The sequence below is a fragment of the Coregonus clupeaformis genome, chromosome 29 (genome assembly GCF_020615455.1).
Source record: "Coregonus clupeaformis isolate EN_2021a chromosome 29, ASM2061545v1, whole genome shotgun sequence".
In the NCBI taxonomy this organism is placed as follows: Eukaryota; Metazoa; Chordata; class Actinopteri; order Salmoniformes; family Salmonidae; genus Coregonus; species Coregonus clupeaformis.
The window spans coordinates 31,946,624-32,090,802 of NC_059220.1; the positions used below are offsets into that span (position 1 = coordinate 31,946,624).

The 144,179-nt window shown below is 43.8% G+C and overlaps 3 protein-coding genes across 4 annotated transcripts; 2 read left to right on the top strand and 1 right to left on the bottom strand.

The window, feature by feature from the left end:
- The first annotated feature begins 22,887 nt into the window (after window positions 1–22,887).
- adi1 (acireductone dioxygenase 1) lies at window positions 22,888–27,996 on the top strand. Its single transcript, XM_041855394.2, has 4 exons — window positions 22,888–23,058; window positions 23,603–23,722; window positions 23,891–24,070; window positions 27,489–27,996. Exons 1-4 carry the CDS (start codon window positions 22,933–22,935, stop codon window positions 27,603–27,605), a joined length of 543 nt encoding a protein of 180 aa, XP_041711328.1. The 5' UTR covers window positions 22,888–22,932; the 3' UTR covers window positions 27,606–27,996.
- A 77-nt stretch (window positions 27,997–28,073) lies between these two features.
- On the bottom strand, window positions 28,074–50,000 carry trappc12 (trafficking protein particle complex subunit 12). The gene is made up of 13 exons (XM_041855390.2): window positions 49,921–50,000; window positions 49,352–49,417; window positions 47,591–48,957; window positions 47,357–47,473; window positions 38,398–38,511; window positions 37,848–37,986; window positions 36,577–36,689; window positions 36,366–36,438; window positions 35,393–35,466; window positions 31,306–31,404; window positions 31,119–31,219; window positions 30,732–30,819; window positions 28,074–29,053 (listed from the first exon to the last, which is right to left on the bottom strand). The coding sequence occupies exons 3-13, from the start codon at window positions 48,944–48,946 to the stop codon at window positions 28,811–28,813; spliced, it is 2,517 nt and encodes an 838-aa protein (XP_041711324.2). The 5' UTR covers window positions 48,947–48,957; window positions 49,352–49,417; window positions 49,921–50,000; the 3' UTR covers window positions 28,074–28,810.
- Window positions 49,434–118,081, top strand: eipr1 (EARP complex and GARP complex interacting protein 1). Of its 2 annotated transcripts, XM_041855391.2 has the most exons (9): window positions 49,434–49,722; window positions 49,907–49,990; window positions 60,910–61,042; window positions 83,347–83,509; window positions 93,347–93,446; window positions 96,328–96,464; window positions 113,747–113,914; window positions 116,525–116,692; window positions 117,526–118,081. In XM_041855391.2, exons 1-9 carry the CDS (start codon window positions 49,681–49,683, stop codon window positions 117,698–117,700), a joined length of 1,170 nt encoding a protein of 389 aa, XP_041711325.1. In that variant the 5' UTR covers window positions 49,434–49,680; the 3' UTR covers window positions 117,701–118,081. The 2 variants fall into 2 exon arrangements, with proteins under 2 accessions (XP_041711325.1, XP_041711326.1); XM_041855392.2 differs by lacking the exons at window positions 49,434–49,722; window positions 49,907–49,990; window positions 83,347–83,509 and having other exon boundaries at window positions 60,964–61,042.
- Window positions 118,082–144,179: the final 26,098 nt, after the last annotated feature.

Below are 144,179 nucleotides of genomic sequence, written 5' to 3' on the forward strand. Positions count from 1 at the left end.
ATGTGCAGTTGCAAATCGTAGTTTGGCTTTTTTAGGGCGATTTTGGGACAGTGGCTTCTTCCTTGCTGAGCGGCCTTTCAGGTTATGTCGATATAGGACTCGTTTTACTGTGGATATAGATAATTTTGTACCTGTTTCCTCCAGCATCTTCACAAGGTCCTTTGCTGTTGTTCTGGGATTGATTTGCACTTTTCGCACCAAAGTACGTTCATCTCTAGGAGACAGAATGCATCTCCTTCCTGAGCGGTATGATGGCTGCGTGGTCCCATGGTGTTTATACTTGCGTACTATTGTTTGTACAGAACCAGACTTGTGGAGGTCTACACATTTTTTTCTGAGGTCTTGGCTGATTTCTTTTGATTTTCCCATGATGTCAAGCAAAGAGGCACTGAGTTTGAATAATAATAATAATAATAATAATATGCCATTTAGCAGACGCTTTTATCCAAAGCGACTTACAGTCATGCGTGCATACATTTTTGTGTATGGGTGGTCCCGGGGATCGAACCCACTACCTTGGCGTTACAAGCGCCGTGCTCTACCAGCTGAGCTACAGAGGACTGCAAGTGCACTGCACACAATGTAGGTAATCAATGCATGTGCATGTATGTGTGTGCGTGCATGTGTGTTAAACTTCACAGAGCTTCTCTCCTCGCCCCTGAAGGAGTTGTGATTAATGGAACAACTACAGGCCCCTGGTAGTGAGCGAGTGTTCTTTCTGTAATCAAGTTCTGGTACAGTATGACATCAGTACTTTTATAATAATTTACAGATAAGGAACAAATCCCCTGCACCTCCCAGGTGATGTCATACGACCCCTGACACCTAACTCATGCTCTGAGCTGTCCTGAGCTGAGTGAGCTCACAGAACTAACACTCATTCTTTCTCCCCTCAACCGCTCCACGGCTGTCTCTGCTCTGAGATCAGTTAGAGGTTCAATTAGGTGTGCGACCCACCTCCATCTGCAGGCTGCAGTTCTTAACCACCTCCCTGGGACCTTTGAAACAACGCAATCCGGTGCCAGAACAGCACAACAGTGGGACTGTGAACATCAATAAAGAACAGTCTAACTCGTTGTAACATTGATGAAAACAAGATGTTCGATAGGAAAGTTATGAGACTGGGAGCAAACCAGGCCTGCACTAATGACTGTATGAATGTGTGAGATACAGGGTTTTGACAGCGGTTCACTGGAGGTTTCAGCTCACTGCTCAGGGACCTTGCTTATCTTCCTCTTTAATAGTGGTCTGACTCTAAGAACGCTGTCTGATCAGAATTACTTAATGACGTCTGAAACCAATATACTTTAATCTCCACTGTTTCCTGGATAAAGATCCAGGTTTAAGAAAGGGTTTAGAGAAAAGAGCACTGGTTACTCAGACCGCTTTCCTTGCCTACAGTGCATTACACCCCCCACCCCACCTTCTGGGTTGATGCCACAAACAGAGATGGATACACTACTGTAGGCAAACTTCATTTTCCGCTACCACTCATATTCACACTGCAATGCTGATCACTAGTTGCGTGTGTTAGTAGTGTTGATCAGAAGCTGTGTGACTAAACAAGGCAGGGCATCTCACCACAGTGTTTGGATAGAGAGGCATTACTGCGAACCACTGAGGTTAGAATAACGCCATCTCTCAGTCCGCTGGCTTTCACCTGACCACACATGCTTTTGTTTGGTTTAAAAGTAGAGTTAAGAGAGGGTGTAAGAGGTCAGAAAGGAATCAGACATAATCTGTGCTGACCATATCTTGAAAGCACCTACTTCTCCCACAAATTTCTAAACAAAACTCTGTGTAATGTTTAGAACTCTTGCTCAGGACATGAACTTGAGGGCATTCAATGTATCACTTGCATTTGTTATTGAAGTACAGTGGGGAGAACAAGTATTTGATACACTGCCAATTTTGCAGGTTTTCCTACTTACAAAGCATGTAGAGGTCTGTAATTTTTATCATGGGTACACTTCAACTGTGAGAGACGGAATCTAAAAAAAAAAATCCAGAAAATCACATTGTATGATTTTTAAGTAATTAATTTGCATTTTATTGCATGACATAAGTATTTGATACATCAGAAAAGCAGAACTTTATATTTGGTACAGAAACCTTTGTTTGCAATTACAGAGATCATTCGTTTCCTGTAGGTCTTGACCAGGTTTGCACACACTGCAGCAGGGATTTTGGCCCACTCGGGGCTGTCGCTGGGCAATACGTACTTTCAGCTCCCTCCAAAGATTTTCTATTGGGTTCAGGTCTGGAGACTGGCTAGGCCACTCCAGGACCTTGAGATGCTTCTTACGGAGCCACTCCTTAGTTGCCCTGGCTGTCTGTTTCGGGTCGTTGTCATGCTGGAAGACCCAGCCACGACCCATCTTCAATGCTCTTACTGAGGGAAGGAGGTTGTTGGCCAAGATCTCACGATACATGGCCCCATCCATCCTCCCCTCAATACGGTGCAGTCGTCCTGTCCCCTTTGCAGAAAAGCATCCCCAAAGAATGATGTTTCCACCTCCATGCTTCACGGTTGGGATGGTGTTCTTGGGGTTGTACTCATCCTTCTTCTTCCTCCAAACACGGCGAGTGGAGTTTAGACCAAAAAGCTCTATTTTTGTCTCATCAGACCACATGACCTTCTCCCATTCCTCCTCTGGATCATCCAGATGGTCATTGGTAAACTTCAGACGGGCCTGGACATGCGCTGGCTTGAGCAGGGGGACCTTGCGTGCGCTGCAGGATTTTAATCCATGACGGCGTAGTGTGTTACTAATGGTTTTCTTTGAGACTGTGGTCCCAGCTCTCTTCAGGTCATTGACCAGGTCCTGCCGTGTAGTTCTGGGCTGATCCCTCACCTTCCTCATGATCATTGATGCCCCACGAGGTGAGATCTTGCATGGAGCCCCAGACCAAGGGTGATTGACCGTCATCTTGAACTTCTTCCATTTTCTAATAATTGCGCCAACAGTTGTTGCCTTCTCACCAAGCTGCTTGCCTATTGTCCTGTAGCCCATCCCAGCCTTGTGCAGGTCTACAATTTTATCCCTGATGTCCTTACACAGCTCTCTGGTCTTAGCCATTGTGGAGAGGTTGGAGTCTGTTTGATTGAGTGTGTGGACAGGTGTCTTTTATACAGGTAACGAGTTCAAACAGGTGCAGTTAATACAGGTAATGAGTGGAGAACAGGAGGGCTTCTTAAAGAAAAACTAACAGGTCTGTGAGAGCCGGAATTCTTACTGGTTGGTAGGTGATCAAATACTTATGTCATACAATAAAATGCAAATTAATTACTTAAAAATCATACAATGTGTTTTTCTAGATTCCGTCTCTCACAGTTGAAGTGTACCTATGATAAAAATTACAGACCTCTACATGCTTTGTAAGTAGGAAAACCTGCAAAATCGTCAGTGTATCAAATACTTGTTCTCCCCACTGTATATGCATACTTCCAGTTATGTAACTATGCAACAGCTTTTTAGAGTACAGTATCACTTCTCCCTAGTCTCTCTGGGGTTCATCCGCCATTTAACTTCGGATAAACACTTTAGCTCCAACTTCTGGCTCCTTTGGCTTCCACCTATGATTCCACACTCCAAGAACACTATTATTTTTCCTCCAGCACAGTTGAATTAAACTGGTTTTTATTCCCACATTTCCATGGGTATTGTGTAATACTATCAGCTGGGACATGCATTACTTTGATTCAATAGTAATGAGCTAACTGGGAGTTGAGCCGTGAAAGACCAACATTCACAAGGAACTGAGATTAGATAGATAGCAGACTGGACACTGTTGATTGAAACAGACCAGTTCAGGATAATAATCTATTACTCCAATTTCACCAAGGTGTAATGATAACAAGACCTTCTCTATACCCTTAACTCCCTCCAATATTGTGTTTTCTATAAAAAATGATATCCGATTCTTACAGGATGACCCTCTATGTCAGCTCAATGGTTTGCTATTGTCGTGATTGAAGTAGATTCTTAGCAGACAAATGGCGATTCCAAAGCCACCTGGCCTCTGAGCCTCACATTCCATTCCTGCATGTTGCATTCCCTCCTTCCCTGATGGGAGAGGGAGCTGGTCAAATGGACAATGAGCCCTCTCTGGGTATCCCTGAGTCATCTGTAGTATGTTACTGTGTGACTGCCTGCATCAAACACCCAAGCTCCCTCTGATGAGAAGGCCAGGGCCTAATGATCTGTGGGGCCAGTGGAGGCCTGGGACTAAAGTAAGGTTGGGTCCCCATGTCTACCCCCACATAGCCAGGCCAGACCCTGGTGGTCATGGCCAGCTGTCACTCAGGGTATTTATAGATTCCCCGACCCCAACATACATGCTCCAGGTCCATGCTGGAGAAAAATTATCCCTATCACTTTAGCCGTGATCAGCAAATGAACAGATACTTGTGTTTTATCTGCGGTGCATGCAGCAGACTTAGGGGGAGTCCCACCACTTTAGGTTGGGACACAACATACTGCTCAAAGTTTGGTACAGCTCCACTACATACTGTATATACAATCCAAATTCGACCACAACGTGTGTGGACATGCCGTGAAATAAACAAACTTAGTTGGAGGGCCTGATTTAGCCAGTGGATATGATCTCTTTCCCAGACCTGTCTAGCGTTGTTGTTGTTGTTGTTTGTGTGAGGCATGTACCTCCTCTGCCAGTGCCAGCGCTCCTCCAGAGGTTCCTCGCAGAATGCATAGCTGCATGGTCCTTATTTGGCCTGTGATGTCAGCCATGGTAAATAGATAGCTCCTGCTCCCTGAGACACTAGTGCCAGCAGCTGTCGGGATTCCAGGGACTCTCCAAAGTCTTTGGAAAAATGAATAGTTTGATTGGGGGAGTTTGATATAGCCACGCTATGAATCCAACGTGACTAAATATGGGCTGGGAACGGTGCCTCAGCACGAACGAGTTTGGCAACGTACCACGCCTGCAGACACTTATAAAATGCAGTGGGATCCCAAGCCTCTTCCATCTTAACAAGGAAAACATGACCTCGCCAGAAAATACCAGAATTTCAATAAACAGATATTTCAATCAAACTTGACTCATGAATGTGGAAGAAATAGTCTAGAATCAAATATTAGTATTACTGTTTTCCCACTCCCTATTTCCCATGTAGTGGTACAAATTGTTCTGTCTCAGCTTTCTGCAGACATTACTTTGCAGACAAACAGTGACCTTTCAGGTTCTAACAGACGTGTTCCAGAGACAAATTTAGTTCAACTCAAGAGTGATTACGTTTTTTGTCGGATTAGACAGCTGAACACTTACATTATACATATTTCTCGTTAATTGATGTTATAGCACTAAATTACACAGAGAATTTCTGTTTATTTCACTTGTTATTTCTTAATAGTTCAGAGATGATGGTCCTTGCTGACATTTTGGGCAGCAACTACTTTTCCTGGAGTCCAAACAAGATTAAGGCAATTACATAAAAATATTAATAAAAAAAAACAGTACATAATACAACACATTATTGCACCACTACGCTACCACTACATATTTACAATACAACATTTATAATACAACAATATTACCGTATTTTCCGCACTATAAGGCGCACTGGATTATAAGGCGCACCTTCAATGAATGGCCTATTTTAGAACTGTTTTCATATATAGGGCGCACCGGATTATAAGGCGCATAGAATAGAAGATACTGCAGTCAAACGTTTGACTGGGGTTGCGTTATGCATCCACTAGATGGAGCTGTGCTAAAGGGAATGTCAACAAAACAGTCAGATAAAGTCTAACTTTATTAAGCGTTCTGACAACAATTTTGGGGTCTTTATACACACACAAGTGGTGTGGGACTGTGAGTAAGCACAGTACCGGTGTTTACTGACTACGGTAGCCGTAATGCTGCAAGTGGTGCGGCTTTGTAGTTTACCAGTCGTACTGAAACATTTCATTATTATTAAATTGTTTTTATTGGTTTTTCATACTGAAACATTTTGACAGAGCGCCTTGATCAATTGATCCATATATAAGGCGCTCCGGATTATAAGGCGCACTGTCGTTTTTTGAGAAAATTAAAGGCTTTTAAGTGCGCCTTATAGTGCGGAAAATACGGTACAACATTACAATGTGTGTGTAGAGTGCGTGTGTTATTGTGTGTGCGTATGCGTTTGTGTCTGTGTGTCTCTTCACAGTCTGTTGTTCCATAAGATGTAGTTTTATGTTTTTTTAAATCTGATTTTACTGCTCGCTTGAGTTACTTGTTGTGGAATAGAGTTCCATGTAGTCATGGTCCCTGTTTTATTGGCTACTGTACATACATTTTGAGATGGTACATCTAGTGATCTACTTCTATTTATACTCTGCATCAATATTTCTCACGCCTGACATGTCATCCTGCTAGGGCAATGTCTTTTTCCCAACCAGGTTTCAACTCATAGTATCCTCTTCATCATGGCTCATACAGTCTTCTGATTGCAGATGAGATTACATTTAGAGTTTCCACCATTAGCAAACACGGGCTCTTCAACATGAAGGCCACAGTGTCTTAACAGTGTCATGTATGACAAAAGGAAGACATGTACTTTACATGAGGGACAGAAGTTGTACAGGGAGGGACCTTCAGTAGATGAAGATGGTTCAGCTAGTAAGCCCTATTACTGTACGCTGTAGGCCTATCAAAGAATATGCCATTCACATAGGCCTAAATGTGCACGTACAAGTATCTCCATATATTCTGAACCAAGTTTGCATGTATCTCACAATAGATGTGATCTTCACAACTGTACTGTGCTGGGTAGCAACCCAATACACTTGATCTATTGAGGGAGCAAAATGGAGTAGCTTTACAGAATCTGTAAATGAACACCAACCAATCAAGAACCCAATTCCTTGAGTAACGTGACATGATTGGATATAATGTTTAAAAGGAGATTCTGAGGGGCGGGGATCATGGGTCATGTTCAGAATGTTGCATAAAGGCCATATATAGAGGCTGCAAATTAGACATGGGTGAAGCACACTCAGATACAGTAGACTTCCACACTAAATCATGAAGTCAGTCATTTCTCTGAAGTCTCCAAATAGAATTCCACTGGACCACTCCGGAATTCCACAGGTCCAGCCAGGTGGTCTCTGTATAAAATTCCATACACTTCCAATGGTCTGCACTGATCTGTCCATGTATAACATAACATGACATCACATGACATGACATTACATGATCCTTTCACACTGCTGGAAGAAAGCGATACACATTTAGCCTAACTTGAGTCTGTCCAACTCAAGAGCTCCAACAGTCAGCCAGTGCAGACACTGAAAACTCAGAAACCACGGCGATAAGGCAGCTCTATCTCTGAATCATAGTGCAGTCAACAATGTGCAAAACCGTCCAAATCGATGACATCACAGAACAGATGGAACTCTCCAGAAGTCCATCATGATGTCACTCCCCCTGAATAAGGGAGGAAGAGAGGAGCAGCCTGGTTGAGATCCTTTATTACTACAGTAAGTCTCTCTTCAGGGGAATTCGAAGTCATACCTGAACCTTTCAAAAGTTCAGCAGTCAGTTTCTTTGCATGACTACTATGTCTAGCTAGAAGAGAGGGCAAAGGTCAGTTGGAATATGGTCAGAACCATTTGCAATGAATAGCATGGCATATCAAGAAGCCAATTAAACAGCATGATCATTACAAAGGTGCACTTTGTGCTGGGGACAATAAAAGGTCACTCTAAAATGTGCAGTTTTACAACACAACACAATGCCACAGATGTGCAATTGGCATGCTGATTGCAGGAATGTCCACCAGAGTTATTGCCATAGAATTGAATGTTCATTTCTCTACCATAAGCCACCTCCAACGTCGTTTTAGAAAATTTGGCAGTACGTCCAACCGGCCTCACATCCACAGACCACGTGTAACCACGCCAGCCCAGGACCTCCACATCCGGCTTATTCATCTGCGGAATCACCTGAGACCATGAAACTGTGGGTTTGCACAACCAGTTCCTGCCAATATCCAGCAACTTCGCACAGCCATTGAAGAGGAGTAGGACAACATTCCACAGTTCACAATCAACAGCCTGATCAACTCTATGCAAAGGAGGCAAACAGTGGTCACACAAGATACTGACTGGTTTTCTGATCCACAGATGCATATCTGTATTCCCAGTCATGTGAAATCCATGGATTAGGGCCTAATTTTTTTTTTTATTGACTGATTTCCTTATGTGATCTGTACCTCAGTAAAATCTTTGAAATTGTTGCATGTTGCATTTATATTTATGTTCAGTTTTTTATGTCACGTAAAATGTATTTCAAATACATGTAGATAATGTACATTAGCATCTTTGCTAAAATGCATGTAAAGCCTGACAATGTGGACGCTTGTTGTGTGCAACAGGGAGAGGCATTTGAATGCAAGTTTCACAAAAAATGTAATTGTCACGCCCTGGCTCTGGGGACACTGTTATGTTGAGCCAGGGTGTGTAGTTCTATGTTTATATTTCTATGTTGGCCTGAGTGACTCCCAATCAGAGGCAACGAGTGTCAGCTGGTGCTGGTTGTCTCTGATTGGGAGCCATATTTAAACTGTGTCTTTCCCTTTGTGGTTGTGGGTTTTTGTTCGTGTTTGGTTTGTTTATTGACCATTGACTGTCACGTCATCGTTTTGGTCGTGTGATCATTTATTCAATAAATATGTTCACATTCAACGCTGCGCCTTGGTCCTCCTCCTTAGACGATCGTGACAGAAAAACCCACCTCGACTGGATCAAGCAGCGTGACGAGGAGAGAGGATGGACTTGGGAGGAGATGAGTGCGAGTCTGGCAAGAGGGATGGAGGCCTTGGCCACGGGTAGGAGTGAAGCCCATAAATTTTTTAGGGGGGGGCTAACGCCGTGGACGACGGGGCAGCAGGAGGCCGCCAGGTTACGGGAGTCACTGGTCACCAGGGGGAAGGAGGATGTAGAGGCACGGCGAGAGGTACTGGCGTGTGTTGCCAGTCCGGTCCGGCCTGTTCCTGATCCCCACGTAGGGCCAGTGGTGTGTGTTCCCAGTACGGTCCGGTCTGTTCCTGCCACTCGCACCAAGTCTACGGTGCGCGTCGCCAGCCCAGTCCGGCCTATTCCTGCTCCCCGCACCAAGTCAGGGGTGCGCTTCGACAGCCCGGCTCGGCCCGTTCCTGCTCCCCGCACCAAGTCAGTGGTGCGCTTCGACAGCCCGGCTCGGCCCCCTCCTGCTCCCCGCACCAAGTCAGGGGTGCGCTTCGACAGCCCGGCTCGGCCCGCTCCTGCTCCCCGCACCAAGTCAGTGGTGCGTTTCGTCAGCCCGGTCCGGCCCGCTCCTGCTCCCCGCACCAAGTCAGTGGTGCGTTTCGTCAGCCCAGCTCGGCCCGTTCCTGCTCCCCGCACCAAGTCAGTGGTGCGCTTCGTCAGCCCGGCGCGGCCCGTTCCTGCTCCCCGCACCAAGTCAGTGGTGCGCTTCGTCAGCCCGGTCCGGCCCGCTCCTGCTCCCCGCACCAAGCCAGTGGTGTGCGTCGTCAGTCCGGCACGGCCCGTGCCTGTTCCACCGGTGGCTGGTCCGGCACCGGTCAGATGCTTCATGCCGGAGCTAGAGCAATCCGCTCCACCAGTGTACAGTCCAGCTCCGGCCAGCGGGGCCAGACCGGACCAGGGGTACTTTGGGGGGTTGGAGAGGGAGCGGGGATCAGGCCCGGAGCCGGATCCGCCGCCAAGGCGGAGTGCCCACCCGGTCCCTCCCCTGTGGTATTTAGTTGGCGCGGTCGGAGTCCGCGCCTTTAGGGGGGGGTACTGTCACGCCCTGGCTCTGGGGACACTGTTATGTTGAGCCAGGGTGTGTAGTTCTATGTTTATATTTCTATGTTGGCCTGAGTGACTCCCAATCAGAGGCAACGAGTGTCAGCTGGTGCTGGTTGTCTCTGATTGGGAGCCATATTTAAACTGTGTCTTTCCCTTTGTGGTTGTGGGTTTTTGTTCGTGTTTGGTTTGTTTATTGACCATTGACTGTCACGTCATCGTTTTGTTGTTTTGGTCGTGTGATCATTTATTCAATAAATATGTTCACATTCAACGCTGCGCCTTGGTCCTCCTCCTTAGACGATCGTGACAGTAATTGTTACAACTTTTCTAGTCTGTCTATCTATGAGTAACAGGGTTAATGTGTTATGCTCGACCCACTCAGTTCTCCACCACAAAACACCAGAAAATGGCCAAAAAGAGTAGAACCAGCGCACCTGCTTTTACACTATGATTTGACTATTGGAATAGTTTCACCATATTAAAACGAGAGTTCAGTTCACGTAACAGGGTTGACCTGTAAATGAATCACTAATCACCTGAAATAACTTTGTCAAAGCAACAAACTAACTAGGGCTTTACAATGATGGTGAAAACTTTGAGATTTCTTTGGATTTGGGGAATAAAATCTTCCTAGTAGTCACAGAGGATATATAGCGTGTTGGAACAAAACACTTCAAATATGACTGTCAGATTGATATAGTATAGGAAATTGTTTGTGCTCTATTCATTATATTTCTATCTTCAACATGCAGTTCCAGATACAGCCCTGCCATTAGTTGAAGGCGGCCAATCCAATAGTTTCAGGAAGGTAGTCACTTCCTGAGATCTGTATAATTATTTATTTTTTAAGTAGTTACTTTCTGAGATCCATATTCAAATAGTTTTGAAAAGTTGTCACTTTCTGAGATCTGTATTCAAATAGTTTAAAAAGTAATCCTTTTTTGGGATCTGTATTCAAATAGTTGTAGTCACCGCCAAAGTAACTATTTGATCCCCTGGAATAGTTACTTTCCACAAAGCACAGTTAAAACTATAGTTATCCCAGGTCTGGTGCTGATGGCAGTGCACTGGACAGTGGACACATGCCGGGCGGATACAATCACCCCTTATGCACTCTCTCCCTCTCTATAACTAGAACATTGGACACTTTCTATCCAATGTTCTAGACATTCCAAAGCCTAGTGCATGATGTAGCCTGCAGTAACAGTACTGGATGTCCATTCACAATTGTGTTATGTTGCCTTCCACTGCTGATAGAGCTACATTACCTCACAGCTTAGCCATGTCCTTATCATCTCAATGATCAGAAGGAAGTGATGCAAGATCATAATAATGTAGTGACATGAGATGCTCTGAGGCTACAGCATACTCAGTGGAAAGGGAAGCAGTTTGAGTAAGCAAGTACCCTCTCTGGACCTGTGGCACTTGTATGATTTAGCTTGGTCAGTCTGACTTGATAACTCTTCAAGCATTGTAAAACACCGGACCAGTTTTAATACTGTGTCTGCTTCTCACAGGTATGTGAATGAACTGTGGTGACCCCTGGAAGCAAAATGCTCACGTGTAAAGTAAACTACTGACACAAACATTTGGAAAGGATCTCCTTATCCCTGACCTGGACAAAGTGCCAAAAATTTTAATGACGGATATCTCTCTCTCCCCTCCTCCCTGTATCTACCATGATATCATTAAGTGCTAGGGGACCACATCAGCTGGAGTGGGAAAAGCTCAAGTATCTCTCCTCTCTCTCCCAGAGCTGGTCTGGATTAGGAGCACGACAGAGACAGATAGGTGCTGAGGAGATGAATGACAGTTAACTTAAAGTATGCCTGTACTGCACTCCCTATAACCCTTTAAAAGTGAGATATGTTGCACATTTCGTTTTGGCTCAGCTAGACAGTGTGATGTATGCCTTGACAAATGGATTAGAGTTTATGAAAACCAAATGTACATAAATGTTATATGATTTATGGCCTGGTGATAAATGAAATCATTTAACATCATTCAAATGAATTAATAACCAGATAGAAAGTTGAAGCCCCCCTAGACAAGGTTTGGGGAAGAGATCTATTCCAATGTGTAAACGGAGGAATCTGGATTAGATGTTCCTTATCTTCCAGCCTAAATATCTCAGGAGAACATCATTTGTCTGGATTATGCTGTCAGCTCGAAGTCCTCAAAGTTATTCTCACTAGTAAAATGCTAGAAGGGTTTCTCACACTGCTTTTACACAACAATGACAGAGGAATAAGTAGTGATTTATAGGAAAGGCTAGATTAATGACTCTCTCTTTCTGGTGTGTGCTGTCACAGTGCCCGTGTCTAGCTCCTTGGTAATGACCATTATACCTCCTGAGAACAGTCAAAAGACCTTTACTCTCTTAAAACATGTCATCAACTCAATGTGTTTTAATTTATGTGGACAGCATGGATTTGAACCCATTCATACTGCACAAAGCAGGCAGCCACAGTCCATTGAATTATACGGTATTCTGACACACATTATTCTCTAACCTACAGTATAACAGTGCAGAACAGCACTGACGAAGTCCAGCAACACTAATAGTCCTCTCTGCATTTCAAACTCATAATACTAGAGCATTTCAGCTGATAAGCTTAGCTCCTGCCACGGCAAGGGCACATGGTTCAACTGTTTAGAGAGGAGAGAAGCATGCTTTCACTACTTAATGCACACAATGTAGAAGAGTTACCTGTACTTTCTTACCTGGTCTTTCTGGTCCCCAGGGTTAGGTTTGGAGTGGTGCTGAAGGTAATCCTACAGGAGACTCAGTCTGTCCTTTTGTATGTCAATGTCCTCTGACGACCTCTTCTTATTCCTCTTCTCACTACTACTCATGTTCATCTGCCTTGTTACAGAATGAATACCATCACAATGGACCAGCTCTGCTCTCACATTTCTCCTCCTCTAGGATTCAAGGTCAAGAAGAAAATGCTACAGCAAAGAGAGCTGGGTCTCGCTCTCTCTCTACTCGCTTATCCACTCTCCCTACTCTCTCTCTCTCTCTCTCTCTCTCTCTCTCTCTCTCCCCTTTTTCTGTAAGTCAGCCAAAGAAATACACTCTTTGAGGAGTCAGTGAGAGAGTGTTTGTGACAGAGAGAGGATGCAAGGGAGTGAGGGTCAGGAAGTCTGTGTTTGAAAGGAGCCATTGCTCAGCAGGGGGAGAGAGATGCAGCAGTGTGATGTCCTTTGTCATATGTCCAGGTCTTTTCATTTACTCCTCCTTTGTCCCAAGTCTTTCAGTTTGTAGACGGAGGTTAAAGCATGGGTCTATATTTAACTACTCTGCTGCAGTCACTAGGAGCTGTTTGCAGCTGAAGCCGTTTGGTTTGGAGGCTGGCTGCCTGGCTGGCTCCATCGCACCCCTCTCCACTCCTGACAGCTGAGCTGTCCCACTGGGCACACCAAGTCATTTCAACATGGAAATGTGGGTAATATTTGGTTGAGACGTTGATCAATGACATTTCAATCTTTATTCACCCACTCAAAAAGACAGCCAGAAGTTTGTTGAATTCCTAATGTGTTATCACTATGCTTTCAACCATCTAAAAGCACAACCAAATTCCAATAAAAAAACAATGTCTGATTTTTGGTTTAGTTGTCATCAACCATTTAAAAGCACAGAAAAGGCCTAGATCAGATCAAGCGATAACCGGTGATAGCTGACACCCGCATAGCTGGTGCTTTGGTGGTGTCGGAGGTAGAGCTGTCAAATCAGAGAGGGTGCTCGTGTGGTCATTGTCACAAAGTCACACCTGTCCCACTTGTGTGAGAAGTTCAGAACGAGAAAGTGTAGGCTATATAGAAATAATTACATTTAAAATGTAAAATCATTAAGCTAAATAATGAGGATTTCTATCAGCGTAGATTATGTAGATTACATCTCATATTTCAGTGTTCGAACAAGGCTGATTTCTCTTAATGCAACTCTGTGCAGCCAATGGCATTGTTCGCTTTAAGTATAATGCCAGGAGCCGCTTGTGGATATGACAGCTCTAACGCAGGTCCATCTTAGACTCCCCCAAAACAACCGCGATGCGGGTGTCGGCTAGCGTGGATCTGATAGAATACAGCCCAAGGTTAAAATGGGAATACAATATAAGATATTTAGTATTTATACAACAACTTAATGTGTTATCACTGTGCTTCATCTAACGTCACACCCAAAATGACCTGGATTGCAGTTGAGATTACATTAGAAGTACATAGTGCAAGTGATCAATGCTGTTCGAGATTCTGCGCATATTATTATAGCAATTGTGAAGATCTCCACAGACCTGCGACCTTTGCATGCTATCTTGAACATGCACACGTTCTATGATTACATAAGAAGACATTTATAGTTACAGTAATTTCAAAATGTGGCCATGGATGTGTTACTCATTTAAGGTTGAATACAGTGCCTTCAGAATGTCTTCACACCCCTTGACTTTTTCCACATTTTGTTGTGTTACAGCCTGAATTTAAAATGGATTAAATTGTGATTTGTTTTGTAACTGGCCTAAACACAATACCCCATAATGTCAAAGTGGAATTATGTTTTTCAAAATGTATACAAATTAATATAAAATGGAAAGCTGAAATGTCTTGAGTCAATAAGTATTCAACCCCTTTGTTATGACAAGCCAAAATAAGTGCAGGAGTAAAAAGTTGCTTAAAAACCTGTTTAGGGGATCTGCGTGGTTCTGGTACCGGTTCCGACCGACATTTTCACTTATAAATCGATCTGTGGACACCGTAGATCAAAATGAGCAATAGCCCTGGTTCCCATGGACACAATATTCAAATTACGTTGAAACAACATTGATTCAACCAGTTTGTGCCCAGTGGGATGCCACTTTTCGCTCTCCCATGCTGGGAAAGTCCTGCATGGCCAGCCACCCCAACCCACCCCAGATGCAGTCCAAGACACTGCCAGTTGCTGAGCTAGCTAGGGCTGGGGCTGCCAGGCTCTTCAGGACTTTGGCAGTTAGACAGCTTACAGCCCAGCCCGCTTACATAAAAACAAACTAAATTAGCTTGCTGAGCTAAATGTGTAGTACAGTATATTGTTTACAGTGTCAATGGGCATGGTTGGCATCGTTGTGAGGTCAATGTGGGTGTTCTACTGCTGTTGGACATGTGAAATGGACTTGTGGAATCTGGAGCACAGCCTACAATGGTTGAGAGGTAAAGAGTCCAATGAGGACATAACAACAGTGTGATGTACATTTCTCAATGTCGTCTAATCACTAAGTAGAAATAAAAACAAAAACAGAACAGTTATCCACAATTATTTCACAGGAATAGCCATCCAATCCTCTACTTTTTCCTGTGTTGTATTAGGCCACTGATTCTCCTCAAAAATACTTATGTTTACACATATCTGTCACTTGTGTGGGTGTGGTGTGCTGATGTAATGCTTTGCACAATCAAAGAACAAACACACACACACACAAACACAGAGAGAGAGAGAGCAACCCACTGCATGGTGCTTATACAGTGCATTCGGAAAGTATTCAGGCCCCTTCCCCTTTTCCACATTTTGTTACGTTACAGCCTTAATCTAAAATGTATTAAATACACACAATACCCCATAATGCAAAAACAGGTTTTTAGACATTTCTGCACATTTATTAAACATTTAAAACAGAAATACCTTATTTACATAAGTATTCAGACCCTTTGCTATGAGACTCGAACATGAGCTCAGGTGCATCCTGTTTCCATTGATCATCCTTGAGATGTTTCTACAACTTGATTGGAGTCCACCTGTGGTAAATTCAATTGATTGGACATGATTTGGAAAGGCACACACCTGTCTATATAAGGTCCCACAGTTGAGAGTGCATGTCAGAACAAAAACCAAGTCATGGAATTGTCCGTAGAGCTCCGAGACAGGATTGTGTCGAGGCACAGATCTGGGGAGGGTACCATAACATTTCTGCAGCATTGAAGGTCTCCAAGAACAGAGTGGCGTCCATCATTCTTAAATGGAAGAAGTTTGGAACCACCAAGACTCTTCCTAGAGCTGGCCACCTGGCCAAACTGTGCAATCGGGGGAGAAGGGCCTTGGTCAGGGAGGTGACAAAGAACCCAATGGTCACTCTGACAGAGCTTCAGAGTTCCTCTGTGGAGATGAGAGAACCTTCCAGAAGGACAACCATCTTTGCAGCACTCCACCAATCGGGCCTTTATGGTAGAAGCCACTCCTCAGTAAAAGGCACATGACAGCCCGCTTGGAGTTTGCCAAAAGGCACCTAAATGACTCTCAGACCATGAGAAACAAGATTCTCTGGTCTGATGAAACCAAGATTGAATTCTTTGGCCTGAATGCCAAGCGTCAAGTCTGGAGGAAACCTGGCACCATCGCTACGGTGAAGCATGGTGGTTGCAGCATCATGCTGTGGGGATGTTTTTCAGCGGCAGGGACTGAGAGACTAGTCAGGATCGAGGGAAAGAGCAAAGTACAGAGAGATCTTTGATGAAAACCTGCTCCAGAGCTCTCAGGACCTCAGACTGGTGCGAAGGTTCACGTTCCAACAGGACAATGACCCTAAGTACACAGCCAAGACAACGCAGGAGTGGCTTCGGGACAAGTCTCTGAATGTCCTTGAGTGGCCCAGCCAGAGCCCGGACTTGAACCCGATCGAACATCTCTGGAGAGACCTGAAAATAGCTGTGCAGTGACACTCCCCATCCAACCTGACAGAGCTTGAGAGGATCTGCAGAGAAGAATGGGAGAAACTCCCCAAATACAGTTGTGCCAAGCTTGTAACATCATACCCAAGACGACTTGAGGCTGTAATCGCTGCCAAAGGTGCTTCAACAAAGTACTGAGTAAAGGGTCTGAATACTTATGTACATTTAATATTTCCGTTTTTGTTTTTAATACATTTGAAAAAATGTATTAAAACCTGCTTTTGCTTTGTCATTATGGGGTATTGTGTGTAGATTGATGGGGGACTATGAAATCATTTTCTAGAATAAGGCTGTAACGTAACAGAATGTGGAAAAGGTCAAGGGGTCTGACTATTCTCTGAATGCCCTGTGTTGTCTAGATACTCTCAGGTGGCAACATGCTGCTCTTACTTGGTCTTGACCCGTTTTCTTTTTGACATCAACTTCATTGCAGCTCTTGATACCTAAAAAGACAGATAATCCAAGGGTTAATACATTCTGCAGTCTTGTCTCTGTGTTGTCCTGTGCCACTCCAAGTGAATCATTGTGAAACACAAAGCACAGTTGTTTGACAGCCTTTTTCCTTTCTGTGCATTATGTCATCCCATACAAACATGTGGTATCATGGAGTAGATCTATCCAAGCTGAGGTCATCACAAGTATATTTTGATTGAATGTCATAATTCCCACACCCAGATGATGTCATGTGGTCAGTTCCAGTAGAAGAAAGGAGGTTTGTTATTTTTTCAGTCTGTATTTACCCTTTGGATGGTGTTCTTATTTCAGAGAATCAGCACTGTGGTTAATATGATTCACATTAATGTGGGTTACTAACGTAAAGTAGCATTCATTTCCTCACACTAACATGTCCCAGATAATCAGTGTGAATATAAATCACACAGAACAAACACAAGATGACCGACCAAATATCCCACCAACAGAGTTTACATAATGATGCAATAATTTTTTCTCTTTTTGATATCAAATAAAAAAGGACCAAAAAGCTTTCATTCTTATAGGCCTAGTTATTGTCCTTATGCACACAGTATATACTGCATTGCATTTGAACTATTTGTGAGAGGTTAACAATGGTTTAAGTCACCTTCAACCTACAGTACCGACATAAAAAAATATACTATAGTGTATACTATGGTAGGAATACTATAGTATTCACTGTAGTGTTTTTATGGACTTGACTGCAGTATTCACTGTAGTATACGGTAGTATTTACAGTTTACTATAGTATAAATAATGTTGTACTGTAGTGTTTTTGCAGACTGTAGTACGGTATACTGTAGTATTAACTAGTGATGTTACGTTTGAAACCGGAAACTCTGATTCATCGCTAACTTCGAAGCAGTGTGCCAATGCGTATGTCACTTTATCAGAAGTACGTAATCAATGACGTCAGAAGCTTAGTTTAATCCAATATCTTAGTGCATGCAATGAACCTGGCATCCAGGGTGTATGTGACTGCTCCAGAACAACATTTTGGTGACACGGGTAGAAAACAATTATGTTGCGTTGGGTTGGGTTTGTCATGTATTCCAGTATTCAATATTTCCTGTGTTGGATCTTCAAGAATGTATACAAAGAGGGAGTCTTTTTCAATGAATGTGATTCATGCTACAGCTAAATTCCTCTTTAAATATCACTGATATGAGAAAACACAGGATCACACAATCCCGACTCATGTTTTAGCACGTTAATTAAGACAGGAATGGTGTGTGTGTCAACTACATGCCCGCCACCTTGTGGGGAGTTGTGGATAGTACAACAGGCATGCAAATGCCGCCATCGCTAGCTTGCATGCACCACTAGGCTACAGTACGGTGCATATTTTACCAGTTACCCACCACAATGTTTGTTTGAAGACACTGATTGCCAACAAATTAGTTATAAACACATCTTAATATAACTAAACTCAACAGATGTGCCAACAATACATAAATAAACCCATGTATTGGGTTCATCAAACCCATTTAAAGGCCCAATGCAGTAAAGATTTGATTGATTTCCCTGTGTTTTATATACTGAACAAAAATATAAACGCAACATGTAAAGTGTTGGTCCCATGTTTAATGAGCTGAAATAAAAGATCCCAGAAATGTTCTATATAGGATAAAGTATTCCTTCTAACCCCCCCCAATTGTAAAGTGGTTATCCCACTGGCTATAGGGTGAACGCACCAATTTGTGAGTCGCTCTGGCTAAGAGCGTCTGCTAAATGACGTTAATGTGCCCTTGAGCAAGGCACTCAACCCTAATTGCTCCTGTAAGTCGCTCTGGATAAGAGCGTCTGCTAAATGACTAAAATGTAAAATGTAAATGTAATATGCACAGAAAACATATTTCTCAACTTTTTTGCACAAATTTGTTTACATCGCGACCTCACAACCACAGACCACGTGAATGGGACCGTGTGGGCGAGCGGTTTGCTGATGTCAACATTGTGAACAGAATCCCGAGTGGTGCAGTGGTCTAAGGCACTATATCGCAGTGTTAGCTGTGCCACTAGAGATCCTGGTTTGAATCCAGGCTCTGTCGTAGCCGGCCGCGACCGGGAGACCCATGGGGTGGCGCACAAGTCGTCCAGGGTAGGGGAGGGAATGGCCGGCAGGGATGTAGCTCAGTTGGTAGAGCATGGCGTTTGCAATGCCAGGGTTGTGGGTTTGATTCCCACAGGGGGCCAGTATGAAAAAAAAAATGTATGCACTCACTAACTGTACTGATTTCCTTATATAAACCGTAAATCTTTGAAATTGTTGCATTTATATTTTTGTTCAGTGTATATATTTATATATATTTCCACGCTATGAGATTGGAATAGCATTTATATTTTAGTCATTTAGCAGACAGAGAGCAATTAGGGTTAAGTGCCTTGCTCAAGGGCATATCAACAGATTCTTCACCTAGTCAGCTCAGGAATTCAAACCAGCAACCTTTCGGTTACTGTCCAAACACTCTTAACCACTAGGCTACCTGCCTCCTCAATTATACTGTAATACACATACAATACAATTATAATATTACAATACCATTTTAGTGTAAGAGCTGTTTGAAAAGACAACCTGAAATTTCAATCTATTTTGGTGGGGTGGAGCTTTGGTCTTTCCATGGTGATATCACCATGGGGTAAATTAGTTAATAGACCAATAAGAAAGAGAGTCCCAAACCTCTCTGACAATGACAGCTAGTTTTCAGCTTTCCTCTCCACACTCAGACCACTCCAAAATTCTTGCTTGAGAAATTGCTCTTTGCTAAGAAGCTATTTGTTTTCTTTTTGACCATTTTAATTGAAAACAATCACAGTAAGGTACTTAATTGTTACCCAGAAATGATTTGATATTGAGATAAAAATGGCTGCATTGGACCTTTAAGTGAATTCAACCTCATGGTAGCCTACTGATTTATTTGTAATGGGATATTCAGTGGGATAGACAATACAAGTGCTCCCACTTTTGTTCCAATGTTCTGATGAGGTTAGTTGAAAGTAGGGATCTCTGCTTCAAGTCCCCCTTGAAGGGTTGTCCCTCCTCAATCACTGCTCTAACAGACTACTGAAATCATATGTTGAATGAGTTATTGTTTATGTCCGTTTATGTTTTTATCACGTACATGTTCTTACTTAGCTAGCTAGCTACACATTTCTCTTTAGGGATGGGGGTGGGATCTATATAGAAGTTAGTAGGGCTATTTTTTTGTTTCTCAGAAGTACTACTGAGTTAGGTAGGAGGACATAGAAATGTGGAGCTAATGTTGTAAACCGTGATTGAACACACACTCCAGCACAGTATGTGGCGGAATGCAACTTTAACTTTTATTTGCGGACCGCCATTATTTCATAGAAGAAGAAGAAGAAGAAGAAGAAGATTTGTCTTTGTTTTAAAAGTTGACCAACTGAAGTGGAAGATTCCTGGTGTTTGTGATGCTCGTCGTTTGGTGCAACGCAGACAGGGTGGCGTGAGTGGTGAAACAGAAGAGTCATTGTCTGTTCTTTTGAGTTTTGATGTTGAGTCTTTGCCCGACAAAGTGATATTAGGATATATAAGTTACAGTGAGGGAAAAAAGTATTTGATCCCCTGCTGATTTTGTACGTTTGCCCACTGACAAAGACATGATCAGTCTATAATTTTAATGGTATGTTTATTTGAACAGTGAGAGACAGAATAACAACAACAAAATCCAAAAAAACGCATGTCAAAAATGTTATAAATTGATTTGCGTTTTAATGAGGGAAATAAGTATTTGACCCCTCTGCAAAACATGATTTAGTACTTGGTGGTAAAACCCTTGTTGGCAATCACAGAGGTCAGACGTTTCTTGTAGTTGGCCACCAGGTCTGCACAAATCTCAGGAGGGATTCTGTTCCACTCCTCTTTGCAGATCTTCTCCAAGTCATTAAGGTTTCGAGCCTGACGTTGGGCAACTCGAACCTTCAGCTCCCTCCACAGATTTTCTATGGGATTAAGGTCTGGAGACTGGCTAGGCCACTCCAGGACCTTAATGTGATTCTTCTTGAGCCACTCCTTTGTTGCCTTGGCCGAGTGTTTTGGGTCATTGTCATGCTGGAATACCCATCCACGGCCCATTTTCAATGCCCTGGCTGAGGGAAGGAGGTTCTCACCCAAGATCGTCCCTTTGATGTGGTGAAGTTGTTCTGTCCCCTTAGCAGAAAAACACCCCCAAAGCATAATGTTTCCACCTCCATATTTGACAGTGGGGATGGTGTTCTTGGGGTCATAGGCAGCATTCCTCCTCCTCCAAACACGCGAGTTGAGTTGATGGCAAAGAGCTCGATTTTGGTCTCATCTGACCACAACACTTTCACCCAGTTCTCCTCTGAATCATTCAGATGTTCATTGGCAAACTTCAGACGGGCCTGTATATGTGCATTCTTGAGCAGGGGGACCTTGCGGGTGCTACAGGATTTCAGTCCTTCACGGCGTAGTGTGTTACCAATTGTTTTCTTGGTGACTATGGTCCCAGCTGCCTTGAGATCATTGACAAGATCCTCCCGTGTAGTTCTGGGCTGATTCCTCACCGTTCTCATGATCATTGCAACTCCACGAGGTGAGATCTTGCATGGAGCCCCAGGCTGAGGGAGATTGACAGTTATTTTGTGTTTCTTCCATTTACGAATAATCACACCAACTGTTGTCACCTTCTCACCAAGCTGCTTTGCGATGGTCTTGTAGCCCATTCCAGCCTTGTGTAGATCTACAATCTTGACCCTGACATCCTTGGAGAGCTCTTTGGTCTTGGCCATGGTGGAGAGTTTGGAATCTGATTGATTGATTGTTTCTGTGGACAGGTGTCTTTTATACAGGTAACAAGCTGAGATTAGGAGCACTCCCTTTAAGAGTGTGCTCCTAATCGCAGCTCGTTACCTGTATAAATGACACCTGGGAGCCAGAAATCTTTCTAATTGAGAGGAGGTCAAATACTTATTTCCCTCATTAAAATGCAAATCAATTTATAACATTTTTGACATGCGTTTTTCTGGATTTTTGTGTTGTTATTCTGTCTCTCACTGTTCAAATAAACCTACCATTAAAATTATAGACTGATCATTTCTTTGTCAGTGGGCAAACGTACAAAATCAGCAGGGGATCAAATACTTTTTCCCCTCACTGTATCCTGTAAGAGCTTTGTGCCGAATACATTACGTTGTTACAGGTGTCAAGCTTATGGGCATGTGGCAGCAGTGTGTAGGAGGGAGGTTCCTAGGTGTGAGAAGTGTGCAGAAGGGCATGAGACAAAGGAATGTGTAGCATTTGGGAAAGTAGTGGTATGTGTTAATTCTAGGGGTGCCCATGGGGCTGGGGATCAGAAATGTCCCGTGCGAGAGAGGCAGGTTGAGGTTTCCAGGGTTAGAGTAGTGCAGAAGTTGTCATATGCTGAGGCAGTGAAGAAAGTAGAGGAAGATGGGTCAAGGGGGAGGGATCCTGAGAGGAGTGGTGTGAGTAGTAGATCTGTACCAGTACAGAGGGATAGGCCAACAAGTGATATATGTTTCAGTAAGATTGGATTTCTTGCATTGATAGCAATGGTTATCAACTGTACTGCAGGGATGGAATGTAAGTCGCAGAAAATTGAGGTTGTGGTGGCAGCTGCAGAGAAGTATTTGGGTGTGCGAGACTTGACATCAGAAGAGTTACAGGGTGTGTTAAGTGGTGGTGTCCCTTCCTTTCAGGTTGTTGGCCTGATGTAGGACTAAATATATTTAAATAGTTGAGTAGGGTGGTGTTATTTTATTATTATTATTATTTATTTATTGTGATGTAGTGTTAGATGGTAGGGTCTTTTTATTTTTATTTTAATTTATTCAAGCAAAGTATAAGGGAGTTGTCCTCCAGTCTAGTAGGTGGCGGTAATGCATAATTTATTGGCTGCCAACTGCCGTTAAATTTCATTGAAGAAGAAGAAGGTCTTCGTTTTAACATTTATTCGGTGCCATGGCGTCGATTGAGGCTTGGTTCATGGACGATTCTGACAAAGATCAGAGAATGCCGCATAAGCTAAACCCAAACGAACCTGTGTCTTTGGAGGAGTTAGAAAAGCTTGGGGTTTTCTACTGGAAGGTATCTAGCCAGCAAGGGATAACAACTTTATAACTTCAGCTATCAAGAAAAAGTAGTCAACGTTTAGCTACTTAGTTATTCACTGTCATACCCGTCTGGGAATGCTATTTTACACAAATAAATGTGACTAGTTAAATTGGATTGCGTAACAGTAGCGTCTGAGTCGCAAGTCTGGTCTCATAGACTAGACGTAACATAGTAAACGTTAATCCGGGACATTCAAATTTGTATAGTTTACGTTTGGGATAATTACATAAAACAGGTTACTTAAGGCAAAATGAAAGTAAGGTGGATGGGTAGGTTTATAACGCGAATGTCTAGCAATCCAAAGGTTGCGTGTTCGAATCTCATCAAAGACACATTTAGTATTTTAGCTAATTTGCAACTACTTGCTACTTTGCAACTACTTAGCATGTTAGCTAACCTTTAACTCTTTAACATAACTCCTACCCTAGCTATCGTTAGCGCAACAAGTTGTAATTCGTAACATATTGTACGAGACTAGTGACTGACTGGTTGGTTCTGTACTGTCCATGTCTTCCAGTTAGATGCTGATATTTATGAGACAGACCCTGCGCTGGAAAAGATCCGTAAAGACAGAGGCTACTCCTACTCTGACATAATCACTATCCACAAGGACAAACTACCCAACTACGAGGACAAGGTAATACCTGCATACAGTGACAAGAACACATTTGAGTGTGCTCAGAGTCAGATTACAATTCATGTTTCACTTGTTATTCTGTATGCCAATATTAGACTTGTTATAATGGTACACTTGATAAAAGCACATGAATAAAGTGTCCTGCCATATGTGTACTCCTGTCCCCAGCTGAAGATGTTCTTTGAGGAGCACCTCCACCTGGATGATGAGATCCGCTACATCCTGGACGGCAGGGCCTACTTTGACGTGAGGGACAGGGAGGACCGCTGGATCCGCATCGCCATGACAAAGGGAGACCTGATCACTCTGCCTGCAGGCATCTACCACAGATTCACTCTGACTGAGACCGTACGGCTCCATTTGTCATTTGGCTGTCTACAACACCTACAGTAAAACTGTCCAACATGGAGGGGATTTGATTATCTGGCCAGGGTTGCCCTGTGGGAAGCATTTTCACCGGGCGAAAAGTGATTGCATTAGTTTTGGAACCGGGATTTCTCCCAGGCGTGAGCCAGGTGCCCCGCTCGTGGCCGACGGCAAAGTGACGTAGGTTAAGTACGTGGAGTAATGAGTAGGATTCTGTGTTTTCACATGCAAAAGTGATTGCTTTTGATAAAAACACTATCTGCCTTCTGAATGAAAACTAGTAAGAAAACTTGTATGTTTCTGAACGATACACCATGCTGACTTGTTGACAACATGACCGAGCGGTGCAGATTACTGTTCGATTTGAGACTACTGTTCCATTTGAGAAGGGCGCTCCTCCCTCACCGCTTTTCCCTGTTGATATCACTGGCCATACAGTGCCTTCAGAAAGCGTTGATACCCCCTTGACTTATTCCACATTTTGTGTTACTGCCTGAATTCAATTTTATTTTTTTACCCATCTACACACAATACCCCATAATGACAAAGTGCAAACATGTTTTAAGAAATATTTGCAAGTTTCTTAAATGAAATACAGAAATATCTAATTTACATACAGTGAGGGAAAAAAGTATTTGATCCCCTGCTGATTTTGTACGTTTGCCCACTGACAAAGACATGATCAGTCTATAATTTTAATGGTAGGTTTATTTGAACAGTGAGAGACAGAATAACAACAAAAAAATCCTGAAAAATGCATGTAAACATTTTTATTAACTGATTTGCATTTTAATGAGGGAAATAAGTATTTGACCCCTCTGCAAAACATGACTTAGTACTTGGTGGCAAAACCCTTGTTGGCTATCACAGAGGTCAGACGTTTCTTGTAGTTGGCCACCAGGTTTGCACACATCTCAGGAGGGATTTTGTCCCACTCCTCTTTGCAGATCTTCTCCAAGTCATTAAGGTTTCGAGGTTGACGTTTGGCAACTCGAACCTTCAGCTGCCTCCACAGATTTTCTATGGGATTAAGGTCTGGAGACTGGCTAGGCCACTCCAGGACCTTCATGTGATTCTTCTTGAGCCACTCCTTTGTTGCCTTGGCCGTGTGTTTTGGGTCATTGTCATGTTGGAATACCCATCCACGACCCATTTTCAATGCCCTGGCTGAGGGAAGGAGGTTCTCACCCAAGATTTGACGGTACATGGCCCCGTCCATCGTCCCTTTGATGCGGTGAAGTTGTCCTGTCCCCTTAGCAGAAAAACACCCCCAAAGCATAATGTTTCCACCTCCATGTTTGACGGTGGGGATGGTGTTCTTGGGGTCATAGGCAGCATTCCTTCTCCTCCAAACACGGCAAGTTGAGTTGATGGCAAAGAGCTCGATTTTGGTCTCATCTGACCACAACACTTTCACCCAGTTCTCCTCTGAATCATTCAGATGTTCATTGGCAAACTTCAGACGGGCCTGTATATTTGCTTTCTTGAGCAGGGGGACCTTGCGGGCGCTGCAGGATTTCAGTCCTTCACGTCGTAGTGTGTTACCAATTGTTTTCTTGGTGACTATGGTCCCAGCTGCCTTGAGATCATTGACAAGATCCTCCCGTGTAGTTCTGGGCTGATTCCTCACCGTTCTCATGATCATTGCAACTCCACGAGGTGAGATCTTGCATGGAGCCCCAGGCCGAGGAAAGATTGACAGTTGTTTTGTGTTTCTTCCATTTGCGAATAATCGCACCAACTGTTGTCACCTTCTCACCAAGCTGCTTGGCGATGGTCTTGTAGCCCATTCCAGCCTTGTGTAGGTCTACAATCTTGTCCCTGACATCCTTGGAGAGCTCTTTGGTCTTGGCCATGGTGGAGAGTTTGGAATCTGATTGATTGATTGCTTCTGTGGACAGGTGTCTTTTTTATACAGGTAACAAGCTGAGATTAGGAGCACTCCCTTTAAGAGTGTGCTCCTAATCTCAGCTCGTTACCTGTATAAAAGACACCTGGGAGCCAGAAATCTTTCTGATTGAGAGGGGGTCAAATACTTATTTCCCTCATTAAAATGCAAATCAATTTATAACATTTCTGACATGTGTTTTTCTGGATTTTTTCTCTCTCACTGTTCAAATAAACCTACCATTAAAATTATAGACTGATCATGTCTTTGTCAGTGGGCAAACGTACAAAATCAGCAGGGGATCAAATACTTTTTTCCCTCACTAAGTATTCAATACATGTTAGAATCACCTTGGGCAGCGATTACAGCTGAGTCTTTCTGCTAAGTCTAAGAGCTTTTCACACCTGGATTGTACAATATTTGCACATTATTCTTTTTAAAATTCTTCAAGCTCTGTCAAGTTGGTTGTTGATCATTGATAGACAGCCATTTTCAAGTATTGCCATAGATTTCCAAGCCAATTTAAGTCAAAACTGTAACTAGGCCACTCAGGAACATTCAATGTCATCTTGGTAAGCAACTCCAGTGTATATTTGGCATTGTGTTTTAGGTTATTGTCCTGCTGAAAGGTGAATTTGTCTCCCAGTGTCTGTTGGAAAGTAGACTGAACCAGGTTTTCCTCTACAATTTTGCCTGTGCTTAGCTCTATTCCATTTCTTTGTATCCTAAAAAACTCACTTTTCACTCTGTCATTTAGGTTAGTATTGTAGAGTAACCACAATGTTGTTGATCCATCCTCAGTTTTCTCCTATCACAGCCATTAAACTCTTAACTGTTTTAAAGTCACCATTGGCCTCATGTGGAAATCCCTGAGCGGTTTCCTTCCTCTCCGGCAACTGAGTTAGGAAGTATGCCTGTATCTTTGTAGTGAGTGGGTGTATTGATAACTTCACCATGCTGAAAGTAGTATTTTATTGGGTGACTTTCACTTTTACTTGACTCCTTTTCTATTAAGGTATCTTTACTTTTACTCAAGTATGGCAATTGGGTACTTTTTCCACCACTGTGAGGTAGTCATTAAAAAATGTTAAGCAAAGTTTTACTCCTGAAATTATTTAGGCTTGCCATAACAAAGGGGTTGAATACTTACCCAAGACATTTCAGCTTTTCGTTTTTAATTAATTTGTAAAAATATCTAAAAACAAAGTGGAATTGACATTATGGGGTATTGTGTGTAAGCCAGTGACACAAAATATCTGTGGAAAAAGTAGAGGGGTGTGAATACTTGCTGAAGGCATTGTAGACCGGTGCACCGCGGCTCAGCTTAATCGAACTCCCTCAATGTCTTGGTCAGGTCATGTGGTTAAGATAGGTTATGTACACACTGCCAGAAGTTGACCTATGTAAAAATGAGAATGTCTAGAGCCATACTGCATGTCCAAGTCAAAAGTAAGATTTTTAAATTTCAAATATAATAAAATATTTGATTGTTTTTCCTCATTCATTTTACAGAACTACACTCAAGCCATGAGACTGTTTGTGGGGGAGCCTGTATGGAAAGCCTACAATCGTCCAGCAGAAGAGTTTGATATTCGCCAGAAGTATGTGAGCGCTCTTCAATGCGCTTAAGACAAGAGCAACAGGTGATACTGAATGGATGCACATGTACCAGTGTCCATATAATTATAAGATCTCTATGACCAACCAATCTTCTAGGAACCCATTTAGTGGACTTGGATAATCAAAGACTCATGACAAAGGCTTTTGTTGTAATATCAAGTATTGAAACCCATGCAGTGTCTACATTGTATGGAATTATTATACTAATTAACACCACTTTATGTATTTTACCAACATTATATGATTTTGTCTTTATATTGTAGAATGTATTGCACCACTCAAGGCCACATTCTATTTTTGTAACACTACATCAGTGAGAATCAAGTCTAGTAAGCTGTTTGTTACCTACAGTGAGCTAAAATGCCAGTAAACTATCACATATTAAACCACTCTTCAATAATTTAGTTGTCTAACTTTTCATTCTTCTATAGTAATTGATCGTCACAAGTCTGTTTGTCTCAATCAATAACCATGGTAAAAGGTCAACACCAAGTTCAGTTTATTTAGATAAACAACATTCCTTTTCTCATATCTAGAGCAATACAGTACACAAACAAAATCAGGTCAACATGTAAACAAGCAGTTATACTTAAGAGATCATTAGGATAATTCAACAAGTCATTTTAATGAAGTAATTTAATACAATAACACTTTTTACATTAATATATTTTCCCTACTTATAATATATGTACAGTTTTTAATTATTCATATCTATTTTACATTCCTTTTGTTTTGTGGAGAGGGGTGTATCCTGAGCCAAGTCAATCATTGACCCTCAATTCAAAAGTTACAGAAGACCCTTTAAGTGTGGTTGATTTTACAGGACAAAGTAACAGATCAGGGTAAAGTAACATGATTTCAGGTTGATTTACTCAGGTCTTAATCACACAGGAATACAAAATGTCTGCCTTGTCTAAAAACATTGTACTGTATGTATTCACATACATATCCTATCAGCATTCACTTGTGATATTAGTGTTACACAATCATGATCATTTCCATCACTACTAGTATAATATGGGGAGTGGATTTGCCTGCGCTGTGAGGACAGTTGTGTGTGCCTGAACTGGAGTTCAGGCAGGGTAATGCCCATGTTGTTTAGTGGAGTGTAATGACACTCAAGCCTAGGCCGCACTCCTGATGGCCCCCTGTTCTTGCAATTGTTTTGTTCTAATCTTGTGACCTACAAGGGTCCCATACCTCCCTGGTTCCCTCTACACCAGTTTGAGGCACTGTGTGTTGAAGCTGTCTCCCTCTCGGCACGCCACTGACTCCAGCAAGGCCTGTTTCTTCTGGGTGGAGCGGGAGGACTCCAGCTCGTACATGGTGGTCAGGTTGAAGAGGACGCTCTCGTGGAGGTACAGGGCTGGGTCCTGTTGCACCAGGCCCTCCAGCTGTCTCAGGGACTCCTTCAGACGGCCCAGGTACAACAGGCATACTGCTGCATTGTTATTCGCCTGTAGGGGAGAGGAGAGAGAGCGGTTGTTGGCCTGCGGGGAGAGGAAGAGGCCAGAAAGCCCTCAGAAGAGAAGGGAAAGCAGTGGTATTACTCTACTGAAAGAAGGAGAAAGGTACCCACATAAAAAATTATACAGTTTACAATAGAATACTTTAGTACTTACTATAAAATTCTATAGTAAACTGTAGAATACTATACTACACTGTAGTATCCCTTGATCACGTGTAGTACTTTAGAATTGTGTAGTATACTGGAGAATACTATATTTAATACTACAGTATTATCTGCAAAAAACACTGTAGTAAATAGATGGGTTAGCTGATAACGTCATGATACCGATGCACACGCTTCAAATGGGGCAGACGTCTGAGTTGTTGTGATTCTGGATGGCTAGATAGCTACCAACAATGACAAGAAACTGCCATGTGGAGAATTGTGATTTGTTTCAGATAGTTTCATCTTGTTCTTGATACCATGTCTTGTTTTGAGGTGTTTTGACTGATTTCATGTGCTAATATTGCAAAAAAAATCGCTAGCTAGCTAACCAACAACTGTAATGATGTATTTGAGAGACAAGTGCTTATTGTGCAAATGTATTTATGTTTTCAATAAACATTGGGAGACTAAATAGTTTACATGTCAACAGTCTAAGCCAACCACGTCTGTTTTGCCCCATAGTTGTGCACGCATCGGTTTTGTTGCTAAACAACCAACCCATCTATACTACAGTAATGTCCGCCAAAATATGTAACTATAGTAATACTAAAAAAATAAAATTGCATATGCATTCCCCATATCCAAATTTGTGCCACCCATGAGTGAGAAACCTACATGCCAAGTACAGATCATATATTGTGTTCGCTATAGGTTATAGAAAGGAGCAGAAGCTCTGAACCATCAGTTCAGACTCCAGTCCTACCTACATTTTATGCAAAATCTGCTCTTAGTATTTGCCCAGTAGGTTTCCTCAAGGAGAAAGCCCCTACTTCTATGTCAAAGATAATAAAACAAAAACACACTATAGTAAATACTACAGTAATATCCACAAGCACTACAGTAATTACTATAGTATATGCTATAGATTTTACTACAGTATTTATACTATAGTAAACTTTACAGTCATGTCCACAAAAACAGTACAGTGAATACTATACTATAGTATATAAATATAGTAATACTACAGTATTTAGAGCATAGTATATTTTAATATGGGTATGTCGGCATAGAGAGGGGAGAAAGCAAAAAGGAGTTATTTGCCTGCAGCTAGAGGAAAGAGGGCATTTTTGGCATGTGTTTGAAGAGAGGAGAGGGGACAAAGGCTTGAAGAGAGTGGGGAAATAAGTGTTATTAATCTACAGAGAAGGAGAGGAGAGAGTAATTCGCCTGAGGAAGAAAGGAGAAGAGCTCTGCACAGAGGAGAGAGAGGGAAGAAAGGCGTTATTTGTCTAGGGAGAAGACACTGTTATTGCCTTAGGGGAAGAAAGGGAGGCTGTTTTCTTGCCTGAGGAGAGGGGAAATATCATGCAGTCGAGGGGAGAGATCTGCCTCAAACTAGCGTGCATTCATTCATTTACAGTCTCTAGGAAAGTAAAACTTCCGATGTATCCTAGAAAATGTGTTTGTCTGTTAATCAAGTATAGTTGTCATAAATTGTTGTAGATTGCGTGATCACATACCACTGGGTTTTTGGGGTCGATCTTCAGGACCTCTGCGAACGAGGAGTGTGCCTCTGAGTAGTTGTTCTGACTGAGGTAGATGAAGGCCCTGAACCACACAACACACACACAGGTCGGCTGGGTTACTACAGAGACCTATCTCATTACAATGATTCTGTGTGAAGATGTGACAGTCGGCCAACTGACAGGAATTAACAGCTAATGTGAATCAACACCGTGTGAATGGCACCATTTTGTCTCCTAGCAAAGCATCACAAAGTGGCAAATAAAAGTGTGACCCCTGTGCCTACTTACACCCTACAACTGTGAAGGTAGTCCGATTAGAAGTACAGATAAATTAATCTCAGAAATAGTTTCATTATTTATGACACACACACTGATTCGTACCTGTTCATCAAAACGCATGTGTCTATAGTTCCACTTCCCTTCTCTAGAGAGGCTTTCTCCACATCTAGGAAATACTTCTCGGCTGTTTTAATGTCTCCAATCTGGTCAGAAATAACAATTAAAACCAAAACGCATTATGTTGTGGAAAAAATAGTTGTAATTGATAGAGAGAGGTGTGTGTGTTCACCTGCAGGAATATGCGTCCTATCCCACTCAGCAGCTGCACTCTCTGCTGGGGCTCGTACTGGATGATGGAGTGATATGTCTCTACAGCTAGAACATAGTCCTAGAGAAAGAGAGCGAGAGACACACACAGAGTGGGAAAGAGAGACAGAAAGGGAGCGAGAGACACACAGAGTGGGAGAGAGAGACAGAAAGAGAGCGAGAGACACACACAGAGTGGGAGAGAGAGACAGAAAGAGAGAGGAAGACAGACGGAGAGAGAATTAATCAAGTGTATTGACCATTAGTAGGGCGAGGTGTCCCTGGTCACACCGTGCCCCAGCCATGGCTGTTCTCTGCCACACATCACATCGCTCACATGCTGACTGAACTGCTGAGCTGAGCACGGCTGCTATGTATCTGGGGATGGGAGAGGGGTCGGGTCAGTGAGTTGGTATGTGTTTACATCCATGCTACCACCAGCAGATGGCACTGTGTCTCTCTCTATGGTCCCCGTACAGAACACACTCTCCCACTTTCCCTCTGTCCCTCTATTTCTCCATCTCCCACTAACAAAGAATCCAATCAGCGTGATCCTATGGGATATTACTGGGAATCCTGTGGTCTGCCATCATACATCTACAGACCAACACAAACAACATTTACACACAACTATCACTAGGAAAGAACAAGCAACATTATTAGACAGCATTCTCTAGTAAAGTATAGAGCCCTCAAACTCAACTCAACACTGCATTTCTTTCATTGTTCCCCTCTAATCATGGACTGATTTAGACCTGGGACACCAGGTGGGTGCAATTAATTATCAGGTAGAACAGAAAACCAGGAGGCTCCGGACCTCGTAGGGTAAGAGTTGAATAACCCTGGTATAGAAGTACATTAAACATGATGAATGCCGTCTTCATCAAAGGAACTTGTCAAATGTCTTGTGTGTGTGTGTGTCAGGTGAACACTGGGTTACTCTGCATCTGTCAATTACATTACAACTCCAATCCATGATAGATCAACCAGAATGGTGGTTCTGGTACATGATAGCTTTGGGTTTCACCGTTTCCTCATTTGGTCTAGACTCTGGGTGATGATATTGAAGGAGATGTTTTGAACCGGCAGGACAGACACAGTGTCTTGGTGCAGGATATGCTCAGGCTAGCATCCACCTGGCTGTTCCACTGTCAGCATGTGTCTAGACAGAGGGCTGGAATGAAGAGGACTGAACCAGACAAACAGCATCTCTCCTTATATAATACAACACACACCTGAAAATAATTCTCCTAACACACTTACTCACTATGCACCAAAACAATGCTGCTAAAACCCAATAAGCCTTTATTAGCCATTGAAATAGAACACTAGTCACTTTAATAATGTTTACATATCTTGCATTACTCATCTCATATGTATATACTGTATTCTATAATATTCTACTGTATCTTAGTCCATGCCGCTGTCATTGCTCGTCCATATACAGTGCTATGAAAAAGTATTTGCCCCCTTTCTAATTTTCTCTACTTTTGCATATTTGTGATACTGAATGTTATCAGATCTTCAACCAAACCCTAATATTAGATAAAGGGAACATAAGTGAACAAATAACACAACAATTACATATTTATTTCATAAACAAAGTTATGCAACACCCAATTCCCCTGTGTGAAAATGTAATTGCCCCCTTACAGTCAATAACTGGTTGTGCCACCTTTAGCTGCAATGACTCCAACCAAATGCTTCCTGCAGTTGTTGATCAGTCTCTCACGTCGCTGTGAAGGAATTTTGGCCCACTCTTCCATGCAGAACTGCTTTAACTCAGTGACGTGTGGGTTTTCAAGCATGAACTGCTCGTTTCAAGTCCTGCCACAACATCTCAATTGGGATTAGGTCTGGACTTTGACTAGGCCATTCCAAAACTTCAAATTTGTTGCTTTTTAGCAATTTTCATGTAGACTTGATTGTGTGTTTTAGATCATTGTCTTGCTGCATGACACAGCTGCGCTTCAGCTCACAGACGGATGGTCTGATGACCACATGACCTTCTCCCATTCCTCCTCTGGATCATCCAGATGGTCATTGGCAAACTTCAGATGGGCCTGGACATGCGCTGGCTTGAGCAGGGGGACCTTGCGTGCGCTGCAGGATTTTAATCCATGACGGCGTAGTGTGTTACTAATGGTTTTCTTTGAGACTGTGGTCCCAGCTCTCTTCAGGTCATTGACCAGGTCCTGCCGTGTAGTTCTGGGCTGATCCCTCACCTTCCTCATGATCATTGATGCCCCATGAGGTGAGATCATGCATGGAGCACCAGACCGAGGGTGATTGACCGTCATCTTGAACTTCTTCCATTTTCTAATAATTGCGCCAACAGTTGTTGCCTTCTCACCAAACTGCTTGCCTATTGTCCTGTAGCCCATCCAAGCCCTGTGCAGGTCTACAATTGTATCCCTGATGTCCTTACACAGCTCTCTGGTCTTGGCCATTGTGGAGAGGTTGGAGTCTGTTTGATTGAGTGTGTGGACAGGTGTCTTTTATACAGGTAACGAGTTCAAACAGGTGCAGTTAATACAGGTAATGAGTGGAGAACAGGAGGGCTTCTTAAAGAAAAACTAACAGGTTTGTGAGAGCCGGAATTCTTACTGGTTGGTAGGTGATCAAATACTTATGTCATGCAATAAAATGCAAATTAATTACTTAAAAATCATACAATGTGATTTTCTGGATTTTGTTTTAGATTCCGTCTCTCACAGTTGAAGTGTACCTATGATAAAAATTACAGACCTCTACATGCATTGTAAGTAGGAAAACATGCAAAATCGGCAGTGTATCAAATACTTGTTCTCCCCACTGTGTGTGTGTGTGTGTGTGTGTATATATATATATATTTTTTTATTTTATTTATTTTTTGCTCCTGAACTACTTCTACTCTCAACCTCTCCGATCATTTTCATGATGTCCATCCGGTTTGCTTCTATATGCCATATCTTTCTAACTGTGCTCTTTCCCAAAAGCTCCCAACATACAACCTATATACTTATTATGGACACAGTATGCTTACATTATTAGCTATCTTTGTTATTATTTGTTGTTATTTGTTATTAGTCCCATCCTTCAACTCTATTCAATACCTCCCATCTATCTCTTAACACCATCCATATAGGATTTCTATTTGCCATATTTATTTCAACCGTACTGTGATGTTTTACAAAAGTTCTGAACCTTTCTATTCTCATTGCTTCTACAGATTCTGAATTAAAAATAAACATTTTTGCTAAAAGTATTATTATATTTTTGATTGATTGACTATGACTTTTCAGATCACCCAGTAATGCTATCTGCAAGGTTAGCTCCAGGTAAATATTGCAATCCTTTAGCCATTCCTGGACCTGTGTCCAAAAACAAGCTACAAATGGACAGAACCAAAACAAATGATCTAATGATTCTGTCTCTTCACAGCAAAATCTGCAGAGCTGGGAAGATTGTATCCCCCATATAAATAACATTCTATTGGTAGCAATAATTTTATATAATAATTTAAATTGAAAGTTTAAAATTTTTGAATCCGGTGTCGTTTTGCGTGTCAGTTCATAAACACTATGCCATGGGATCGGTACGTCAAAGATCTCTTCCCAACTATTTTGCAATCTATATGGGATGCATGTATATATTCTTAATTCCATTCCTTACTCAGATTTGTGTGTATTGGGTATATGTTGTGAAACTGTTAGATATTACTTGTTAGATATTACTGCACTGTTGGAGCTAGAAACACAAGTGTTTCGCTACACCCACAATAATATCTGCTAAACACGTATGTGACAAATACAAATTGATTTGATTTGTCTGTACATGTGTCTTGCTAGTCGTTATCCATTCCTCTAACTCCCTCCGCTAGCTTCCTGACAGCCATGGACGGGCATGTGTGTGAATATGTGACTGGGCATGAAGGAATGTGTGAAAGCATGTGTGTAAGTACGTCAATGAATGTGTGTGTTAGAGTTGGTGTGTGTATGCACATACACACAGAGGGGACTATGGTAGCTCTGTGCTGCCGTTAGTCCCCACCCCACACACCCATGCACACACACACACAGAACACATACCTTCATCATGAGCAGACAGTTAGCCATGGCGTACATGACCCGACTCAGACGAGACCTCCACAGCTGAAGAGATGCTGCAACACAGGAGGACACATTGGTTTCATTTCAGACCTGTTGATTTATTTATCTGGGCAATTTTAGCATTGTGGGACCATACATTTATTCAATATTTCACTGTACAAAAATAGAGTTGACTATAACACATAGCAGAAGCATGAAAGAGGAAATTCAGCACCCCCTTCCATTTCTCTCTCATCGCTCTATCCAACTACCCCTCCCCTCATCACACTAGTATTTCCATCACCTTCCAAACCATCATTATTTGTCTGAGAAGAGAGGGAAAGAAGACAATGCAACTCCCTCTCCCACACACTCACTCTTTCTATCCTCAGGCTGATTGTATAGGCTGTCAGTGGGCTTGTTTGCACTCATCTGCAGCAGGGTGTGTGTGTGTTCATATGCGTGAATGTGTACGGACCGGATTGTGTGTAGTGTGTACAGACATATCATTGTGTGTGTGTATAACTGTAGGAGTGTGTAGTGAACCTGTGTGTGTGTGTGTTCAGCTGACTGAGGCAATCACTCAGTGGGGGTCTATTGAGATGCGCAACTCTTTGTTATTGAGTGCGTAGGAAGAGAAGCAGAGAGAGAGACTGACAAAGGAGTTTGAGATGCAACTACCAGATCCCTCTGCATCTGAACAGTAAGTTGAACCAATTATTGAAAAGTTTCGGTGCACTTAGCCATGTCTTATGTATTGATTGATTTGTCACGACCCAAAACCAACTGTCTTAATGATCTATGCCCATTTAATAAGTTCCTTTCATATAAAACAAAGGTCTGACAGCAAATTAGTGGATCACTGGGAAGAGGATGGTTGAGGTTGATGCGAATAACACTGGGTATTGAGCGTGGGTTTACACTAGTCTGTCTGATAGTGTGGGATGGGTGGGAACTAGACACTGTGTTGTACCTTGTCTGTTCTCCTGGGTGAGGTTGATCATACTGCCGTCCTCAGCCAAGCCCTGCTCTAGGTTATCCAGGATCTACCAGGAGAGACAGAGTTTTAAAAAGGGGACACATTGTAACAAGGTAGTCATTATTTTTCAATGCATCACTAACTTTATTGGAAGAAAACAAAAGCGAGAGAGGACACGATAGAAAGTTGGTGTGTGTGAACTCACGGTCTGACAGACGGTCCTCATGCTGTGTAGTCTGTCCAGAGACTCCTGTGGTTTCCCCAGGTACTGAGGCAGCTCTGCATGCAGCACCCGCATTGAGAACGGAACCATGGAGCCTGAGAGAGGAAGAGAGAGAGAAGAGAATCTTCACACATATGTAATTCTCAAACTCCCACAGATGAAACGTACAGATGGCGTTGAGAAACGTGTGTTGCAAAGCAGGAAGCCTCTTCTCTCTAACACTCTCTTCCTCTCTTTCTTCATCTCTCTACCTCCCACCCCTTTCTCCTCTCCCTGAGGAACGAAGGCCCTACCTAGAGGTGAGCAGTGATACGTGTGCCTGAGCTTTGAGCCTTTTATCTCTGGGCTCTTTGATAGCTACAGAGAAAGCACCCTCTCGGTCTGTCAGTCTGTCAGTCTCTCTCTCCCTCTGTCGGTCTGTCTGTGTAGAGGTTCTCTGGTAATCAGCAGCACCCATGAAAACACCAACGACTCCTCCATCTACAGCTTTACAGTGACGTCACAGAGAGAACATCCATGTTCTGGAGTAGTAAGGGTCAGGGGTTAAACTCGTTTCATCCTGATGACTTAAAGAAACATCTGACCTGTCGGCTTCGTGTAGAATGAGTGAACTAAATGAAAGTACATCCCATCATTTAGCGAGAACCTATGACTTGTTGATGCAGATAAAATAAAATAATAATTCAAGTTACCTTTAAAACAAATTAATAACCGATTCCGTTTTTTTTACACAGTATATCCTGCTTGTTGTTTGAGAGGAGATGCTTGGCGCTCACTAATGTTCCTTCTAAGAGTTAGATCATGGATAATAGATATTGGATGGGGGCAGCAGACCTTCAGATGTTAATCTTTTATGCCAGGCAGGAAACTGTTGCCAGTATCTGGAGGCACCTGGGGCAGCACAAAGCATTTCATATTGAGGAATGGAAATTCAATCTGCTCTCCCCTTGGACAGCTGTGTGGTGTAGCTTCAAGCGTTCACCTCGGTTCTCTCTCTCTGTGTGTGTGTGTGTGTGTGTGTGTGTGTCCACGGCCATGACTCTACAGCGATTGCCTCTACTATAGTAACCCCTAGGGCTGTAAAGACTAAAGCAATGGCACTACATCAGAGAGCTGTTCATGCAGAGTTAAAAGGAAAAAACAACAGTGGCAATGAAATAAAGTGTTGTCTTTGGTTGTTAGCAGGGCTGGGGTATTTCTATGGTTTGATCAGGGCATTTGGTTATTATTTTAAGTATAGATGGTGTGTGTACCTCTCCTCCCAGGGTATACGGTAGGGTAGTATTCATAGTAGAGGTCAGGTTGGTCCACGTTTCCAAACGGCTCCAGTTCCATTTCAGCATTCTGGAACAGGCTCAGCTTGGTGAGCAGGGCCAGGCGAACAAACCACAGCTGCAACAACACACACATATATATAGAACCTTAAATATATGTGTATGCATATCAGGCCGCTCCTGTCATCCTGCGTGTGTGTCCTAGCCTGTTTCCCCCATCCTCTCTGTGAATGTGTGGAGTGGTGTGTGTTTGTCAGCCCACTCTTGTCATCCTGAGTGTAATTCATGCAGGCAGCTCCTGGCTTCCACCCCCATCCTCTCCTCTCCTCTCCTCTCCTCTCCTCTCCTCTCCTCTCACGTTAGACTTACCTCTATTCCCCAGACAAACTGTACCGACACTTAGCTACATACATGAACAGATACATGACAACACACATAAACCACTCTCACACATACAGACATGTGCACCAGTATTGCACTTGTATTGCCAAAGAGAAACAGAAACCTAGACAGACAGACAGACAGGTACCTGTAGTGAGTCAGTGGTGTGGCTGGTGGGCTGGCCAGCCTTACCGTAGCCCTGACCATGAGCTGTCAACAGTCTGCCTGTCAGGTCCACCGCAGCACGCCAGTTCTTCGTGCTCTACAGGGACAGAGGAGCCGTTCAACAAAACCAACACACAAGGTAAGAGGACAGGCACACACACACTGGACACAGTGACCCCTAAAATCAACCAACCAGAGATGCCAACCATAGCATTGTCAAGTGAGTTTATGACTGGTGGTATTAGGGGTAAGGGCCGGGGCAGCCAAAGACAGGGGACCGAGGGACATAAGAGGGTGTGTATAGTTGAGCCTCCCAATCAGTAAGGATGACAAGGTCAGCCCAGAGATTGGGTTTTCACTGCACGGCCATTCATCACAGCCAGCCACCTAATTAGGTAGCAGAGGATTACACATAAAACAGAGATGGGGGGGGTGAAATGAGAATAGAAGAACAGAGAGGGGAGAGGAAGGCAAGCTAGATCTATTGAGTGAGTGAATAGAGGAGAGAGAGCCCAGTCACAACAGACAGCTTTTTCCTATACTGGAGCACAGGTGGTGTTCCATCATGGGAGATTACACTGGGTTGTCACTAGTTAACACAGCCACAAAGTCATAATTATGGCTAATCCCGACCCATTTCTTTTTATTTTAAACCTAACCTTAACCACACTGATAACCTTACGCCTAAATTCTTGTAGCCAATTTTGACTTTGTGGCTGTGTTAATTAGTGATGACCATTTCACTGGGACAATGAAAGACATCCTTTCTCCCCCCTCCTTTATCTCTTTTCCTCCCTTGCTTTCGCTCTCACTCTTTCACACATACAGTCCCTCTCCCCTTTAGCCTGTCCCCTCCCTCCATGCCAGTGTCCCTGGTGCCTCTAAATCTTAATTAGTGGGTGAAATGAAGCTGAAAGCGAGAGGCATGGAGATGGCCAGAAGCAGCTGCAGCCACTGAGACAGAACCCACGGCAGTCCCCGGACAATTTTCGGAAAGTTACCAGAATTTTGCAACCCTATACTGTACATACAGTGGGGAGAACAAGTATTTGATACACTGCCGATTTTGCAGGTTTTCCTACTTACAAAGCATGTAGAGGTCTGTAATTTTTATCAAAGGTACACTTCAACTGTGAGAGACGGAATCTAAAACAAAAATCCAGAAAATCACATTGTATGATTTTTAAGTAATTAATTTGCATTTTATTGACATAAGTATTTGATCACCTACCAACCAGTAAGAATTCCGGCTCTCACAGACCTGTTAGTTTTTCTTTAAGAAGCCCTACTGTTCTCCACTCATTACCTGTATTAAATGCACCTGTTTGAACTCGTTACCTGTATAAAAAGACACCTGTCCACACACTCAATCCAACCTCTCCACAATGGCCAAGACCAGAGAGCTGTGTAAGGACATCAGGGATAAAATTGTAGACCTGCACAAGGCTGGGATGGGCTACAGGACAATAGGCAAGCAGCTTGGTGAGAAGGCAACAACTGTTGGTGCAATTATTAGAAAATGGAAGAAGTTCAAGATGACGGTCAATCACCCTCGGTCTGGGGCTCCATGCAAGATCTCACCTCGTGGGGCATCAATGATCATGAGGAAGGTGAGGGGTCAGCCCAGAACTACATGGCAGGACCTGGTCAATGACCTGAAGAGAGCTGGGACCACAGTCTCAAAGAAAACCATTAGTAACACACTACGCCGTCATGGATTAAAATCCTGCAGCGCACGCAAGGTCCCCCTGCTCAAGCCAGCGCATGTCCAGGCCCATCTGAAGTTTGCCAATGACCATCTGGATGATCCAGAGGAGGAATGGGAGAAGGTCATGTGGTCTGATGAGACAAAAATCGAACTTTTTGGTCTAAACTCCACTCGCCGTGTTTGGAGAAAGAAGAAGGATGAGTACAACCCCAAGAACACCATCCCAACCGTGAAGCATGGAGGTGGAAACATCAATCTTTGGGGATGCTTTTCTGCAAAGGGGACAGGACGACTGCACCGTATTGAGTGGAGGATGGATGGGGCCATGTATCGCGAGATCTTGGCCAACAACCTCCTTCCCTCAGTGAGAGCATTGAAGATGGGTCGTGGCTGGGTCTTCCAGCATGACAACGACCCAAAACACACAGCCAGGGGAACTAAGGAGTGGCTCCGTAAGAAGCATCTCAAGGTCCTGGAGTGGTCTAGCCAGTCTCCAGACCTGAACCCAATAGAAAATATTTGGAGGGAGCTGAAAGTCCGTATTGCCCAGCGACAGCCCCGAAACCTGAAGGATCTGGAGAAGGTTTGTATGGAGGAGTGGGCCAAAATCCCTGCTGCAGTGTGTGCAAACCTGGTCAAGACCTACAGGAAACGTATGATGCCTGTAATTGCAAACAAAGGTTTCTGTACCAAATATTAAGTTCTGCTTTTCTGATGTATCAAATACTTATGTCATGCAATAAAATGCAAATTCATTACTTCAAAATCATACAATGTGATGTTCTGGATTTTTGTTTTAGATTCCATCTCTCACAGTTGAAGTGTACCTATGATAAAAATTACAGACCTCTACATGCTTTGTAAGTAGGAAAACCTGCAAAATCGGCAGTGTATCAAATACTTGTTCTCCCCACTGTACATACCCTCACACCACCCTTAGTATATCAACCATATCCCATAATGTAGTGGCACCAAGTCGCAAGTCGGCTTGAAAAAGAGCACCACCTGTTGGCCGGTGGTCTCCGAAAGAGGTGCCGGTTTAGTATTGGCACAACTTTTCCAGAGTCCCAGTAAGAGGACTGATAATGACCAGCAGAAGACAGGGATAGCCTACAATTCACACTTTATTTCCCACCCAATACAGGCACACACACACACAACTTCACAGAGGAGGGAACTATTGGTAATGTAGCCTGTAAACAATGGGGACCCATTCCCCACCTCTGCTCCCTGCAGGGTGAGGTAGGCAGAGTTGGGGGCAGGTAGGCTACTTGTTTCAAGAGTTAGAGAGGGCTGTGAGTTAGTGTTCAGGAGAGGGACTCTAAGGGTTTTCTACAAGGGGTCGTTCCACCTCAAAAAGCACAAGAAAGATGATTGACACCCACCATCTAGATGGCTCCTAAATTGTTTCTGTTGATAGAAACAGAAAAGATGTAGCATTCCTGCAACTGATACTCATTGTTGGGGTGGGTTTGGTGTGGGGGGTGGGGGATCCATGGGTGGCTTTTGACCATTTAGATTCCTCATGTCTAACTCATTGTTAGAAAAAATGTTAGGTCCAAATCCGACGCTAGGTACTATATTTATTGATATTATATGAATCCTATAAATTAAAATGTCTAATTTGGGTGCAATCAATTAGCTTAATTTATCAGAGATCAAATTATTTTCCAACAAAATAATGTTGCAGGGATGCTAATCTTATGTTTCTAACTACAGAAATGATTTCAGAACAATCTGAGATGGTGGGTGTGGAACGACCCCAAGGCTAGTGACTGATATTAGTGAGTGCCACCCCACCCATGCATACCCAAACACCCAACATCATCAATAATAGAATGGTGAATCCCAGGTGTGAGTCATTTCAATTAGAAGAGATGGAAGTGTGATATGGCATGATTAATATACTGAACAAAAATATAAACGCAACATGTGACAAATACAATTTTGATTTTACTGAGTTACAGTTCATAGAAGGAAATCAGTTAATTTAAATAAATGCATTAGGCCCTAGTCTATGGATTTCACGACTGGGAATACACATATGCTCACTAACAGGGATGTAAACAAATTTGTGCACAACATTTGAGAGAAATAAGGTTTTTGTGTGTATGGAACATTTCTGGGATCTTTTATTTCAGGTTATGACACATGGGACCAACAATTGACATGCTGCGTTTATATATTTTTCAGTATAATTTAGCTCCGCTCATATTACTCTGCAATAAGTGACAATCAGATCCCCCTAAATCAAATGAGAATGCATTAAGATAGATAAGGTGCTGATTATATTGGGTGTTATTTAATGAGGAAATGCAGATCAACACAGAATGTGTACTGAGCAGGGCCACAGTGCAGGCTTAAATTAACACTCCCGTCTCTCACACTGGGGAAGGAAGTGGATTAGCCACAGTTTGCATGCATAGTGTTCGCACACAAACACTGGGAGGCAGGGGAATCAACTTCATTTCAGCTCATCCCTTTTTATTCACCTGATTTAAAAGGTTCAACAGAAGCCCTTGTGAGTACTACAGACGTGTGCATGCACTCATGCACGCACACAGCTGGGGGAGAGATAACCAAGAGGATGACAAGTCAGCTAGTGTCAGATCATGCTCTGTTTGACTAGCCACAGTTCTGAGGGGCAACAGCGAGTGACTCCAGAGCCAGTGAAACCAATCAGGCCTTGGGCACCCGCCAGGGAGCTCCATCCCCACCCCATAGGAGAAGAACAGAGAGACTTCACTACAGCCTACTACTTCAATAGAATACCACTGGATTCCCTACTCATACAAACACACATAAACACACAAGACTGTATTTGCAATTAGCAGCATCATGGGTTTAAAAGGGGTGAGGATTCTTAATTGTGTTGAAGATCACAAGTTCAGAGATTTTCCTTTGGTGAACTAAAAACTCCCTGAAGCAAAGCTCACTGCACACCCACTGCAAGGGCTCTCGTGAGACGCCAGCCTCCAGCCAAACACAGTAGAAAGGCTACTCGTCCTGTTGTGGGCCCTGTTCTGCCTAACAAACTAAGCTCCTGTGCCACCTCAATTTAGCCCCAGCATTTTGAATTAATACAGAGTGCAGAGACAAAAGAAAGGCAGTATGCAAAACACGCTAGCATCTCTAAGGCGTTTTTAGTGGCTAACCTGTCTGATGGTTTGTTGAAGGGCTGTAGGCCTTGTATCAGTGGCCCTGTGTGCCAGTCCAGGGCTTTGCCTCCAGGCCAGAGGATGGACTGACTTGCTGACTGTTCTAAAGACCATAGTAGTTTATTTTTGAAGGGATCCAGACATCTAGAGCCCTGGGACAATAGAATCGATAATATGCGATGTAACTTTGTGAAGTAACTAGCTTAGGGATTGCATAGCAACTCTGTATAAACCTATAATGGCTGTCTCTGGGAGAGTTCTGAACAGCGCTACTTTGGGTGACATCAGTCAGTCACTGATAGACAGTGTTTGATGACATTGTCCACAGATGGATTTAAAGGCCTCATTCTCCCTTTACAAAACTCTGTACCTAGCTGTATCTACATGGCCAGTGCTTATGCCCAGGACCAGCGCTGAAAAGCACTGACTGCTATAGCCTACGACAAACCGCTGACACAGCTAGTCCAGGTCTCGATGTTGTAATGGGTTGAGTTAATGACAACTCTGCTGCACACCTTCAGGTAGCTACTGTATAATGCAGGTAATTGTGGTTACAGAGTGGAGGGAGCATCAAGGCCAAGGCTGACCCAGCCAAGGTGGGAGGAAGGTGGGGATGATGCTAATCATAACTCCCCCGGCCTCCTTCCTCCACTGGACATATGGCCCCGGCACAGACAGGCCCCAGGCCCAGACACCAGCACACTAGGAGGAGAGGGAGGTCATCAGCCCCAGAGGAAGAGAGTGAGAGTGGGAGGGATGGAGAGAAGGAAGGAGAGAGGTGGTTAATCAGAATGACATATTAGCCAGGCCTGGGCCCTGCTGAGAGAGCGGGGACGCTGACCAGCCACAGGGAGAGAGAGGAGACAGGTCACTGGAGGGAGAGAGATGAGATAAATATAAGCCCTTGGCCAATATCACTATGGGGAGAGAGAGAGGGGAGACAGGTCACCAGAGGGAGAGATGGAGACAGAGGCCATGGGTAATGCTGAGCAAGCGGGGGCATTGGCCAGCTGACATTGGCCACAAGAGACTGAGGAGAGACAGGTCACAACAGCCTCAGAGGAAATGAGGAAGGGATGAGAGCGAGGGAGTGAAGAGAGAGAAAAGTAAAGTCCCTGAGCCCTGCTGAGCAAGAGGGGAAATGCTGACGAGCCGACTCAGGGGAGAGGACAGACAGGTCACTAGCTCTCAAAGGAAGGATAGAGAGAGGGATGGGAGGGAGAGAGAGAGACACCCTGAGGGATAGAGGACAGCTAACCAAGCAGAGAGAAAGAGGACCTGGCTCTCCCTCGAAAACACCAACATTCTACAGGATTTGGGTCAGTTCCATTTCAAGTCAGTGTGTAGCTATGATATTTGGACTCAGTTATTGTATGTACAGTTGGTGTTAATAACATTTTAGCTGCGCTGTGGATCAGTGGGGGATGGGGAGAGAGAGAACGCAGCATCTGTTCTCAAAGCCTCGCTCTTCTCCACAGAGGCTGTTTCCTTCTTTTTATCCCTCGCTTCCCCTCCCCTCATCTCTCTTCTTTCCCTGCCTAATAGCTCTCTTCTTCCCTTCCCATCTCTCTTGTCCTTCCTCCATCTCTCCTCTCCTCTGTTCTTCCCTTCCACAATCTCTGTGCTCCTCCCTCCATCTGTGATAGCCAGCATTTGTGTGTTCTCTCAGAGGGAGTGTGGTGGCAGTAGTGTGGTGGCAGTAGTGTGGTGGCAGTAGTGTGGTGGCAGTAGTTTGGTGGCAGTGGGTGCAGTCACACTCTGGCACTGCAGCATGAGTCACTGCCAGCTCCCAGCAGCCCCCAGAATCAGGATGGAGTACACACACACACTGACAAAGACACACACTACACACACGCCAGAGGGAAGACTCACACACATCTCTATACAGCCACAGGGCACATCTAATTAGTTACTACAACCCCAGGGTACACATAGCTGTACACACACACACACACGCACACGCACACGCACACGCGTCAGAGTTTCTGATAGCCGATAAATAAAATTGGCGCAAGCCAATTGTCTAGGAGAAGAAAAAAAATCCCATTGCAAGATAATGCTTTTTAGCCTATTCATTGATGGAAATACCACTCAACGTAAATACATTTGACCGGTCATGCTTATCGTCTATAGATTAATTTGCATAATTTTGAGGAATTCAATTGGTGAGTGTGTACTTTCGTTAGTTGTTATGATTCTTATTTATCACACGTGCAGAGCACACAGATAAAGAGCGGGAAATCTGTCAGACAGCACGAGAGCTGCTGCTAAAGATCCTGTTGCTGCTGGAGTGAACATGTGCTTTAAAGCCCAATCATTGCACAATTCTAAATGCAATCGCGTGTTAAAAACTGTTTTGATGGCCACGATTAAAAAGAGCTACTATTTTTTTTTCTCAACTGGTATTTGAAGCGCACTTCCCATTCGCCATTAAAGTGCATAGACAACGGTAGGCATGCTAGTTATTGCATCTTTAGAGCTCAAGTTTTTCAAAATTTCTTATGGATATTTTTATCTCTGTCACATGAAACCGCTTGCATGTGCAGTGAGGTTTCGACAACAGTGTTTTCCCGCTAATTGCATTATGGAACAAATATTTGTGCGTAGGCTACTGCCGTGTGCACATCGCTGCGCTTATAATGTGAAGAGATAATATCTGATCAACATTTTAAGCTAAACGTTCTGATCTGTTGCATCAGCCTCGTTGCTTTTTAAAGTATTTTTTTGATGTACTGGTTGTATGAATTTGGGCTCTATCGTACTGCAACTGTCCCAGAGTCGGTTTGGAATAGTCTATTTCTTTCTCGCACAGAACGACAAGCTGACCAATACAATAGGTAAACTTTTCTACTATGGGGGATAGTTGACAAAAGCTTGCTGTTCGTTACTCATCTTGTTGGCTGAGGAAAAGTAAGTGTGGACAGTTATTCTACCAAGTGAACATGGGAATTCAGTAAGTTCTGTTAAGATGAATTACCATAATCTATAAATGGGTCTTTCTATAAACAAATGGGGCCAATGTGTGACATTTAGATAAACATTTCAAAATGGTTTGAAACAAAAATAAAAAAGATTTTCATGCAGTTCCGAATGTGTGAAAGTGAATATATGTAAATTGGCCCATAACTCCAACTATACAACCACATAGGCCTAGGACTATACATCCTTTAAGCAGGGCTAATATACATTGGCAAATCAAATTCTAGGACTTTTAGGGACTTTTCCAAGCACTTAATAGTAATTTTGAAGGACCTCAATGTTATACAATTGTATAATTTATATAATTATACATTTAGGGCATAGTATAGTATAGAACCCCCCCTTCCCCATAAAGCATGCAAAAAGTGTCAAAAAAGTAGGCTATTACCACTAACACACACCTTGCCAACATACACTGAGTGAATGGAAAAACAAACCACCCAGCTGTCTCAAATTCAGTGCAATCAATCATAACTTTTGATCAGTGTCAGGTTGACAGGCTGGAGCTGTGAGGGCCACAGTGGAGGAGCAAAGGCCATTGACATTTCAACAGACCTGCCTCACTCACAATCTCTGTGTCTAGTCGTGGCGGACTGCAGCCCACTGCCAGGTGCAGAAGGCCTTGAAATATGAAAAGAGCTCCCATGCATTAGACATTAGCAGCGAGAACTCAAAAGCCTGGAGTCTCTGTCTCTCACTCACTCACTCACTCACTCACTCACTCACTCACTCACTCACTCACTCACTAATTTCCATGCTTTATGGAGGGATAGGGGAGACAGGTGAACCAGAGAAATGATAGGCTATTTTTGGCCCTGCGCTATTAACAACCATTCAATGAGGGTGGTGAGGCATACTCTAGGTAGTCATCATAGAAAGGGTATCTATCTGCTACATGCAAACAGCAATTTACACCCTTCTCTCACGGAATAAGTACAAATGCAAGTGTTTTCTGTGCAACCTATTGCTTTCAAATGGAGGGGAATGCAAAGGCAAAAAGATTATGGGTAAACCAAGTTTCCAACAAGGCTGTTACATATAGATGTATAAAATACCTGTTCACACAAACACATTAACATGCACGCACAGTGACTCACAATGAGTTGTTTGAGGCCCAGGAAGGACTGCTCTACTGAGTTGGCTGTAAGGACCTGTCTCTTCATAGCTGCCTGCTCCCCCATTAAACGCACCATCAGGTCCTTCACAGCATCACCCTGAAACACACACACAGGACTGGTCAGTGGTCATAATCAGTTAGGGCCAGGAGAAAATGACTAGATATCAACATGTATGGAAACCCAGCTCTATGGGCAAATGGCAAGCTAACCCACCTGCAGGTTGTCAAACTTGAGTCCGGGCATGGCCAGTCTCTCCCTCTCCACAAACACCTGGCTGTACTGCTGCGTTGCCATGGAGATCAGCACCTTCCTGGTCTCCTCAGAGGGCAGCCAGGCGTCGTACCTCTTATCAGCCTCACTCATGCTCAGAGCTGTGGCAAACGGGTCGTCTCCCCCCGAGAACACTGCCTGCAGCTGGGTGAAGGGCTGAGGAGGGGCTGTGGCCGGGGCTGGCTCTACTGGAGCCTGTTGAAGAGGCCTGGGGGTGGCTTCAGTCTGGGTAGGCCCAATAAAGGAGCTAGGGGTGGGGATGCCGGACTCTGTAGGCCCAGGGGTGGACAGAGAGGACCCAGAGGAAGCAGAGAGCTGGCGTTCAGGTGGGGCGGCTGACTTTGGGGACTCTGCGTTGGGGTTGCTGACAGAGATGAAGGAGGAGGAGGTGGTGAAGGAGTCAAAGAAGTCAGTAGCCGGGTTGACATGGCCACTGTCAGAGAAGAACTTGCTGAGGCTGGGGCTGGGCTGGCAGACCAGGGGAGCCAGCTGACTGGGGGTAATCTCTGTGCTCCCCCCAGTGCCACTACTGAAGCTGGGAGATTTAATTAGGGTAGGCTGGAAGCCGTCCGGCACCAGGGCCTGGGCTTTGAGCTGGCTGCCCTGGCTGAAGATGGTGCACACGGGGATGGTCTCATCCTGGGATGTGGTCCCTTTGCTGCTGGCCTCCAGGGCTGCTGCCTCAGGCTTGGGGCTGCCTGAGCTGGGGGTGCTGTCCTCTGGGGTTACAGCAGAGACAGAGACAGTGACAACGTCCTGGTCATCAGTGGTTCGCTTCTGTTTCACATCCTCCAATGGTTCCTCAGGGCTAGAGGCTACTGGACTTGTCTGCATCATCGCAGCCTCTATCTTGATCTCAGTAGTGTCTTGTCCAATCAGATCATCCACTTTCTCCTCCACCTTCTCCTTCTTTTCCTCCACTAAGGTTTCTTTAACCACTGCTGCTGCTGGCTCCTCCTCCCTCTCCTCAAACTGCTCCAGCAGGTTGTCCATGGGAACCACATCGTCCTCCTCACTGTTGTTGGGGGAGTCAGAGATCATGACACTCTCCATCATCTGGTCATTGAGCTTGTCCATCAGGCTCTCTGAGGGCGTGCTGTGGCTGTCCTCCTCGGGAGTGATGAAGGACTCGCCCCCCAGGTCGATGCTCTCCTCCTGGAAATGGACATCAGAGGAGGGTAGGAGGGTGGAGGCTGGCTCTGGAGGGATAGGGGATTCACTCAGGCTGGGTTTAACCTCCACTGCCCCTGTGATGTCCAGGGTGACTGGCCTCTGGGCAGGAGTCTCGTTGTTGTCCATGCTTCTTTGCCCTGAGTAATAGCATAGCACGGGGAAATAAAGCAGATCCACAGAAATATAACATGGATTTGTAAGTATTTTGTCATGTGCGTTAAATTATAGGTAATGCATTTGGTATTTCTTATACTGGACTATAGTAGAAGTTTGTTGTGGTTGTTGCGTGATGACGATATGTTAACTGCTTAGCTAGCTAGCTAGCTAGCTATTTAACTAGCTAGCTAGCTATTTAACTAGCTTGTTAAGCTAGGTTACCGGTGCTTCAAATGGCGAAACGGATAGTATTTATTTTCATAAAAATATTAATACCAAACACTTGCTTAAAGAAATCACATTTAGCGATGCATCAGAATCTCCTGTCAAGCTGTAAACGCATAAATGTTAACAAAAAAGGGAGCTTTGTGTTACCTTTGCTTAGGAACGATGACAGCTACGGCCTGCGTTAGTTTTCCAGGAAGTGAAATGTACGGTGTCCTAGAGGAATGACATTTCATACGCAGCTGTCAAATAGGTATTCTTGAAGATTTTACGCATTTTAAACCATAAACATCAGCTTTTTCAAGACATATTTACGGGCATTTACTATACGGTACATAAGTATTAATTTTAACGTTTGCGGAACTATAATACCGTCCAGCGAGGTGATGGACTACAAATTCAAGCAGATTATTTGTAAAACCTCAAATTAAACGTTACGCTTTCTGTCATTAATCATAAGCTTGCATCAGACGTGGGAAATGGAGGACGATGCACCTATCATATACGGCCTCGAATTTCAGGTACAGTCAGTTCGATGCATTAGCTTGATAACGTTATTGCTGTGTCAGACAACGTCCTAGCTAATAATTTAACCCCAATGACAGCTGAGCTCTATTCAATGTATGTCAACATTGTTGCTTTGCAATTGTATCATTCATTTTACAATGTGTCAACTGTATCTATCTTGTTGTTTTGCCTTTCCAGGCTCGTGCACTTACTTCACAGACAGCTGAATCAGATGCCATTCGCTTCCTTGTGGGCACCCAGTCCCTCAAATTTGACAATCAGGTGAGTCAACCCACTACACAGCTGTTTATGGGCAATTCCATGGTAATGGAACTGCGCTGAGACTAAGATTTTTCACATTAAAATGTATGCCAAACAAAAACCAAAGTTTAAAAAACCATACAACTCTATGCACAAGGACTACTTTTAACAATTTACACTGAAATGTTTACAAAAACACTGGAAGAACTGTTCAAATGCAAAATTTGGTAATACAATTTTGGTCAAATCTCCCTCAGTTTTTTGTGACCAGTTTTTCCAAAAACGGTTAAACATCTGCTCCGAATTAAGATTTAAAGATGTCTGCAGAAAATAATGGGGTGTCAGCTATGAAATGACACCTTGAGTTTGAATATTTGTATTTTAGTTATTGAACTACAGTAAGTGACGTGTATTTACACACGGTAATAGAATTGCGGCAACGGAACTGTGTACTACACAGAGATGCATCATTGTGGATATGAATGCCATTCTCTTCATGGTGATGTATCCTAAATAGGTACACAAAGGTTGAAATATGCAATATCCTCCTTTGCATATTTGGGTATTATTCTACACATTGGCTATTATTTTAATGAGCTCCACCCGCAAACAACAGACCGGACCAAATCTGAACCAATCATAGATGTCTATGTCTCACAAGTTTGGACATCAAAGTACAGCACAGTAGAGCTCAGTAGAGTACAGCACAGTAAAGTAGAGGATAGTTCAGTAAAGTACAGTAGAGTACAATACAGTACATTAGTGTACTCAACTCTAGTGTGCTCTACTGTGTACTGAACTGTACTGTACTGAACTACAAGGGTTTTTCTTTATATTTACTATTTTTTACATTGTAGAATAATAGTAAAGACATCAAAACTATGAAATAACACATATGGAATCATGTAGTAACCAAAAAAGTGTTAAACAAATCAAAATATATTTCATATTTGAGATTCTTCAAATAGCCACCCTTTGCCTTGATGACAGCTTTGCACACTCTTGGCATTCTCTCAACCAGCATCATGAGGTAGTCACCTGGAATGCATTTCAATTAACAGGTGAGCCTTCTTAAAAGTTAATTTGTGGAATTTATTTCCTTCTTAATGCGTTTGAGCCAATCAGTTGTGTTGTGACAAGGTAGGGGGGTGGTATACAGAAGATAGTCCATATTATGGCAAGAACAGTTCAAATAAGTAAAGATATATTTTGATTTGTTTAACACTTTTTTGGTTACTACATGATTCCAAATGTGTTATTTCATAGTTTTGTTGTCTTCACTATTATTCTACAATGTAAAAAATAAAGAAAAAGCCTTGAATGAGTAGGTGTGTCCTAACTTTTGACTGGTAGTGTACACTCTACTCAACTTTTTATCTGTACTGTACTCTACTGTACTGTACTCTACTGTGCTTTACTGTACTGTACTGTACTGAACTGTACTCTGCTCAACTTTTTTTTCTTTAATGTACTCTACTCTGTTCTACTGTACTGTGCTCTCCAAACTTGTGGAACATAGACGTCTATGATTGGTTCAGATTCGGTCCAAACTGGGAAAAAAACATGCAGGGCTTGACATTAACCTGTTTATCCACTCATCCTTCAGACAAGGAGGTGACTGAAAATGTTGTGTTGTTTGATGCAAGAAACCACTTTACAAAATAAAATGCATTATTATTCCCATACCATTATCAGAGAATCAGTCACATTATGTTACCCTCTGCCTATTGGCTGCTTAGCATATTCAAGACTGTCTCAAAATACAACACTGCCCCTTTAAGACATAAAATAAGCTCTTTACCTGACTCGCTTTTCAAAGATGGCTAGAAATGCACACATTTTGTGCTCATGTAGGAAGCAACCACTCCCCCATTGTTGTCTAGAAATTAGCTATAACTGGGCTAATAACTCACTAACTAGCAAAGAATATGAACAAATGTGCACAAAGAATATGAACAAATGTGCACAGGTGGCTACATTCAGCTCTCGCTTTGATCTCAAAACAAGCACATCTACTCACGACTGCTCGTGCTGTACACACAGTTCAGTTCAAAGTGAATGGCACAGATCCATATATGACAATGGCTATTTGCATATAGGCCTACTGCAGCTCTGATTGGTTATGGCGTACCGGTCTGTGTAGAGTACGGGCCTGAGTCGTGCCTGTCAATGCAATTCAATCCTACTCCAAAGCGCTCTGCCTACAAGAAAATATCTTGCACAGTCAGTTTTGCATACTAAGTCTTGCATAGTTCGTTTTCTTTCGGTGTTACATTGAAAGTGGCTAATATTGCGTTGATTCAAACACAATTCCCACAGTAGAGCGAAACGTTGATAGTGTTAACTAAAGGGGAAAACTCTAGAAAGTTGAGTGTAGTTCAATCTCGTGCTTCTCTGCACAGTTTAGAGGGAACATTGGCCCTAATGTTGATTCTACATTCAAAGAGCATCTACGAAGGGTATTGTAAAAAAAGAATGTGTATGTTCTCCAAATGTGGGGCCTAGTTTGGAATGCAATCTAAAATTGTAAAAAATGCTGTCTTTCTCCCTATGTATTTTCTATGGAAAAATCCAGAGTGGACTTGATCCTTTCTCTGATCTAGTCCTGTGGCTGCCCGTCCCAGCACCTCAAGGCCTCTAGTATTCCCAATGGGGTATTCCACTTCCACCCTAATTATATACTGTACCTCAGTGATTCCACCCAGGATTGGCCCACGTGTTGATGCAGGGCTTGGGACTCACTGATACCTCACAACTAGTTCCTTCTGGGTTTCCGCAAGACTGGGTTGTAATGCAACATCTCATTACCTGTGCCATGACCATCCATGCCCCGTTCTGCTTTTTTAGCTTATTCAGGATTGGGGAGTAACTGATTACATGTCATCTGATTATAAAGATGTTACCTGCAACAGGACGTTTGCAGGAAAAAATACATTGACACCTTTCGGTTTTCTCAATGTCACTCAATTCAGCATTGAAAAAGGTGCAAGTTTAAGTTGCCCGAGCGAGTCTCATCATAAGTCAGTGATGACTATGATGATACACCAAATGGCTTTTTGTCCTCTTGTAATGCCTCTTAAGGGGAAAGTAATCAAAAAGTATATGAAAGTAATCCGATTACGTTACTGAGTTTCGGTAATCCAAAAGTTTCATTACTGATTACAATTTTGGACAGGTAACTGTAACGTATTACATTTAGAAAGTAACCTACCCAACCCTGTTTAGTGGTACAGTACCTTCAGTAAAGTTGGTTACCTCAAGCCTTGTTCAGCAGCTGTGTGGCTTTGAGAGTTGTAGCCCTAGCAAACATGGAAGGAAGGGAGGATCATGCTAGCCGTATAGGCCTGTGTGGACCAGGTATTGCTATGAGGACAGGCTTAGCCTTGGCGCCTGGCACTGGGTATTGGGCTGACTCCAATTTAGTGTGTGTGTGTGGTGTCTTTTCTAGGTCATCGTGCAGATAGACAACCGACAGAAACAGTTGGCCATAAATGAGGACGAGATAATTAGTGATTTCAGAGAGGGAGAGAGGAGAGACTGATGTCTGTGTTGAAATGTTTTTGGCATCCTTTGGTGAGAAAAATTGCCAATGCTTTTTTTCGATTCTGGGATTGGCTGTTAAAAGATGTAGCTGGAGCCCATTCTGAACATATCCCTGTGGTTGGACAGACAGAAGGCGCTTATGGTTGACTCACCCACACCATGTCTTTGAGAGGCAAATACTCATAATGATTGTACTGCTGTGATGTCTGCACCAAGCACTGACAGGTGATGTTGAGAATTGTAAAAAACATTTGGGGTGTGTTTTGTACCAGCATTTCTGAGTGCATTACAATCATAACAAAGACAGCAATAATTTCAGCCAATCATTATTGCAATGCTATTTCACGTACAATTATTGGAGGTTCCAGAAAGTGGACGCTTCCTTGAAGATAACTTCAGTCCCACTCTCAAGAATTGGTCACATAGAGACCCAACCTGATTGACTCTGGCTTCAGAGGCTCTTAGCTCTGGACATGTCACTAAGCCTCCTGGCTTTTTATCCTTTAATTGTCTCTAATGTGGGGCTCAGATATCTAATTTACCCCCTCCCTTCCTCTCACCTCAAGTGCCACTCCAGCCCTAAGAGGGCAGGGCAATATGAATGGCACATTGTTGGGGCTCCTCCAGTGTGTGTGGCATTAAAGGGTACTAACAAGATAAAGCCTATTTGTCGTACCACCTCTGCCAGCTCCTTACTCCCCTGCCCCACTTACTGTCATCTGCACCACTAAAGAGCTTTAACTAAGAGGCCCAAAAGTGGAGGCCGTCGACCAGCTCCTTTTCATCCCTCATAGTTCAAACCGGCTAGGAAGGAAGTGGGCTGAGAGACGGATGGAGGGATGAGTCACTCCATGGGCTCCAGCTGGGGTATAACACAGAATAAATCACCCATGGGACTTCTCCTCCAGACCTGGGTTCATTCAGGGACCCTATTACCGGCCCTCCTTTCAATTACCCTGTCCCACCAGCACCGGAATTTATTTGTATGGCTCCCCTCCATAAAATTATAACTTTGCGTAATAATTTTGCCTCAATGGGGTCCAGCCCAAGGTTAATGGCAGCCTATGTGACTTTGAGGCGGCTGAAGGATGCTGTATGCTGCTGTTCCAATGCTCTGCTCTTCTCCTCCCAGCCTGTAAAAGTGAACAGGGGAGAGGAGTGCCTGGAGTTATTGTCTGGTGCAACCAGATTAATGGTTCCCACGGTGCAGTGAGACTCAGCCTTATTAGAATGATGTGTGTTAATAACCACATCAAACCTGATGATTGTCACTGCTTTACAACCTACAGATGTCAGATCTTAATTTGACCTCTTTCGTCGCATTAGGAAAATAATCCTGCAGCAGGAGGAAGAAAAAAAATGTAATCGCCGCCAGGGGGCAGCTGGAAGCGGTGTTTGTATACAATGCACGCCGTACCTACATTGTAACTTATGTAGGCTACGTGCAGGCTACAGCTCGTCTCATGTGAATTCTTATGTGGATTATAATAATTGGACATCGAGTACCTTCAGAAAGTATTCACACCCGTTTACCTTTTCCACATTTTGTTGTGTTACAGCCTGAATTAAAAATGGATTAAATTGAGATTTTGCGTTACTGATCTACACACATTACCCCATAATGTCAAAATGGAATTTTGTTTATACAACATTTTATAAATTAATACAAAATGTAAAGCTGAAATGTCTAAATAAGTTCAGGTGTTAAAAATGTGCTTAACAAATCACATAATAAGTTGCATGGACTCATTCTGCGTTCAATAAAAGTGGTTAACATTATTTATTTAATGACTACCCCATCTCTGTACCCCACACATACAATTATCTGTACAATTACCAGGGAGGTTTTTCAATGCCTCGAAAAGAAGGTCACCGATTGGTAGATGTGTAAAAATTGTTTTGGAGAGGAAGGAAACTGCTCAGCGATTTCACAATGAGGCCAATGGTGACTTTAAAACAGTTACAGAGTTTAGTAGCTGTGATATGAGAACTGAGGATGGATCAACAACATTGTAGTTACTCCACAATACTAACCTAATTGACAGAGTGAAAAGAAGGAAGCCTGTACAGAATACAAATATTCCAAAACATACATCCTGTTTGCAACAAGGCACTTAAGAAATACTGCAAAAAATGTTGCAAAGAAGGGGACTTTTTGTCCTTAATGCAAAGTGTTGTGTTTGGGGAAAATCCAACACAACACGTCAAGGAGTAACACTCTTCATATTATCATCGGCAAGGACTAGGGAGTTTTCTTTTATTGATAAAAATAAACGGACTACAGCTATAAGCACAGGCAAAATCCTAGAGGAAAACCTTTCCAACAGACACTGGGAGACGAATTCACCTTTCAGCAGGACAATAACTCATAACACAAGGCCAAATCAACACTGGAGTTTCTTACCAAGACGACATTGAATGTTCCTGAGTGGCCTAGTTACAGTTTAGTCTTAAATAAGCTTGGAAATCTATGGCAATATTTGAAAATGGCTGTCTGGCAATGATCAACAATCAACTTGACAGAGCTTGAAGAATTTTTGAAAGAATAATGGGCAAATATTTGCAGACAAAGGTGCTTCTTCAAAGTATTGATTTAGGGGTGTGATTACTCATGTAAATGAGAGATGTCTGTATTTCATTTTCCATAAATGTGCAAACATTTCAAAAAACATGTTTTCACTTTGTCATTATGGGGTGTTGTCTGTAGATGGGTAAAAAAATTAAATATTTAATGCATTTTGAATTCAGGCTGTAACACAACAAAATGTGGAATAAGTCAAGGGGAATTAAAACTTTCTGAAGGCACTGTATTTGTAGGTGGAAGATGACATTTTTTCATAAAAAATAATAATGTTTCATTATATGTTGAAGGCAAGCAATAGGCAGAATACATTATTGGTTTCCTCAGTGACTGTGTGGTCCAGTGGTTACAGCACTGACCCCGGCACACATAGGCCATATGCCAGAGTTGGCATGAGTTTGAATCCGGCCAACTGCCCTTTGACTCATGGATGAACGTCTATTTCTGAATTAATTCTGAGTGGTTACAGGGTTAAAACAGAAACAACTCAAAGGTTAACAGTTTAGGCAATAATTCAGAGTGGTTAAGGTTAGGACTATGGTTTGGGGAAGGCTTAAAACATATATAAAAAGCAACGTGCCTATGTATCATCAGTATTCTTAGTGCTTGCTAGATTATTGTGAACTGCCGTAGCGCAGTGGTCTAAGCAGCACACTCCGGCTACGAGCCTCATGAGTTCGCGCCCATTGCTGGGCGATATAGTGACCAGCCTGAGCCTAAATTAGGTCCAGAAGTTAATTGCATTTATTTAAATATTTTCAAGAAGTAAAACGAATAGTCTGATAATTTACACCTCAAAGAAAAGTGTATCAGCTCAATATAAATTGTATTTGGATGGGCTCAAATGCATAAACATCTTAACAGCTTTACGAAATGAAATTTTTAAGACACACGATAAAGGCTTTCAATCCACACCGAAGACCAGAACTATGCTAAACAAAAATATAAACGCAACATGCAACAATTTCAAAGATTTCACAGGGTTACAGTTCATATAAGGATATCAGTCAATTGAAATGAATTAGGCCCTAATCTATGGATTTCACATGACTGGGAATACAGATATGCATCTGTTGTTTTTAAATAGGGGCGTGGATCAGAAAACCAGTCAGCATCTGTTGTGACCACCATTTGCCTCATGCAGAGCGACACTTCTTCTTCGCATAGAGTTGATCAGGCTGTTGACTGTGGCCTGTGGAATGTTGTCCCACTCTTCTTCAATGGCTGTGCTAAATTGCTGGATATTGGTGGGAACTGGAACGTGCTGTCATAGACGTCGATCCAGAGCATCACAAACATGCTCAATGGATGACATGTCTGGTGAGTATGCAGGCCATGGAAGAACTGGGACATTTTCAGCTTACAGGAATTGTGTACAAATCCTTGCGACATGGGGCCGTGCATTATCATGCTGAACCATGAGGTGATGGCGGCGGATGAATGGCACAACAATGGGCCTCAGGATCTCGTCACGGTATCTCTGTGCATTCAAATTGCCATCAATAAAATGCCATTGTCTTCGTTGTCCGTAGCTTATGCCTGCCCATACCATAACCCCCCGCCACCATGGGGCACTCTGTTCACAACGTTGACATCAGCAAACTGCTCGCCCACACAACGCCATACATGTACACGTGGTCTGTGGTTGTGAGGCTGGTTGGACGTACTGCAAATTCTCTAAAACGAGGTTGGAAGCAGCTTATGGTAGAGAAATTAACATTACATTCTCTGGCAACAGCTCTGGTGGACATTCCTGCGGTCAGCATGCCAATTACACACCACTCAAAACTTGAGACGTGTGGCATTGTGTTATGTGAAAAGGCACATTTTAGAGTGGCCTTTTATTGTCCCCAGCACAAGGTAGTGATTATGCTGTTTAATCAGCTTCTTGATATGCCACACCTGTCAGGTGGATGGATTATCTTGGCAAAAGATACATTCTCACTAACGGGTATAAACAAATTTGTGCGAAAAATAAGCTTTTTGTGCATATGGAAAATCTTTTATTTCAGCTCATGAAACATGGGACCAACACTTTACATGTTGCGTTTATATTTTTTAGTATATATTGACAAATTATACATAGCCTATCTATAAAACGTGAACGACATCCACACTGAAGGAAATGTTATCGTTCTACAGTAGGCCCACATCTGCCAATCAACTGATGGCCCAAATCAGCTGATAAACAGCCAGGGATACACAGTAGCCTATTATCGGCTTCCACACCTTTCATTATGTGACATTGGATAGGCTAACAGGTAGCCTACAGAATGTAGCCTATTGGAATATTATCAAATAACAAGGGGCCTATTGAAACCATCGATGGCACTATATTATCGCCAGCTGATGACTAGTTAAACCATCAATACGTGCTAAATTCACCCGCAAAGCTGATCTCAATTGCAACCATTGCTGACACGGTAGGCTTATACTGTATGTGCTCGGCTGCAGTGAAGGCAGCAGCCCGAACCGCTAGACTACCCCAGGCCACGATTGAATGTAATTTTGACCTTACCATACACTAGACACTTCTATGTCATTGCCCAGTGGAGACCAATATCTATCTTGTGTTGTTAAGCTGTATAAAATGACAGTTGTTGATGTGTATGGCTGCATTTCAGATACATTTGAATGTTGCGGTAATAAGACCTAGGCCTAGTGTTTGAGCGAGATAATTATTTTGATAGCAAACCCTGATCCCAATGACTCGACTGCCACCGCATGGAGAGAAAGAGAACTGCTCTTTTTCAGGGACTCACAAGGCTCATTTGAAATTCCTGATGCAGCAGCAAAATTCTCCGCATCAAAAGAGTGATCAAGTTAAGATCCGACATCCGTAAATCAAAGTCTATAAATCAAAGATTTCCATAATGGTAAATTCAAATAAGCCTAAGTCAAATCAAGAGAAGTCGCAACTTCATGCACACTGCTTGTTTGCATAGATTAGGCCAAAGTTGAACATCTCATTCCAAAATCATGGGCATTAATATGGAGTTGGTCCCCCCTTTGCTGCTATAACAGCCTCCACTCTTCTGGGAAGGCTTTCCACTAGATGTTGGAACATTGCTGCAGGGACTTGCTTCCATTCAGCCACGAGCATTAGTGAGGTCGGGCACTGATGTTGGGCGATTAGGCCTGGCTCGCAGTCGCCGTTCCAATTCATCCTAAAGGTGTTCGATGGGGTTGAGGTCAGGGCTCTGTGCAGGCCAATCAAGTTCTTCCACACCGATCTCGACAAGCCATTTCTGTATGGACCTCGCTTTGTGCACGGGGGCATTGTCATGCTGAAACAGGAAAGGGCCTTCCCCAAACTGTTGCCACAAAGTTGGAAGTACAGAATTGTCTAGAATGTCATTGTATGCTGTAGCGTTAAGATTTCCCTTCACTGGAACTAAGTTGCCTAGCCCAAACCATGAAGAACAGCCCCAGACCATTTTTCTTCTTCCACCAAACTTTACAGTTGGCACTATGCATTTGGGCCGGTAGCGTTCTCCTGGCATCCGCCAAACTCAGATTCGTCAAAGCGTGATTCATCACTCCAGAGAATGCGTTCCCACTGCTCCAGGGTCCAATGGCAGCGAGCTTTACACCACTCAATCCGACGCTTGGCTTTGCGCATGGAGATCTTAGGCTTGTGTGCGGCTGCTCGGCCATGGAAACCCATTTCATGATGCTCCAGACGAGTTGCTTCCAGAGGCAGTTTGGAACTCGGTAGTGAGTGTTGCAACCGAGGACAGAAGATTTTTACGCGCTTCAGCACTCGGCGGTCCCATTCTGTGAGCTTGTGTGGTCTACCACTTCGCGGCTGAGCCGTTGTTGCTTCTAGATGTTTCCACTTCACAATAACAGCACTTACAGTCGCAGCTCTAGCAGGGCAGAAATTTGACGAACTGACTTGTTGGAAAGGTGGCATCCTATGACGGTGCCACGTTGAAAGTCACTGAGCTCTTCAGTAAAGCCAATCTACTGCCAATGTTTGTCTATGGAGATTGCATGGTGGTGTGCTCAAGTTTATACACCTGTCAGCAATTGGGTGCGGCTGAAATAGCCGAATCCACTAATTTAAAGGGGTGTCCACATACTTTTGTATATATGGTGTAACTTCATGGCTGTTAAACAATCTGGAATCAATTAAACAGGAAGCTTTGGCTCCACAACACCTCTCAACCATTGTCCAATATCCCCCATATCTGAGTTTCAATGCTTTAAACTGTCCTTGTAGCCTGTCGTACTAAAAGGCCTACCTTGGCGCAAAAGGATGCCACATGACCATCACTACTGCAGTCATGTTTTACTGATTTCACAGATAGTGACCCCTCCCTGCTTTCATGTTTCACATGTAGTTATCATATGCTGTGAAGTGTGTGAACTAGATTTGATCGATTTTCGTCTATCGGACCTTTCTTAGACATGTGACACTCTCTGTAACTCCTATGAATCTAACCCAAGTTCTGAAGGGGTGTTTAATTGCTGCTTCGAAAGGGGAAATCAATAAAAAAAAACACAGCGGGTGTGTGAAGTTTAAGAAATCTGAAGTGATGTCTGCATTTACGATTGCATTTACTGTCATATTAAAGTGAACCTTTTTTCTGTGAGAAGTGAAGGGTGCTTTGAACTGTTGAGGTTTAGGGTGACTGGTGAGAGATGACGGGGAAGAGGAGCTCCTCTGTCTTTGTTCTCACTCCAACCTCGTCCTCACTGCTCTCTCTCTCTCTCTCTCTTTCTGTTTCTCTCTCTCTCGCTCTCTCTCCCTCACTCTCTCCTCCCCACCTCTCTTTCTCTCTCCTCCTCTCTTCCTCACTCCTTCCCACAGATCCACATCATTGACTTTGATGATGAGAATAACATCATTAGTAAGAGCGTCCTGCTGCACCAGGCAGGGGAGATATGGCACATCAGCGCCAGTCCTGCAGATAAAGCCGTGCTGTCGACCTGCTACAACAAAAGTGAGGCTCCCGCACTCCCCTTGCATCTAGTCCCTTTCTTATTTTCTAATTTTCTTTCTCTCCGTCTGTCTGCCTCTTTCTCTCTTTCTCTCTCCTTTTTTCAGTCTTTAGTTCCTGTCTTTATGTCACTAGTCTCTCTCTCACAACTAGGAGCCAGAGTGTTTCTTGGTGAAGTCATGTGTTCAGGAAAAACTAAGGTATAGCCCCATAAGGTATAGCAACTGCATTTTGTCTTGACCTGAAAGGATGTTATTTAAGGTAACCATCTAGGCAAGACAGTAAGAACCCTGTTAGCCAGCCATGTCATCCCCTGTCCATGGCCTAGATATGACACACACACACACAACATACAAGGCCAGACACCATGCTCCCAACAACTTCACACTAGCAATTATGCTAAAGTAACATGTCACATTTCCCTCACACTCCTTCTGCCAACAGTTGCCACGAGGCAATAAAAAATCTAAAGGAACACGACTATTTGGACGAGAGAGAGAAAAACTAATGTAATTACATTTCTGAGTTCATTAGATGAATGCCTTTGGCCTTGGTGACAATCTGAATCAGCTCTGGATGTACTGTAGTTTTGAAGAGAGAGACAGGGAGAGAGGCATTGAAAACAAGGCTGTGATACTCGATATGTCAGTGTGCAGTTCAAAAGAGAAATGTAATTACCATGACATCCAATCTAATGGAGCAGCCCCAGTCAAAGAGAAGCAGAGTGGAGAAGTGCAGATCATATGCCCCCATTCTACCAACTATATCTCTGCTGCTGCTGAGGCAAATTCATTCCTATCCACTGTCTGATCTGAGAAGTTAGGCTGTCTCTTGTGATGGTAGTGTGGTTGGGGTGTGAACGTGGCATAGCGTTGCAGTGGTAGACAGCCATGAAAGAGTGAGAGACTGCGAGAACAGGGAGGTGTGGAGGCCAGGGTATGCCTCTAGGGGCAGCAGACACCAGAGGGAGAGAGGGCCACAGTCTCTCACGCCGTCTCTCATTCTGTCTTTCTTATTCTCTCTTTCTCCCTCTCTCTCTTTCCTTCTCTCGCTCTGTCTCTGTCTCTGTCTTGTCAGCTGGGCTCTACATGCTTCAGCTCACACGATGACAGCTCTGCTGATCTAATGGGTTAGAGCTCAGAGACCAGACCACCCCATTGTAGAGACACACATGCATGTCACACACTAAACTTATATTTATGAATATTATTTCTCACTTGACTAGCTCCTGCTCTAGCTACTCACTATTATACAAGAGATAATCAACAAGGGGCTATGCATTTTCTGGAAAATAATGCATGACGTGGAAGGTTCCACGACGCACTAGCCCCGAGTTGATTATCCTACATATACCAGGGCTATAATTAAGCAATATAGCACGAGGGGGTGTGGTATAGGGCCAATATACCACGGCTAAGGGCTGTTCTTATGTATGATGCAACACGGAGTGCCTGGATACAGCCATTAGCCGTGGTATATTGGCCATATACCACAAACTCCCAAGGTGCCTTATTACTATTATAAACTGGTTACCAACGTAATTAGAACACTGAAAATATATTTTTGTTCAAACCCGTGGTACACGGTCTCATATACCACGGCTTTCAGCCAATCAGCATTCAGGGCTCGAACCACCTGGTTTATAATTTAGCATATTTCTGGGAGAATGTGTTCATTTGCTGGTAGAAATGTGTTCAACATCCACTGAAGTAGCTAGCAAGTTTACTAGATAACCAAAGAAACAGACTTGCTAGTTTAGCTCACAGCTTAGCTAACCAAACCATCAGCTTGCTATTATGAAAATCGAATTCAACAATGCCAATAATGTTTTCAATTCAACTTTTGCTTTCAAAAGCAGCTCATGCATAGAACATGTAAGAATGCATTTCTTAGCCATTGAATTATACCTTGCATTATAAGGAAATAATTCACGCTCTACAATGCCATACAAGCCAATCAGAAACGAGAATTCAACAATGCCATGCCATGGTATAAAGTCAATTATAAAACGAGTTGTTTGAATCCTGGATGCTGATTGGTTGATAGCAGGGAGTTATTCACGATAATTCCCGCAAAATGCCATAATGGCATAATTATATTTCAAGTATCAATGCGCATCCACTGTCCCGCAGCCCAGCCAGGCATTCATAAATCTGCCCTGCATATGAATGTGACGAGACTGACAGCTTCTCTGAGCCAGGCAAATTCATTTATCAGGATCATTATAATGGATATATCCAAAGAATTGGCAATGTATACTGAACAAAAATATAAATGCAACATGTGAAGTGTTGGTCCCATGTTTCATGAGCTGAAATAAAAGATCTCAGAACTTTTCCATACGAACAAAAAGCGTATTTCTCTCCAATTATGTGCACAAATGTGTTTACATCCATGTTAGTGAGCATGTCTCCTTTGCCAAGATAATCCATCCACCTGACAGTTGTGGCATATCAAGAAGCTGATTAAACAGCATGATCATTACACAGGTGCACCTTATGCTGGGGACAATAAAAGGCCACTCTAAAATGTGCAGTTTTGTCACACAACACAATGTCACAGATGTCTCAAGTTTTGAGGGAGTGTGCAATTGGCATGCTGACTGCAGGAATGTCCACCAGAGCTGTTGCCAGAGAATTGAATGTTAATATCTCTAACGTAAACCGCCTCCAACGTTGTTTTAGAGAATTTGGCAGTACGTCCAACCGAACTCACAACCGCAGACCACATGTAACCACACGAGCCCAGGACCTCCACACCCGGCTTCTTCACCTGCGGGATTGTCTGAGATCAGCCACCCGGACAGCTGATGAAACTGGGGAGTATTTCTGTCTGTAATAAAGTCATTTTTGTGGGGAAAAACTCATTCTGATTGGCTGGGCCTGGCGCCCCAGTTGGTGGGCCTGGCTCTCAAGTGGGTGGGCCTATGCCCTCCCAGGCCCACCCATGGCTGCGCCCCTGCCCAGTCATGTGAAATCTGTAGATTAGGGCCTAATGAATTTATTTCAATTGACTGATTTCCTTATATGAACTGTAACTTGCATTTATATTTTTGTTCAGTATAGAACAATTTTGTGATATCCAATTGATAGTTACAGTCTTGTCCCATCGCTGCAACTCCGCGCGGACTCGGGAGAGGCGAAGGTCGAGAGCCATGCATCCTCCAAAACACGACCCCGTACTGCTTCTTGACACACTGCTCGCTTAACCCGGAAGCACCAATGTGTCGGAGAAAACACTGTACAGCTGGCGACCGAAGTCAGCGTGCGTGCGCCCGGCCACCACAAGGAGTCGCTAGAGCGCGATGGGACAATGACATCCCAGCCGGCCAAACCCTCCTTTAACCCGGACGACGCTGGGCCAATTGTGCCTCATGGGTCTCCCGGTTGCGGCCGGCTGCGACACAGCCCAGGATCGAACCCGGATCTGTAGTGACGCCTCTAGCACTGCGATGCAAGTGCCATAGACCGCTGCGCCACTCGGGAGGCCCCGATACTGACCCTACTGTTATGCTTGTTTACACTGAGCTGCACTGAGGTCGTAAGGTAATTACGGTTACATTAAGACACCGTGGAGCCGAATATACCGTGGAGAAGTTATCAATTGCGCTTTGGATGGTGTATCAATACACACAGTCACTACAAAGATACAGGCGTCCTTCCTAACTCAGTTGCTGGAGAGGAAGGAAACAGCTCAGGGATTTCACCACGAGACCAATGGTGACTTTAAAACAGTTATAGAGTTTATTAATGGTTGTGATAGGAGAAAACTGAGGATGTATCAACAACATTGTAGTTACTCCACAATACTATAGTAAATGACAGAGTGAAAAGAAGGAAGCCTGTACAGAATAAAAATATTACAAAACATGCATCCTGTTTGCAATAAGGCACTAAAATAATACTGCAAAAAATGTGGCAAAGAAATGAACTTTTTGTCCTTAATATAAAGCCTTATTTTCAATCATTGTGGTGGCTGCATCATGTTATGGGTATGCTTGTCATCGGCAAGGACTAGGGAGTTATTTAGAATAAAAAGAAACATATTAGAGCTAAGCACAGGCAAAATCCTAAAGGAAAACCTGGTTGTCTGCTTTCCAGCAGACACTGGTCACATGCGCCGAATACAGTAGGTGTAGACTTTACCGTGAAATGCTTCTTACGAGCCAATTCCCAACAATGCAGAGTTAAAAAGTAAGAAACATATTTGCTAAATAATAAAGTACCGAGTCAATGTTTAGGGATACGAGGTATAGTTGAAGTAATTGAGGTAATACAGTATGTACTAGGCAATCAGGATAGATAATAAACAGAGTAGCAACAGTGTGTGTGTGAAAGTGTGTGTGTGTGTGTGTGTGTATTGGAGTTTCAGTGTAGTATGTATGAGTTTGTGGGTAGAGTCTAGTGAGTGTGCATAGAGCAAGTGCAAGAGTCAGTGCAAAGAAAAAATATATATATAATGAAGGGGGTCAATGTAAATAGTCTGGGTAGCCATTTAATTAACTGTTCAGCAGTCTTATGTCCTGGGGGTAGAAGCTGTTCAGGAACCTTTTGGTCCCAGACATGGCACTCCGTTACCGCTTGCCGTGCGGTAGCAGAGAGAACAGTCTATTACTTGGGTGGCTGGAGTCTTTGACAATTTTAAGAGCCTTCCTCTGACACCGCCTGATATAGTGGTCCTCTGTAGCTCAGCTGGTAGAGCACGGCGCTTGTAACGCCAAGGTAGTGGGTTCGATCCCCGGGACCACCCATACACAAAAATGTATGCACGCATGACTGTAAGTAACTTTGGATAAAAGCGTCTGCTAAATGGCATATTATATAGAGGTCCTGGATGGCAGGGAGTTTGTACTGGGCCGTACGCACTACCTTCTGTAGCGCCTTGCGGTCGGATGCCGAGCAGTTGCCATGCCAAGCGGTGATGCAGACAGTCAAGATGTTTTCAGTGATAAAGCTGTATAACATTTTGGAGGATCTGAGGGCCCATTGTTGTGCCCTCTTCACAACTGTGTTGGTGTGTTTGGACTAGGTCTGTCCCCGACATAAAAAAATCTTGGTCAACCGAAAGTCATCTGTTCTTTCAACCAATCGATTGCTGATCATTTTTTAACTTGTATTTTTTCCATATGTGTTTTAATGAAATCAACTAAACTCAGCAAAAAAAGAAACGTCCCTTTTTCAGGACCCTGTCTTTCAAAGATAATTAGTAAAAATCAAAATAACTTCACAGATCTTTATTGTAAAGAGTTTAAACACTGTTTCCCATGCTTGTTCAATGAACCATAAACAATTAATGAACATGCACCTGTGGAACGGTCGTTAAGACACTAACAGCTTACAGATGGTAGGCAATTAAGGTCACAGTTATGAAAACTTAGGACACTAAATAGGCCTTTCTACTGACTCTGAAAAACACCAAAAGAAAGATGCCCAGTTCCTTCTCATCTGCGTGAACGTGCCTTAGGCATGCTGCAAGGAGGCATGAGGACTGCAGATGTGGCCAGGGCAATAAATTGCAATGTCCGTACTGTGAGATGCCTAAGACAGCGCTACAGGGAGACAGGACGGACAATTGATCGTCCTCGCAGTGGCAGGCCACGTGTAACAACAACTGCACAGGATCGGTACATCTGAACATCACACCTGTAGGACAGGTACAGGATGGCAACAACAACTGCCCGAGTTACACCAGGAACGCACAATCCCTCCATCGGTGCTCAGACTGTCCGCAATAGGCTGAGAGAGGCTGGACTGAGGGCTTGTAGGCCTGTTGTAAGGCAGCAACGTCACTGGCAACAACGTCGCCTATGGGCACAAACCCACCGTAGCTGGACCAGACAGGACTGGCAAAAAGTGCTCTTCACTGACGGTTTTGTCTCACCAGGGGTGATGGTCGGATTCGCATTTATCGTCGAAGGAATGAGCGTTACACCGAGGCCTGTACTCTGGAGCGGGATCGATTTGGAGGTGGAGGGTCCGTCATGGTCTTATGTTGCAACTTATGTTTTGATGCCTCAAGAGGGCGCCAGAGATCTAGATAACAAAAACCTTAACCTGACCCAACCATTCTCCTCCCGCTCCTGCTGGCTTTCGCAGATTCTGCCATTATTCTCCTGAAGTTGCCGGTAATAAGCTACACGAGGAGTCTGCAAACTTTCTCACGTGGAATAACAATTTATCTTACCATTTCTACCGATCTGCGTGCCAGTTATGGTTTTCATATGCACATTTTCATGAAACAGTTTCATTTAATTTATAATAACGTCTTCGTATCTCAAAATCATTGTCATGTGGTTAATTAAAATTATATCCAAATTTAAATGAAATGATACAAACATAAAACATTGCTTCTATTGCCATAGCCAACTATGTAAAAATAGCATAAAGCCAACAAATAAAAACATTGCATCCTGCAGGTAAAAATAAATATCCTATAAATCACATTGGCTACACATGGCCTGTCTGCAACGAACTTGAAACTTTGTATTAACTATTAACTTGGGTCCGGCCCGAAGCTTGCACTAGCGGACTTGCAACATTGTATAAAATATTCTGGGCCCTCAGTTTCCCATGCCAGTGAGCTCGGGACAGACAGCTGTAGGCTATTTGCTCAAGGGATAAGAAGCAGTGCTTGACTTGGGCAGGAGCTCACCAGAGCTGAGTACCAGCACCTCAAATGTTCTAATGCTTGAGCTCCTGTTCCTCTTATAGAATATTAGCTCAAAAGTATTGTGGAGCTCCTGCACCTAAATATAAACAGTCCCAGCACCCAAAATGAGTACCAGAAACCTATTTCAGTCCAAGTCAAGCACTGATAAGAAGCCTATTTAATGAAGTTTCCACTGGATCAGAGCATGACATTTTTTTGTTTCATGCTGAGTGGTTATCGAAAGGGAGAGAGCTGGAAAGATTTTTCAAATACATTGAGAAACTATTGTAATTCTCAATGGATGTAAAAACAGACTTTGTTTGCTTGCTGTTTGAGGTGAAGAAAACATTACTTTGAGAAGCTCCACAGGTCATTAGTGGTGGTGCGTTAAGCCAATCAGAAATACTATCAGATCCCCAAATGGGCACATTTATATGCCTACATTTGTGCTCAGGCCAGGTAGCCTATAGGCCTACCTCTATGCGTGTGCGTCCTTACTCAACATTGACAGGAGCGCTCCAAACAAAAGACAACTAAATTGACAGAACTCGTAAATGGAATTAAATAAACCAAAACTTGTTTCTCACAAGTGTAGCATAGGTTGTGTCCACTCCGACAATGAGAACAGGAAGACTGGAATAATAATATTTAAAGCATTCAAATAAATAACCGTAACCAAAGTAACAAACATCGGAGATTAGAAATTATAGGAATTAACGGTAAATGTACTACTGGTGATATATGTATTGGGGAATTGATATACACTAACAATCAAACGCAAACAATTCACACAATGAAGTTATGAAACAATGAATGTGCACAAATTGGCGGGAGAGAGCGCATTTTGGAGAGAGAAGTGCATTGTGTATCTGGGCGCATGGTCAATCTGACGTCTGCATTGGCCGTGCAGCATTTACGGTGAAATGGCCTCAGCAGAAGTCAGGGCATTCATACTTCTTGCGCTTCGCGGAGCAGTGCAGAGCTGTTGTCAAGGAAGTGAGTTTGTGTTTAAACAGGATGTACCACCCTGACCTACCGTCAAACAATCATGTCAATGCGGAGCTATACAGAGCCCTCCGCATCGTTACAAAATTTGGAAGGCGCATGGAGATGCGATACAGAGCTTTGGCCTCTGCATGCCTCCTGGAGGCGCCGCAATTGCGTCACACCCTCCATATGGAGCCTCCGACCACATTTTTGAATCAAGCATAAATTGGCTTTTAGTCTAGGCCTCCGCAATGGATTAGTTCACTGAGATGGGTGTAAATATATATATATATATATATATATATATATATATATACAGTTGAAGTCGGAAGTTTACATACACCTTAGCCAAATACATTTAAACCCAGTTTTTCACAATTCCTGACATTTAATCCTAGTAAAAATTCCCTGTCTTAGGTCAGTTAGGATCACCACTTTATTTTAAGAATGTGAAATGTCAGAATAATAGTAGAGAGAATGATTTATTTCAGCTTTTATTTCTTTCATCACATTCCCAGTGGGTCAGAAGTTTACATACACTCAATTAGTATTTGGTAGCATTGCCTTTAAATTGTTTAACTTAGGTCAAACGTTTCGGGTAGCCTTCCACAAGCTTCCCACAATAAGTTGGGTGAATTTTGGCCCATTCCTCCTGACAGAGCTGGTGTAACTGAGTCAGTTTTGTAGGCCATCTCGCTCGCACACGCTTTTTCAGTTCTGCCCACAACTGTTCTATAGGATTGAGGTCAGGGCTTTGTGATGGCCACTCCAATACCTTGACTTTGTTGTCCTTAAGCCATTTTGCCACAACTTTGGAAGTATGCTTGGGGTCATTGTCCATGTGGAAGACCCATTTGCGACCAAGCTTTAACTTCCTGACTGATGTCTTGAGATGTTGCTTCAATATATCCACATAATTTTCCTTCCTCATGATGCCATCTATTTTGTGAAGTGCAGCAAAGCACCCCCACAGCATGATGCTGCCACCCCCATGTTTCACGGTTGGGATGGTGTTCTTCTGCTTGCAAGCTACCCCCTTTTTCCTCCAAACATGACGATGGTCATTATGGCCAAACAGTTCTATTTTTCTTTCATTAGACATTTCTCAAAAAAGTACAATATTTTTCCCCATGTGCAGTTGCAAACCGTATTCTGGCTTTTTTTATGGCGGTTTTGGAGCAGTGGCTTCTTCCTTGCTGATCGACCTTTCAGGTTATGTCGATATAGGACTAGTTTTACTGTGGATATAGATACTTTTGTACCTGTTTCCTCCAGCATCTTCACAAGGTCCTTTACTGTTGTTCTGGGATTGATTTGCACTTTTCGCCCCAAAGTACGTTCATCTCTAGGAGACAGAACGCGTCTCCATCCTGAGCGGTATGACAGCTGCGTGGTCCCATGGTGTTTATACTTGCGTGCTATTGTTTGTACCGCTGAACGTGGTACCTTCAGGCATTTGGAAATTGCTCCCAAGGATGAACCAATGTCAAGCAAAGAGGCACTGAGTTTGAAGGTAGGCCTTGAAATACATCCACAGGTACACCTCCAATTGACTCAAATTATGTAAATTAGCCTATCAGAAGCTTCTAAAGCCATGACATCATTTTCTGGAATTTTCCAAGCTGTTTAAAGGCACTGTCAAATTAGTGTATGTAAACTTCTGACCCACTGGAATTATGATACAGTGAATTATAAGTGAAATAATCTGTCTGTAAACAATTGTTGGAAAAATGACTAGTAGATGTCCTAACCGACTTGCCAAAACTATAGTTTGTTACCAAGAAATTTGTAGAGTGGTTGAAGTTTTAACGACTACAACCTAAGTGTATGTAAACTTCCGACTTCAACTGTATATATACAGCTGTGGAAAAAATTAAGAGACATTTACATTTTAGTCATTTAGCAGACGCTCTTATCCAGAGCGACTCACAGTTAGTGCATACATTATTTTTTTATACTGGCCCCCCATGGGAATCAAACCCACAACCCTGCCGTTGCAAACGCCATGCTCTACCAACTGAGCTACATCCCTGCCGGCCATTCCCTCCCCTAACCTGGACGACGCTGGGCCAATTGTGCGCCACCCCATGGGTCTCCCGGTCGCGGCCGGCTACGACAGAGCCTGGATTCGAACCAGGATCTCTAGTGGCACAGCTAGCACTGCGATGCAGTGCCTTAGACCACTGCGCCACTGCAAATTTTTCTTAAATCTACATGTATGACAGCCATTCCATTCCAGTGTCTGTTGAATTCCAACACAGGCACACCTCATTCTACTGAATTAGGTACTGATTAGGTGATCACCTGAACCAAATCTTATTTAACGAGGAAAAGTATAAAAAACACTGCTGTGGTCATCACTATCCTCTTGCAATAGGACCAGCTGGATGGCAAAAACAGTGCTAATAGTACCTCAAAAGTAATATTAATCAACAAATAACTATTGACCATGCCAAAAGAGTTGAAAAGAAAATTTCTAAGTGACCCCAAACTTTTGAACGGTAGTATATATATATATATATATACAGTGGGGAGAACAAGTATTTGATACACTGCCGATTTTGCAGGTTTTCCTACTTACAAAGCATGTAGAGGTCTGTAATTTTTATCATAGGTACACTTCAACTGTGAGAGACGGAATCTAAAACAAAAATCCAGAAAATCACATTGTATGATTTTGAAGTAATTAATTTGCATTTTATTGCATGACATAAGTATTTGATACATCAGAAAAGCAGAACTTAATATTTGGTACAGAAACCTTTGTTTGCAATTACAGAGATCATATGTTTCCTGTAGGTCTTGACCAGGTTTGCACACACTGCAGCAGGGATTATGGCCCACTCCTCCAAGCAGACCTTCTCCAGATCCTTCAGGTTTCGGGGCTGTCGCTGGGCAATACAGACTTTCAGCTCCCTCCAAAGATTTTATATTGGGTTCAGGTCTGGAGACTGGCTAGGCCACTCCAGGACCTTGAGATGCTTCTTACGGAGCCACTCCTTAGTTGCCCTGGCTGTGTGTTTCGGGTCGTTGTCAAGCTGGAAGACCCAGCCACGACCCATCTTCAATGCTCTTACTGAGGGAAGGAGGTTGTTGGCCAAGATCTCGCGATACATGGCCCCATCCATCCTCCCCTCAATACGGTGCAGTCGTCCTGTCCCCTTTTCAGAAAAGCATCCCCAAAGAATGATGTTTCCACCTCCATGCTTCACGGTTGGGATGGTGTTCTTGGGGTTGTACTCATCCTTCTTCTTCCTCCAAACATGGTGAGTGGAGTTTAGACCAAAAAGCTATATTTTTGTCTCATCAGACCACATGACCTTCTCCCATTCCTCCTCTGGATCATCCAGATGGTCATTGGCAAACTTCAGACGGGACATGCGCTGGCTTGAGCAGGGGGACCTTGCGTGCGCTGCAGGATTTTAATCCATGATGGCGTAGTGTGTTACTAATGGTTTTCTTTGAGACTGTGGTCCCAACTCTCTTCAGGTCATTGACCAGGTCCTGCCGTGTAGTTCAGGGCTGATCCCTCACCTTCCTCATGATAATTGATGCCCCACGAGGTGAGATCTTGTATGGAGCCCCAGACCGAGGGTGATTGACCGTCATCTTGAACTTCTTCCATTTTCTAATAATTGCGCCAACAGTTGTTGCCTTCTCACCAAGCGGCTTGCCTATTGTCCTGTAGCCCATCCCAGCCTTGTGCAGGTCTACAATTTTATCCCTGATGTCCTTACACAGCTCTCTGGTCTTGGCCATTGTGGAGAGGTTGGTGTCTGTTTGATTGAGTGTGTGGACAGGTGTCTTTTATACAGGTAACGAGTTCAAACAGGTGCAGTTAATACAGGTAATGAGTGGAGAACAGGAGGGCTTCTTAAAGAAAAACTAACAGGTCTGTGAGAGCCGGAATTCTTACTGGTTGGTAGGTGATCAAATATTTATGTCATGCAATAAAATGCAAATTCATTACTTAAAAATCATACAATGTGATTTTCTGGATTTTTGTTTCAGATGACGTCTTTCACAGTTGAAGTGTACCTTTGATAAAAATTACAGACCTCTACATGCTTTGTAAGTAGGAAAACCTGCAAAATCGGCAGTGTATCAAATACTTGTTCTCCCCACTGTATATACAGTGAGGGAAAAAAGTATTTGATCCCCTGCTGATTTTGTTTTTGTTTTTCTTTTGCCACCAAGTACTAAGTCATGTTTTGCAGAGGGGTCAAATACTTATTTCCCTCAATAAAATGCAAATATATTTATAAAATTTTTGACATGCGTTTTTCTGGATTTTTTGTTATTCTGTCTCTCACTGTTCAAATAAACCTACCATTAAAATTATAGACTGATCATGTCTTTGTCAGTGGGCAAACGTACAAAATCAGCAGGGGATCAAATACTTATTTCCCCTCACTGTATATATATATATATATATATATATATATATATCTACTTAGAAATGTCCTTGTTTTCGAAAGAAAAGCAATTTTTTTGTCCATTTAAATAACATCAAATTGAAATCAGAAATACAGTGTAGACATTGTTAATGTTGTAAATGGCTATTGTAGCTGGAAACGGCTGATTTTTTATGGAATATCTACATAGGCGTATAGAGGCCCATTATCAGCAACCATCAGTCATGTGTTCCAATGGCATGTTGTGTTTGCTAATCCAAGTTAATAATTTTAAAAGGCTAATTGATCATTAGAAAACCCTTTTGCAATTATGTTAGCACAGCTGAAAACTGTTGTGCTGATTAAAGAAGCAATAAAACTGGCCTTCTTGAGACTAGTTTAGTGTCTGGAGCATCAGCAATTGTGGGTTCGATTACAGGCTCAAAATGGCCAGAAACAAATAACTTTCTTCTGAAACTCATCAGTCTATTCTTGTTCTGAGAAATGAAGGCTAATCCATGCGAGAAATTGCCAAGAAACTGAAGATCTCGTACAACGCTGTGTAGAGGCGACTCCGGGATGCTGACCTTCTAGGCAGAGTTGCAAAGAAAAAGACTGGCCAATAAAAACTCTGCCTAGAAGGTCAGCATCCCAGAGTCGCCTCTTCACTGTTGACGTTGAGACTGGTGTTTTGCGGGTACTATTTAATGAAGCTGCCAGTTAAGGACCTGTGAGGCGTCTGTTTCTCAAACTAGACACTGTAATGTATTTGTCCTCTTGCTCAGTTGTGCACCGGGGCCTCCCACTCCTCTTTCTATTCTGGTTAGAGCCAGTTTACTGAGTACCACACTCCATATTTTCAAGCATAGTGGTGGCTGCATCATGTTATAGGTATGCTTGTTATCGTTAAGGACTGGGGAGTTTTTCAGGATAAAAAATAAATGGAATGGAGCTAAGCACAGATAAAATCCTAGAGGAAAACCTGGTTCAGTCTGCTTTCCACCAGACACTGTGAGATGAATTCACCTTTCAGCAGGACAATAACCTAAAATACAAGGCCAAATCTACACGAGTTGCTTACCAAGAAGACAGTGAATGTTCCTGGGTTGCCGAGTTACAGTTTTGACTTAAATCTGCTTGAAAATCTATGGCAAGACCTGAAAATGGTTGTCTAGCAATTATCAACAAACAGTTTGAAGAATTTTAAAAATAATGGGCAAATGTTGCACCATCCAGGTGTGGAAAGCTCTTAGAAAGCTTCAGATAGACTCATAGCTGTAATTGCTGCCAAAGGTAGTAATAACATGCATTGACTCGGGGAGTTGAACCCGATGGTCACTCTGACAGAGCTCCAGAGTTCCTCTGTGGAGATGGGAGAACCTTCCAGAAGGACAACCATCTCTGCAGCACTCCACCAATCAGGCCTTTATGGTAGAGTGGCCAGACGGAAGCCAGTCTTCAGTAAAAGGCACATGACAGCCCTCTTGGAGTTTGCCAAAAGGCACCTAAAGGACTCCCAGACCATGAGAAACATTCTCTGGTCTGATGAAACCAAGATTGAACTCTTTGGCCTGAATGCCAAGCGTCACGTCTGGAGAAAACCTGGCACCATCCCTACGGTGAAGCATGGTGGTGGCAGCATCATGCTGTGGGGATGTTTTCAATGGCAGGGACTGGGAGACTAGTCAGGATCGAGGGAAAGATGGAACGGAGCAAAGTACAGAGAGATCCTTGATGAAAACCTGCTCCAGAGTGCTCAGGACCTCAGGACCGCTCAGACTGGGGCGAAGGTTCACCTTCCAACAGGACAACAACCCTAAGCACACAGCCAAGACAATGCAGGAGTGGCTTCGGGACAAGTCTCTGAATGTTCTTAAGTGGCCCAGCCAGAGCCCAGACTTGAACCCGATCGAACATCTCTGGAGAGACCTGAAAATAGCTGTGCAGCAACGCTCCCCATCCAACCTGACAGAGCTTGAGAGGATCTGCAGAGAAGAATGGGAGAAACTCCCCAAATACAGGTGTGCCAAGCTTGTAGCGTCATACCCAACAAGACTCGAGGCCGTAATATTTCCCTTTTTTATTTTTAATAAATGTGCAAAATGTTCTAAAAGCCTGTTTTGGCTTTGTCATTATGGGGTATTGTGTGTAGATTGATGAGGAAAAAAATCTATTTAGAATAAGGCTGTAACGTAACAAAATGTGGTAAAAGTCAAGAGGTCTGAATACTTTCCGAATGCGGTTTATTTTTCATAAATAAATGTTAGAATTATTCTTCCACTTTTACATTACAGAGTATTTTGTGTAGCTTACTTCTCTTGTTGTTCTTTTTTTTCACATTTATTTAACCAGGTAGGCCAGTTGAGAACAAGTTCTCATTTACAACTGCGACCTGTCCAAGATAAAGCAAAGCAGTGCGATAAAAACAACAACAACACAGAGTTACACATGGGATAAACAAAAACATACAGTCAATAACACAATAGAAAATCTATATACAGTGTGTGCAAATGTAGTAAGTTATGGAGGTAAGGCAATAAATAGGCCATAGTGCAAAATTATTACAATTTAGTATTAACACTGGAGTGATAGATGTGCAAAAGATGATGTGCAAATAGAGATACTGGGGTGCAAATGAGCAAAATAAATAACAATATGGGGATGAGGTAGTTGGGTGGGCTAATTACAGATGGGCTGTGTACAGGTGCAGTGATCAGTAAGCTGCTCTGACAACTGATGCTTAAAGTTAGTAAGGGAGATAAGAGTGTCCAGCTTCAGAGATTTTTGCAGTTCGTTCCAGTCATTAGCAGCAGAGAACTGGAAGGAGTGGCAGCCAAAGGAGGTGTTGGCTTTGGGGATGACCAGTGAGATATACCTGCTGGAGCGCAGACTACGGGTGGGTGTTGCTGTGGTGACCAATGAGCTAAGATAAGGCAGGTATTTGCCCATCAGTGATATATAGATGACCTGGAGCCAGTGGGTTTGGCGACAAATATGTAGTGAGTGCCAGCCAACAAGAGCGTACAGGTCACAATGGTGAGTAGTATATGAGGCTTTGGTGACAAATCGGATGGCACTGTGATAGACTACATCCAATTTGCTGAGTAGAGTGTTGGAGGCTATTTTGTAAATTACATTGCCAAGTCAACGAAGTCAAGGATCGGTAGGATAGTCAGTTTTACGAGGGCATGTTTGGCAGCATGAGTGAAGGAGGCTTTGTTGCGAAATAGGAAGCCGATTCTAGATTTAACTTTGGATTGGAGATGCTTAATGTGAGTCTGGAAGGAGAGTTTACGGTCTAACCAGACACCTAGGTGTTTGTAGTTGTCCACAAATTCTAAGTCAGACCCACCGAGAGTAGTGATTCTAGTCGGGTGGGCGGGTGCAAGCAGCGTTCAATTGAAGAGCATGCATTTAGTTTTACTAGCGTTTAAGAGCAGTTGGAGGCTACGGAAGGAGTGTTGTATGGCATTGAAGCTCGTTTGGTGGTTTGTTAACACAGTGTCCAATGAAGGGCCAGATGTATACAAAATTGTGTTGTCTGCGTAGAGGTGGATCTGAGAGTCACCAGCAGCAAGAGCGACATCATTGATATACACAGAGAATAGAGTCGGCCCGAGAATTGAACCCTGTGGCACCCCTATAGAGACTGCCAGAGGTCCAGACAACAGGCCCTCCGATTTGACACATTGAACTCTACCTGAGAAGTAGTTGGTGAACCAGGCGAGGCAGTCATTTGAGAAACCAAGGCAATTTAGTCTGCCAATAAGAATGCGGTGATTGACAGAGTTGAAAGCCTTGGCCAGGTCGATGAAGACGGCTGCACAGTACTGTCTTTTATCGATCGCGGTTATAATATCGTTTAGGACCTTGAGCGTGGCTGAGGTGCACCCATGACCAGCTCAGAAACCAGATTGCATAGTGGAGAAGGTACGGTGGGATTCGAAATGGTTGGTGATCTGTTTATTAACTTGGCTTTCAAATACTTTCGAAAGGCAGGGCAGGATGGATATAGGTCTGTAACAGTTTGGATCTAGAGTGTCACCCCCTTTGAAGAGGGGGATGACCGCCGGCAGCTTTCCAATCTCTGGGGATCTCAGATGATACAAAAGAGAGGTTGAACAGGCTAGTAATAGAGGTTGCTACAATTTCGGCTGCTAATTTTAGAAAGAAAGGGTCCAGATTGTGTCTAGCCCAGCTGATTTGTAGGGGTCCAGATTTTGCAGCACTTTCAAAACATCAGCTATCTGAATTTGGGTGAAGGAGAAGTGGGGGGGGCATGGGCAAGTTGCAGCGGAGGGTGCAGAGCTGGTGGCTGGGGTAGGGGTAGCCAGGTGGAAAGCATGGCCAGCCGTAGCAAAATGCTTATTGAAATTCTCGATTATCGTAGATTTATAGGTGGTGACAGTGTTTCCTAGCCTCAGTGCAGTGGGCAGCTGGGAGGAGGTGCTCTTATTCTCCATGGACTTTACAGTGTCCCAAAACCTTTTGGAGTTAGTGCTACAGGATGCACATTTCTGTTTGAAAAAGCTAGCCTTTGCTTTCCTAACTGATTGTGTATATTGGTTCCTGACTTCCCTGAAAAGTCGATGCTAATGCAGTCCGCCACAGGATGTTTTTGTGCTGGTCAAGGGCAGTCAAGTCTGGGGTGAACCAGGAGCTATATCTGTTCTTGGTTCTGAATTTTTTGAATGCGGCATGCTTATTTAAGATGGAGAGGAAAGCACTTTTAAAGAACATCCAGGCATCCTCTGCTGACGGAATGAGGTCAATATCCATCCAGGATACCCAGGCCAGGTCAATTAGAAAGGCCTGCTCGCTGAAGTGTTTTAGGGAGCGTTTGACAGTGATGAGGGGTGGTCGTTTGACCGCGGACCCATTACGGACGCAGGCAATGAGGCAGTGACGCTGAGATCGTGGTTGAAGACAGCGGAGGTGTATTTAGAGGGTAAATTAGTCAGGATGATATCTATGAGGGTGCCCATGTTTACAGATTTAGGGTTGTACCTGGTAGGTTCCTTAATAATATGTGTGAGATTGAGGGCATCTAGTTTAGATTGTAGGACGGCCGGGGTGTTAAGCATATCCCAGTTTAGGTCGCCAAGCAGTACGAACTCTGAGGATAGATGGGGGGCAATCAATTCACATATTGTGTCCAGGGCACAGCTGGGGGCTGAGGGGGGTCTGTAGCAAGCGGCAACAGTGATAGACTTATTTCTGGAAAGGTGGATTTTTATAAGTAGAAGCTCAAACTGTTTGGGCACAGACCTGGATAGTATGATAGAGCTCTTCAGGCTATCTCTACAGTATATTGCAACTCCGCCCCAATTGGCAGTTCTATCTAGACATAAAATGTTGTAGTTTGGGATGGAAATGTCAGAGTTTTTGGTGGCCTTCCTAAGCCAGGATTGAGACACTGCTAGAACATCAGGGTTGTCGGAGTGTGCTAACGCAGTGAATAACTCAAACTTAGGGATGAGGCTTCTGATGTTAATATGCAAGAAACCAAGTATTTTACGGTTACAGAAGTCAACAAATGATAGCGCCTGGGGAGTAGGAGGGATACTGGGGGCTACAGGGCCTGGGTTAACGTCTACATCACCAGAGGAACAGAGGAGGAGTAGAATAAGGATACGGCTAAAGGCTTTAAGAACTGGTCTTCTAGTGCGTTGGGTACAGGGGCAGATTTCCGGGCGTTGTAGAATAGATTCAGGGCATTATGTACAGACAAGGATATGGAAGGATATGAGTACATTGGAGGTAAACCTAAGCGTTGGGTAACGATAAAAGAGATAGCATCACTGGAGGCACCGATTGAGCCGGTCTCCGCGTGTATGGGGGGTGGGACAAAGGAGCTGTCTGAGGTAGGTTGAGCGGGACTGGGGGCTCTACAGTGAAATTGTATAATAAGAACTAACCGAAACAGCAATAGGCATGGCATATTGGCATGGGAGAGAGGCATAAAGCAATCACAGGTGTTATTCGAGAGAGCTAAGACAACAACTGGTAATGGCGACGAATGTTTGGGCTGAGGCTAAACAGATAAACAGGACAGATAAACAGGATGGGGTACCGTGTAAGGGAACGGTCCAGCAGGCATCAGCTGTGTAGCTGAGTGTTCATAAGGTCCAGTGAACAGCAATAGGTGAGTCCGATGCCTGCCACGGCACAGGCGAGCAGGAGGCACGGCTGTTGATTGCGTGTGCTAGCGGGACGAGGCTAGCAGATGGATCTTTGTGGTCGTCGCAACGGGAGGCCTGTTGAAACCACATCAGACGAATTACGTCGGCAGACCAGTCGTGATGGATCGGCGGGGCTCCGTGTCGACACTAGGAGATCCCGTCCGGTTGACAGAGAGGTAGATAGCCGGGAGATGGGCCTGGCTCGAGGCTAGCTCAAGGCTAACTAGTGCTTGCTTTGGGGCAGTGGTGATTAGCCAACAACAACATCCATTCGGTTGCAGCTAGCTAGTTGCGATGATCCGGTGTTGTGATTCAGTGATTCCGGCAGAAAATCCAAAATGTTCTGGGTCGATAGCGCGCTGTGCAGACTGTGCAGACTGGCCGATAATTGTCCAGGCTAGAGCTGGCTGGTAGGTAGTGCAGGCCACGGACAATGGTGAAACCACTAACGGTGGCTAATAGCAAGTAGCTAGTTAGCTGGCTAGCTTCAGCCGGAGGTTCTGGATAAAAAGGTATAAGAAATAATAGAATCCGTTCCACATTGGGTGAGGCGGGTTGCAGGAAATTATATTTAGTTGAAGGATGAAAAGTGAGATTGAGAAATATATACAAAAAAGACAAAAAAACTAAAAACTGGCTATTTACACGAGCACACTACAGAATACACGACCGCACTGCTACGCCATCATGGATATACCTAGGTGTCTGGTTAGACTGTAAACTCTCCTTCCAGACTCACATTAAGCATCTCCAATCCAAAGTTAAATCTAGAATCGGCTTCCTATTTCGCAACAAAGCCTCCTTCACGCATGCTGCCAAACATGCCCTCGTAAAACTGACTATACTACCGATCCTTGACGGCGATGTCATTTACAAAATAGCCTCCAACACTCTACTCAGCAAATTGGATGTAGTCTATCACAGTGCCATCCGTTTTGTCACCAAAGCCCCATATACTACCCACCACTGTGACCTGTACGCTCTTGTTGGCTGGTCCTCACTACATATTCGTTGCCAAACCCACTGGCTCCAGGTCATCTATAAATCACTGCTAGGCAAATCCCTGCCTTATCTTAGCTCATTGGTCACCATAGCAACACCCACCCGTAGTATGCGCTCCAGCAGGTATATCTCACTGGTCATCCCCAAAGCCAACACCTCCTTTGGCCGCCATTCCTTCCAGTTCTCTGCTGCCAATGACTGAAACGAACTGCAAAAATCTCTGAAGCTGGAGACTCTTATCTCCCTCACTAACTTTAAGCATCAGTTGTCAGAGCACCGTACCGATCACTGCACCTGTACACAGCCCATCTGAAATTAGCCCACCCAACTACCTCATCCCCATATTGTTATTTATTTTGCTCATTTGCACCCCAGTATCTCTATTTGCACATCATCTCTTGCACATCTCTCATTCCAGTGTTAATACTCAATTGTAATTTTTTTGCACTATGGCCTATTTATTGCCTTACCTCCATAACTTGCTACATTTGCACACACTGTATATATATTTTCTATCGTATTTTTGACTTTATGTTTTGTTTACCACATATGTAACTCTGTGTTGTTGTTTTTATCGCACTGCTTTGCTTTATCTTGGCCAGGTCGCAGTTGTAAATGAGAACTTGTTCTCAACTGGCTTACCTGGTTAAAGTAACTTCTTATTTATTTTTATATGTCGTGTGTTTTTGTTCTACCTGATGTTATTTGTAGTACTACATTGATATTGATTACTGCATTGTTGGGTTTTGAGCTTGCAAGAAAGGCATTTCAATCAACTTGTGCACGTGACATTAAAACTTGAAGCTTGAAAATAATAGTGAGTAGTTAGAGCAGGAGCTAGTCAAGTGAGCGAGTCAATTATACCGTGGCATTGTTGAATACTCGTTTCGTTTTGCTTGAAGGGCATACTAGAGCATACTTGCCCGAGAAGCCGGTGTTTTGGAGGATATATTGGCATTCGTCTCGGGCCGGCAAACCATGCCATTATATCCTCCACACACCGGCTTCGAGGGCATTATCACTTTTATACGGGTTACCAATATATTCAAATAATTGACATATTTTCATAACATTTTTTATTTGTTCTTTTGGATTTATTCATACTATTTCATCCTTCCACGAGATATAGTCCCGACACAAATCTAGGGTTGCTACCCAAGCCGGCCGTCATTCATTCTATCGGTTCGGTTGCCAGAGATGCGACCCAGTCGTTAAGTCTTTTTGTTCTAAATCTATGGTCGTTCATTCTAAATGTTCCGTTGCGATGATGGCTGGCAACATTCTTATCCCTTGCTTGCTAGCTAGCCAACTTTGGCTAACACAGTCACGTCACACAGTGCAGCCAGAATAACAGCAAAGTAGCTGCATTTCGTATTTTTCTATTGACATTTCTTTGTATAGATCCATAAAAATTATGCTGATTCATGATTTCGACTGGCTGAGAAAAGCTGCTAGCCTGTCTGTCTCGTCCCGACTCCTGACACGTTCATTACCATAGGACAGCTGGAGATCGAATTTCAATATTGAAACAGTGTTGCAAATGTCGGAGAGACAGACAGCAAGGTTATTACAAATCTCAACTAGTGAAAACCAAATGCTAGTCTAAAAGAAATTGGATAAAATGTCTAGATGCTTTTTACAGTGTAAATCTAGTATATAAATTGCCTGGCTGAGCTGATGAGACAGTGGATTGCGCAGTCAGATGGAACAGAGTAAATGGGCATTTCAGCATCATAGATTTAGCCGGTGGTAAATTGTGAAATAGACACTGGCTGGAATGCGGTTATAACCAATCAGCATTCAGGATTAGACCCACTCGTTGTGTAATGCACGGTATTATTCAATGGCTATGAAGTTCATTTTTACATGTTCTATGTTTGAGCAGCTTTTGAAAGCAAAAGTTGAATTGAAAACATATTATTGGCGTTGTTGAATTCGATTTTCATAATAGCAAGCAAAGACTGATGGTCTGATTAGCCAATCAGAATGAGTTTTTCCCCACAAAAGGGCTTTATTACAGACAGAAATACTCCTCAGTTTTATCAGCTGTCCGGGTTCCTGGTCTCAGACGATCCTGCAGCTGAAGAAGCCAGATGTGGAGGTCCTGGGCTGGTGTGGTTACACGTGGTCTGCGGTTGTGAGGCCGGTTGGACATACTGCCAAATTCTCTAAAACGAAGTTGGAGGAGGCTTATGGTAGAGAAATTAACATTAAATGATCTTGCAACAGCTCTGGTAGACATTCCTGCAGTCAGCATGCCAATTGCAAGCTCCCTCAAAACTTGAGACATCTGTGACATTGTGTTGTGTGACAAAACTGCACATTTTAGAGTGGCCTTTTATTGTCCCTAGCACAAGGTGCACCTGTGTAATGATCATGCTGTTTAAGCAGCTTCGTGATATGCCACATCTGTCAGGTGGGTGGATTATCTTGGCAAAGGAGAATTAGAGACTAACAGGGATGTAAACAAATTTGTGCACAACATTTTAGAGAAATAAGCTTTTTGTGCGAGAGGAACATTTCTGGGATCTTTTTATTTTGATTAATGAAACATGGGACCAACACTTCACATGTTGCGTTTATATTTTTGTTCAGTATAGTAAACTTGCTAGCTACTTCAGTGGATGTTGAACACATTTCTACCTGCAAATGAACACATTTCTAGCGGCACATTTCTAGTGGTATATCCGTTAAATTATACCCGTGGCTTGTGTGATAATTAACTCGGGGCTCTATGCGTTCTCTGGAAAATAATGAAACTCCGTAGAAGGTTTGTGACACTCCGCTAGCACTTCGTGCAACACACCTTCCACGTCATGGATTATTTTTCATAGAACGCATAGGTAGCCCCTCGTTGATGGTTCCTTACGTATGTCACAGGACACTAAGGAAATGTATTTGAATGAAAGCACCTACAGGGATCTAGCTGCACCAGGTTTTTGGAACCTTCATAACCTGGTCCCTGATGCGGTCCCACAGACCTGGTCCTTCTGTACCACTATACATTCTGGTTTTCATTCTCAAATCCATATAATGAGTGAGTCCCCACCCATCTCAGGTGTCTAAGACTGATTTAGTCTCCTGTCCACCCCAGCCAGTGAGAGCCGCGTGGTGATGTGTGGGGCTGTATGGAGGATGCCCCCAGAGTGGGAGTCAGGGAGCCATGAGACCCCAGACGACCCCCACAACTCCCACAACCCCCAGAACCTGGAACTCCTCTGTCACCTTGACAACAGAGCCCATGGCAACGCCTCCAGGTAGGCTGCTCTCAGACTGTAGCCTATAGCTACAATACTGTATACAACACAACACAGTCATATCAATTCAACCCTGAAACTATAGGGTTTAACGACCCTGTTTCGATACTTTTCTCTCCTATTTTCTCCTTTGTCTTCTTTTTCCCCTCTATTTCCCCTCGTTCTCTGTTCTTCTATCCTTATCCCCCTCTCTCTCTCTTTCTCCATTTGACTCTATCTCTGTTTATTTTGTCTTTCTAAATCTATCGTCCTGCTTCTCACCATTTATACCCCTATACTCGCTTATCTTCCTCTATCTTTAAATCTTTCTATCTCATTCTCCCTCTTCATCTCTTTGTTATCTCCCTCTGTCACTTGCCTTGTCTCTCTCTCTCTCTCTCTCTCTCTCTCTCTCTCTCTCTCTCTCTCTCTCTCTCTCTCTCTCTCTCTCTCTCTCTCTCTCTCTCTCTCTCTCTCTCTCTCTCTCTCTCTGTCTCTCTCTCTCTCTCTCTCTCATATACTACTGAAGTGTATCCTGGTCTATACTTTGCTATACTATGTTGTGCTGTGCTGTGTAAAGTATTGACTGGACTGACCTACATATCCCAGGGCTCAGCCACTGCTCATGCCTTTGTCTTATAGCTGTATACACTATTTTCACCATCATTTATTGTGCAGGAAAATAAAATCAATACTCATCCCTTTTTAGACTTCAGTAGCTGCATCATCCCTTTGGAAGGAAGATTGCATTTTAGCATTCCAAATTAAATTCCCAATTTTAAGAAACTTCCCTGAGCAGTATTTGTTATATATTTTAGAGGCTGCAATTTACTTTGTGCATGTGTGTGTGTGTGTAATAGCCTCCAGTTGGCGGAGCGCCATGGGTGAGTGAGGTGGGGCTCTGGGGTGGAGATTGATGGTTCTGGTGTCTGCCATTCTGACACCTCCAGAGCTGCAACACTCTCAAGGGCATGATGGTGTGTCTGTGAGTGTGTGTTCTGTGAGTCTTGTAGCCTTTGCTTTGTTGTATTGGCTCTGAGAGATGGATGGCTTTGGTTTGGTGCACACCTCGTCCATCTCTTTCAAACTGCAACCCCCGCTCACTCTGACTACGCTGGCAGGAGCACAGCAACCAGCAGGGGGTGTGTTTGTGTGTGTGTGACTACGTGCTTGTTTAAGTGTGTGAGAGAAGGAGTACATGAGAAGGTCTGTATGTACATACTGTATATTATTAACAGGGCTCTCAGCTGTGAGGATATACTGCCTATGAAGTGTATTTCAATGAGTTATAGACAGGAAGCTGTTTTCATGTACTGTATGATAATCTGAGTGGGCTTAGATCACTTATTTCCTTCCTTCCTGTATGTATGTACAGTATGTATGTATGTACGTCTGTATGTCCTTTATTCCTTTTATGGCTGTACTTTAGTCCCACCACCAAACCCCCCCCCCACCCCCCCCCCAAAGTCTTGCTGGTCTAACATTTGGGATAGTGTTGTGAAGCGTGGCTGGAATGAAGAAACAGACCCACAAACAATAGTACTCTGGCATGGCTACATTTCTCTCCCCTGCTTTGGGGAGCCAAGCGCCTCATTTTCAATTTGAAGCAGCACCAGGCTCAGGAATCAATTCCCATTGAGCGATTAGGACCAATCATGGCTTGGCTGGGCACTGTGAGGAATCATGAAGCTCAACAGGCTTATTTTTTTTACGGGAGGGTGTGACGGGAGAGTGGTAAGTGTGTGTGTGTGTGTGTGTGCGTCTGTGAGCATGTGTGTGTGCCTGTGCGTACCAATGAGTGTGTAGCCTTTGCGTACAGGGGTGTGTGTATGCCTGTATGTGTGTTGGGGGGGTCCTGGTGATCACAGTGCACAGAGTATGATTTGCACTCCAAGGGACTGTTAGCCAATCAATGTTAGCCCAATGGGATCTCAGGCAGCCACACAGTCATATGTAAGCCAGTCAATACTGTCAGTAATGTTAGGGGCCGTGAAGACCAGTCTTCTAACACACCTTCAATAGGACACATTTACTCTGCAATTCAAATCAAATTGTATTGGTCACATACACATATTTAGCAGATGTTATTGCGGGTGTAGCGAAATGCTTGTGTTTCTAGCTCCAACAGTGCAGTAGTATCTAACAATTCACAACAATACACACAATACATACAAATCTTAAAGTAGAAGAATGCAATTAAGAAATATATAAATATTAGGACGAGCAATGTCGGAGTGGCATAGACTAAAATACAGTAGAATATAATACAGTATACTGCCCTACCAAGTAAAAAGGCAGTAACTGCTAATTTGGTCAAAAATGAGTTCATGTCATTTTTGCTACATTAAATACATGCTTAATCATGTGGACAAGTATCCTGCCTCTATTGTATTGTGTTTTGGAGAAAATAGGGGTCATATAAGCAGTAACTGCAAAAAGTTACTGTGAAACCAAGGTAAATGGCAGTAACTGAACTGACTGACAGCTTCACACACATACATTGCTAATCTTGGGAAACAACATCATGGCACAGCTTTCCCGGGGGAAAATAATGGTTGAACTTGCTCTGAAACACCAAAACCCAGACACTGGTAAGAACTAGCTAGCTAAGTAGATCTGAGAACATAGTTACCAAGCTAACTAGCTAGCTAGCTAGCGAGCATAGACTAACAATGCTACCTGCTCTCATAAGAGGAGATCAGCAATTGATACTGACTTCAATCTATTAGCCCTATAATTATTTATATTCAGAAATGTCACCTGATGGTTTCTTTGAATCAGTACACCACACACAATTTCTAGCCAGTGACAGCCACCTAGCTAGAACTGACACACCCCTACCAAAAATGTCAAAACCTACTTAGCTAGCATTAGCATGAAGCAATATATTTGTGCTACCTGCTCCCATAAACGAGCCGATCAGCAATTTATGCTAGCTTAAATCTATTATCCCTATAATGAATATAATCCCTTTAATTTTATTCAGACATTCCATGGGTTATTTGAATCAGTAACGTTACACCACACACACGATCACTAGCCAGCTGACAGTCAGTTGGAAGTGCACCCCATACTGAATTGTCAAAAGCACACACAGCATTGCTACCTCATTAATAATATATCTACTCACATGTCCAGTGTTTCTGGTTTTCTTTTATATACCAGTAGTGAGTGACTGTCCCGGTCAGGAAAGTTAAAATCCCAAATTGTATCCGTCACCTTTGTTGGTGGTGTAAGTAATTAGTACAACAAACTTTGGCATGCCAAATGTGTGCTCAATGTGTCTGTGCGGATCAAAGTTGCCATGTGAGGGTGCATTAGGACTGTACAACCATGTCAATACTAGGTTTCATTCCTGTCAATGTCCATCCATGCTGGTGGTGTCCTTGTGATGACAGATAAGCATTAGGGCTATTAAGAGTGCTATTCTTATGATCTTAATATTTGATTTGTAAATAAATATGCAAATGTAAGAGCCTTATTGGGAGCAGGTATGAAATGAATAGATGAACTGACTTATGACAGTGAAAATTATCATGATAATGTTAGCACAAGATAAAATCAATATTATATATTATTGAATAGAATAACTGAAAAGGATTATGATCATATGTTTGCCCACCACAAAATGTCAGTGTTAATTATTATAATCCATGACAGAATAGAATCATGTAGGTCCCTGATTATTTGCTCTATATATTTCAGTTGAGTGTGAGGAGTGATATGGAAGAGTACTGAAGAAGTTTCACTTAAAAATGAAATTAACTATTTAGCATTTTATCATTTGTAGCTAAATGTCATGTGTGTCCTCTTATGAATATGGAAATGTAAATGTCTTTCAAATTAATCCTTAAAGCTGTTATTCAAAATTGTCTATGTAAGTGTTATTTAAAAAGTTATTTATATATATATATATATATATATATATATATACAAATAATTGTATTTGCAATCTCATGGTACTTTTTTATAATTAGTATTACCCTACGTCATACTTTTATCATGTTCCAATACATCATTGTATATTACAAGATAGGTAATCATTTAATGTAATTCAAACAATTGCAGTGCTGCTTTTCACATTTATTCTTATAACAAGACATGGGCTTCTTGTAAAACACAGTATGTAATGTGACTGATGCAGAACCTACATCTCAATGTAAATGCAACTGGTATCTTAGTGGAAGACACACATATATGCTCATTTATTAATAGCATATATGAGAAGTATAGTAAACTAACAAATGAAAATGGCAGATACTGCTCTTTGCTTTGGTATTACCCTGCAATTTGTAACATATCATGCCAAGGAAGAAGGCAGTAACTGCCGTTTAAGGGTAAAAGGTCATGTCAGGGTCAACATTAATAAAAAATTAACTCATAGTAAGACAACAGATCACTACATCTCCAATGATCTCCCTAGAATTCATTTGGCTGGACAATTAAAAAACTTTGAACACATTATTCTCAGTTCCACGCTATGAGCAGTTACTGCCTTTTTGCATGGTTGGGCATACTGTATATACTATACATATGAGAAGAGTAAAGCAAAAATATGTAAACATTATTGAAGCGGCTAGTGTTCCATTATTAAAGTGGCCAGTGATTCCAAGTCAATGTAGAGTCGTGGTCAAACGTTTTGAGAATGACACAAGTATTGGTCTTCACAAAGTTTGCTGCTTCAGTGTTTTTAGATATTTTTATCAGATGTTACTATGGTATACTGAAGTATAATTACAAGCATTCCATAAGTGTCAAAGGCTTTTATTGACAATTGCATTAAGTTTATGCAAAGAGTCAATATTTGCAGTATTGACCCTTCTTTTTCAAGACCTCTGCAATCCGCCCTGGCATGCTGTCAATTAACTTCTGGGCCACATCCTGACTGATGGCAGCCCATTCTTACATAATTAATGCTTGGAGTTTGTCAGAATTTGTGGGTTTTTGTTTGTCCACCCGCCTCTTGAGGATTGACCACAAGTTCTCAATGGGATTAAGGTTTGGGGAGTTTCCTGGCCATGGACCCAAAATGTCGATGTTTTGTTCCCCGAGCCACATAGTTATCACTTTTGCCTTATGGCAAGGTGCTCCATCATGCTGGAAAAGGCATTGTTCATCACCAAACTGTTCTTGGATGGTTGAGAGAAGTTGCTCTCGGAGGATGTGTTGGTACCATTCTTTATTCATGGCTGTGTTCTTAGGCAAAATTGTGAGTGAGCCCAATCCCTTGGCTGAGAAGCAACCCCACACATGAATGGTCTCAGGATGCTTTACTGTTGGCATGACACAGGACTGATGGTAGCGCTTACCTTGTCTTCTCCGGGCAAGCTTTTTTCCGGATGCCCCAAACAATCGGAAAGGGGATTCATCAGAGAAAATGACTTTACCGTCCTCAGCAGTCCAACCCCTGTACCTTTTGAAGAATATCAGTCTGTCCCTGATGTTTTTCCTGGAGAGAAGTGGTTTCCTCGCTGCCCTTCTTGACACCAGGCCATCCTCCAAAAGTCTTCGCCTCACTGTGCGTGCAGATGCACTCACACCTGCCTGCTGCCATTCCTGAGAAAGCTCTGCACGGGTGGTGCCCCGATCCCGCAGCTTAGGAGACGGTCCTGGCGCTTGCTGGACTTTCTTGGGTGCCCGGATGCCTTCTTCACAACAATTGAACCTCTCTCCTTGAAGTTCTTGATGATCCGATAAATGGTTGATTTAGGTGCAATCTTACTAGCAGCAATATCCTTGCCTGTGAAGCACTTTTTGTGGAAAGCAATGATGACGGCACGTGTTTCCTTGCAGGTAACCATGGTTAACAGAGGAAGAACAATGATTTCAAGCACCACCTTCCTTTTAAAGCTTCCAGTCTGTTATTCTAACTCAATCAGCATGAAAGTCTTCGTCAACACTCTCACCTGTGTTAATGAGAGAATCACTGACATGATGTCAGCTGGTCCTTTTGTGGCAGGGCTGAAATAAAGTGGAAATGTTTTTTGGGGATTAAGTTCATTTTCATGGCAAATTAATTGCAATTCATCTGATCACTTTTCATAACATTATGGAGTATATGCAAATTGCCATCATAAACACTGAGGCAGCAGACTTTGTGAAAATTAATATTTGTGTCATTCTCAAAACTTTTGACCACGACTGTATATAGGGCAGCAGCCTCTAAGGTGCAGGGTTGCATAACTGGGTGGAAGCCACCTAGTGATGGCTATTTAACAGTCTGCTGGCCTTGAGATAGAAGCTGTTTTTCAGTCTCTCAGTCCCAGCTTTGATGTACCTGTACTGACCTCACCTTCTGGATGATAGCGGGGTGAACAGGCTGTGGCTCGGGTGGTTGTTGTCCTTGATTATCTTTTTGGCCTTCCTGTGACATCGGGTGCTGTAGTTGTCCTGGAGGGCAGGTACTTTGCCCCCGGTGATGCATTGGGCAGACCGCACCACTCTCTGGAGAGCTCTGTGGGTGGTGCAGTTGCCATCCAGGTGGTAATACAGCCCGACAGGATGCTCTCAATTGTACATCTGTAAAAGTTTGTGAGGGTTTTAGGTGCCAAGCCAAATTTCTGCGCTGTTGAGCCTTCTTCACCACACTGTCTGTGTGGGTGGACCATTTTCAGACCACTGCGGTCCCGTCGATGTGGATATGGGTGTGCTCCCCTTGCTGTTTCCTGGAGTCCACGATCAGCTCCTTTGTGTTGTTGACGTTGAGTGAGAGGTTATTTTCCTGGCACCACTCCACCAGTGCCCTCACCTCCTCCCTGTAGGCTGTCTCGTCATTGTTGGTAATCAGGCCTACTACCGTTGTGTCGTCTGCAAACTTGATGATTGAATTGGAGGTGTGCGTGGCCACGCAGTCATGGGTGAACAGGGAGTACAGGAGGGGGCTCAGCACGCACCCTTGTGGGGCCCCTGTGTTGACGATCAACGAAGTGGAGGTTTTGTTTCCTACCTTCACCACCTGGTGACGGCCCGTCAGGAAGTCCAGGACCCAGTTGCACAGGGCGGGGTTCAGACCCAGGGCCCCGAGCTTAATGATGAGCTTGGAGGTACTATGGTGTTGAATGCTGAGCTATAGTCAACTAACAGCATTCTTACATAGGTATTCCTCTTGTCCAGATGGGATAGGGCAGTGTGCAGTACGATGGCGAATGCATCGTCTGTGGATCTATTGGGGCGGTAAGCAAATTGAAGTGGGTCTAGGGTGTCAGGTAAGGTAGAGGTGATATGATCCTTAACTAGCCTCTCAAAGCACTTCATGATGACAGAAGTGAGTGCTACGGGGCGATAGTCATTTAGTTCAGTTACCTTTGCTTTCTTGGGTACAGGAACAATGGTGGACATCTTGAAGCAAGTGGGGACAGCAGACTGGGATAGGGAGAGATTGAATATGTCCGTAAACACTCCAGCCAGCTGGTCTGCGCATGCTCTGAGGACGCGGCTAGGGATGCCGTCTGAGCCTACAGCCTTGCGAGGGTTAACACGCATAAATGTCTTAGTCGGCCACGGAGAAGGAGAGCCCACAGTCCTTGGTAGCGGGCCGCGTTGGTGGCACTGTGTTATCCTCAAAGCGGGCGAAGAAGGTGTTTAGCTTGTCCGGAAGCAAGACGTCGGTGTCCGCGACGGGGCTGGTTTTCCCTTTGTAGTCTGTGATTGTCTGTAGACCCTGTCACATATGTCTCGTGTCTGAGCCATTGAATTGCGACTCCACTTTGTCTCTGTACTGACATTTTGCCTGTTTGCATGCATTATGGATGGAATAACTACACTGTTTGTATTCGGCCATATTCCCTGTCATCTTGCTATGGTTAAATGCGGTGGTTCACGCTTTCAGTTTTGCATGGCTGATTAATCCTGGCTCTACAAATGCACGTGCATGCACACACACACACAAACACACTTTTTAAATTGCCCATCTTTTGTCCTTCTTAGTTCCTATCTCCCTTTTTCTCTTCAATCTTTCTCCCTCTTCTACTATCTCTGTTCCCATCTCTGTCTCCCTCCCTTTTCTATCCCTCTCTCCAACCCCTCTCTTTTCTCTCTCTCTCATCCACTCTGACTTTCCCAGGCCTTACCTTGGACCTATAGCTCTATTCTGCTGATCCCTCACTGTAACTCTGTAGCCAAGCCAAACGGATGTATCTATTCCCCAAAGCAGCCCAATCTACCCCCTCCCAATACCATGAGCGGCGTGTGCATATGTTGCTATTGAATTAAACTCATCTGAATACAAAGCAGACGGAGAAACAGTCTGATGAGAAGGACGGAGGCAGGTGTCTCACCCAGGACTTTCTGAGATATATGGGCTTGTAAAGTTCCCCTCCCTGGCAGTCCTCCATGTATTTACATATTCACTCCCTACCAGGATGCCAAGCCGCCGCAGAGCTGAAGGTCAAATGCACATAACTTAAATTCTTTAATAAGAGCGGCTGGCTGTTGCCATAAAGGGGAAGAGGATCTATCTATCTCTCTCTCTCTCTTTTATGAATTAATTAATACTATTGGGAGGGCTACTTTTATCAATCTGGGGGTAGTGAATATATTGACTTCAGATTGGAGCTGTTTTTATGGAATAAATTAATTAATGACAGCCAAAGCGAGAGAGAGAGAAGGAAGGAGGGAGAGAAAGAAAGAGAGATGGAGAGAGACAGGTAAGAGAGGGACAGACAGTGCTGCCTCATACACTAAAAGCCTGTGTGTGTGTGTGTGTGTGTGTGTGTGTGTGTGTGTGTGTGTGTGTGTGTGTGTGTGTGTGGATTTACAACTTCCATCAACTCCTCTCCTCTTCTCTCTGTTCCCTTTCTTCCTCTCTCTCCCCCTGTCCCTCTCTCCCCTCACAAGATATGCAAATTACAGAGTTGGATGAAATCCTGAGGACTTTAACTTTGTCCCTCCTCCTTCCATCCCGTTATCTCTCCCCCACACACAGTACAGTGGAGGCTTTATGTTGTGTTGCTCCACACTGATGAATGACTCAGAGGAGATGGGCCCATCTCATTTATCACTGCTAGAACTAATGACATCAGTCTATAGCAGACACAGGCAGCTCTTATCATGTACTGTGTGTGTGTCATACGCAGTAAATACTACATAGTGGTAATTTGACTACATACCTTACATACTATGGTAATAAACTGCCGTCATTGGATGTGTGTGCATCGTACTGTGCTTGTGTACATATTTTTCGCACTGATGTGTGTATTCATGTATGTGTGTCCCGTGAACTAACTCTCTCTCCCCTCGCTCTCTGTCTCGCTGTCTTTCTCTCCATCTCTCTGTCTCGCTGTCTTTCTCTCCATCTCTCTGTCTCGCTGTCTTTCTCTCCATCTCTCTGTCTCGCTGTCTTTCTCTCCATCTCTCTGTCTCGCTGTCTCTCTCTCCATCTCTCTGTCTCGCTGTCTTTCTCTCCATCTCTCTGTCTCGCTGTCTTTCTCTCCATCTCTCTGTCTCGCTGTCTTTCTCTCCATCTCTCTGTCTCGCTGTCTTTCTCTCCATCTCTCTGTCTCGCTGTCTTTCTCTCCATCTCTCTGTCTCGCTGTCTTTCTCTCCATCTCTCTGTCTCGCTGTCTTTCTCTCCATCTCTCTGTCTCGCTGTCTTTCTCTCCATCTCTCTGTCTCGCTGTCTCTCTCTCCATCTCTCTGTCTCGCTGTCTTTCTCTCCATCTCTCTGTCTCGCTGTCTTTCTCTCCATCTCTCTGTCTCGCTGTCTTTCTCTCCATCTCTCTGTCTCGCTGTCTTTCTCTCCATCTCTCTGTCTCGCTGTCTTTCTCTCCATCTCTCTGTCTCGCTGTCTTTCTCTCCATCTCTCTGTCTCGCTGTCTTTCTCTCCATCTCTCTATCTCGCTGTCTCTCTCTCTGCTGCAGTGTCCTGTGGGAGCCCATGGGAGATGGGAAGCGTGTGATCTCTCTGGCTGATAATCACGCTCTGCTCTGGGACTTGACGGAGAGCTCAACCCAGGCCACGGTGAGACACACACACACACACGCACAGACACACACACACACACCACCATACATCTCCCCATACCCCATGCTCATTATTTGATAACCACGGTATCAGACTGCTCTTATCTTCCCCTCCCTTCCCAACAGTGTTTTAGAACTGTCCAGGGGTGTACTCTGCTTGCCTCACCAAGATCACATGATTCCTTACTGAAACACACTCTGTATCTGGGCTAGCTTTAGTGGCCAGAGCAGTGGCTCCTGTAGGTGTTCTTGTGACTTTCAGAGCTGGTTCACTGGTGCCCCAATTCTCTTCTGCTGTGATCCACCTAAAATAGTTCACTTGTGTCAAGTAAACCATTCGCTGTTTTAACAACCCCCATGCAAGCTAGATATACATTGAGTATACCACACATTAGGAACACCTTCTTAATATTGAGTTGCACCCTCCCCCCACCTACTACCATACCCCGTTCAAAAGCTATTTTGTCTTGCCCATTCAACCTAAATGGCACACATACACAATCCATGTCTCAGTTGTCTAAATCCTTCTTTAACCTGTCTTCTCCCCTTCATCTACACTGATTGAAGTGGATTAAATAAGTGACATCAATAAGGGATCGTAGCTTTCACTTGAATTCACCTGGTCAGTCTATGTCATGGAAAGAGCATGTTTTGTATACTCAGTGTATGTTGAACTTTACCCATTAAAAGTTGAATGTCCTAAGTACTATTTGTTGTCACACAATTGGTCTACTAGTTTGTGGCCATACTGTTTAGTAGAAGCTCTCTCCTCTGACAGTGAAGTTCCATCCCAACTACTAATGCAGTGAGGTGAGGAGGAAGCGTCTCTGTCTTCTCATTGTTATTTACTGTTCTGTTCTTCTGATTCTCCACTCCACTGCCTCTGCAATTAAAACATCCATAGTTCTACAGTGGAGATGAAGTGTGTGTGTGTGTGTGTGGGCTGGTCAGTTAATGTTCCATTAGCAGCTAGCTGCCTGGGTGTACTGTAGCAGGGAGGTGCTTCATAAATAATGGGCCTAAGTCATTAGTAATGAATGCGCTCATACAGAGATCTGCACAGGCCAGCCAGGTCACAGGCCCAACAGGACACAACCCAGGACTTGATATTTGTGTGTGCGTGTCATAATGTAAATCCTGTGAAGAATCGCTCTGTCCAGAGATTGTAATCAGACATGCACACTCACAGAGAGACACAGACGAACACTCACACACACACACACATTCTCTCCTACTCTGTGTGTGTGTGGAGGTGTCCCCAGAGGAAGGCACTCTGTCCCCCCTGTGTAGTGACACTGATGTCAGGCTGGGCTGCAGAGCAGCAGAGCAGGGAGCTATTGAGTGACACAGCCTGCCCTGGGCATGGCAGCCATTAAAAATGGAGTGAGGGCACAGGGGTGAGAGAAAGAGAGAGAGGGAGAAAGAGAGAGAGAAGAGTAGAGCAGGGCAAGAGGAAATAGGGAGAGTGAGAGAAAGAGAGAGAAGTAGATGGCGAGAGATGAAGTGAGAGAAATAGGATAGAGAGAGCGAGAGAGAGGGGAGCCTGGCAGCCTAGAAAGATTTTTCCAGTGCTGTTCAGAATGCTAATCATTTTTACATTTTAGTCATTTAGCAGACGTTCTTATCCAGAGCGACTTACAGTTAGTGAGTGCATACATTTTCATACTGGCCCCCTGTGGGAAACGAACCCTCAACCCTGGCGTTGCAAGCGCCATGCTCCACCAACTGAGCTACAGGGGACTCATCTTCTCCACTCTATCCCTTTACACCCCCCCTCCCTCCCTCCATCCATCAGAGGCTCTCAGGCTGATGTGTTCATCACAGGCCTGTCTGTATGTCCAGCTGAAGCATGGATTTGTCTGTCTCAGGGGTCCAGGGTAGATTAAAGCTGTATGTGTGTGTGTGATCAATTAGAAACACCGCTGCAATTGAGTGAGAACATCTCCTCTGGCTCACGGTACACCCACACACCCCATCTCCTCCCCTCCTCCTTCACTTCTCCCTCTCTCCTTTCTACCTGAAATAATGAGACTGTACCCTGCGTGTGCAATGAGAGAGAGAGAGAGAGAGAGAGAGAGAGAGAGAGAGAGAGAGAGAGAGAGAGAGAGAGAGAGAGAGAGAGAGAGAGAGAGAGAGAGAGAGAGAGAGAGAGAGAGAGAGAGAGAGAGAGAGAGAGAGAGAGAGAGAGAGAGAGAGAGAGAGAGAGAGAGAGAGAGAGAGAGAGAGAGAGAGAGAGAGAGAGAGAGAGAGAGAGAGAGAGAGAGAGAGAGAGAGAGAGAGAGAGAGAGAGAGAGAGAGAGAGAGAGAGAGAGAGAGAGAGAGAGAGAGAGAGAGAGAGAGAGAGAGAGAGGCAGAGAGAGAGAGAGAAGCAGAGTGAGAGAGAGAGAGCAGAGAGAGAGAGAGAGAGAGAGAGAGAGAGAGAGAGAGAGAGAGAGAGAGAGAGAGAGAGAGAGAGAGAGAGACGCAAGCTCCGTACACATCTTCTTATAAATTGGATTGTTCAGTGACATTGCATACATATTAGTTATATATGAGTAAAGATAACAGCTTGGGTTTTAGATATGCAGATGTATGAAATGATTGTATCTCTGTTGATTATGTCAGTACAGACTCAGAGGGTCCTTAATGGTCAAACTGGTGATCCATGAGTAACAGTATATAGATATTCACAATGTCAACAAGGTCCTTCAGGAGTCATTGAACCTGCCATTAACTTTGCTGTGTGAAGGAGGGTGAGGTCAGCTTCACACTAGGGAAGGCCTGTCCATACAGATCCGTCAATACATTAACTCTTACCCTTATCTTAGCCTCCCTCGCAATACCCCATGATTGACAGGTGTATGATCAGGTGTATTAATCATTAACCCCTGCCCGTTCAGATCTCCAGCAGTGCCACCCTAGAGGGTAAAGGTCAACTGAAGTTCACGTCTGGGAAGTGGAGTCCGCATCACAACTGTACCCAGCTGGCCACAGCCAACGACACAACCATCAGAGGCTGGGACCTCCGCACCATGAGGTAAGACTGACATACTAACCATATATTAACCATATATTATTCAGACAGTACCTCTTTATAGTCTAGTAGTACTGAAATATTTCGTATAGTAACTATGATTGTAGTTACCGGGTGGTAATAACCTATAGATCACTGACTTCCCCCAACACTGAGGCTCAAGGCAGGGCTCTTGCTCCTACTCTACCCAAACTAGACAAACCAAAGATAAGTAACAGAATACCACATCTGGATGAATGGATAGGCTATCACCACCATGCTGATTCCACCTATCCACCCACTACCAACATTGACCCTGAAGGCACATTCAGATATATTAGCTGCTCTACTCCCCCTATACACCCAGTATCATTACACAGCGACATAACAGGTCACTTCCAAAATAAAGGAAACACTTGAGTAAATGAGGGGTACAAAGTATATAGAAAGCAGGTGCTACCACACAGGTGTGGTTCCTGAGTGAATTAAGCAATGAACATCCCATCATGCTTAGGGTCATGCAGGGCAGGCCATTATTTTTGGCTAACATGGCTATGCCCCCATAGGAAGACAATGCCTCTATCCACGGGGCACGAGTGGTCACTGAATGGTTTGATGAGCATGAAAACGATGTAAACCATATGCAATGGCCATCTCAGTCACCAGATCTCAACCCAATTGAACACTAATGGGAGATTCTGGAGCGGTGCCTGAGACAGCGTTTTCCACCACCATCAACAAAACACCAAATGATGGAATTTATTGTGGAAGATTCCCTCCAATAGAGTTCCAGACACTTGTAGAATCTATGCCAAGGTGCATTGAAGCTGTTCTGGCTCGTGGTGGCCCTACGCCCTATTAAGACTCTATGTTGGTGTTTCCTTTATTTGAGCAATTACCTGTATAATGACTGATGAACAGTGTGTCTTTACAGTAGTCAGTCTGTACTGCCTGCTGACCTCAGCCCTGAGGTGTGATGCTGTGGCGAGTGTGGTGGAGAGAGAGAGATGGAGGGAGAAAAGGAGATAGAGGGAGAGAGATATTGAGTGAGGTCAGGCTGTGTGTGGGCTCTGCTAGAGGAATAACAATCACCTCTCTATCGATCGTTCCTATAATGCCAGTGCTGGAGAGAGAGAGAGAGGAGGGGCAGAGAGGGAGAACCAGAATAAGGTAGAGCGAGAGTATAGAGGGATGGAGAGAAAATCTTAGAAAAATACAGGAGAGACATGATAATAGCCTAGAGAAGAAACAATGTATTTAATGCAAATGTAAAAACCCAGTTGCAGTACTGTAGTATTATCCCTCACCTTTGCACATTTGATTCCTTATTTTTAGTCAAATTCCAGCTAGTTCTTACTCCTAACCAGTATACCTTCTTAAAAGTAGCGTGATTCACCCTTCAGGGGCTTTGAGGGTACACAGGGGCCTTTAGGCAGCCAAGGTGTCTGTGTGAGTAGCGCTTAGTGTATGTGTGTGATGTGTGTGAGGAGTGCGCGTGAGCAGAGTTTGTGAGCAGGCAGAGTGTGCGTGATTTGTGCTAGGTGCGTGCATCCGTGGGTGTGTGTATTACAGGGTTTGTGTGTGTGTAAGTGTCTAGTTGGTGCGGCAGCTGTGTGATGGCAGTCTGTGAACATGGTCCAGTGGCTCCTCAGTTGGTGTCTTCTCTGGTGTGCCAGCCCAAACCGGCCTGCCAGCTCTGCCCCGCTAAGGGACACTAGAGGAGAACATTCTCCCCAGCAAACCAAAATTGTTTCCCAGAACATTCGTTAGGTGGCGGAACATTTTCTCATAACAAAAAAACTGTCCAGTCGTGGTGATGATTATAGAATGTTTGTATAAAACATTCACCTGATGTTACAAGAACGTTCTCAGAACACATTTTGTATGTTCTTTAAAGGTTCCCAGAATGTTTCATTAGGTTGTGGGAACAGTCTGGTGCGAACATTGTGGGGACATCACAAAAGATACACTATATATACAAACGTATGTGGACACCCCTTCAAATTAGTGGATTTGGCTATTTCAGACACAGTCGTTGCTGACAGGTGTATAAAATCAAGCACACAGCCATGCGATCTCCATAGACAAACAATGGCAGTAGAATGGCCTTACTGAAGAGCTCAGTGACTTTCAACGTGGCACTGTCATAAGATGCCACCTTTCCAACAAGTCAGTTAGTCAAATTGTTTGCCCTGCTAGAGCTGCCCCGGTCAACTGTAAGTGCTGTTATTGTGAAGCAAGTGGAACAGCTCAGCCGTGAAGTGGTAGGCCACACAAGCTCACAGAACGGGACCGCCGAGTGCTGAAGCGCGTAGCGCATAAAAATCATCTGTCCTCAGTTCCAAACTGCCTCTGGAAGCAACGTCAGCACAATAACTGTTCGTCAGGATATTCTTGAAATGGGTTTCCATGGCCGAGCAGCCACACACAAGCCTAAGATCACCATGTGCAATGCCAAGTGTCGGTTGGAGTGGTGTAAAGCTTGCCGCCATTGGACTCTGGAGCAGTGGAAACGCGTTCTCTGGAGTGATGAATCACGCTTCACCTTCTGGGAGTCCGACTGACAAATTTTGGTTTGGCGGATGCCAGGAGAACGCTGCCTGCCCGAATGCATAGTGCCAACTGTAAAGTTTGGTGGAGGAGGAATAATGGTCTGGGGCTGTTTTTCCATGGTTTGGGCTAGGCTCCTTAGTTCCATTGAAGGGAAATCTTAATGCTACAGCATACAATGACATTCTAGACGATTCTGTGCTTCCAACTTTGTGGCAACGGTTTGGGGAAGGCCCTTTTCTGTTTCAGCATGACAATGCCCCTGTTCACAAAGTGAGGTCCATACAGAAATGGTTTGTCGAGATCGGTGTGGAAGAACTTGACTGGCCTGCACAGAGCCCTGACCTCAACCCCATTGAACACCTTTGGGATGAATTGGAACGCCTACTGCGAGCCAAGCCTAATTGCCCAACATCATTGCCTGACCTCACTAATACGCTTGTGGCTGAATGGAAGCAAGTCCCCGCAGAAATGTTCCAACATCTAGTGGAAAGCCTTCCCAGAAGAGTGGAGGCTGTTATAGCAGCAAAGGGGGGACCAACTCCATATTAATGCCCATGATTTTGGAATGAGATGTTCGACGAGCAGGTGTCCACATACTTTTGGTCATGAAGTGTATGTTCCCAAAACACAAAAACTGTCCAGTTGTGTGGTTGATTCTGCAATCATACTTTTTGGGTGCAGAAAACATTCACCTGATGTTACAAGAATGTTCCCAGAACACATTTTGTCTGTTTAAAGATACCCAGAATGTTTCATTAGGTTGTGGGAACATTGTGTGGACGTGACAAGAGATATATTCCCAAAACACAAAAACTGTACATTTGTGCTGATTATTACAATGTTTCTATTAGGTTGCAGAAAACATTCACCTGATGTTACAAGAACCTTCCCAGAACACATTTTTTGTAATCTTTAAATGTTCGTAAAACATTTATTTAGGTTGTGGGAACAGTGTAGGGATATAACAAGAGAGATGTTCCCAAAACACTATAACTCTCCAGTTGTGCTGACATTCAGATAATTTTTGTATCAGGGTGCACAAAACATTCCTTTGATGTTGTAAGAATGTTGACAGAACCGCTTTTCTGAGTTCATAGAACATTTAATTAGGTTGTGGGAACAGTGTGGATACATTACAAGAGATAGGTTCCCAAAACACAAAATATGCTCAGTTGTGATGTCATTCATACAATGTTTAAGTTAGGTTGCACAGGACATTCTCTTAATGTTGTAAGAATTACGTCAGTTTTTACGACGTTCATAGCATATTTGTTTTAGGTTTAACATAATATTCTACTGATGTTCGTTCAATATACAATTTACCTTATCTTTGAGGTCCTCAGAACATTTCAAGAACATGTTATATTTAAGTTTTACCTAATATTACCACAACATTCTCAGGAATACATTTCTCTCCAGATGTGGGGTTCGAACTTGCAATGTTTGTTTCGAAATTGACTGTTCAACTTAAAAAAACGCATCCTATATAATTCGTACATTGAGATGCTTGATATGGTCTTATTTTTCATGATCTGAAAAGTGATGGTGAATAACCTAGTTACTTCCTTGGGTTAGTTATGTCTAAGAAGGCTAAAAAGGAAGCATGGAATTCTTCATTGACCATACTGCCATGGTAATATACTGAAAAAGACGATGAAAGAGATCTTCCCTGGTGGCGCAGAGGATAAAAGACCCGTCTTGGGAACCAAACATTGCAGGCTCAAACCCCATATGTGCAGATTGTCAACATATGAAGTGAAAATAAAATATGGTTGTGTTTGCTTGATTTAATGCTCTTCAAATGTCCTATGAATGAAATTAAAATGCCATGTGACCTACAATACAGTCCTCAAATGTGAATTGCCATTAAATCTGGAGAGAAACATAATGGGGATGTATTCCTATCTGCTTTTTTACACTTTAATTTACATTCTGAGAATGTTGTGATAACATTCAGTAAAACTTAAATATAACATTTTCTAAATGTTCTTGAAATGTTCTGGGGATCTCCAAGACAAGGTAAAATGTATATTGCGTGAACATCAATGGAGTATTATGTTAAACCTAAAACAAATACGCTATGAACATCGTAGAAACTGACTTATTTATATCTTACAACATGAAGGGCATGTCCTGTGTAACCTAACTTAAACATTGTATGAATGTCATCACAACTGAGCATATTTAGTGTGTTTTGGTAACTTATCTCTGGTGATGTTCCCACACTGTTCCCAGAACCTAATGACATGCTCTGGGAACCTTCAAAGGACTCACAGGCTTTTTTGTCAACATTCTTGCAATATCAAATAAATGTTTTGTGCACCCTGATACAAACATCGGAATGTCAGCACAACTGGACAGTTTTGGTGTTTTGGGAACATATATTTTGTGATGTCCCCACAATGTTTCCACCAGACTGTTCCCATAACCTCATGAAACGTTCTGGGAACCTTTAAAGAACAGATTAAATGTGGAACGTTCTTGCAACATTAGGCAAATGTTTTATACAAACATACAAACTTTTGGGTAATGTTCTGTGGTGGTTGTTGCACAAAATATTTGTGAATGTTAGGAGAACATTACAAGGTGTTTCATCTAAAACATTGTTGATAAATAAATAGATTTGATCAAAAACGTTCTCTGAATGTTTTTGGGATGTTATCATCCTAATGTTAGATAAAACCAGAACCAGAACTTAATGGGAATCTTAGCTAATGTTTGTGGAATGTTCCCGGTTTGCTGGGTCTACTGCTCCCTCGTGCAGCCTTAAAGACACAGTATACACAGGAGACAGAGGAGATGTAGTTGCACAGGCACATGGAGTATGTGTGTGTTGTGTTGTGTGTGTGTGTGTGTGTGTCACGTGTGACGTGCGGGTGTTGTGCTCCTCTGTGTACTCTGTGTGTTCTGCTCTGTGCGCTGCTCTTGCTAACGGGTACACTGGAGGGTGTGTGTGTGTGTGTGTGTGTTTGTGTGTGTGTGTGTTCTACTCTGTTGCTGGCTGGGGCTGTCACTTGGGATGTTCTCTCAGTTCATCACTCCCAAACCCTGTTTGGACGGTTTGCTATTCAAACGGTTATAACGGTGACCGCGGTCATTTGGCTGGCCAATAACCGTCATCCAAAATTCCATGACCGTCACAGCCCTAATTTGGACCCACAATCCACAGTGAGAGGACAGCACACACCGTCAGATGTGTGATAGCTGCCGGGCCTGCCTCCGCAGAAACGCAGTACAGTGCTGCAGTCAAACTGGCCTCTCTAGCTCTCTGTACTGTACACTAGCATACAACACTGTGTGTGTGTCTGCATGCCTTAGTGAGTGTGTATATAGTATGTTTTACATTCAGTTTAATATTGTTGTGTATAACTTGCTTACCAACCACACTATCCCTTTACTTGGTCTTTAAACCTGAAATGTTTTGAATAAAGTGTTTTATTCCCTGTATCCAGGCCTGTGTTGGAGAGAAGGTAGAGTAGAGACTAGCAGTAGTGTGATTGCTAGTGCTATTTACTCCATCACACTGTGGTTTGAGAAGAGACTCACTGCAGGGACTGAAACAGTCACACTGGCATCAGACAACAGTGGGAAACAGGACAGGTCAGGACAGGACAGCCATCTCACCCAGACAGAAATACAGACACTACAGCCCACTGGTGCTGCTCACATCTAAACCAGAATGATTTGCCCTTTTTTGTATGATTTTGCCTATTGTATTTTGGTTATGTAGCAGGATGTGATAGAAAAAGTGAATTTCCCTCAGCCCTCGGCAGTTGGATATTAACAGTTTATCAAAGGTGTTGTCGACTGTGAGCGACGTGTTTGTTAAGCCTATTTGACATTAACCTCCTGAACTTTGTCTGTCAAATCAATCATCCATGACCTTTTCATCTGATGCTGCCCCCAGGATGGCTAGGATGGTGCAGCGTTCACAATATTACTGGAGCACCTCAGCCATGCTTGGATGCATGGGAAATATTCTACCTCTCCACTAAATAGACTATGGGTTTATTTAGAAATTGGCAATGCTCTCTTTCTCACTATTTGTCCTATATTAACACAGTAACATTAGTAACACTTTGTTGCTCTGAGACTTTTAAGCCTCAACCATTGCTTTATATTAATGTCCATAAAGATATATCTCAATCAACCATTTAAATGTTTTACATTTTAGTCATTTTAGCAGACGCTCTTATCCAGAGCGACTTACAGTTAGTGAGTGCATACATTTTCATACTTTTCTCATACTTTTTTCAACCCACACGATTGATGTGATGATCCCTAACTTTTATGCATGGACTGTCACTCCTTCCCTACCAACCGCTCACAATGCTGGGCTTTAATTTTGATAAGCAATTAAATGATTTATCTCCTTCTTTTTTCTCCCCCACTGCAGTTGTCATAGAAACAGAGACCTGTGGTGATAGCGTGAGAGATCCAGTCTATCCCCTTAGCAAAGCGATTTATCACCCATACTGAGGTTAGAGGGGGCTGTGTGTGTGTGTGTGTGTGTGTGTATGAATGACATTTTAATGAAATACATTTTATTTTTGTGTCAAATCGCCAATTGGCAACCCATCCCTTATGGGATTAATTGATACATAAACAAACATTACAATAATTCACAGCGGTAATTCAGTGACAATTCTTCTTCCAGTGTTCTCTGCAGTGTGCATCGCACGTGTGTGTGTGTGTGTGTGTGTGTGTGTGTGTACTGTAACGGAAAACTGTAATTTATACGGTCATTTTAGGTATTGTCAACAATAAAAAAAAAACTCAGAAATATTTTACTGCAGCATACTATAAGTTATGGTGCATTGTGGGAAAATTGCTGTATTTCAAACTGTAATTCCACCCCATAGAATACAGTACCATACCTTATCTTTGGAGCGGCAAAAACCTTTTAAGCACTAGTGGGTGCATGTTATTGTTGTGTCTGGCTAATTAACATATTTTGAGGCGTGCCTTGAAAGAGGCTATATTTGTTGCACAGGCTAGATTGCTGTACCAATTTAACTATTATGTGGTAATAGTGCCCCATTAATTTCAAATGAATAGGGGACAGATTGAATTGGCAGCTAGTCTTAAATGGTTGAGCATTTTGCCAAGTCCTTTTGATCTGTTTTGCTCTGTAGTCGCTGCCAGTTTGGAAGCCTTTGTTAAAGTGGAACTGACAGCAGTTTAACTACTTTGCAGATATGGAACAAACAGACAATCATAATATCAGTCTAGAATATAAAATTCCCAGTTTATGCTACAAAACCAACTTCATAAGAGGTTTTAAAAATAGGTTCTATTTGCCTCAACATTCCATGACATACACAAAGGCATTGTTGTCAGAATAGATGGAGTTCAATGCATGATTAATATAATTCACCAATACATTTATTGGTAGTCCTAAAAATATTGCTATCAGGTTGTAAATCACAGCTGGCCTGGTAAATTTTTTGCTGCCTCCATTCGGGATGCACTGTTTCAGTTTCAATGGCTCAATATTTTGGACAAAAATGGACAAATGTAACTAAGGCTGGGAATGTCAATACAATCAAACTAGCAAGGGCAATGATCACAAGTCAATCATAACGAGGCTAATAGGCTAACGTATCTATTTATGTAGCAAGCTAAAAACACAGAGTCTAACGTTAGCTAGATAAATAGCTAGCAAGCTACTGTAGCTAGCTAGCTACCTGCTGGGAGGATGTCATGTCATGTCATTGGAGGAGTGGGTGAGTGACTGACTTTTTCCCAGCATATCGTTTTTCGGTGGCTATACTGTACACCGCTAAAGATGCAGGTGTCATTTGGTTAGCTAGCAAAAACTTGAACGACTGTTATCCAGTTACAGTGCATTCGGAAAGTATTCAGACCCCTTGACTTTTTCCACATTTTGTTACGTTACAGCCTTGTTCTAAAATGAAGTCACCACTGCCTCAGCATATATTTCTTCATCCATCCATCCTTTCTTCCTTCATCCTCTGTAATTTATTCTGTTCATCTTTCTTTTTCTAATTAAGCTAGTGACACCATCAATATTGTGTTGCAACTATAACCAATAGCCTAACAAATGAACAACTAAAAAAAGTACAAATACTTAACTTGATTGTCTATATCAAATTTCAAAATCAACACACATAGCCATAGCCAACACACCATCTATCTATTTTCCTTCCTCCAATAACCCTGTTTCATTTATTTATCCTATTTCTTAATTACCTTCATTCACCCTTCCTTTCTTCCTTCATCCTGTCTGTTCTTACTTCTGTCTTTTCAACCTAATCAAAGCTCCAAACACATGTTTCCTGTGGTCATTTGCAGAGACAAACAGCTGGCAGACTTTTTCCATGTCTATTTCATCCAGTCTGTTCCAATGAATGTGACAGACTGCCACATGGTTCAAGCAGTTTTGCACCATTGCACTTCTGAGCCAGGTCTCTAGCCTTCTTAGACCACTGAAACTCCTCTCGGCTTCAGTAGAGGATGCAGGGACAACTATTAGTATTCAAATTAGGGCTTCTACCTGGTCAAAGGAGACATTGGACCTCAGGCAGCTGATTCCTGAGAACAGATGCAGCTTCTGTACTTGTTTTGCACTGGTATTGCATCTTGAACATGGCCAGCTGCACCTCAAGTGATCTCATGTTCAACTATGGATACTGTTCCACCACTGCAGCATCCATCTCCCCAGAGAGAATAACTTCCTCCAGCTTAGCCAGAGTTTCCAGGCCACCCTGTTTGAACGTCTCCGTTAGCTGCACATCAACTGTGTCGAGCACACTGAAGAACTCAGCCCTGTAGAAATCCTCTGGGGATGTGAGTGAGTATGAAGCAGCATTGCCAGTGAAGCACTTTGGTGGATTACGGATGTGGGGCATCTGAATGGGCTGGATTTTGATCTTGGCAATCAACTCTGTCCCTCTGCTGTAGATCTGTTGAAATTGGACCTCTGATCTCTTTGCCTTCAGTGTGGTCTTAACACAGTCCACTGCAGCGAGCATCCCAGCGACTGTCTCTGTTCGCTTTTGTAAGGTGCGATTGAGGCACTCCAACTCTTCCATTACCTCAGAGGCTAAAATGAGTCCTAGGACTGTGGTCCCCTTCTTAGACCTCTCCAGCAACCCCCTTTCTTTTGTTACTGTGTCTGATGAATAAGATGTGCTCATTTCCTCCAGGCTGAATAGCACCGACTCGTACTGACCCAACAAATAGCTCAGTGCTGGAGTCCTAACAGTCCACCTTGTTGGACACAGGGGCTTTAGGCTTGTGAATTACCCACGCTCAGATGTCGCTATTTCCTTTAATATGGTTTTGTATTTGCCTGACTGGTTGTACAGGCAGCCCAGCTTGTGGAGCCACTTCAGTGCAGCACATGTCACAGAGGAAGATTTGCAGGCAGCCTGGGTGACTAGATTGACACTGTGAGGGCTACAATGCACATACAGAGCCAGTGGCTGAACTGCTCTCAGCCTAAATCAAATCAAATTTGATTGGCCACATGCGCCGAATACAACAGGTGTAGACATTACAGTGAAATGCTTACTTACAGCCCTTAACCAACAATGCATTTATTTTTTAATAAAAAAGTAAAATAAAACAACAAAAAAGTGTTGAGAAGAAAATAGTTAAAATAAATTTAAAAATTAAAATAAAATAACAGTAGGGAGGCTATATATACAGGGGGGTACCGGTGCAGAGTCAATGTGCGGGAGCACCGGCTAGTTGAGGTAGTTGAGGTAATATGTACATGTGGGTAGAGTTAAAGTGATTATGCATAAATAATTAACAGAGTAGCAGCAGCGTAAAAAGATGGGGTGGGGGGGGGGCAGTGCAAATAGTCTGGGTAGCCATGATTAGCTGTTCAGGAGTCTTATGGCTTGGGGTAGAAGCTGTTGAGAAGTCTTTTGGACCTAGACTTGGCACTCCGGTACCACTTGGCATGCGGTAGCAGAGAGGACAGTCTATGACTAGGGTGGCTGGAGTCTTTGACAATTTTGAGGGCCTTCCTCTGACACCGCCTGTTATAGAGGTCCTGGATGGCAGGAAGCTTGGCCCCAGTGATGTACTGGGCCGTACGCACTACCCTCTGTAGTGCCTTGCGGTCGGAGGCCAAGCAGTTGCCATACCAGGCGGTGATGCAACCAGTCAGGATGCTCTCGATGGTGCAGCTGTAGAATATTTTGAGGATCTGAGGACCCATGCCAAATCTTTTCAGTCTCCTGAGGGGGAATAGGCTTTGTCGTGCCCTCTTCACGACTGTCTTGGTGTGTTTGGACCATGATAGTTCGTTGGTGATGTGGACACCAAGGAACTTGAAGCTCTCAACCTGTTCCACTACAGCCCGTCGATGAGAATGGGGGCATGCTCAGTCCACTTTTTTTTCCTGTAGTCCACAATCATCTCCTTTGTCTCCCTAGCCTGTGTTCCTTTGATTTTCCCCAACATGTTCGCCGCACCATCATATGTTTACCCACGCAGACCTGAAAGAGGCAAATTTAGGCGGAGTAGCACATCTGTCGCTATTACCTCCCGAGTGACGCAGTGGTCTAAGGCACTGCATCACAGTGCTAGCTGTGCCACTAGAGATCCTGGTTTGAATCCAGGCTCTGTCGTAGCTGGCCGCGACCGGGAGACCCAAGGGGCGGCGCACAATTGGCCCAGGGTAGGGGAGGGAATGGCCAGAAGGGATGTAGCTCAGTTGGTAGAGCATGGCGTTTGCAACGCCAAGGTTGTGGGTTCGATTCCCACGGGTCAATATGAAAAATAAAAAAATAATGTATGCACTCACTAACTGTAAGTCGCTCTGGATAAGAGCGTCTGCTAAATGACTAAAATGTAAAATGTAAATCTGTGGCAACTTCTGCCAGGTTCTCTCCAGTTGTGAGGGAGACTTCATAAAAACCTACAAAGTCCTCAAGAGGCACCAGATCATGAACCACGTAACACATACAGAACGACTATTGTTCTATTCCCCCGACATCTTGTGTACCATCAATAATTATGTAGTACTGGAGCAGTGGTAGATTGTGGATTCTCTTTGTGATGTCTCTCACAATGATGTTGGCCAATATGCTCAAGATTTCATTTTGGATTTGTGAGCTTGTATAATCCTGACTTGCGTTTTAGCCATGTAGTGAGTACAGGACCATCTTCAGCTCTAGCTTTCAGTAACTGGTACAGATTACCTTCGATAGCTTCATAGCCCCTGAGAGCTGATCCCTGACGTGCTAGAAGATGGACAGAACCCACTACTTTCCTAAGGCAAGACCTTGCTTCATTCTGCTTTACAGCTCTTACTTTAGAAAGTTGGGTAGCCACTGGCTATGATTGGTGACAGTGAGTGGTAAGGGCAACCTTGTGTGCATGGCTGCATGCATGTGAAAACTTTTTCCAGTTTCGGAATCCAGAGTGCACAAATGCAGAATCTGCATTTTTTGCAAGAGGATAGATGGGGGGCAATCAGTTCACATATGGTGTCCAGGGCACAGCTCAGGGCTGAGGGGGGTCTGTAGCAAGCGGCAACAGTGAGAGACTTATTTCTGGAAAGGTGGATCTTTAGAAGTAGAAGCTCAAACTGTTTGGGCACAGACCTGGATAGTACGATAGAGCTCTGCAGGCTATCTCTACAGTAGATTGCAACCCCACCCCTTTTGGCAGTTCTATCGAGACGGAAAATGTTGTAGTTGGGGATGGACATTTCTGAATTTTTGGTGGCCTGGATTCAGACACTGCTAGGACATCAGGGTTGGCGGAGTGTGCTAACGCAGTGAATAACTCAAACTTAGGGAGGAGGCTTCGGAGGTTAACATGCAAGAAACCAATGCTTTTACGGTTACAGAAGTCAACAAATGATAACGCCTGGGGAGTAGGAGTGATACTGGGGGCTACAGGGCCTGCGTTAACCTCTACATCACCAGAGGAACAGAGGCGGAGTAGAATAAGGATACGGCTAAAGGCTTTAAGTACTGGTCTTCTAGTGCGTTGGGTACAGAGAAAAAAAGGGGCAGGTTTCCGGGCGTTGTAGAATAGATTCAGGGCATTATGTACAGAAAAGGATATGGAAGGATATGAGTACAGTGGAGGTAAACCTAAGCGTTGGGTAACGATGAAAGAGATAGGATCACTGGAGGCACCGATTGAGTCGGTCTCCGCGTGTATGGGGGGTGGGACAAAGGAGCTATCTATGGCAGGTTGAGCTGGGCTGGGGGTTCTACAGTGAAATAGTACAATAAGAAATAACCGAAACAGCAATAAGCAAGGCATATTGACATGGGAGAGAGGCATAAAGTAATCACGGGTGTTATTCGAGAGAGCTAAGACAACAGCTGGTAATGGCGACAAAGTTTGGGCTGAGGCTAAACATAAACAGGATGCGGTACCGTATAAAGGAACAGTCCAGCAGGCAACAGCTGTATAGCTGAGTTATCATAAGGTCCGGTGAACAGCAATAGGAGAGTTCGGAGGTAGTTCGGGGGCTGCTATAACACTAGCGAGCAAGAGGCCACGGCTAGCGTGTGCTAGCGGGCCGGGATCTAGCAGATGGATCTTCGTGGTCGACGTCGTAACGGGAAACCTGTTGTAATCGCATCAGACGATTTTGTCGGCAGACCAGTCGTGTTGGATCGGCGGGGCTCCGTGTCAACACTAGGAGGTCCCGTCCGGTTGACAGAGAGGTAGATAGCCGGGAGAAGGGCCTGGCTCGCGGCTAGCTCGAGGCTGATTAGCCAACAACAACGTCCATTTGATTGCAGCTATCTAGCTACGATTATCCAGTGTTAAAGGTCCAGTGAATTAGTGATTCCGGCAGAAAAAACGATATGTTCTGGGTTGATAACGCGCTGTGCAGACAGTGCAGACTGGGCAGTCAGTGCGATAATAGTCCAGGCTAAAGCTGGCTGGTAGGTAGGTAGTGTAGGCCACGGACAATGGTGAGAAACCGCTAGCGGTGGCTAATGGCAAGTAGCTAGTTAGCTGGCTACTCCCGTCCGGTAGACAGAGAGGTAGATAGCCGGGATATGGGCCTGGCTCAAGGCTAACTGGTGCTTGCTTCAGGGGCAGTGGTGATTAGCCAAACAGCAACATCCAATTCGGTTGCGGCTAGCTAGTTGCGATCCGGTGTTAATGTCCAGTGATTCAGTTATTCCGGCAGAAAATCCGATTTTCTGGGTGAAAACCGCTAACGGTGGCTAATAGCAAGTAGCTAGTTAGCTGGCTAGCTGGTATCAACTGGAGATTCTAGATAAAAGGTAATGCCCGACTGAAGTTTGCCAATGAACATCTGAATGATTCAGAGGAGAACTGGGTGAAATTGTTGTGGTCAGATGAGACCAAAATAGAGCTCTTTGGCATCAACTCAACTTGCCATCTTTGGAGGAGGAGGAATGCTGCCTATGACCCCAAGAACACCATCCCCACCGTCAAACATGGAGGTGGAAACATTATGCTTTGGGGGTGTTTTTCTGCTAAGGGGACAGGACAACTTCACCGCATCAAAGGGACGATGGACGGGGCCATATACCGTCAAATTTTGGGTGAGAACCTCCTTCCCTCAGCCAGGACATTGAAAATGGGTCGTGGATGGGTATTCCAGCATGACAATGACCCAAAACACACGGCCAAGGCAACAAAGGAGTGGCTCAAGAAGAAGCACATTAAGGTCCTGGAGTGGCCTAGCCAGTCTCCAGACCTTAATCCCATAGAAAATCTGTGGAGGGAGCTGAAGGTTCGAGTTGCCAAACGTCAGCCTCGAAACCTTAATGACTTGGAGAAGATCTGCAAAGAGGAGTGGGACAAAATCCCTCCTGAGATGTGTGCAAACCTGGTGGCCAACTACAAGAAACGTCTGACCTCTGTGATTGCCAACAAGGGTTTTGCCACCAAGTACTAAGTCATGTTTTGCAGAGGGGTCAAATACTTATTTCCCTCATTAAAATGCAAATCAATATATAACCTTTTTGACATGCGTTTTTCTGGATTTTTTTGTTATTCTGTCTCTCACTGTTCAAATAAACCTACCATTAAAATTATAGACTGATCATTTCTTTGTCAGTGGGCAAACGTACAAAATCAGCAGGGGATCAAATACTTTTTTTCACTGTATATACTTTACAATCAAGTGATATTGTATGTTTAATTATTAGAAACTACTGAAAACAGTAAGGAGAATAGTTTAACTCACTGATACTGATCACATTATTATATTCACCTCTGCTCCGTAAGAGACTGGTCTTCCCTGGCTGCCTGACCCTGCTGGGACACCTGTCACCAACTGATCCTGCTAAGACATGATGGGCATAGTGTTGTGAACTGACTGTGCAACATGACAGTGAAGCCTGTATAGCTGTTTATTACTGTGTCAGTGTGAAAAGTAGGGAATTAGCTAGGGAAACTGACAGATCAAGAACGTTACATTGCTATACTGACTAATGAAAGCTCACATTGCGCTGCAAAAACGTCAGAATATCGGTCTTCAATCGTTTGGCCACTGGTTTCATCTCGTTTGATTCAGGTCTAGTGTGATTGAGGCAAAAATAATACTTTTGGCTAGCTCTCTCACGCTGGTACATCAACTGGCGAAAGCTAGCCAAATTAATTTCCTTCTGTTGAAACGGGACAAAACAAAGGTTACAAAACAACATTTCCATACACACAACAGCTGTTCGATAGCAATATGAGGAGCCTATTATTATAGCACTATCTGACAGATAGCTAGAGGCTAGAGCTGAACTGGCTAAATTCATTCACCTCAGTTGAGAGGGGATGAAACATTAGCTAACATCAGTCAACTAAAGAGTAGCCAGTATCTGCACTGCTTGCTTTTACAACTCAGAGAAAGAGCGCAACACATACACACCGTCAGCAGCTGCCTCTGTTCAACTGTCCCTTGCCAGTTATAAGCAGGCCTTTCAGAAGCATTGCCTTCACACAGCCTGTCCAAATGCTCTGTGATGGTGTCCGTGCAGTCCTAAATCTAGCCAGCTGACGCAGCCAAACAGCCTACCCGACCACTCTGCTCTGAGGCGTCCGCATGGTCCTAACGCACACCGATGCTGCTTTTTTGTATCACAGTGCAATGACAAAACCGGGGTGACATAAATGCAATTTCAGAATGTGGGGGTGACATGACACCCCCCCATCCCCAGTGAAAGTTGTGCCCCTGTGTACTGTAATATTAAATACAGAAATTTACTTGCCACAAAGCTGCCTGTAAATGACTGTCAAATTCATAGTAACCCCTTTACAGTGTGTGTGTGTGTGTGTGTGTGTGTACGTGTGTGTGTTTGCGTGCGTTCGTGGGCCTGTGCCTGTGTGTAATAGCCTGTTCTGGCCCTCACTGACGTAAGGGAGGATGAGTTTCGATTTGGTTTCACTGTGTCCCCAGGCTTAGGCTAGGAAGGCATATAATCCTTAATACTTTGTCAGGAGGGTTCCAGCCAGGCTTTGCTCAGGATCCCCATTTAATATTTGCTGGGTAGAGGGAGTGGAGCAGGGTGCTCAGAAGCATTCTGGAAGCACCGAAACTAACCCAATTTCCTGCTCCATTTCCCCCGCACGTCCTATTCCATGGAGGGCAGAGTTTACGACACAGACACACACACACACATACACACTGTTACACCCCTGGTCAGAGGTCATGCCGAGTCAGTCAATGGTGGGCAGATTGTGCACTCGACAGCAAAGTGACTCCACACACACACACACACACACACACACACACACTCAAGTCATTTTAAAATTCACAAGATTAAAGAGTGTTGACATTTTTTTTGGTGAGAGGAAGGGAGCTGCTGCCAGTGTCTGGTCCCTCTGTGAAGTCCCAGTCTGGTCTCATCCAGTTTGCTGAGGTCCAGTGGCAGAACCTTACAAACCATATAGTCATAGAGCCATACAGACTGTCATCCTGATCTCATTGAATCCCCTCAGGTTATTTTATTTTCCCTCCCTTTTAATGAGATTTTTAATTAGCATGTTATTTGCATAATGAGATCAGCAGGGTAGATGGTGTCTGGTGGAGCAGAGAACACTGGGTCTAACACTGTTCCATAGACCGCCCTGGATCCTCTTCAGTCATCACAGCAGGAGAGGGAGGGAAAATTAGAGGAGGGGTGGAGGGAGGATGAGAGGTAGGCAGGACTGGAGAAGGGGAGGAGAGGACAGAAGAGGAGATGAGAGGAAGGGTACGGGGTCCTGTTGAGAAATAGAGAAGAGAGAAGGTTTACAACATAAACAGCATCTGAAGCAGAAAAGTCTCTCCTCTCTTCTCTGCTCTTTCAGTTCTTTCTTCATGCCTTAGCACTTACCTCTCCCCAGCAGGGAGGAGCAGGATCAGGAAGCCAAGGCCGTGTGTGGTTATGACTCCTGGCTTTATTACACATCAGGCTTTTATAGGACAGGAAATACAGTCTTGCCTTCACCTACTGTACAGTACCACTACAGGCTTCTCTCCCTGATTTATGTCATCAGGGTTGCTGTGGTGTTCACTCTCTCTATCTCTCTTACGCATCATTCCCCTTTTCTCACCCTTCTCCTCACCCTCATCTCTCTCTCTCTCTCTCTCTCTCTCTCTCTCTCTCTCTCTCTCTCTCTCTCTCTCTCTCTCTCTCTCTCTCTCTCTCTCTCTCTCTCTCTCTCTCTCTCTCTCTCTCTCTCTCTCTCTCTCTCTCTCTCTCTCTCTCTCTCTCTCTCTCTCTCTCTCTCTCTCTCTCTCTCTCTCTCATTCCCTCTCTCCTCCCCCTCATCCCTTTCTCTCTCTTTCCCAGTCAGATCTACTGTATAGAGAATGCTCATGGGCAGCTGGTTCGAGACCTGGACTTCAATCCCAACAAACAGTACTACCTGGCCAGCTGTGGGGACGACTGCAAGGTCAAATTTTGGGATGTGAGAAACATCAACGAGCCAGTCAAGAGCCTGGAGGAGCACTCTCACTGGTGGGCACCTGTCACACACTGTAGACACACACACACACACACACACACACACACACACACACACACACACACACACACACACACGGACATGCACATACACTCACACACAGCATATACAGTGTCTTTGGAAAGTATTCAGACCCCTTGACTTTTTCCACATTTTATTACGTTACAGCCTTATTCTAAAATTGATTAAATTGTTTTTTTCCCTCATTCATCTACAGACAATAGCCCATAATGACAAATCAAAAACATGTTTTTGGACATTTTTGCGAATTTATATTTAAAAAATAAAATAACTTAAATATCACATTTACATAAGTATTCAGACCCTTTACTCAGTACTTTGTTGAAGCAATTACAGCATCGATTCTTCTTGGGTATGACACTACAAGCTTGGCACACCTGTATTTGGGGAGTTACTCCCATTCTTCTCTGCAGATCCTCTCAAGCTCTGTCAGGTTGGATGGGGAGCGTTGCTGCACAGCTATTTTCAGGTCTCTCCAGAGATGTTAAATCGGGTTCAAGTCCAGGCTCTGGCTGGGCCACTCAAGGACATTCAGAGACTTGTCCCGAAGCCACTCCTGCTTTGTCTTGGCTGTGTGCTTAGGGTCGTTGTCCTGTTGGAAGGTGAAACTTTGCCCCAGTCTGAGATCCTGAGCGCTCTGGAGCAGGTTTTCATCAAGGATCCATCTGTACTTTTCTCTGTTAATCTTTGCCTCGATCCTGACTAGTCTCCCAGTCCGTACAGCATGATGCTGCCACCACCATGCTTCACCATAGGGATGGTTCCAGGTTTCCTCCAGGTTTCTGCTTGGCATTCAGGCCAAAGAGTTCCATTTTGGTTTCATCAGACCAGAGAATCTTGTTTATCATGGTCTGAGAGTCCAAGTGGGCTGTCATGTGCCTTTTACTGAGGAGTGGCTTCCGTCTGACCACTCTACCATGCAGGCCTGATTGGTGGAGTACTGCAGAGATGGTTGTCCTTCTGGAAGGTTCTCCCATCTCCACAGAGGAACTCTAGAGCTCTGTCAGAGTGACCATCAGGTTTTTGGTCACCTCCCTGACCAAGGTCCTTCTCATGTCCAATCAATTGAATTTACCACAGGTGGACTCCAATCAAGTTGTAGAAACATCTCAAGGATGATCAATGGAACCAGGATGCGCCTGAGCTCAATTTCGAGTCTCATAGCAAAGGGTCTGAATACTTAAGTAAAAACGTATTTTTTTAATTATTATTTTTATACATTTGGAAAACTTTCTAAAAACCTGTTTTCGCTTTGTCATTATGGGGTATTTTTTATCCATTTTACAATAAGGCTGTAATGTAACAAAATGTGGAAAAATACAAGGGGTCTGAATACTTTCCGAAGGCACTGTATACCATTGCAATTATAGCCTCAAACCCCCTCTTTACACAACCAACAGAACATGAACAACATTCCTACCAATTAGCATCATTTTGCTGAACAGTCATATTCCACTGATGTATGTGTGCTTTTAGCTTATTGTATACTGACCCTGTCACAATGTATGTGTTGTTATGACGAGAAGTTTGTTGCTGCTACAAACATACATTCTGAGATGGTTAAGTACATTGCACTGCCGTGTTCCGGTGCGGGTTACTGTAGCTATTCTGTGATGAGCTGCAGTGCTCAGGGCTATGTAAGTAGCTGGACACAGTGCACTGCAGTATTCAGGCGTATGTGTGTGTGTGTGTGTGTGTGTGTGTGTGTGTGTGTGTGTGTAGAGACACGCTCTGTCTCTCTTTCTCTCTCTGGTGTGAGCTGAATAGATAATGACTCTGTCTGAGAGCCAAACCATGCTGTGGAGAAGTTTGTTGCTGCTACAATCATACATTCTGAGATGGTTAAGTACATTGCATTACCGTATACACACACATCCATCCTACACCCCCCCACCCCCCAAAAAAAAATTATAAATAAAAAACACACACACACACACACATACATACTGTACATGCATACAGTGGACTGGCCAAATGTATCCAGAACAGTGTAGATGTGAACCCATTCTGATAGTAGGCTCCAGTGTGTGATTTCTGAGCAGTGCTCTGAGGGACAATTTTTTCAGGAGGGAAGAGGATTACCCGAACACAGGGAAAGGGTGCGCTGAGCCTCATTTTATGTCAACAGCCCAGTTATCCTCCAAGCATTCTCTATGAGAGAGAGAGAGAGAGAGAGAGAGAGAGAGAGAGAGAGAGAGAGAGAGAGAGAGAGAGAGAGAGAGAGAGAGAGAGAGAGAGAGAGAGAGAGAGAGAGAGAGAGAGAGAGAGAGAGAGAACGAACATGGTGATTGGGAGAGAAGGACAGCAAGTGAAAGAAGTAAAAGAGAGTGCAGGAGAGAGATGGCGTAGGTGTTTACAAAATCATTACCTTTATTAGCTAACCATAATTACACAACACCTCACGGCAGTACAAACTAAGCAGCAGAGAAACAAAGCCCAGATCCATCTCAATTACCACACACGTACATGGACTGAGGAGCCAAAGGGATAAGCGACAAAAGGAAAGAGAGAATATATAGATGGATTAAAAACACCCATTCACTGATTCTCTTTGTGTGTGTGTGTGTGTGCCCACCACCCAGGGTGTGGAGCGTGCGCTACAACCACTCTCATGATCAGCTGCTGCTGACCGGCAGCAGTGACAGCAGGGTGATTCTGTCCAACATGGTGTCCATCTCCTCCGAGCCCTTCGGTCACCTGGTGGACGACGATGACCTCAGCGACGGAGAGGATAACCACCAGGACAAGAAGTATGGACACTAAGTCAAAACCTTTATGACATATCTGTCCACTCAGTCAAAGCTGTCAACACTGACCATTTTCTAACATATCTGTCCAGAACTGTCCCCCTCTTATAGCCATACTGTACCAATCTCAACCATAACTGTCCACTGTCATAATCTTTCATCAGATTTTCAATGCAACAGTTACTACTCTAGATTCAATTTGATCAGTTGAATCTAGAGTTGGTACTCTGATTCTAGTTCTCTGGTCTTGAACTTCACCTATTCTGTGCCAATGCCCTATTTTGTGATGGTTCCATTTCTGTGCCAAATAACTGTCACTACACATTGTGAATAGCATGCACACGCTCAGAAAAAAAGTTACCAAATTGTACTTAAAGGGGTACAAACACTTGTCACTGTAGTAGTTACGTCCATTGTACCATTAGTTATAAGTACATCATTGTCCTCTTGCAGTTTGTACCTTAAAAGAGCCAAACGGTGTTTGCCAAAAGTCTCCATCTGGCCACTCTACCATAAAGGCCTGATTGGTGGAGTGCTGCAGAGATGGTTGTCCTTCTGGAAGTTTCTCCCATCTCCACAGAGGAACTGTGGAAATAGTGAAGGGGTCTGAATACTTTCCGAATGCACTGTATATGGGGGATTGGAAATTATGCAGACAATTACGTTGATGGAAGCTACTATCTATCTGCAATATTTAAGCTGATCCACCCCCTCAAAATAAAAAAATAAGAACTCTTCCTATTCAACTCCGTATTCACACTTTCTTTGTGTGTGTGCATGTGCGTGAATTTGTGTGTGTGAATCTGTGTGTGTGTGTGCGTGCATGTGTGGTCTAGGAGTAAGGAGCCCCTGCAGGACAGTATCATCTCTACCTTTGAGGAGCATGAGGACAGTGTGTACGCAGTAGAGTGGTCCTCAGCAGACCCATGGCTCTTTGCCTCTCTCAGCTACGATGGCAGACTGGTCATCAACAGGGTCCCCCGCGCACTCAAATACCGTATCCTGCTCTAGACGGACCACACGCTGGACCGACGACTGGACTCATCACAGAGTGAAGGAGAGAGGGCGAGGTATGAGGAGTGATGGGGAGAGGGGGGAGCCGACCGTGTCCGACAGCCGTCAGGGGAGCCACACTCAGCAGACCCTGCACACACACTCTCTCTTTCTCTCTCTCTTTTTTCTCCCTCACTCACTCTCCCTCTCTCTCTCTCTCTCTCTCTCTCATTTTCTCTTTCTCTCCCTCTCCCATTCTACAAAATAATTGATTACGCTACACATTCCCCTTAATGATGCAGATGACTGTATGTTTGCTAGAACAGAGAAAATACAAAGACAAACTGCTATATATCTGTTCTGTATATTGTCAATTAAATGCTATTTATGTATGCTGGATTTAGTTTTTTTTTTATTGGTGAACAGTTACTTTACTAAGCTTTTGGGGATCTTCTGAAGGCTTTTCTCTTATTTGACTGGGAGCCCATAGCTAGTCTAGTCAGAGATAGATACCAATGGGGTTCCCTGCATGCCTCTATGGCAGCCTCACCCTGGGGAATGACTGGAGGTGTACCCAGGGCACTATGGTTCCTAGATGACAGGTTGAAGCCAAGAGGTAGCTAGGACAATCACCCCTCCCTCCCCAAACCCTCTCCCAATATTTTATTCTCTTCCTCCACCTCTCTCCTCACCAATACCCTTTCTCCTCTTCCTCATATATCATCCCCTCTGTCTCCCCCGTCCCTGTCTTCCTGTAAAGTGTGTGTTGACGTTGGTCTGTAGTGACAGTGGTAGCCTTCTTTAGAGCCACACACCACTGACAGCCTTTTTAATCGAGCTTGACTCTGCTCAGGGCTCATTCTCCAAGCAGAGCTCTATGGTGCCAGGGGAACCATGAGAGGCTGTGGGTCTTCATTAACCATGCACAGGTTGGCGCCCAGGGCTTGAATGCAGACTAACACCCTTCCCCTCCTCTGGAAGGCAGCTCACATCCACAACCCTCATTATAGCCCAGTGAATTATTGAAAAGGGGATTGGGGCGTGGGTCTAAAGTGGTTTAGAAGCTGAAAACATAATCTTCCCTCTATCTATTCTGTCTTTAATTTGAGATTGTGATGTTTGTAAGTTGTCACCCAATTAGATACGCACACACGCCGTGTCCCGGCGACACACACACACAGCCCTCTGTTTCCTCTTTTGACTAAGATGCTGGTGGTGTGACAAGCTTGCAGCCATGTGGTACATTGTGTGTGTGTGCATGTGCGAGTGTGTGTGTGAGTGCGTGTGTGTGCGTTCTCTGTGGATGCTGTTGACTGTGTGGAAGGTTGCATGCTAGAGACAGAAAAACACAAATATAGATGGGTAAAACATGGAGGGACAGAGAGTTGGATTGGCATTGATAGATGGATAACAGATAAATATTAGAATAATTAAACTACCTCCAACACAAATGCAGATATTTTTATGTTGTAACAAACATCTGAATATGTGCCTCCTGAGTCCTGATTGACACCTTCACCTGATCAGTATTCCTCATTTGCCTTCCTATTAATACATTCACAGTAATGCTACTCACTGTTTATTATCTATGCATAGTCTCTTTACTCCTACCTAAATGTACATATTACCTCAATTACCTCGACTAACCTGTACCCACACACATTGAGTACATTGAACAGCGCCGGAGAAGATGGTTTCTGTTTTACAGCCCTCTAACCATTTGTACTATTATGTGTGTTTTTCCGCGTTATTTGTAATTTATTTTGTACATAAAGTTTCTGCCATCGTCTCTTATAACCAAAAAGAGCTTCTAGATATCAGGACAGCGATTACTCACCTCGTATTGGACGAAGATTTTTTCTTCAACGAGGCGGCCGCGAAGGATATCATACAGACACCCGACAAGGCCCAAATCCCCGTCATTCGCGTGAGGAAGAGACGGAGATATCGTGGACGTAGATCGGGGTGCCTTGTAAGGATCCGACGGCGAGCGAGTAAACTGCCTCTTCCATCAATCCTATTAGCCAATCTTCAATCATTGGATAACAAATTGGATGACCTAAGATTACGGTTATCCTACCAACGGGACATTAAAAACTGTAATATCCTATGTTTCACCGAGTCGTGGCTGAACGACGACAATGATAACATACAGCTAGCGGGCTATACGCTACATCGGCAGGATAGAACGGCTGACTCCGGTAAGACAAGGGGTGGCGGTCTGTGTATATTTGTAAACAACAGCTGGTGCACAAAATCAAATACTAAGGAAGTCTCGAGGTTTTGCTCGCCTGAGGTAGAGTATCTTATGATAAGCTGTAGACCACACTATTTACCAAGAGAGTTTTCATCTATATTTTTCATAGCTGTCTATTTACCACCACAAACCAATGCTGGCATTAAGATTGCACTGAATGAGTTGTACAAGGACATAAATCAACAGGAAAACGCTCATCCAGATGCAGCGCTCCTAGTGGCCGGGGACTTTAATGCAGGGAAACTTAAATCCGTTCTACCTAATTTCTACCAGCATGTTAAATGTGCAACCAGAGGAAAAAAACTCTAGACCACCTTTACTCCACACACAGAGACGCATACAAAGCTCTCCCTCGCCCTCCATTTGGCAAATCTGACCATAACTCTATCCTCCTGATTCCTGCTTATAAGCAAAAACTAAAGCAGGAAGCACCAGTGACTCTGTTAATAAAAAAGTGGTCAGATGACGCAGATGCTAAGCTACAGGACTGTTTTGCTAGCACAGACTGGAACATGTTCCGGGGATTCTTCAGACAGCATTGAGGAGTACACCACATCAGTCACTGGCTTCATCAATAAGTGCATCGATGATGTCGTCCCCACAGTGACCGTACGTACATACCCCAACCAGAAGCCATGGATTACAGGAAACATCCGCACTGAGCTAAAGGGTAGAGCTGCCGCTTTCAAGGAACGGGACTCTAACCCGGACGCTTATAAGAAATCCCGCTATGCCCTCCGACGAACCATCAAACAGGCAAAGAGTCAATACAGGGCTAAGATTGAATCGTACTACACTGGCTCTGACGCTCGCCGGATGTGTTTGGTAGGCTTGTGTCACAGGGCTTGAAAACTATTACAGACTACAAAGGGAAGCACAGCCGCGAGCTGCCCAGTGACACAAGCCTACCAAACGAGCTAAACCACTTCTATGCTCGCTTCGAGGCAAGCAACACTGAAGCATGCATGAGAGCACCAGCTGTTCCGGATGACTATGTGATCACGCTCTCCGTAGCCGATGTGAGTAAGACTTTTAAGCAGGTCAACATTCACAAGGCCGCAGGGCCAGACGGATTACCAGGACGTGTACTCCGAGCATGTGCTGACCAACTGGCAAGTGTCTTCACTGACATTTTCAACATGAGTCTGAGTCTGTTATACCAACATGTTTCAAGCAGACCACCATAGTCCCCGTGCCCAAGGACTCTAAGATAACCTGCCTAAATGACTATCGACCCGTAGCACTCACGTCTGTAGCCATGAAGTGCTTTGAAAGGCTGGTCATGGCTCACATCAACAGCATTATCCCAGAAACCCTAGACCCACTCCAATTTGCATACCGCCCCAACAGATCCACAGATGATGCAATCTCTATTGCACTCCACACTGCCCTTTCCCACCTGGACAAGAGGAACACCTACGTGAGAATGCTATTCATTGACTACAGCTCAGCATTCAACACCATAGTGCCCTCTAAGCTCATCACTAAGCTAAGGATCCTGGGACTAAACACCTCCCTCTGCAACTGGATCCTGGACTTCCTGACGGGCCGCCCCCAGGTGGTAAGGGTAGGTAACAACACATCTGCCACACTGATCCTCAACACGGGGGGCCCCTCAGGGGTGCGTGCTCAGTCCCCTCCTGTACTCTCTGTTCACCCATGACTGCATGGCCAGGCACGACTCCAACACCATCATTAAGTTTGCCGACGACACAACAGTGGTAGGCCTGATCACCGACAACGATGAGACAGCCTATAGGGAGGAGGTCAGAGACCTGGCCGTGTGGTGCCAGGACAACAACCTCTCCCTCAACGTGACCAAGACAAAGGAGATGATTGTGGACTACAGGAAAAAAAAGAGGACTGAGCACGCCCCCATTCTCATCGACGGGGCTGTAGTGGAACAGGTTGAGAGCTTCAAGTTCCTTGGTGTCCACATCACCAACGAACTATCATGGTCCAAACACACCAAGACAGTCGTGAAGAGGGCACGACAAAGCCTATTCCCCCTCAGGAGACTGAAAAGATTTGGCATGGGTCCTCAGATCCTCAAAATATTCTACAACTGCACCATCGAGAGCATCCTGACTGGTTGCATTACCGCCTGGTATGGCAACTGCTTGGCCTCCGACCGCAAGGCACTACAGAGGGTAGTGCGTACGGCCCAGTACATCACTGGGGCCAAGCTTCCTGCCATCCAGGACCTCTATAACAGGCGGTGTCAGAGGAAGGCCCTCAAAATTGTCAAAGACTCCAGCCCCCCTAGTCATAGACTGTTCTCCCTGCTACCGCACGGCAAGCGGTACCGGAGTGCCAAGTCTAGGTCCAAAAGACTTCTCAACAGCTTCTACCCCCAAGCCATAAGACTCCTGAACAGCTAATCATGGCTACCCGGACTATTTGCACTGCCCCCCCCCACCCCATCCTTTTTACGCTGCTGCTACTCTGTTAATTATTTATGCATAGTCACTTTAACTCTACCCACATGTACATATTACTTCAACTATCTCAACTAGCCGGTGCCCCCGCACATTGACTCTGCACCGGTACCCCCCTGTATATATAGCCTCCCTACTGTTACTTTATTTGACTTCTGCTCATTTTTTCTGAACACTTTTTTTGTTGTTGTTTTATTATACCTTTTTTTTTTTTTTTTTTTTAAATACTGTCACACCCTGGCCTTAGTTATCTTTGTTTTCACTATATTTTAGTTAGGTCAGGGTGTGACATGGTGAAGTATGTGTTTTGGTTTGTCTAGGGGTTTGTAGGTTTATGGGGTAATGTCTTGTCTAGGTGTTTGTATGTTGATGGCTGCCTAGATTGGTTCTCAATTGGAGACAGCTGTGGTTTATTGTCTCTAATTGGGAGCCATATTTAAGGCAGCCATGGGCATCATGTGTTTGTGGGTAATTGTCTAAGTTGAACGTTTGTTGCGTGTCTGTGCACTTACGTTATTTAGCTTCACGGTCGTTTGTTGTTTTGTAAGTTTTGGATAGTGTTCGGTTTCGTGTTTTTCTCTCTTCCATAATAAAGAGATGTATTTTGCACACGCTGCGCCTTGGTCCAATATCTCACAAGAAGACGATCGTGACAGAATTACCCACCATCAAAGGACCAAGCGGCGTGTCCAGGAGCCAAGGGTCTGGACATGGGAGGAGATTTTGGAAGGTAAAGGGTCTTGGACTTGGGAGGAAATCCTGGATGGGATGGATCGACGGCCATGGTGTGAAACAGTGGAGAGGCGACTGAGAGAGGAGCAACGGGCGTCAGCAGGGCCATCGTCGGAGGGACGAGAGGCAACCCCAAAAAGTTTTTTTGGGGGGCACATGGCAGGCGGCTGGGCAGCAGGAGGCTGCCACAGGGAGACGTGGAGAGAAGGCTACCGGTTTACGGGAGCCATTGGCGAGTAGAGGGAGGGAAGCAGTTGAGGCACGGCGTAAGAGACTGAGGTGTGTTACCAGTCCGGTCCGGCCCGTTCCTGATCCCCGGTTAAGGCCAGTGGTGTGTGTTCCCAGTACGGACCGGCCTGTTCCTACTCCACGCATCAAGCCCACGGTGTGCGTCGCCAGTCCAGCCCGGCCGGTTCCTGCTCCACGTCACGAAGCCTACGGTGAACGTCGCCAGCCCAGCCCGGCCTGTTCCTGCTCAACGCACAAAGCCTACGGTGTGCGTCGCCAGCCCAGCCCGGCCTGTTCCTGCTCCACGGGCCCGCCAGCCAGCGACCCCCACGTACCAGACCCACGGTGTACGTCGCCAGCCCGACCCGGCCTGTTCCTGCCACTCGCACCAAACCTACGGTGCGCGTCGCCAGCCCGGTCCGGCCTGTTCCTGCCACTCGCACCAAACCTACGGTGCGCGTCGCCAGCCCGGTCCGGTCTGTTCCTGCTCCCCGCACTAGCCCTGAGATGCGTGTCCTCAGCCCGGGACCACCAGTTCCGGCACCACGCACTAGGCCTTATGTGCGTCCCCAGGGTCCAGCATGCCCTGTTCCTTCTCCCCGCACTAGACCTGAGATGCGTGTCCTCAGCCCGGTACCTCCAGTTCCGGCACCACGCACCAGGCCTCTAGGGCGTCTCGGCCGGCCAGAGTCTGCCGTCTGCCTAACGGCGCCTGAACTGCCCGTCTGCCCAACGCCGTCTGAACTGTCCGTCTGCCAAGCGCTGCATGAACGGCCCGTCTGTACTGAGCCTTCCGCCAGACAGGATCAGCCAGAGCCTTCTGCCAGCCATGAGCAGCCAGATCCGTCAGCCAGCCATGAGCAGCCAGATCCGTCAGCCAGCCATGAGCAGCCAGATCCGTCAGCCAGCCATGAGCAGCCAGATCCGTCAGCCAGCCATGAGCTGTCCAGCCAGGATCCGCCAGAGCCGTCCAGCCAGGATCCGCCAGAGCCGTCCAGCCAGGATCCGCCAGAGCCGTCCAGCCAGGATCCGCCAGAGCCGTCCAGCCGGGATCCGCCAGAGCCGTCCAGCCGGGATCCGCCAGAGCCGTCCAGCCAGGATCCGCTAGCCAGCCAGGATCCGCCAGAGCCAGCCAGCCAGGATCCGCCATTCAGTCCGGTGCTGCCCCTTAGTCCGGTGCTGCCCCTTAGCCCGGTGCTGCCCCTTATCCTGGTGCTGCCCCTTATCCTGGTGCTGCTCCTTATCCTGGTGCTGCCCCTTATCCTGGTGCTGCCCCTTAGTCCGGTGCTGCCCCTTAGTCCGGTGCTGCCCCTTAGTCCGGTGCTGCCCCTTAGTCCGGTGCTGCCTCTTAGTCCGGTGCTGCCCCTTAATCCAGTGGGGTTAAGTTGGAGGGTGGTCATTTGGAGGAGGCTACGAAAGCGGGTAGTGACTATGGTGGGGTGGGGACCACGACCAGTGCCAGAGCCGCCACCGTGGACAGACGCCCACCCAGACCCTCCCCTAGACTTTATGCAGGTGCGCCCGGAGTTCGCACCTTAAGGGGGGGGTTATGTCACACCCTGGCCTTAGTTATCTTTGTTTTCACTATATTTTAGTTAGGTCAGGGTGTGACATGGTGAAGTATGTGTTTTGGTTTGTCTAGGGGTTTGTAGGTTTATGGGGTAATGTCTTGTCTAGGTGTTTGTATGTTGATGGCTGCCTAGATTGGTTCTCAATTGGAGACAGCTGTGGTTTATTGTCTCTAATTGGGAGCCATATTTAAGGCAGCCATGGGCATCATGTGTTTGTGGGTAATTGTCTAAGTTGAACGTTTGTTGCGTGTCTGTGCACTTACGTTATTTAGCTTCACGGTCGTTTGTTGTTTTGTAAGTTTTGGATAGTGTTCGGTTTCGTGTTTTTCTCTCTTCCATAATAAAGAGATGTATTTTGCACACGCTGCGCCTTGGTCCAATATCTCACAAGAAGACGATCGTGACAAATACACTGTTGGTTAAGGGCTGTAAGTAAGCATTTCACTGTAATGTCTGCACCTGTTGTATTCGGCGCATGTGACCAATAAAATTTGATTTGATTTGATTTGATTGACTCAGGACCGGTACCTCCTGTAAATAGCCTCGTTATTGTTATTTTAGTATTACTCTATTATTTTTGTTACTTTAGTTTATTTAGTAAATATTTTCTTAACTTATTTTTTTCTTAACTGCATTGCTGGTTAAGGGCTTGTAAGTAAGCATTTCACGGTAAGATCTCCAACTGTTGTATTCGGCTCATGTGAAAAATACGATTTTATTTGATTTAATATAGCAGATTAAACTAAGCATTGATATTCAGTATACAATCATCACCTCTGGAGAGAGAAGAGGGCTGCTGACAATGCAGATGACTGAAATACTCTGCTGCTGTGCTGTGTACCACTGTTTTGATATCCACAGGCTACACCACATTACTTCCCAGCCCTGGCTCCAGCTCTGCTCTACTGTAAAAACAACATGTGATTCCAGTGTGAATCAGTAGTGGTGAGGTGTTTTTGGCTGTTGACTGTGCTTTAAATATCTGGGGAAACAGCCGAGGGAAAGGTATTGTTCTCACGTCGAGCTCATAGAGTTCAACTGTTTTGCCCGGCACGACTGCCAACTATGGTCTGTGTCACACAGTCACATGACTCCTAGTGTAGTGTACCTGACAGCGGTGGTGACCAGCATCTTCAGGTCAAGAACCCGGATCTCCAATCATGTTTGAAATCACAAGTGACTGACAGATACTGTATCCACTGGATGGGCAAGAAGAGATTTACAAAAGGTTTTAAAAGGAGTTGTCTTCACTGTCTTATTGAGAACAGCAAATAGTAAATGACATACTGTACATGTGAACAATAGATGCATTATGTTACTGTACTTACCACTGAGGTTTGTTGTTGGTTAAAATGGTCAAGTATCTCTTGAAAATAACCTGGACGAATAAAGATACATTTCTTACAGTGTCCCCAGCTTACATGTAATTGAGATGTGAAGGTCTACTGTATATTTGAAAGTTGGTTCAAGTTAAAATATGTACTGGTCTTAAATCCTAGCGTGGCTGTTAGTGAATACCAAGAGACATACAGACGAGAGGAATAACGCTTCAAGTAACTTTATGGTGTTTTATATACATATGTTTCCTATGCAATCTAAACATTATGCAGAATGGCAGCTGCTTGTCTAAAAACCCCTCCATGGAGTCATGCCTCACTATGTTTCCTGCTTTCAGCTCCATCGCCTCGATTTCTCCTTTGTTATCTTGGCATGAATTCAAAATACTCTGCATTTCTTCACATATTCATTTCTGTATGATGTTTTAAATAGTCCTAAAAAACCTGAGGATCCTACGGGTGCCCTCCTCCGAGGACGCAGGTGGAATGTGATTCAGCTGCTCTGTAAATGAAGTAAATGAAATTAGATTTAATTTAATTACTTATTCATGTGTTCGGAGCAGGAGAGCAACCTTGGGGGAACCCAGGTGATTATTACCTTCAAGAGGCACCCTCATTTGCATTCAGAAGATTATCACAATCCCTTGAAAAAAAAAAAATGTGCAAACACCAGGCAGGCGATCCAAGAAGGATGGAAAGAAAAACTGACACTGTCTCCGGGAAACATCAGAGGGACATTGGAAGGACCCATGGTAGGTTGTCTGAGCATTTGGAATAGGTTGGGAATGTTGCGGAAGGAGTGAACAACTGGCATAGACTGAGACTATTGTGGCACCTGTGAGAGGTTGTCTGAGGGTTGGGAAGAGGTTGGATATGTGTTGGGAATGTTGTGGAGGGAATTATGCCAGATTTTAATGGGAAAACCCCAGGGCAGGTCTATCCTCAGGGAACTCTTACTGAATGCTGGAGCCTGGCTTGCCTGCAGGCAGCATGGATCGAACATTCACATGTTCACATCGAATGTTCACGTGTTTATGTGGGTGTCCTTGTTATTGTGTGTCTCTAATCCATCAATCATACAGGAAAAATACAGGACAAACCATATTCATACATGCATACATCTATGCTGTCTCTCTGTGTCCTGGCATTGCGTACACTAAAGGAATTTCCTAGGCTTTTAGCTCGATGGCGGTGGAAGTGGTGTTGCCACAGAAATGCGGTCCGAGCTCTTTGATGTTTAACTCGCATAACTACTTACGCTGACAAACACCCCATAGACCGGGGAAGCTAGCTAGCGCCTGTGTCATAAGCTGCTTATTTAGCATCCTTCTCAGCAGATCAAGTGCTTTAGCTGAGGCGAACGAGACTATCAAGCCCTCACTGAAATCACAGGCACAGTCTATATTTAGGAAATTATTCTTTATCCCTTTGTCCCCTTGTACCGTTTCTGAATCTCTGATTTAAATGTGGCCCCCACCTCCCACCGGTCTCTCATGGACATAGGGACTTGGAGGGGTTCATGCAGTCAAGCACCAGTGCTGGCAGATTTATATTTAACGATTTTCTGTGTCTTACAAAAGCCAGACATAAGGCCCAACATGCTCTTCTTAGCAGACTTCTGGGTTTTTTTCATCTCCATGCTTCCGTATTGTAGCTCAGTGTCAAATCCATAGAAATAGTCCTCATGTTTGATATCATTAAGCCTTTATCAAACAGATTGACCCTCTTTCTTATGGGGCAACAGAGCACAAGGGCCCTGGACATCACAGCAGACCACGTGTAGTGCTCTTTTCTCAACCTTATTGTTCCTCCGTCACAGAACAAGCACCAGTAGATATGCTGTTATTTATGGGGCTTTGCCACCACAAGGCACATATAATTGCCTCTCAAGAGCTGTAATTGCTTTCATCTCTCATGTCCAGTGCCAAATGTCCGCACACATGTCCTCTGTGTCTCCATGGAGATGGAGTGGCCATGCTTGATGAGGGACGTTGAAGTCATGAGGTCACCCACGCTGGAGAGGAGTGTGTGTATGTCGTGGTCGCTTTATGTGTGTGGAAACTATACTGTACTATTTGACATTTGCAATGTTGGTTGTACACTGCACATTTTCAGGTACATAAATACATATTATTTGTGACTCATTCCTATTCTGAATAAAACCTACAGTAGCAAGCTATATTTGTGCTGATAACGTAAATGAAACACAGTCTGTCACAGAGTAAACAATAGCTTCTATTCAATGGGTATAGGTCCTATAAGGGAGGGCTGTTTGATATGATTAGAGTGTATGGTGAGTCCATCACTAGTATTATGGCAATGTGATGTGGCAGCTTGAATATGTTAGATCAATGGAGCACATCTTAAGAACGACAGAGGCAGAGGTTACAGCCACTCACAACCTGTGTGTCAATCACACAGTCACGCAGTCTGGCTAGAAACTGTCACACCATGAAATCTATTGAAACCAATTTAGTTCCTCCCCAAACGCCTCCAAGATATTTGAGCATTTCAATCGATAAGGATTGAATTAGTAAATAGAGTTTCAAAACTTTGTTCATCAAAGTTATTTCTAAACTGTTGTTTTCAACTCCAGGTGCCATTTGTCAATGTGTAAGAAATACAATATTTGATTGTAATCAAAGTGTATTATACTATGTCCATTACTGTAGGAGGAGAAATTGAAGGATGGATTTGAGTCATCACAGCAAATGTTATCAAATACAGTGCATTCGGAAAGTATTCGGACCCCTTGACTTTTTCCACATTTTACATTTACCGGTACATTTACATTTTAGTCATTTAGCAGACGCTCTTATCCAGAGCGACTTACAGGAGCAATTAGGGTTAAGTGCCTTGCTCAAGGGCACATCGACAGATTTTTCACCTAGTCGGCTTGGGGATTAGAACCAGCGACCTTTCGGTTACTGGCACAACACTCTTAACCACTAGGCTACCTGCCTCCTCAATCATACTGTAATACACATACAATACAATTATAATATTACAATACCCTTTTAGTGGAAGAGCTGTTTGAAAAGACAACCTGAAATTTCTATCTATTTTGGTGGGGTGGAGCTTTGGTCTTTCCATGGTGATATCACCATGGGGTAAATTAGTTAAGCTACCTGCTGCCCTGCCGTTATAACCTTATTCGAAAATTTATTAAATAGTTTTTTCCCCTAATCTATCTACACACAATACCCCATAATGACAAAGACATTTTTTATATGTATAAAAAATACAAAACTGAAATATCACATTTACACAGTGGCGACCCGTCATTCAGTGTTTTGAGCCCCACCTGTTTAGCAAAAAATATATAATAATACATTTTTGTCTGTTTTGCATGTTCTTATTTTGGCATTAATACGTGTCACATATCAGTTTGCAAACAACGTAAGAAAACACACAAAGTTTTTGAGTTAATAAAGCCGCATACAAACATCTTTTTTGCTTTCTTCAGTAAGGCAGCTCCAAAATGCAGGTGTTTCAGCCTAGCTCAGTGCTTTCTGTGGTGGTGGGGCAGCCAGCGGAAAATAGGAGTTGGTAATGTTCTCTAGTTGCGCCGTGATTGGCTCAGTGTTCTGTCACTCATGGGGACACTACGTCACCGCAAAACCTACAGGTAGAGCTTGAATATTCAAGCCCCTTGGGTGCTGCCATAGACTTACATTAGAAGTGCCCATCCAAGAAGGCTCAAGGTCATTGGGCACAGATAAAATGACGTCAAATCACGTTATATCTACAGTAGCTTTGATTGGACTGATCATGTCAACATCATACTTTCAAAATATTATCTAGCAAGCTAGACAAGCAGTCATCATCATGCATCAAGTCGGCAATCTACTGGCAAATCCTTTTCAATCCTTGTCATATGAAGATACATTTTAGATAAAACGTGTCGGTGCTCATCGGCCATTGGACATAAACATTACACAACAAGTTGGAAATCACAAATTCAACAATGAGTGCTAAGGCGCCACTGCAGCCCCAGTTTCGATCCCAGGCTGTGTCACAGCAGGCTGTGACCGGGAGACCCATGAGGCGGCGCACAATTTGCCCATCGTCGTCCAGGTTCGGGGAGGGTTTGGCCGGCCGGGATGTCCTTGTCTCATTGTGCTCTAGCAACTCCTTGTGGCGGGCGGGGCTCCTGCAAACTGACTTCGGTCGTCAGTTCGACAGTGTTTCCTCCGACACATTGGTGCGGCTGGCTTGCGGGTTAAGCGAGCAGTGTGTCAAGAAGCAGTGTTGCTTGTCTCTTGACCTTCGCCGAATCCGTAGGGGAGTTGCAGCGATGAGACAAGATCGTAAATACCAATTGTAATTGAAAATCACGAAAAAGGGGGTAACGCCATGGGACAGAACAGTTTGAATACATTGGCCATGCTGTCAATCCAGCATGACTTCTGCCGCGTTCAAAACAACTGGAAACTCGGAACTGGGAAATCTCAGACTTCAGTGAGTTTAAGACAACTGGGAACTCGGATAAAACTAGCTCCGACAGGGAAAATAAGGAAAATCATTTTGAAAGGTCATCCAACTCGAAATTCCAAATCGGGATTTCGGGCCCACAAGAAGGACCACCGCGCCACCTTCCTGTTCAAGTGACAAGGTGGGTCCAAAAACAAGTTGAGTCCAAAAATGTATTGTATGCTGCTGCATAAATTACGTAATATGACAGGGAGATATGTATACTGTAGCCAAAAAAAGTAATACTAAGTGTATGTTGTGTAGTAATCTGTTAGTAGCCCATGTGCCTCACCCTAATAATGTGGTCCCTTTCCTCCCTCATAACTTAGCCTACTGTTCTGACTTGATGGTGCACATGTAGCCTATAGCCTGTTTTAGAGAAATGTCACTATCAAATATTGTAAGAGCTTTCATTGTCTGCTTATATGCCCCCTTTATTTATCCTACGGTTCTGACTTGGTGTCCGGGGAGAACACCGTAAGAATGGCCCATGTTCTAAATTATATTGCTGTACATTTCAAAAGTGCTGAACAAATAGTTATATTGACTACGTCCGTCCTAGCTCGCTCATTAATGTCTTAATCGAAATTACGGATTGCCTCTTATCCGCTCGTCGTCCCATTATGCCATAGTTTCTACATCTCAATTGTAAGTAGAAACCACATTTGTTTAAGCAAGTCAGCCATATCAGCTATGTTTTTTTTAAAGGCAGTAAATGCTGCCAGACAAGGCTCCGCTGATAGCCAGGTGTAGCAGTGGTAAGGTGTTGGGACTGCTGTTGGGACAGCTTTATGTAGGCCCTAACAGTTTGTGGGAACCGTTTGGCACTGCTATAGTGCAATTAATGTATTGTTTAGTGTTGTGTTATGTAGTGGCTTTGCTCGCATGCATTGATTGTTTTGGGTGGGGAGTTTGCCCCACCAAGATTTACATGCTAAAATCGCCACTGCATTGACATAATTATTAAGACCCTTTACTCAGTACTGTGTTGAAGCACCTTTGGCAGCGATTATAGCCTTGAGCCATCTTGACGCTACAAGCTTGGCACACCTGTATTTATGGAGTTTCTCCCATTCCTCTCTGCAGATACTCTCAAGCTCTGTCAGGTTGGATGGGGAGCGTTACTGCACAGCTATTTTCAAGTCTCTCCAGAGATGTTCGATCGGGTTCAAGTCCGGGCTCTGGCTGGACCACTCAAGGATATTCAGAGACTTGTCCCGAAGCCACTCCTGCGTTGTCTTGGCTGTGTGCTTAGGGTCATTGTCCTGTTGGAAGGTGAACCTTCGCCCCAGTCTGAGGTCCTGAGTGCTCTGGAGCAGGTTTTCATCAAGGATCTCTCTGTACTTTGCTCTGTTCATCTTTGCCTTGATACTGACTAGTTTCCCAGTCCCTGCCGCTGAAAAACATCCCCACAGCATGATGCTGCCACCACCATGCTTCACCACCATGCTTCACCGTAGGGATGGTGCCAGGTTTACTCCAGACGTGACGCTTGGCATTCAGGCCAAAGAGTTCAATCTTGGTTTCATCAGACCAGAGAATCTTGTTTCTCATGGTCTGAGAGTCCTTTAGTTTTTTTGCAAACTCCAAGCGGGCTGTCATGTGTCTTTTACTGAGGAGTGGCTTCCATCTTGCCACTCTACCATGCAGGCCTGATTGGTGGAGTGCTGCAGAGATGGTTGTCCTTCTGGAAGGTTCTCCCATCTCCACAGAGGAACTCTAGAGCTCTTTCAGAGTGACTATCGGGTTCTTGGTCACCTCCCTGACCAAGGCCCTTCTCCCCCGATTGCTCAGTTTGGCCGGGCGACCAGCTCTAGGGAGAGTCTTGGTGGTTCTAAACTTCTTCCATTTAAGAATGATGGAGGCCACTGTGGTCTTCGGGACCTTCAATGCTGCAAACATTTTTTGGTACAATCCTGTCTCGGAGCTCTACGGACAATTCCTTCACCCTCATGGCTTGGTTTTTGCTCTGACATGCACTGTCAACTGTGTATGCCTTTGCAAATCATGTCCAATCAATTTAATTTACCAATCAAGTTGTAGAAACATCTCAAGGATGATCAATGGAAATGAGCTCAATTTCGAGTCTAATAGCAAAGGGTCTGAATACTTACGTAAATAAGGTATTTCTGTTTTTTAATACATTTTACAAAATGTGGAAAAAGTCAATGGTCTGAATACTTTCCGAAGGCACTGTATACTGTACATGTGTGTGTTGTTCTAGTAGGTGTGTGTGTGTGTGTGTCTCTGTGTGTGTGTGTGTCTCTCTCTCTCTCCCTCTCTCTGTGTGTGTGTGTGTGTGTGTGTGTGTGTGTGTGTGTGTGTGTGTGTGTGTGTGTGTGTGTGTGTGTGTATGTGTGCATGCGTGCGTGTCCACAGTGTTCTCAGCTCTCTCGTCCATGTCAGACGTGTGATTGAATAGAACACTCGTCTCAGACAGGCTCATGGGAAATCCCTGACCCAGATCTGTCTCCTCCGCCCACCCAGCCAAGCGGCAGACAAACACACACACACGCCTGAGATGTGGGTCATTGACAAGACGTTAGGTGAGGACTGAATGACCCAGGTCATACAGAGGGGCAGTGAACCTTCACTGTGGCATTCGACTCGAGACAGGATGCCATTGGGAAACAAGGTTCATACACACACAGGCAAATGTGCAAACACACACACACACACACCTTTCTTTCCATGCTGTTTGGTGAGTGCTCAGTCAGTCCTGAGCATTTATGTGGTCTCAATGGTAGAGAAGGACATACGATTCATTCACTTGCCTTCGAAAGATTTTAAAGTCAATACAACGTGTCTCAATGCAGTTCAATTTGTGTAGTTATTTTCACAAAGTCATTGCTCAAGTGACTCTTGAGCGGAAGCCTAGAACTTAACCTTCCAATAGAAAACCCAGGATTGACAGTGACAGTAGTAAGGAATGACTCTCATTGGTTGAAAGAACAGGAAGATACTTTGACAGGAAACATTATTACCATTGTAACAGTCAGTCCTTAGCAGATAATGCAAGACTATACTAAACAGTTGGAGAGCTCAGTATCACCTTCATCATCATCAACGTTGTCATGAACATCATCATTATTTTGCAGTAGTATTCTACTGTTTTTTTTGGCTTAGTTCCTTCATATTTATATTTTCACTCAAGGGAATATGTTTATATTACATTTTCATTCATTGTGTATTTACACCCAGCGTTTGGGATCACTCTTGATTTCCATTGTTTCTACCATAGTGCATATTTAACCCTAATTATATGTTATGCATATTTGATTGAATGCATTATCAAAATCGTGTAAATGCATATCAATGGCCCTGCGTATTCAATAAGTATCTGTTGAATAAGGTTTATGTGTATGTATGTAAAAACTCTGTCTCACATGATTAATGATAACTGGCTGTCCATTTATTTTGTATCTATTAATACAGTACATCCAAACCACATCTCTCTCTCTCTCTCTCTCTCTCTCTCTCTCTCTCTCTCTCTCACACACAACAATCATTGTTTCTACCTCGATCATGAGCCATTCTGAGCTTCATTCATGACTGCAAAAATCTACTCTATAGTGTATGCTGCTTTATCTGCAGTGGCTTGTGACTGTATGTGTGTGTGTGTTTGTGAATGTGAGAGAGAGAGATGTGACCTATATAGGAAGCTGTCCCCAGCCCCATCCTGCTGCATTTCAAGAAGAGGGCTCCTATGAATAACCCAGAGGATGCCTCAAAACCGCTGCCTTCAATAAACCCATCCTTAATGAGTGTTAATGACAGTGAGGCGCTGAGACAATCAAAGAGCCTGTACGTGTGTGTGAGGTGTGTGGACGTGCAGAGCAGTGCCATTGCCCTGGGCAAAGGCAAGGTTGCCCTAGGTGATACCTGAAACTTTGAAAAGTACATGAAAGGTCTAGAAACAGCGGAGGACTGACAGGCATACCTAGTATGTGTGGGAGACCTGGGGGTGGTATTGGGTGGAGAATACACTGCTAAATTTTTCGGGGGATGTTTGTGAGTTTGACCGTGACTTGGCTTGAGTTTTTTGGTTACAGTCAATAGTAAATGCTGTGTATTTTGTTGGCTTACTTTCTTTTGGAAGCTTTTTGAACTTCCAGGTAACATTCTCCCAGGAAACATGCATTCCAACTGAATTCCAGCCTACAGAGAGCTCCTTGTTGTGCTGTTCAGTCCCAGTGTGTTGGACATTGATGGATGGACTAGGACCCAACCTGCTCAGTCTGACCCTTCCCAGAGATACCCACCCCGCAGATGTAGAGGGCCACAACTGGCACACACGTGTCACTGCCCAGACAGGCGTTAGCAGCAGAGGTGGGCCATCCACTGTCTGCCATCTCCCGGGCTATGATGAACGGCCACAGCATGTCAACCATCATACCAGCCAGCCACAGCAAGCCAAACAACTTCTGGACCAACACTGAAGTATCAGCTCTGGTGATAGGCTAGGTATGAGGAGTAGGGATAACAGCTAGCTTATCTAAAAAGTACAGGACCATCTGCTAAAAGTCCAGATGTCAATTTTAAGATGGTTTTTGTGTTGAACGTTTGTTTTGGATGTGGAGACTAGGTAGTGCCTGTTGGGTATTCGTATACAGTCAGATTTGCAGGATTAAATGATAGGTATACTGTAGCTATTTCAACAGGAGCCTGTGTGTCTCTCTATCTTTGTACACTGCGCATCTGGACACAATTCTGCTGAGGTTTCTGTGCTGCATGATGTTCACTGTGCCAAAGACTGGGTTTTCATACAAGGTTCAGAGGACAGAATGATCTTATGACTGAGGCTCAGCCCACCGTACAGCACAAGATTTGATATCAGTGCTAATATGAGATCCAGATTTACTTAGACTGCTGAATATGGACTGCACATATGCATAGTGTTCCTGACCTCATGCATGCAGAATTTATGGGGGATATTTAAATGGTAAATAGGGGAAGTTGGGTGAATCTTGTTTTTTTGTTTGTGATCTGACAATATCTCGGCTTTCCCCAAACAAGTAGGGTTTGTGACTGACAGCTTAATATAATTATTATTCAAATCTGAAAATTACAGAAAATTGTAATGGCAAAAGGGGCTAGTGGGGGTCATTTTAAATGCTCTGCTCAGGGGCAAGGCACTGTTTCAGGCAGTAACATGTCAACAACATGAAAATGGTCTTGATATAGTAAACCACTGGTGTTAAGCAGGCATCATTGAGAATATGTCATGATCTGGGTCTGGGAGTAACTGATTAAATGTTATCATTTAAATCAAAAAATTTAGCTGTAATCTACGTTACCAGCTAAAATGTTGTGATCAGATTACAAATACTTTTGAAAGACTGGATTACTTCTTGGATTACTTTTACATTCAGAAAGTATGTTACATTAGAAAGATACATTATGAGACCTTTCTGTTTTCTCAATGATATTCAATTCAGCATTGAAAAAAGGTGCAAGTTTAAGTTAGTTCCACCTGAGCGAGTCTGACCACAAGTCAGAGACCAATATGATGACGCACTAAATGATGACCACCAATCAGAGACCACTATGATGACGCACCAAATGCATTTGATGGATCCTTTTGTTCTCTTCTAATGCCTCTTAATGGGAAAGAAATCCAAAAGTAACTGAAAGTAATCAGATTATGTGACTGAGTTTGTGTAATCCAAAAGTTACGTTACTGATTACAATTTTGGATTGCACAATTGTAACGGATTACATTTAGAAAGTAACCTATGTATTCGATCTCTTCTTTTTACTGCTCTAACCATGGAGCTGAATGTGAATATGATGGTGTTCTAATGTTAGTCGTCTCCCATGCAAATTGCATCGTCTTGCAAGCACCATGGTAATTAGAGGACAGATGGAGATTGGAGTGTTTCTCGTGGCTTACTGCACACTCCGTCTGCTCTGTCCCTATATCTTCGCTCTGTCTACACTCCTTCGTTCGCTCAGCCTCCCTCGGACAGCCTCGCTCCTCAGCCCCCCTCGCTCGCTCAGCGTTTTCGGTAAGACAGGGAGGAAAAAGCCCTCCTCCCTGTCAATCTCTGGGTGAATATTTTGTTCACAGCACTCTGAAAATCCAGTCCCCCCCCCCAAAGCCTGGTTAAAGCAGCTTGGTGCTAAGGAGATAAGACACACAGACTTACAGTATGTTCTCCCCTCCTCCCCTGAAGACCATCATCTGTGATCAGCAGAGGCACCTAAAATAGTATGCCATGTGACATGTCTATCTACATTTATCTCCTAGACTGTGGTCAGAGTAGGGCTCATTCACAATACATCTAGCTGCAGACACAGTAATAACTATAACCAGGGTCCACATTGAGCTGGAAGAATGGAGTTAAGTCACCAGACTGGTCCAGCTGTGGATAGGCTACCCAATCCTTAACACCTGTGGAAATGGCAGCCAGACGAGAGTCATTTATTGTGTCGATGTGACATTTACTCACATCCCCATAACAATGGCCACTATTTCACAACTTGGAGCAAGGTTTTTATTCAGGCGTCCATATTGTTTTGTGTAAGTATGTGAATACGTTTTACTTGACTGAGATGTTGGATGATTTATGGCGGACGTAGACAACTGGTAAGGAAAAGCTATTGATTGACTCCACTTTCTAAGGGCCTCTTTAAGATTCACAGGAACCTATAAACAGACATAAAGCTCCTATAGACAGTGTCTTGTTAACACCGCACACTAACTTGCTAATGGCTAATGATTTAGGGAACGCCCATAGTTATTTCTCCCTCCTAATTCTTCTTATTAAAAACTTGGAACTGGAGGACTCTCGTAAATTAGCTTTCAAAGAGGTAGGCCCTCCAATTTGATGTGTACGCAGTCATAAAAGACGTGTGAATTTATCTCTATGTCAATGACTGTATGCTTTACCTGGCAATTGAGTGGTCCCCCACCTCTTATACTAAGTGAATTCAACATTTATTTGAGTCTTTTCAGAAGTGCATCTTCAGTATTGGCAATCTCATCCACCTCTAACTCAGAATAAGTTTCCTCATCTCCCACCATATGAAAATGATAGGAGACATTAGTAATAGGCCCTGGCCATAATGGGAAATGGTATCCCCCATACTGTTATGGATATTCCCATCCATTAGGCAATCTAAAATGACCCCTGCTTCTCCAGCGAAGGTGGTGTCCATTTGCAGCTTTTATCATGGACTGGGAACAGCAACAGCTCTCTCTACCACACACACACCCACACCGTAATGATGTTCTGCTGGGATGGATGATATGACGAGAGAACCCTCAATAGGGGAATGAGTAGTAATAATAGAACAACACTCTAATGAGCTACACACATAACATCTAGTGTGGAAAGGAGATGGCCAAAGATATCATACCATCATGACCTGGTGGTTCTCTCACTATAATTGGGCCAGGCTGGGCTGGTTACTATAATAATGGGTCACCCTCTGACCCTTGACCCTGACCTCACACCCCATAATAGTCACACTGGCATGCTCTGAGGTCGTTTGTGGTGATGCATGTGATGTTTTCTCCCTGGAGACTCACTGAATGTGCTGGAGGAAAGTGGGAGAGTTCACTGCAATGTGTTGACATTCTCACTGTATCTCCCTCTTACTCCTGCTATTTTTCTTTTTATTTGATTTATTTCACCTTTATTTAACCAGGTAAGCCAGTTGAGAACAAGTTCTCATTTACAACTGTGACCTGGCCAAGATAAAGCAAAGCAGTGCGATAAAAACAACAACACAGAAAATATAACAGAAAATACAACAGAAAATAGAAAATATATACAGTGTGTGCAAATGTAGCATGTTATGGAGGTAAGGCAATAAATAGGCCATAGTGCAAAATAATTACAATTAGTATTAACACTGGAATGATAGATGTGCAAGAGATGATGTGCAAATTTAACCTCACCCTGCTCGGTTTACTAAGCCCAGGCCTGAATGGATGTTTTACTGGAATGCAGTGTGGGAGCCTTTATAACAAGACTTACACACTGCTGGATCATTATGGGATATTAATTAAATTATCTTTTGATCTCATATGACAACAGAGAACCCTGATAGCCCAGACAATAGCCTACATATTAAATCTATGCATTCATTTACAATGACAGTTGAACGTCCTGTGGCCTTGACAACATTATACAGTATAACAATGCTATAAACCAATGGGGAAAGACAAGCCCAAAGGCTATGGCATTCCAGAGGATTCTTATTATAAACTGACTCATAGAATGGTTTTGAATGTACATTGATAAACGGATTAACCTTTTTAACTGGGAGGAACAGTATCATTCCTGCTCTGTCTGTCTCTCTGCAGTGATTCCTATGGAACTGTTGAACCTTCAGGCTCCGTGTGTACACTAGCTACCTGATGGGACTGATATGGATGGCTATGACACAGAGCATTGTATTGTTGTTTGTTCATCTGCTGTATCAGGTATCATAGAGGCTAATGGTTTAATCTGAGCCTCGGTAACACATAGGATTTAGCTGTCATTAGATGTGACTTCTAGCTTCTGGTTTGACATAGAGACATAGAGGCTAAATATGTTCACCTGAAAAACACGTTTTATCTGAATAGAAGCTACTGAGGCAGTTCCACATAATGTGTGGTAGTCATGATTCATGGTTCGTGTTGAGGCTGATAGTGGAAAATCATAATAATGTCAACACACACACACACAAACACACACACACACACACACAAGCACAGTCACACACACACCCATGCACACACACCTCCTCCCACCCCCATGGGCGCCTGATTTTGTCTGAAAATGGGGGTGCAAATGCTGGGCGGTAAATGTTCCTGTATTGCTATGCTGTTTCTTAACAGGGGGAATCCATATTTAAGAACAGAACACAACTATTTTACTTAGGTTTTGCCACAATAAATTATATTGAAAAAGTGTTTTAATGACTAGATTACTAATCTACTCCCTTCCCTGAAAATCCCATCCCAATAATTCATTGACAGGTCTGAAACCCTACCAATTCTGTGACCAACACAAATATCCTTCTCTTCCCACAATAATGTAGTACAATTTACAAATGTGAACTTTGATTTATCTTTTAACAATTTTTCTTTCTCAATATGACAGTGTTATCTGGAAGGGCATTGAACAAGAACTCTCAACTTGAAAATGCAAATTGAAGTTTTGCGTTTAAATTTGGTCATTGATTATTTTCACATAAAAATAATATTGCAAACGTATTATAAATTCATCATTATCAAATTCAATATTTTTTGGCAGCCATATATATCCATAAATTGCGGCCCCGAATATACAATATAAATAATAAAATGAAGCTCCAGTAATGTGGGTCATATTTGAACAGTTTGGGCTAGAGCAGGGGTCTCCTACCATTTCCTTCATAAAGGCTACTACAACAAAAATTGCCAGATACTCATATACAGCCTGCATATTTTGTTATTGTGTAGGCCTAATTTGATCAATAGAAACAAAGAACAGCGCTGCATACATAATGTAATTGCGTTTTGTTTCTTAAACCACACATTTGGAACAACAATCATTCTACTGTACTATACCTTGAGAGTCTTTCCCTTTTAAGATGGGAGAAAATAAAAGGGTTTCACATTTGAAAAAAATACGTAGCCTGCAGCTAGGCTTCTATAAATTATTTTTGAACAACAACCAAAGTGAGAAGGCTACATATCTGACAACAAATCGTGAAGAAACAGAATAATCATGAAAAGTATGAGGAATAACAAAAGATGAATAACAAAAGTGTATTCTCAGCAAGCACATTAATTGAGCATTCTGCTTTTCCTCCAACATGGACTTTTATTGGCGCCAATGTTTAAATGAACTTGTATATTTAATTTCCACTACATCATAGTATGACTCCTGACAAATGTAAATGCTTACTTTGTTAATATTGAAACACAGTAAATGCCAATGTAAAAGACACAGGCAGCATACTGTACATAATATTTGACCAAGCCAAGCAGAGCTGTTTGCTTTATCGAGATACAAATGTACTTTTTCATTTGGCGCATAGGCACATAGAGTACATACTGTACACAGCTTGGCTACATTGTAACCGCAAAGCGGTCAAGGTGCGCTCGCATATGGGGCTCACCCAGGACTGTTAGTTTTGTAACTGAATGGAAAGATTATAACAATGTGATTTAGCCGATTGATGTTGGGAAAATAGATGGCAAAAGGCACAATGGTGTTAAATGCCTATAAACAGCATGGCGGGGGGAAATTTCACAGATTTAATGATGTAATTTTAGGCCTACTGATTATTTCTCAATTGCGAGCTATCATTGACAGCCTGCGAGCTGCCGGACATGCAGTTTTCGGCCAAGGTGCAACCTTTAGTAGGCTGATGGAGTCGGGAACTCTGGCCTCAAGTCGGGAACTCTGGCCTCTTTCTAGAGCTGGCTTACAGCTATGCCGTGTGTCTGTCTCCGTCACTGTGGGGCACTGCGGTACTGTTTTAATTGTTTTAACCGAGTGACAGACAGGAGAAACAAGTGGACTAAAGTTTTCCTTCCAGTGCAGACTGAGGCTTGGGCCCAGGCTCCATACTAGACAGTCAATTACAGGGAGTGGAATGGCCCTGGGGTAAACATATGGGAGGGAGATAACACTCTCCGCTGTGCAGAACCTTCCGGACAGACACTTTCTCTCACAGACCCTGCAACCATGCAGTCTGCTATAACCTCTACAACCCAAAGGAAAGAGAGGAGGGGTGTGATGTGAATATTTGTACGAATATAAATAGATATTGGGTGAATACTACAGAGACTGTACTGGTGAAATTATGATCAATATTCAGCATTTGTAGCAGAATGAACAGCACATTATATTGCTTCTTGGCCTTCAATTTGTAGGGTTTGATAAGCTGGCTGTCTTGGTTCACATTCTGTGCTTTTAACCTTATACTGCAGTGGGCTAAATCAGGGTCAAACAGAGTGATTCTTGGTAGTCTTAAACAATTCTACTTTGAAACAAAAGTATACACTTCACACACATGGTTATGGGCTTAAAAAAAGAAGACACCTGTACCATGTCAGATATAGAGTTGAAATATACTCAATTTTGAGTTTGCATCCCAATATTACACTTTATATAGATCCCAGAAGACTGAACTATAGCAAAACTGTTTGACGTAGAAACACTGGATTTTCGTCGGGTCTTTTGAAAATCTTTATTAATTATGAAAATAATACCAATATTAGTAACATTCTACCTATGAGGGAAAGAGGGCGCTTTTGGTCATTGACTGCAGGAAAGGCCTACACCTAGAAGTCATGTGTTGAAGGACAACACAATCTTAGAGTGTTCTGTGTAAAGTGTGATCACATTATGATCGCCGTAATAACCCATAAACAACGCTCCCTCAACGTTCCCTCAACGCTAATGCAGCCCCTCCTCCTGCTTCCCAGTTAGACATATCAATTACAGGGCCATTACAGCTGTCTCTGTCTCACACCGATCCAGTGGTTCAAGCATGGGGGCCTATGTGATGTGCTCACTGATGGCCACAGTCTCAGCCAGCCCAGCAAATTAATTTAGGGAACAATCTCAGGATCAATCACATCACTTAGCCAATTAGGAGATAGCGAGAAAGATGACCATTACCATAAGGGCCAATCAATAGCCGGAGCCAGAGAGGCTTAACGTCTGCCCCGGTGCCGCTAGCGGTTACATGGGTTCTAATGGAGGGGGTGGGGTCACCACTCTTTTTTGACGGACAGATAGACTGACCCATCAGAAAATCCGGTTACAGGATGTCAGGATTGAAAGGTTTCACCTTGAAGATCGTAAATGTGACAACCATTGTGTTGGTGAGATGATCACCATGGGAGTCTTTACTGCCTCAATCAGTTAATGAGAAAATAGCATAGCTTTTGTTTTAAATTTTTATTTTTCAGTTTTGATTGACGTTTGTGGATGTTTTTCAGGAGGCTGTACATATTGAATATCGGTTGTTGATACGTTTGACAGTTGATGAGGACAAGGAAATGGTTTTGGGATCCAGCACCTCTCTGGCAAGACAGACAGACAGACAGTGGTGGGGAGGTGGAGGGAGGGTTTCTCTACTAGCCGCAGGTTATTGCCCTCAGGGCCCAGTTTTTCAAAAGTTATCTGGATTTCGCATATCGGTTAGAATGAAATGCAAAGAAATATAATGGATAGAACGAATGAATCAATTAATTGAATGGGGATTCTCGTTCTATTCATTGTATTTCTATGCATTTAATCCTATCCGATAACCAAAATCCGGATAGATAATTTTTGATAAACTTATTGCAGGGGATTATCTCTCTGACACCCCCTCCTCATTCATCATCATTCATCACTCACCTTCTATCTCTATCTCTTTCTGTATTTTTTTCTCTCTCTCTCTCTCTCTCTCTCTCTCTCTCTCTCTCTCTCTCTCTCTCTCTCTCTCTCTCTCTCTCTCTCTCTCTGTCCTCTCTCTCTCTCCAGCCCTTCCAATGTTGACGCCTGTAGTATGAGCACTATTCTATTGTCTCTGTCTTATATATGCTGTGGACGTATCTACTGTAGTTGTAGCCTGACAAAGGACCCTGTTACATCAAGGACTCAGTATGTGAAGCAGAGAGTCCTTTTAAACTGGGACATTTCACTGTACTGCAGCATTATAGACAATACACTGAGTGTACAAAACATTAGGAACACCTTCCTAACATTGAGCCCCCGTTTGCCCTCAGAACAGCCTCAATTCATCAGGGGCATGGACTACAAGGTGTCAAAAGTGTTTCACAGGGATGCTGGCCCATGTTGACTCCAATGCTTGAAGTTGAATACATCACCGCTGCATTTTTCAGATTATAAAAGCAAACCGTTACCTAAGAAATCTCTCCATGAAGACTTAAGGACAACCTCAAAGAGTCAAAGAGATTTTTGTGACATACTTTGGTCGATAGTTATGGCTCTGCACTGTATGAAGTCCCTAATGAGGTATTAAATGATGACTGAATGACTTGAATTTGTGTTGTAAAATACCTAGAAAGATAATACATCCATAGCCTTCAACATGTTGTTATTGCCAATGTACTGGACAATAGTTGTGAGATGGACTGCAGCAAATATTGAACAGCTGAGAGTTAATGGGACTGAGAGAGGCTACACTGTGTTGTGTTGGAGTTAAATGCTGCAGTAGATAACAGACGAATGGATTTGCAGATGAGGACAAAGGTAAGGTTAAGGCTAATAACCCTTTTATACATGACATTGAGTAGAGAGCTATTCAAATGCTGAATTGAAAAACAGTTCTCATCTCATTTATATTCAGATTCCTAAGACTCATATCTTTCAACATATCTAATGCTGGTGTCTCCAGTAGTTTTGGAACAAGGTGATTTACCTGTTAACCTAAGGTCGATGTCCACTCCCTCATGAACATCGAATTAGCATAATAACAAAATCCCCATCAAAATCTGTCAGTTTAAGCTAGTGATAT

Bases quoted from the DNA above. Each gene is read 5' to 3' on its own strand.
- adi1 (XM_041855394.2), top strand. From the start codon at position 22,933: ATGGCGTCGATTGAGGCTTGGTTCATGGACGATTCTGACAAAGATCAG. The intron at 23,059-23,602 runs GTATCTAGCCAG...CATGTCTTCCAG, and splicing joins TTGGGGTTTTCTACTGGAAG to TTAGATGCTGATATTTATGA. The intron at 24,071-27,488 runs GTACGGCTCCAT...TTCATTTTACAG, and splicing joins GATTCACTCTGACTGAGACC to AACTACACTCAAGCCATGAG.
- trappc12 (XM_041855390.2), bottom strand. From the start codon at position 48,946: ATGGACAACAACGAGACTCCTGCCCAGAGGCCAGTCACCCTGGACATC. The intron at 36,439-36,576 runs GTGAGTTCACAC...CTCTCCTGGTAG, and splicing joins TGAGGACCGTCTGTCAGACC to ATCCTGGATAACCTAGAGCA. The intron at 35,467-36,365 runs GTACAACACAGT...CCTGTGTTGCAG, and splicing joins CACCCAGGAGAACAGACAAG to CATCTCTTCAGCTGTGGAGG.
- eipr1 (XM_041855391.2), top strand. From the start codon at position 49,681: ATGGAGGACGATGCACCTATCATATACGGCCTCGAATTTCAG. The intron at 49,723-49,906 runs GTACAGTCAGTT...TTGCCTTTCCAG, and splicing joins TATACGGCCTCGAATTTCAG to GCTCGTGCACTTACTTCACA. The intron at 96,465-113,746 runs GTAAGACTGACA...TCTCTTTCCCAG, and splicing joins TGGGACCTCCGCACCATGAG to TCAGATCTACTGTATAGAGA.